The 144,179-nt window shown below is 43.9% G+C and overlaps 1 protein-coding gene and 1 long non-coding RNA gene across 2 annotated transcripts; one reads left to right on the forward strand and one right to left on the reverse strand.

Annotated features, from left to right (window-relative positions):
• Positions 1-20,660: 20,660 nt before the first annotated feature.
• ORMDL3 (ORMDL sphingolipid biosynthesis regulator 3) lies at positions 20,661-111,341 on the reverse strand. Its single transcript, XM_069237424.1, has 4 exons — positions 111,281-111,341; positions 90,597-90,786; positions 39,330-39,481; positions 20,661-27,476 (listed from the first exon to the last, which is right to left on the reverse strand). Exons 2-4 carry the CDS (start codon positions 90,768-90,770, stop codon positions 27,341-27,343), a joined length of 462 nt encoding a protein of 153 aa, XP_069093525.1. The 5' UTR covers positions 90,771-90,786; positions 111,281-111,341; the 3' UTR covers positions 20,661-27,340.
• A 3,801-nt stretch (positions 111,342-115,142) lies between these two features.
• LOC138301867 (uncharacterized) lies at positions 115,143-119,867 on the forward strand. Its single transcript, XR_011205132.1, has 3 exons — positions 115,143-115,295; positions 118,120-118,234; positions 119,619-119,867. It is a non-coding gene; the product is annotated as an uncharacterized lncRNA (long non-coding RNA).
• Positions 119,868-144,179: the final 24,312 nt, after the last annotated feature.

The following is a 144,179-nucleotide window of genomic DNA, read 5'->3' on the forward strand; positions in this document are numbered from 1 at the left end:
TGGTACTCTTCTACCCGCAAACTTTAAGCTTTGGCTTGGCGAAGATGGGTGGGTTGGTGTAACGGTCAGGGTTCTGATCCCGTGGAGGCAGAATTGTCAGTAGTGACAAATTTCTTGTCCCATTTAGAGAAGGCTGCTTTAGCTTACCGATCATTCGATAACGTTCGGTCCAGTATCGCCGCAGGCCATATGCCTTGTGAAGGCAGACCAGTGGGGGAAGCATCAACTCAATTGTAAACTAATGAGAGGCATTAAACTCTCTAATCCTCTAAGACCTAAATATACAGCCCTGTGGGACATGTCAGTGGTGTTAAGATTTTTGGAGAGGTGGCTAAATAAGGATGATTTATCTAGGAAACAATTATTGGTCAAACTTACTCTGTGTTTGATTTCCTGTACAACAGTGTCGGATGTAAAAACATTAGATTTAACAGGTAGAGTGTTTTCTCCGAATGTAGTGACTTTTACTATTTCTGCTTGTACAAAATGTGATTCTTGCAGGGTCTCTTATCCTGCATTCACAGACAATTATAAGTGTGTGGTGAGATTTCTGAAGATCTGAGGTGAGATGAGGCGTGTACGCATGAGCTGCAACAGAATCCAAGGGGTCAACTGTTGATCACTTTACAAAATCCCTTTGGGCCAGTATTATCAGCTACCCTTGCAAGATGGGTTAAATGGCTCTTGAACAAAACAGGTATTGATGTTTCTAAATTTGGGGCTCATTCTGCGAGAGGAGCTATGGCTTCGAAGTACTTTATCTTGGGAACCAGGTTGGAAGGCAATATGTTAGCCGCAGATTGCACAGTAGAATGAACCTTTAAGGTCTTTTATCACAAACCCATTTTTGATGTTGCCTCAGTGATGGTCAATTAGCTTTGAACAAGCATAATATTCTGAACCTCTGGGTCCTGATACAGGATAAAAAAAAATCTACCTTGTGCATCAATAATTGTCAATTCTATTAAGGACACAGAGCCGAAGATTATCACACCCAATTGAACTAATATTTTGATGGTGTCTAAATATGATTCAGGTCTCTTTGGACTGGTTATGTGAGAAATGTTATTTTTATACTATTGTCTCTTATTTACCCTCCCTGTGATAGCGTATTTGAATGTTTCATAGGTGTGTACATTACGACCGAGAATTCACTCTTGTCTTTTGTTTTAGGCTCAGATACCAAACAAACTTGAAGTTGTACCCTGGATCCGTGGGCCACACCAATGTTCTTGAAGTCATCATTGGATGTTCTAATTTTCCTTTCCCCGGAAGAATGGCTGGCTTGTCTTCTAGGAGAGGTAGAAGGCTTGCATTTCTGTTGGGCTGAAACAACTTGAGTTTTTTTTTTTTGTTATGTTTCGCAAAGAAAGACGAATTAATGATGGACTGAATACATATATTGGGGCGGTTTATGATTGGTCCCTGTGTACTGAAGGGAAGATCAAGGTTTGTGGGTATTGCAGTTTTTGTATTTTAAAATGTTTTATTGGCTGCTGTGAATTAGTAGTAAAGGAAGAGAAGCAAAATCCTTGCCTCCATGTCCTGAATAGAAGTGAAAATTCTTGGTGCAAAAGCTAGATATTTTTTTATTGTGTTGAATAGACCTGTGAGGTATAAACCCCGATTGGTTTGTGTGGATCAACTGTTCTACAATAATATATAGACAATTGGCCTGGGCTTTTGTCCAGATTATAACCTCCATGTTCAGCAAGGAGACGGGCCTTTTATGAGGCACATTCATCCTATGATTGACCTTGTTTGTCTTTTTCTTGATTTCACTGTTGACATCCGACCTGCCAGTAGGGGCTCTTCCCTGAAACAGATTTTCTTGTAGGCTTCATTGGAACTAACCATGCTTAATTCTGTAATTCCTCACTCCAAAGGTGGTAGGGATTGGTTTCCAAAACACTATGGGCCTGATTACGACCTAGGCGGATGGGATACTCCACAAAGGTGACGGATATCTTGCCCGCCGGTTTACAAGTTCCATAGGACATAGTGGAACTTGTAATAAGGTGGACACGTTTGTGACGGAGTATCCCATCTGCCAGGTATATCATTTTGGTTTGATATGGGCTAACAACATTCTTTGAGTTCTTATTTTCAACAGAGTAAAGTGGAGCAATACAGTGGCACTATTGAAGCAATGGGAATCCCTGCAGCTTCAATAATAACAACATCTGATGATCTAGTTAAGATACTTAAGAGCTAAATCTATGAATTTGAGAAATGTCCCAAATAACTGCGGATAGCCATGACCAAAACATGTTGACTGCCTTTCTGCACATATTAATTACCAATTTTATAAACAAAGGCATCTTGCTCTCTTGTACCAACATTGAGACACATGCACATAATGTGCGGTACAGTTTCATTAAGGTCCTTACAATATCTCAATTAAATAACAAGCATACTCCTCTTCTGTGTAGAATTAAACTCACCTTGGGAAACTTGAAGGAAACAAAGCTTCTTTAATTTAATTATAGATGTTAATGAAGCAGGGATGTTCAAGCACATTTGGGAATGTCAAGGAGTATATGCACTCGGTACTAGCCAGGCATATATTCCCAGAGCAGTCGGTGTAATCATTACAAAAGGAGCCACTTTTCATCTGATCCACCAACATGGCTTTCAAAGACTCAAAGTTGAGATTTAACTCCCTTTCTTCCTTATCGCTCAGTGAACTGTCGCAAATAAACAACCTAGCCAAAGAGGAGAATACCTCATTTATTACATGTGTTTTTGCCCAAATTATGGCCTTTAGTGTCCCCTCAGCCCAGCTCCTTACTTAGCGCTATGTTTTTACGAAGGCAGCTTTTATTGCATATGACTGTTTAAAGAGCTGACACTCAAGTCTAATCTCTGCTAGCTTTGTTGAACTGGCGAACGAAGAGCTGCCTAAGACACGGGTGCACACTTTTGCAGGGAAGGTAATGTTACAATATGTCAAAGTGGGAATAAACTTGCTTTTGATAGACTTCAAAATTGAACGCAGTGAGGGACCTGTAAGTTTTTTTGCCAAGGTTTGGAAGGCATAAGTTAAAGATAAACATTTACATTTTATAGTAGTAAGATTATGTTGATGTCCCACCTCACATTGTACTAACCCACTAAGCTTTTATAGTTGGTAAAATGTCACAATTTGTGACATCCATAGTACCAGCTCTCTTACTTTCAAAGAGCAGGCTGGCAAACCATTAAGGCTCAGTTTTGGATTCGCTTAGGCAGGTAGATCTTGTGGGCAGGATACCCAGTTATTTCTCTTTTAGACAAAACAAAGACTAACCATCCCAGTTGCTTGGAACTGAGATGCATGCTTCAGAGGATGACATAATCGCTTCCTACCAGTTTATGTTGAAATTCTTAAATTGGTTTCCCAGGCTAGATTTCATCCTTCCCATCCCAGGCATTCCTTAAGGACGGATCATGGAACTTTATGCCCTGCATTGTTATTAATTACCTCACCATTATATCATTCTCCTTCAAGTAATGGAGTGGCACACCTTGCTGGAGCTATTCTAAAAAAGTATACATCCCCCAGTAACTAAAAGATCTCTCCAGCTGAAAATGCGATTGGCGATAGTGGTACATTTCCAGGTCACAGAAGTAGTTTCATTTGCCTCTATGCCCATTGATTAGTTATTTTAATTCTGTTAATTTGATCATGTTTGAAACTATGAAGGTGCTTGTAGAAGGCACAAGATATTCCCATAGTTTAAACACTGTGAAGCTCTATTTACATGTGTGTGTGTGTGTGTGTATATATATATATATATATATATATATATATATATATATATATATATATATATATTTGGACACACACACACACACACATTTATATATAGTTGGATCTGATGAATGGGTAGTTGGACATGTGTAATACTGATTTCTATTTATGGTTCAGCAGGGTCATTAAAGAAGCCAACTAGAGCCTTGTTACGTAGTGTCTTGATGTCCTTCTTCACATGGCAAATTAATAGGACTGACATTGGCCCTTTAACTTTGCCCTCATCATAGGACGCTACTATTGAGTCCAGCCTCAAGGGCACATATTTTGCAAAATGCAGTACCTCCCTACCCTTTCCTATAGCTAAATTAGACTTGGCTGCGACTCACTCACCCTTGACATATTGCTTCGGTGATTACTTTCTTACCAGCAGGACTGTCCTACTGCAAAGAATTGTTAGCTGATACCTTCATAGATTCTAAGGGTAATGGGATATTAGTAATAATTGTTGAACTTTGGTTAGCGCATAGAGCTGGGCTAAATAGTGACCCAGTGGCTCGGTTCATAAGTTTAAGGCATCCCTATCCTTGTGACTGAATGTGTGGTTGCTTACTTATACCTTAGAGTGCATGTGAATCTGATGTTCACTATTTATTTGGGCGAAATGTGATTGTCACCCACGGTAGATGGCGGCGGCCCTTTGAAGATCTGAGGGTCAGCACACGACAGGGAGATGAGAAGGCAGCTTTTCCTTTCGGCATCCATACCCTATGCCATCCCAGCGACCCTGAATATTGGCAGTGGTCGCCACTGCTAATCTGGATACAGAGAAGAGCCTGCCTTCTCTATCATCAGCGAAGTGCCTCTTTTACATCAGAGGTGCCACCATTTTGAATGGAGTGGAGCGCATTGCAGGTGCTGGAGAGGCACCGCAGGAGCTAGCAAATGCATCTTTAGTGCTTTTAAGCACCTTTCCACATTAGCACATCGCCTAAAGATTAACATTGAGGCTGTTTCGTCATGCTCTTCATGGCTAATACAGGCAAGAGCGGGTTCTTTCTTTAAATGACATTTTTGCCCTGACTACATTTATTTTCATTAGCATTTTCGCTCTGCTGCATGATTTATTCTTAAAAAGTAACTGAGTTTTCTTCTGCTGAGGACTGGTGCCTTTACAAATTTATCTCATCATTTTCCCTCAGCGAGTATGCAAGAGTCTGGCTTTCACTTACAGGCCATTACCTTGCTGTCACCCCTCACTAACAACCTCGGTACATGGGCAGACTTAAAAGACTCAAACAGCCTCTAAAGAATTCAACAATTAAATATTTCAAACACTCCATTGTGGTCCAACAACATAATACAAAGGAAGATCCCAATTCTTCCCCACAGAAAGGCTATTCTTCTACTTCATCCTCCTCTGCTCCTTCTATTCATAGACAACCTAATCCAAGCAGGACGTCAATCAAACAACTCAAAAAGGACCCACTGTCTCCCACAAAGCCTCCTCCCAACGTCTCAATGGATTTTCTGCTAGAAGAGACTAGGGTATTGTGTCCTTATATGGAGGAAACAAACTGCAAACTACAATCTCTTGGTGACAGATGGGGTCACATGGAGGAAAGGATGTCTACAGCAAAACAACAAATTACAAACCTCAAGGAAACCTCCCTAGCAGTGAATTTTCTTTAAACACAGGTATCCCTTTTTCAGAAGCATGTCAAAGATTTCAGAAATCGAAACAGAAGGAACAACTTGTGAATTTACAGTCTCCCGGAGGGAACAAACCCTATCACATTCTTTAAATCTTTCCTTCCTTAGCTACTCAACCTACCGCACAGTCCACCACTTAACATTCAATGAGCGCATCGGCTAGGTCATCCTCCTGCAACTGCTTCTACTTCTAAAAAGCCAAGAGAAGTTATTCTATATTTCTTGTCTTGGAATATACTGACCTAATTCAGATAATCTCTGCTGCCAAGCAAATGAAACTCATTTTGTGGTCAGGGTATAATTTTTACTTTTCCCATGACTGTGCCAAGAGTACTGCAGATAAGCGTAAAGATTTCCTTAGCATGCGACCAACTCTTTGCCCTTTTGGCACTCGTTTTGGACTATTTCATCCTTGCCTATTCAAAGTTACTTACAGAAACAAAGCAACAATCTAAGAGTATCCCAGTCAACTGAAGGCCTTTTTAGACACCTAAAATTGAGACTATAAGTATCTCTGCACCTTCGAAACCTACACATTAAGCTTGTATAATCTTTCCATATCTCAAATGTAGTCACTGAAAATATTGTGGTATTCTTATCTTTTAGGTGCTGTTATGATACTTGTTAGAAATGGGGTCTTTAGTTGACAGTGGGCTGACTCGGTACACGTAGGGACCGTCACTCTAGTCACGGAAGGGAGCCACACAGCTAAGATAACCCCTGATTACCCCCTTGTAGCTTGGCACGGGCAGTCAGGCTTATTTCTGAGACAATGTATAAAGTATTTGTACACAAATAAACTGTAACAGTGAAAATACCACAAAAGAACTCCACACTGATTTAGAAAAATAGCCACTGTTTATCTGAATAAAACAAGACGAAAACAACAAAAATCCAACGTACAGAAGCAAAGATACGCATTTTCAAAGATTAAATGTTAGTATAGCACTTAGAAACACATAGCTCCAACTAGGGCTATCACAACGTCTTGAGGGAGTCATTCCCAAATGCCACTCACAAGGAAGTGTGTGTTGGTCATGGAGTTACACAGACCCGAGGTATAGTACCTTGGAAAACGAGGAAACAAAGACATTGCACAGAGTCAGAGAAGTGAGGCGTCACTGGAGACAGTGCGGCCTTGGTTCCTTATTGCTAGGCAGGGGAGGTGAGGAGTTGGTTCATTAAGGCTACATGGGAGGTGATGCAGGGTTGGTGGCGAGGGGTCTTAGCATTATGATAGGGCGGGGTCAATGAATCCAGCAGGTCAAGATGCAAGGCGTCGACTTTGCGGTGTCGCCATCACACCACGAAAATATATTTCAAGTCAATCCCCATGTTACCCCATGGTATAGATAGCCCTTGCAATAGTGAAAAACAAATTTAGCAGTAATTTACTATCAGGACATGTAAAACAAACCAGTACATGTCCTACCTTTTAAATACACTGAGCTCTGCCCATGGGGCTGCCTTGGGGCTACCTTACAGGGCTCCTCATGTGGGTGGCACAATCAGTGATGCAGGCCTACTAGTATCATTTGATTTACAGGCCCGAGCACACATGGTGCACTATAGTAGGGACTTACTAGTGAATCAGATATGCCAATCATGGATAAACCAGTCACCAATACCATTTAGGCAGAGAGCACATGCACTTTAGCACTGGTCAGTAGTGGTAAAGAAAGTGCCCAGAGCCATAAAGCAAGCAAAAACGAACTGCAGCACACAGTCAAAAACAGGTGGTCAGAAGCAAAACGTTTGGGGAAAACCCTGCAAAAAGGGCCATTTCTAACAATACTATTTAGTTATTAGTTCATATGTATAGACAGTTTAAATATATCTTATCCTATATGTTAAATCACTCTTCCGTTTTCTCCCTGCACGTGTTGTTTACCAATACATGTGTGTCCTGGTTCCCTGCTCTACATCCTATCATGTGCCTTTTGATTGAAATTCCTTTATTTTGATTATAAAAAAAATAATCATAAAAGTACAAAACATTACAATTTACATAATTCATATAATGAACAATCAGACATGTTAAAAACCTTCATGCGCCTTGTTTTCCCCTTTGGACCATTATTATTCATGTAGTCTCCCGCCCCCAGACCCTGTCATCACAGTAAATCGAGGTATGTTCCCCCTTTTTTTATTTTTTATTCATGTGTATACTATACTCTCTTCTCCTTTGTCGTACTATTCACTTTTTCCCTTTTACTTTATTTTCCCATTCATAACTTCTCTCTTTCTTTACTTCTTCCAAAATCTTCCATGTACTAGTGCAATGTTATCTTTCAGTAACACTCTACTTGTTTCGCCTTGCATGGTTATCGATTCTCTTTTACATTATTTTGCCTGATCTTAATTTTCACAATATTTTATATCTTTGGTTTTGAAAGTTTTATCTTGGAATGTCAGATGTTTAAATTCCCCCAATTGAATGGCAAAGAGCCCTGTCCCATATGTCAAAGCTTGATGCACATATCGCTCCTCATGGAAAATAAATCTTTGAAACTAAAGAGGGGATGGGTAGGTGAAGTATTTTTCTCACCAGGAAACAGTAAAAAATTGAGTTGTATTCTATGTCATAAATCCCTTCATATCCAAGTCTTCTCCCAGGAAACTGATGTTGACGGTTACTGCTCAAACTGTTAATTCTGAAAGTTTCAATAGTTCAATTTAATGTATATGGGCCTACCACCCCAGATTGTCAGTTCTGGTCAAGCATCATCTATCAACACTCCTACAATACCCAGATGACAACTTCGTTTTTATAGGAGACTGCAACCAACTCGTTGATCCACTTATTGGTAGACACACTACAATCCCTAACAAATCACAAAAAGAATTTCAACACGTCGTTAAACAGTGCAATCTAATGGATGCATGGCGGTTGTGTAAACGCATCTCGCATGAATACTCATACGTCTCCCATGTACACCAAACACAATCACGGACTGATTATATCTTTGTCTCTCACAACTTCGTCCAGAGCTTTTATTCTGCAGATATAGGTTCCATCTTGATATCTGCTGATGCCCCCGTGACTATACAGCTAGACATTTTACCTAAATCTGTATCCCCTAAAAGGTGGAGATTGAATAATTCATTATTACTGGATACCTTAAACACTTCCCTCTTTTACTTCTTCTTTCATTAATACTTTAACATTAATTATACAACAGACATTGCCTTCAACAGCATTTGGGATGCATTAAAGGCATCAGCTCGTAACTTTATAATCAACTTTGTATCAAAAACAAAGAAACTATCCCAAACCCAGTCCAAACAAATTCTCGAAGAAATTAAACAGTTGGAACATTCCTACTACACCTCAAGAACACAGCAATCTTTACAACAACCTAATAACGCCAAACTCCACGTCAACAAATTATCTACTGAAAGTGCATCATTGTATCTCCTTAAACCTAGCACCAAATTTTACGGTGGTCAAAATAAAGCTGGGAAGTTATTGGCAAACTATCCCAAAATCAAGCAACAAAAATTACACAACTTGAATCATTCATAGATTAATCTAATGCTACCTAACACAGTCTAAACCAGTGTAAACATTCTTATAAAAATTTATACACCCAGAACTTCTGTAACTGTCCATCAAATTCAAAAGTATTTATCCTTTATTCAGAAACCTCAACATTCACAGTTGGAATTTTCATCCTTAGACTCAGACATTACATATGCGGATCTTCACACTGCACTCATCACACTCAAAAAAGAAAAGGCTCCGGGACCAGGTGGTTTCACGGCTGAATTCTATATACACTTTTCCAAATTACTCCTTCCTAAACTATATACTTTTATTCAAACGCTTACTAACTCTGCTAAATCATCTGGTTCTTTTTTATACGTGCTCATCTGTCTTATTCCAAAGGAGGGAAAGGACCCGCACTTTTGTAAAAAAGTACAGACCTATTTCTCTGGTCAATAATGATTATAAATGATTCGACAGCCTTAGCCTTACGGCTCAAACTCTTTCTTCCTAATCTTCTGGGAAAGGAACAATCAGGTCTTGTTGAAGGACAATACACATCGGACAATACTCAACTGCTCTTTATTATTCTCTCAAAATCCACAAACATTAAAAAACCCTTAGCAGCCATTGCCTTACATGCAGAAAAGGCTTTTGATTGCGTGAACTGGTCATTCTTACGTCACATCCTCACTTGGTTTTGCTTTGGCCCTAAAATAACTAACCTAATATCTCTTCTATATACTTCCCCTGAAGCAGCCGTCTACGTAAATGGGTTAGCTCCCTCCTACTTTACTTTGAATAGAGGAGTACGCCAAGGTTGCCCACTCTCCCCTTTTCTTTTTAACCTAGACTAACAACCATTTTTGACTTGACTCAGTCGAAACACAGATTTAAACCCCTTCCTTTTTTATCTGAAGTGACATCTTTTGCCTTAGTATCTGGTTATAAAATAAATGTGAAATATCACCTCTGAACAAATTCACTTTTAAACACAATTTCATACCCTCTAATTTTAATTGGAAACATCAACAAATTAAATATTTTGGTCTTCACCTCATCCCGTAAAACATCGATATCCATAAACATTGATAATTGCATAAATAAAATAACTTCACTAATCAGCCGATGACACCCTTTATATCTCTCTTGGCGGGGTAGCCTCAACACTCTCAAAATGATGATGTTGCCTATTATTCTTTATAGCACCTCCAACACTCCATTAAATACTCCCCTTAAATTCTTCCCCAAAATCTATTTCATACTTTCCTCTTATTTTTGAACAATAAAAAACCTCATATGTCTATGCTAAAACGAAAACGTCCCAAAATCGGAGGTGAAGTGAATTTCCTGATTTTTTAAAATAACTAAGTATTTTTATGGAGACAGTCTTCACATTGGATCTCATCCTCAATAGAATACTGTCCATTATAGGTTGATTTAGAGTGCACCTTTTTTATCACTTCAAGAATACCTAACATTTACTTGTAAACCTCAAAATCTTTTCATTACAGTTTATAAAAATACCTGTAAATTACTGGAATCCATAGTATCACATACTCTTAACGACGTACACACTTTTTGTCATTTCACTATTTGGCATAATAAATGTATTCAATTAAATAATAGAACCATTATCTGGAAAACCTGGAGAAAAGAGAGTTTAATATGGTTTAGTCAAATATTTTGTCAAGATTCCCCTATTTCTTTTACAGAAGCTCAGTCAATTTTTGGACTTCCATCCTCATCTCAACATAGATTGCAACTCTTATAAAATACTATTCTTGAAACATACAATTTTTTCCAATCCCGCCTTACCTCTAATCAGATTCCAGAAACTCCTCTATGTAATCTTCTTTACACAAATGTAAAGGCCTCCACTATATATTCACACTTGCAATGTATATCTACTAAAAGACCTAAAACAGATTCAGAATTATCATGAGAAAAACAACTTACAGTTACTTGGCCCATTACAACATGGAAACAAATCTGGATACAAATCAGAAAATCCTCTAGGGCAGCTAACACAAGGCAAAAACCTCTCTACATATATTATAGGCTACTTTTTAATCCAGTGTCCTTGCATAAAATAAATCCAGACATTCCAGGCTCTTGTTGGACATGCTCGGTACGTGACATCATACAGATTTAAAACATTTACTTTTCACTTGCCTTCTGTATATATTTTCGGGTCGCAAATTTGGAAGCAAATTAACTCCCTTTTTAATTACAATGTGCCTTTCTCCCTATTTAATACATTTTTAGGAAATGTATCCAAGGATCGGACTCATAACTTTTAATGTAAAAATATTAGATTTATTATTAGCTGTTGCTTTTCAGCAAATAAAACATTTTTATAAAAATCTATACACCCAGATCATTCTCTAACTGACCATCGAATTCTAAATGATTTATCCTTTATCCAACATTTACAGTTGGATTTTTCATCCTTAGAATCAGATATTACATATGCGGATCGTCACACTGCACTCCTTACACTAAAAAAAGATAGGGCTCCGGGACCAGATGGTTTCACGGCTGAATTTTATATACACTTTTCCAAATTCCTCCTTCCCAACACAAAATTGGAAAGACTTTATTTAACTATCATCTAAGACATGGTGGTATACAGCCTGTCATAATCATAGACTGGACACAGCATATATGCACCCTATATATCTTGTTTTAAATCAAAAAGACTAATGGTCCACAGCTACCTACTTTCCTAATGAATTTGCCAAAAACTGTTTGCTCCTTCACCCAGTACCAAGATGTTCTTCAACCTCCATGACTTTCCATCTTGGAAGACATTACTTTTCTTATAGATAAATTATTACTCTGTATGCATTATTACATTTCGGTGCATTTAGTTTTTTATCAGACTCCATTTCTCATGAACCCTGTAACCATGTATACACTTCCCTTCCCTCCCTGCCCCCACAGTATATATTTGTACTGATGTTTATATTCTAATGTTATCCCTAGTATCGTAATAAACATACTTTTAAACTGAAGATCATCCATCACTGTTTGGGGTATTGATGGGAGCCACCACATTTGCCCAGGTATGCAGTTTTACTGATATAACTGTATAGTGCACATACAATAAAAATGTGGAATATGAGTTTCAGCAAATATGTGTCTTTTGTTCATCACCAAGAAAAGTGTTGTGATTTGGTTTTATCCTAATAAATCATGTTTCCATCACAATTCAGAATTAATTTTTTTTTTCCTCTTGTGCTTTTCTAATGGCTGATATATTTTGAAATATTTCTACAGTCTATTACAGGTATTTAAATGTTGAGTATTTGAATAAACTCCTACATTCCTTTCTTACATACCTTGATTGTCACATAGTTCACTTTACAAAATCCTCTTACTTTCCAGTCAAAGAAAGCATAGAAATCTCCAAGGTAAAAGAATAGCCAGCAATCTTTCTGAATACATAGCCTGACACGTGACCTCTTGTCTGTAAAAGCACAAGAAAAGTGACAAGATAAAAGCAACATTTAAAGGCCTCTTCATTGCTCATTCACCTTCTGAACTCCAGCATGGTTATTTTGGGGGAGCTGCTTCACCTCTGGCACCCCTATTTGCAGTGTCTATGCTTGTGCATCACATATTAATCACACTTTTTGGAAGCCGCTGCATAGACGTTAGTCTTTGGGCTAATGGCCTTGTAGAGTGGCAGAAAACCCTAGAAGGTAGCAGCATTTATGCTGGCTGCTTACACGGAGTAAAATTGTTCTAAGTTAAGTCTTTCATGAGCACTATGGGTCAGGTCATAGATGGGGAAAATACATTACTGTACAATCTAGTATCTTGAACCCCCAAAGGAATTATTTGTAAAAACCTGAAATCTTGCAGTGAGATATGCGGGTAAAGGCTAAGGGTTACCCATGTCCCTCAATTCTTTAGATGCTGAATTTTCTGATGATGCCGTTAGAATCTATAAGAGTCCACTAATAGAAACACATGCTTATTGTCTGCAACAGTTTCACAGTTTGTGTGAGAAACTCAAACTGAGTGGGTCTTCTCAGCTGTTTGTCTTATCTTATGAGATGTTTGTTTGAATAAGAGTTTTGTTAGTCACAAATTGTAACAAAGTTTTCAACATCTACATGGAGTCATTACCAGCAACGATCAATCAATTTTCAGCTCACATGCTACAACTATGGAGATGACATACAAATACTCCTTAAACTGGAAAGCCCTGAAGACATTGGAAACTCAAAAATCTTCAGTTGACTCAGAGCCGTTGATCAGTGGATTACATGAAGCCTTCTCAAACTGAATGCTTTCAAAACGGAAATACTCACATGTGGCGACTGGAAAAATTATGACCCACTTGGCTCCTGGCCTGATGATCTGGAGCCAACTCCTAAAATGTCTAAGGAATTAGAAAACATTTGAATTATTCATGGACTCCAAGTTAACAATGAATGCCCAAGTGGGGAAATTAGCAAAATGAAGCTTTATCACCATGAAAAGTCTGTAACGCATCTACCTCCAACTGGGATTTCCACACAAGGTCCAGGATATTATCTCTCTTGTACAGTCTAAACTGGATTATGCCAATGGCCTCTACCATGGATCATCTCTATCTACTATGAAAACACTACTATGGATTCAGAACTCTGCTGCCAAAATACTCCTACATGTAAAGCCACAAACCCACATCTCCCTGCCTTGAGGGACCTACATTGGTTACCAGTTGCCAGAAAATCTACCTTCAAGCTGCTCTGTGTCACCCACAAAGCAATACATGGAACAGGACTTTTCATCAGGAATAAAATATCCAAATACACCCTACAAAGGAACCTCTGCTCAAGATTGGCACCTTGTCTCAAAACCACACAATATGCAAAAAAGAAATTAGGTGGTACACCTTTCTCTTTTCAAGCGGGCAAACTATGGCATTGGTTAACCCCAACTATAAGATCCACGGATAACTATCTTATCTTCAGAACATTACCCAAGAGTTGGTTCTTTCCTCCACACAGCAATGTACAGCATATTCCTGTGTATGTAAAGGAGGCGAGAAGAGGAGGAAGGATTGGGTGAGGATGCAGTGAGGTAAGTAAGGTTGAGGCAGGGTTGGTGGGTAGTTTTTTGCAGTCGGGGTACTTTAGTTTTTAGGGGCAGAGGTGGGAGGATCTGTATAGTTTTTTTTTTTTTTTTAGGGATTAGGGTGGGTGGGTGGGTGGTCGGGGTAGTTTAGTTTTTAGGGGCTGGGGTGGGGGAACAGAGTAATTATTTTTAGGGTTCAGGGCAGGTGGGGGGGTCGGGTAGTTTAGTTTTTAGGGGTGGGGGGCCGGGTAGGTTTGTTTTGGGATCAGGGCGGTGGGGGTGACAGGGTAGTTTAGTTTTATGGGGCAGGGGTAGTTAGTTTTTAGGGGTGGGTTGAGGGAGTTGGGATAGTTTTTGTTTTAGGGTCAGGTCGGGTGGGGGGATGGGGTAGTTTAGGTATTAGGGGTGGGGGTAGTTTTTGGCCTCAGGGCGGATTGCAGGAAAGACCCACACATGCCGTTTTGTATGCCGTTTACACACATGCCTTTAGTAGGAATGCTTTTACAAAGAAAATTCGTAGCTGGGTCCCATCTGATGTCATTAGTTAGAGTAGTTGGATTGTCTACAGCTGGAGGCTGAGCTGGGTACATCCTAAATCCTGGTGGGGTACCGTTACTTGTAACTTGTTCCACAATGAAGTAACAGTGCTTTGGTGCAAGATGTTATCACATGGACAATTAACTAACTCTTGACCAATCACTACAACAGGGAAAGGTAATGGTGCAATATAACATGTTTAATTAAAAGTAGGCTTGTATGTACCTTGCTTACTACTGGTGATAAAGGCCAGATAAGGTTGCAAGCCCGCTTGTGCTGAAAGGGAATAGTACGCCATGTTGCTAGGTTTATGTCTGGCTAGTGACCTCTTTCTTCTTCAAAATGCTGAAGTCACAGTTGCCTGGGTTCTACCTTATCAACCTGTGCCAAGGTCTGTGGGTCATCAAAAAGTTGGAGTCTTTAAATATTAGCACACAAGATCTTGATATTCCTCACACAAGATATATGGCTAGTCCAGTAAAGGGAGAGACATTCCTGTAGTATCTGTCTGTTTAGCTGTGTCTCTGTTTTTATCCAAACTCACAAGAGATGAGGTTGTAGCTTTATAAGGTATTTAATATGGATCACACCCAGTTAAGTGTGGCCTAGGGTGAACATACAAGTCATAGAACTGGAAGAAACATTCCCGACATGCTTTTTCTGACATCTGTTGCTTGGTCACATATACACGTCCCCACAATAGCCTCCTCCATAAGTGGCCACTAAAATACCTTTAGCTTGGTATATTGTGCAAATTTCCTTCATGGGCCTCATCCCCATCTTAGAAAAAAAGCAGAGTGCAGTTGTAGCCTTTGCAAATTTATCAGTTCTTGAGTTGAGCGGTTTCCAGGTACTGGCCGAGTTGAACATTACCCCCAAGTAAGAAATTTACATTTAATTGAGTATCCTTGACACTAAAACGGCGGGGTGTACATGTAATGGCACTGCATCACAAATGAGTTGTTCAAATTACATTTTAAATCCAGATCTCACATATAGATCACAAAGGTGTTTGACAGTGTCTGAATAGCTTTCAGAGTGTGGGCCATGAGGACTGCATCATCAGTATATAAGAGGGGTAGATGACCAATTTGGGGCGTGTCCGTACACCGCTCCACCAACACCCACTGTAAGTTGTTGATAAAGAAGGTGAAAAGGAATGGTGCAAGGACACAACCCTGCATCATATCCCCCAAACTCACCGACTATTTGGAACTTGTCAGAACATTCTCCATCAATACCAAACCTCACCCTGGCAGATGTCCCAGAGTAAATATCCCTAATTAGGTTCAAGATTGAGACATCCACCCCCATGCCCTACATCAAGTGCCACAGACTGCTATGTGAATTGCACTGAAAGGCCCACCCAGTATGAATGCCCATCAAGAACCCACATTGAATGTTTGCCAAAATATGATGGTCCTCCGCCCACTTCTCAAACATGCCTAGTAATATCCTCACCAAAACGCTGACCAACGAGTCAGAAGGGATAATGGACTGGTCACTAGCAACTAGGGTCACTACGCATCTTTTATGTAAATAGGTATGACTAGTGATTCAGACCAGGTGTCCTGTTTCCCTGTTCTACAAGTAGTCATCAAAACATTAGTTAAAAGAGGACTCTAGAGTTTAATGTTATACTTGAAGAGGTGTGATAGAACCCCATGAGGGCTTGGAGCTTTAGCATACTAGTAACATGAGCAATCCACTTATGAGCAGAAATTGCCACTTCTATGAACAGAACCCTCCCTTCTCTTAAACATGGATGGTTGATCACTTGCCAAAATGTCTTTGTCTTTACTGGCTGTCTCTAAGGCGGCTTATGACTCTTCTTCCTCTGATTGAGTGGAAATTTATATGCTTTTCTACAATCAGCAATCTCAGCCTGTGCTTTACTGCGCTTTTTCAAAGCCAAACGTACAGTGGCAGGCCTTGGTACAGGTATGATCAAACCAACTTCTTCGCTTTATGCCCTTCCCATTGGGAAACATTGCAAGGTCTTCCTTTACATATATTGAGATTTCTATAAACGCTGTATATCAGCATTACGTTTGTTGGCCCAAATTAATTTATAGAGAAACCCTTCTGGGTTAACCCTATACTACTTAGTGTGTGGACATTATTTCTAACCACCTTGACCTCATTGATGACTTGGTACTTAAATCTGTGCCTTACATAAAATAGGAGTTAGCTCTACGCTTTGTGAGAGGTGGTCACTAAACCATTTTTCATGGATATTAAAGTTCTGGACAGAAGAACTAAGACTGTCTGGTGCCAAAATATAATCTATAGTACTCCCTTCATCTCTCTTCCTACGTAGGTGTTGGTAAATGGGATTATAGGTCTACTCACCTCATCAGAAAATACAACATTGTGTTTGACTAATAAATAATTAATGAAGATTTCATTGCCCTCGCTTGAAGTGAGTTGCCCATTACTTCTTGTATCACAAAATCCACATATTCCTTAACAGTAAATGGACATAAATGTATGTTAAAATCCTCTCCCCAATACAGGCAAAATTCATGATCTTCCTTGTGTTCCAATGACTTTAAATCTTTATCCAGCCTTTATAAAACATAGGCCCTCATTATGTCCCTGGCCGATGGCGGTATTTCGGAGAACGGTACTGCCAACAGGCTGGCGGTACCTTTCCCCAAAATATGACATTGGCGATTTTAGCTCAAGTCAAAACCGCCAATGTACTACTCCATCCGCCAGGGCGGTAACAGCCGCCGGGCTGGAGACTTCAGCCTCCAGCCAGGCTGCCGTCACTGTCCCACCCGCAGGATAATAACCCAGCCTACCGTCATGGTTTTCGTGGCAGTCTTACCGCCACAAAAACCATGGCGGTAGGCACTATCAGTGCCAGGGAATTCATTCCTTGACAATGATAGGGGTCTTCCCCGCCCCTTCCCCGCCCCCTCCCCGTCCCCATGGTCCTCCCCCACTCTTCCCCTCCCAACCCCCCAACATACACACACATTCACGCACCAACATACACACGCATACACACACTCATACCCACATTTACCCATGCATGCATACATTCATTCACACATACATCAACACACACTGACATACATTCTAGCACATATGCATTCACACCACACAACATACACGCGCACACACACCCATTCATGCACATGCATTCCACATGCCAAACACCTGCATGCATGCACACAATCACATACACACACACACACACACCCACACAACACCCCTCCCCCATGGAAGCACCAGACTTACCTGCTTGCAGGGATTATCCGGCAGGAGACGTGACGCGGCGCTACTGCCAGCAGAACACCGCCAGGCCGTATCATGGATCATGATACGGTCTGCGGCGGTCTACTGACGTGGTGCTGCTGCTGCTAGCACAGTGCCACCTTACCGCCGTCCGCCGCCATGACCGTATCCAGCTACGGTCATAATATGGTGGATGGTAGGTAGCCGCGGCGACGGTGTTTTGGCAGCCGTCGCCGCGGCATTAGGCGGTCATTACCGGCAATGTCTTAATGAGGGCCATAATGTTTCTCTGAGGTAAAATCATTAGTGTAAACATACACAAATACTACCTAGTGTTCTCTAATCCTAATGTCGGATAATATGGGTCACCAATCAGGTAACTATAAACATGCCCGTACCAGGGTAGAAAGGTGAATCAACAGCCCTCCTTTGGTTCTGCCTGAATGTGAATATCTAGAAGGCAAGTGAAAATCCATACCCATTAATATGAGAGGGTTCTAAGACCCAGGTTTTATGAAAACTGGATGAGATACCCCACAATAAAATGTCACCAGTTTTCGTAGTTCAGTTTTTCAAGCACACAAAATTCTAATAAAGAAAACCCAATTTGGGCAGAGAATTATTAACGGGGGTACCCTCCACTGTTTCACAGGTTGTCAGCCAAGTTTACAAACCAAACCAATGGGGCAGACGTTTTAGGTTGTAAGAGATGCCTAGAGACGCTGCCTTAGTACAATGGTGCTTCCCTCAAGCATGCATATTAATAGCAGTGACATGTCTGGGCCCATCCGCACAGCTAAACCCAGTGCCTGCACCACATCCATGTTGCCGGTGTCAATTGGCTTATAGGCCGAGTCATTGTGTGGAATTAAGCCCACTCAGACATGAAAAGCTATTTTCTGTAGGATGGTTAAGCTCTGGCTGAATAGGATTGTACAGATTGGGCTGATAGGGACCACTATTGCTCGGATCATAATCCTGACATTTGTAAAGGAAGCCCACAGGGACCACACTGATCTGTGAGTGATTTAGAGTGAAGAACTCAGCCTCCCTAAAACCCCTGAAACCAATTTAGAAGATCTAACATTTAAAACCACACAGTCCCCTGGACATGATCTTTCCATTTTCCTCACCCAGGCCACTTGCTACACCATTAAAAAGTAGTTAGATAAATCATGATTATGTCCAACCTTTTACCTCAACTAGTGCACAACCTTGTTTTTGAGGACAGTCCTGTTTTCTCTCTGCCCGTGGACAAGGAGCAGGACTCTAATTAGGACCAATAGATAAGGAGTAGCCTCAGGAGGAAGGTCCAAGTGATTTGAGTGTCTATTATCTGAAGTTTCAGACCTACCAGAGTCAATAGAGCTTGCCTTTGAGTGAGAAACTTTCTTAAAGTCATTTCTCTGGTGTTCCTTCTGAATTGAGTGTGGAGGGTCCTGAGCTGCCACCCCAGATAATATATTCATTTGTGTCCCCTTCTGCAAACAAAATGTGACCATAGTAACCAACGCCGCAATAGGGCAAGTGGGCAAGAACACCCGCTGCAGATTTTTAACAGCACCTAAACAAGAAGTAACAGTGTGACTTCCTCACTGCTGCCACCTCTGTTTTTGAGGTGGTGGGGGGCTATTGTTAAACAGACCAGGTGATATAGCTTTGATTGGGAGAGGGTCGCTAATAACACATGCCTTCCCCCTTTCAGTGTCTGCTAGCTCCCTGTCCATGGAACTTCGGACCATTAGAGGTAGTACGCAAAACTTCCTCGTGTGGAACTCAGCATTAATATCATGGTAGGTGGCTTCAGTCCAGTCCATGACTCTACTTTGCTGATCTCTTTGTTTAAAACGACCAAATATCCGAACACAAAGGGCCTCATTATGACATTGGCGGCAACATACTGTCGCCGTGGCTTCCAACCGTCCATGAATTATGACCGTAGCCGGAATTCCGCTAGAAGAGTCTGTCTCCTGCCAGAGGGCCCCCTGCAAGCAGGTAAGTTGGGTTCTCCAACAGGAGATGGGGCTGGAGGGTGTTGTGTGTGGCTGTGTTTGAATGCGTACATGCGTGTGTGCATGAGTGGGTGTGTGTACGTGCATGTTGTGTCGTGTGATTGCATGTGTGCCTGGATGTATGTTTGTGAGTGTTGCTGTGAGTGTGTATGAATGTATGCATGCGTGGGTGAATGTGTATGCATGTGTATGTGTGTGTATGTGTGTATATGTGGGGGGTGAGAGGGGAGGGGTGAGTGCAGACTCTGGTGTGGGGGATGGGGGCGGGGAGACCCCTATCAGTGCCAAGGAAGGAATTCCCTGGCACTGATAGTGCCTACCGCCATGGTTTCCGTGGCGGTACAGAAACCACAGAAACCATTGCGGTGGGCAGGGTCAAAGTGCCATGGGCAGCCTAGTGATGGCCGCAGGGCTGGAGACTGTAGTCTCCAGCCTGGCGGTCGTTAACACCGTGGCGGTCGGTGTGCTAACTTGGCGGTTTGGCTTTGGCCAAACCGCCATTGTCATAATAGTGGAGGTATGTACCGCCAGCCTGTTGGCAGTAATACCTCCACTATTACAGCGACCGCCGGGGTCGTAGTGACCCCCAAAGTTTGCTACAGTGTCAGTCATAGTACCTGATTTTACAGTGGCAGCGGTTATGAGTTTCCTCTTGCTCATTTTCCTTTAAATACCAGAATGCTGGGCTAAGACAGCTGGCCCAGTCCAGCCTCCTCCAGGCTCTTGGCCCACACCGTGCCAGGGACTTCCATGTGTCCTGTGTAGCAGGATTGAAAGGCGCTCTAAGTACCGTCACGACAGAACTCGGTAACGTCTACAAAACCACAAATGCAACAAACGACAAGGCGAGAAAACAGCGTAAAGTCTGACCTTTATTAATTTCTCTTTCCATAATGTACAAACAGGTAATAAAAATAGGATATTTCCACACTTTCTCTAATAAAGATCTGGAGAAAGAAGAGGTTCTCTTCGGTATGTGCGCACACAGGATCAAAAGGAAGCAGTCCTGGCCAGGAGAGCCCAGCCAAGTCTGATTTCCAATGCAAGAAAAGTCAGTACCAAAAAACAGGAATTCAGCCTTCGGCAAAGTACACAAACCCACACACTATTTTTTTAAAACAAACAAATACATATATATATTTACTTATATGTCACATTCTACAGCTCTAACAATTATTCTCTTGTGCAGCCAAAGCGGATTCCTATCAGCAGTGAAAGTAAAATGCAAGGTTTAAAAAGAAAAAGAAAATGTTTAGTAATTCTGGTATGAGCCACAGAAGCTCTCTCCTAATGCTAGTGCACGTCCCAAGTTGTGTCGGTATTGTCCTGTTAGCCTGCTCCAGACCAGACAAGCTCCTCATAGTTTAAAATCCTGTGATCTTCTCATCTTCCATCAGGTAATCAATCACTTGGGTTGCTCTACATGGACAAATCCACCTATATTACAACATACTACATAAAATCCTGAACAGAGCAATGGAGGAGCCAGCAGCATTTCAGGTAGAAACAGGCCTTTGCCTCAGATCAGGACAAAGGTTTAAGAACAGAAGTCCAAGTAGGCTGCATTCAGTATCTACCACAAGAAAGAGCACCCAAACAATGACAATAATAGCATATATTTAAAACTATGTGCCATTTGATGAGAAACATATTTTTTTAAAGATTGAGATTCATGAGATAGCTGCTATCCAATGGTTTCTGAAACACAAGTTCGAACAACGTATACAAGAAGTGTGAGGAATGCTATAAAGGACCAAGGGGAAATTGAATCACAGGGACCGGCAGAAGACGTGATCATCAACGTCTAGGTGGTACAATTTCTTGCACAGAAAGAGATGTTCACTGAATGAAGGACTCCTCTAAATGCACATATTCGTTCACATGGGTAGGTGTAAAGGACATGAACTGTCAGTCATAATTTTTTTGCTCGTCAGTCTCTGGATGAGCTCCAATCACCCAACTTTTTTATTTGCTCCACCTCCTCAAGAGGCAGATTTCCTCCCCTAACACTATGTGCAGTGACCACAGCAATCACAGTTTCCATATTTTCAAATAGCCCTCTACCCCTGGCTACTGACTACCTTCTCATATGTTTTAAGTAGCTGCATCAGCTGTTGACAGAGTTTGCAGGCATGATCAGCTGACCACAGCCCAAGATATTGCAACATTCACTACAAGTAGGCTATAACAGTTTCAACTTAAAACTATGCTCCGGTGAGATCTATGATGGAAAAGTAATGCTTGCGCTACCTGTTTCTCAAAAACCTATCACAAACAAATAGCAACATTATGTCTCACTTTTCACATCAGTAAAATTATATCACTCAAGGCTAAGGCTGTGCCTTAGTGATAAAGGTGTAGACGAGCCTTTCCAGACTGGCCTTGGCAGAAAAGCCTTGTCCCCTTTAGCCTGCGGTCCGACAGTGCTTAACTCTCCAGAGGACAAGGGAATATCACGAAAGCATAAGAACTGATATGAGCACCAAGGTGAACAGTGTGAGCAGATCAGCAATGTGCCCTTCCTGTACCGCACCCCTCTGCAGGGAATGAGTTACAAAGCCACTGCTGTCATACATTGTGACTATGTGTATAAAACTGAATTGTTAGGTTTTGGAAAAGAAGTACTGAAGAACTTAACATGTACACATTGCAAGTCTGTATCTTTAATGAAAAGCTGCTTTTTTTGGAGCACAGGCCGACGGCTCCAGTCATCGGCTGAAGCGGAGAAAAAGTAACAATCTGAACAAAAAACAAATACTGAAATGTATGGCAATGTCAAGAACAAGGAGGTGCTGAGCACGCCTCAGTGGCAGCAGACCAATAGTGCGCTGATTGCCTACCCCTTGGGGGGTGGTGTACAGGGAGTTTACCGAAGAATGAGACATTCTTCTAGTATGACTAGACTACAGTATGGGGCCATAATAATCTAATCAAAAAGACACTTTCTAAAGCAGGTGCCAGCAACCTCATTGCCACTATTCCCACATATTAAATACTGGTAAACCAGTTAAAGTGCTGCAAATAGGGCAGCTTTCTTGGAACATTATTTCATTCTTGTGTAACGTTTTTGCCATTTTATCTCTGTCCTGCAAAATAAAAAATACGTTGGCCATCAGACGGCAGTGCGTTGATAATCTGTCATGCACATTTCCCTTATTGTCCATGAAAAACGGAGTTCCTGAAGTTAGAAGCTACAACTAAACAGAGTCCTAATGTATTAAGTCACACGAGGACGGCAAGACCTATCCTGTAAGCCTATCTCTCCTTACCAATAACTGCCAGATTTAATCCAGTCTGCCCAGCTCCCTGCTAATGAAGACCATCCGTTCAGTCAAAATGAATGATTGGTGATATTTAGTAAGCGCTGCTCACACTGACATCACTTGGAATGTGTCTTACCAGTGTGCATTTTCACAGCTTTTCTGAGGTGGTCATGGAAGAAGTGCCTTAAGTCAACTATAAAGCGTTTTAATATGACTGACCTAAAAAAATCCATTCTATCTATTAAAATAAATTTAACATGAAGGGTTCAAAGACAAAGTTTCTCTTGACTTCTGAGATCCCAAGTTACGTCATACAAAAATATCCTAATGACCAGTGAGATTACGGCCAGAATATTAATAGATATGAACATCAAAAAAGCCAATAGAGACCTTGTAGCCTCTAAGACATGATCTTTCCTGCCCAATTCAAATAACAATTGACTGCAACGTGAAGCGGAAAGATTGTGAGTCCCTCATACAATTACAGTAAATTTGACTGACACCAGCTTCCACCACCAAAGTCCTGTGAGAAGAAAGAGGCCATAACTTGTCATGCTGGTGGAAACAGCTGCCAATGTACAAATCAATGTAATTTTTGAGGGACGCGAGATTGAAAGTAAAAATCCAAGTTTTTAACTTTGATAGAAACAGGAAGATTCTGACCAATTAGTTAATAAATCTGTAGAGATGCCAGGCCAGTCCTATCTTTAGTACAAAATAATAATTGCCTTGTTTTTCAAACTCTTAAGTACAAATACATTTCCACACCCATTCCTCAATTTCTGCCCACTTCCCAGCATGAGAAGTGGCAGGCCATGTCAGTATATGCAACTACCTGCACAGCAGGACTACTAAATCTACCCAATCTGCCCAACTCCTGCAAGCGAGAGATGGCAAGCCCATCAGAGTCTGCCAGGACCATGCAATCTGTCTAGTTTCTGTAACAGAGGACTGCCAGAAAAATCCAGTCAAACTTTCACTCACAACCACAAACACAATTTGAACCTACGCTTTGTGCACAAGAGTGATAGGGAAGTTGTGCCACAGAGAAGAGCAAAGACAAGAAATGCCCAAGGCACCAATGGAAGGAATGGCTATGGGAGAAGTGCAATATTGTAGTAGGGCACAAAGGACAGGACAAGAAAATAAGATGGAACAAAGGGCAATAATTTAAAAAAGGTACAAGGGAAAATGGTACAAGAGTACACAGAAGCAGCAGGAAACAAAGGGAGTAAAAGGGCTACAAGGACAGAAAAACACAAAGGGGGTGCTAAAAGTAGGATGACGTTAAACGCCAGAGCACGTTGCCAGTGCCAGAACAAAAAGGCACCTAAAGCAGGAGGATATAAGATATTGGTGGTGCCAAAGGAAGGAATACAGAGGATGAACAGCACCATGCTAAGGAGTTTTATATGGGCTAGTAGCAGAAACCTCCTGAAGGCAGAGTCCCAAGAGCTTTGGTAGCAATGATAAGGATGCATCAAGTGTGTGTGGCACCAAAGGCAGATGAAAACAAACGTGGCAGAGGAATTAGGGCAAGAGGTTGCCAATAGCATAAGGGGGCCAAGGGCCAGACTTGTTCCAGAATCAAAGAAAGCTACAGGGACAAGAAAGCACAACAACCGTGGCCCGTCCTTTGGGGATGAGGGGCCACGTCCCCTCACCTTTTGCCCCTCATGAAGAGCGCCTGTTAGGCTTAGCAAAGGTCAGTCTGACAGACTCTTCATTTTCAGATCAGGCAAGAGATCACAGCTCCTATGGGCAGCAAAGGTGCCTCGAGGCCCTCCCCCTCGGTGACGAGGCAAGCGTAACCCATTGACTGAACTGGGCACGTCAGGTTTAAGCCCTGACATGCGCAGGACGAGTGTCAATCAGTGACACCTTGTGGATGTTCATGTGTGTACGAGTGTGAATGAATGACTGTGAGTGTGAGTGTGTATGTGTCTCCCGCCCGCCCCCCTCCCTCCTAAAATTACCAGCCACCACTTAAGCACAAATACCCAAGATGTATCAACACAACAAGGTCTAAGGTGTTTCAACAGAGGAGCACACGGCAGGCGAATGGGAATCTTGTGCAACAGGTCAGCAAGAACACAGCAGGGACAGATGGTCAGCAGTGGGCTGAATACCCGTAAAGCACTAAGGAGTGAGAGGAACTAAGGACAGTTAGACAGACAACATGGGCAGAATGGCACCAAGAGCAGATGCCTACTTAGAGCAGACGAGCAGCAATGACATCAAAATGACAAAAAAATACACCACCCTGGGCTTGAACAGCCAGGCAGGAGGTATCTTGGACTGTTCACAGACAAGAAAGGACCAGGGAAGAGCTTTTAAAAAAAGATTAGGAGGACTCAATAGGTAAAGTCCGGGACAGCAGTTGGCTACAGACAAAAGAGCACAAATGACAGGAGGTTGCCAAGGGCAAAGAACACTAGGGACAGAAGCCTGTCTGGTGCAAGAGAATATAGAAAGAGCAAAAATGAACCAAAAAGAGGGCAAAAGGCACTAATGGCAAAAGGGGCCAGCAAGCAAGAAGAAAGAGACAGAAACCTGTCTGGTGCAGGAGAATACAGAAAGAGCAAAAAGGAACCAAAAAGAGGGCAAAAGGCACTAATGGCAAAAGAGGCCAGCAAGCAAGAAGAAGAAAATCAATGACAAAGGCACATCCATATGAGGGAGGTGGAAAAGCAGAATAGGCTAGGAAACCTCTTTGGGCAGGAGGGTAAAATGTCAGAAAGGGTGCGAAGGATAGGTGGAGGGCACATTACTGGATTGCAGCTGTATGCTGCCTTCTAGTGCAGCACCACACTCTTTCTTATTGTAACAGGCTAAGAGTTTTACGAGGTACTTCAAACATTTTAAACAGGTAAAAATGCACAATTTAAGTGTTTTATAGACAGTCTTAGCTGCCACAGCTCTAGTCATAAGCTTGTTACACTAGAGGATATCTTAAGTGGTACACAACAGACATTATCAAACTAAGCTCTAACCAGCATTTGCCTTTTTAGCCTGAAATTCCAGGGCTGATGAGGTCTTAACTGAAGCCACCATTAATGCAACCCAGAACCACAGGAGTGAGCAGGGCCAATACATGCTGAGTCCAGATGTACAAATATTTACTTTTTCGTTAGTGATGAACAATTTTTATATCAGGCTAATAAACTTAAAACTTTGCTAATTTACCAGAAAGTGAATTATGGGGGTTTACTTTCTGTGTTTATAGTTTGAAACCACAACGGACCATTTCTTGTAACTATTTTAATAATATTTTTTCCTTTAAGGAACTTAATAATAATTGCAATTTTCTTACATCAAATTTATTGTGGAGCAAAGGTTTTGCCACAGTTCACCTAATTCGCTTTTGAGCAAATTACCTCCTTCTGGTTTCTGTGGCAGCAACTACCACAATCGTCATGTAAATGAATATGCTGCATTATGCCACTGAACATCCTTCATACCCAAAGTGCCTGGCTCGTAACAACTAGACTGCACAATGTCAGATTCAGGGCCAACAACGGCGTCTTGGGAAGAGCCATTTTACTGCACTTACTGTTTCTGCAGGTCTGTAGTAAAGAAAGGACTTGATTCACTGTAACCATGTTCAAAGGGCAAGATTAGTAGGGATAACATATCTTTCACTGCTTCTAAAGCTTGGCAATTTCTGGAATCCTTAGCTGCTTTAGGACTAGCCAACACTAATACCTCACGATTCAGAAACTGTTGCTTATGGTGAATAACCAATACCATGAAAAGCGCCACAGGCAGCTTGCAATGTTGCCTCAGAAAATGCCTGGAGTTCAAAATGTACCCAGACATTTCAAAACCAAGCGGTACAGGAAGGAGGCAAGCTGCTCAATAAGACAAACAAGAAGTGAAGGTCAACTTACAAAAATAAAACCACAGTTATCATTGCATGTCCTCCCTAGGCATGCTGGGCCATGCCTAAAAGAAAGGGTCTGTGCATAAAGTGCATTTATTGTCAGGATGCATCATCTGACACCTATGTGTCAAGCTTTTTCTGATCAAGGTGGCAAGGGACACTCCGGTGCTCTGTGCCAGATCTAGTTGACATGATCCAAAAATGTCCACATCTTGAGAGCGTCCAACTTCATGAAGCCTAGTCACAGGTACAGAACCAGCTATTTTTGGTTCAACTAGCCTACTCGGAGCACACAAATTCAGAACCAGTGCTGGGGGCTTCAGTACGCCAACTCTCTGGGTAACTGCAAACCAAGATGCAGGAGGAAGAAGAAGCGCAAGACATCCATGATGATCAGTATTTGTTGATCCCGAAGATGCGGACACCATGCAGCTGCGGCAGCTTGGGGATGAGTACGCTCATCAGGGATGCAGTGTTGATGAGAAAATGTATCCGGTCGTACCTTGTATAGAAGCTAGTGAGAAAATACCTGAAAAAGGAGAGAGAAAGATGTGATTATAACTGGGACTAATCAGGAAACCTGTCTCTGGTGTGAGAAAAGTATACTTGCTCACCACCCAGTAATGTAGCAGCACCCCACTTAATTAATTCACGTATCTAGTAAGTCCACAACGAGGCCCCTCTCCTCCATCCCAAGCACCTAATATCACATATCTAGCCCTCAATGTACATCTGAAGATGAAGGGGTGGCAAAAGGCACAAGTTTTCACTCAGTGAATACTTAATTTGCATCAAGACAAGAAGTATTGTATCATTTGTATAGGGCTTACTACCCCCTACGTGGGGCACTGACACATTTATACAAATGGAGAGCAAGTTACACAATTTATGGTATCTGATCTGAAGGGTGCTGTCTTTGGTTTGACCTAGGTAGGAAGCGTAGTCAAGTAATGGGACTCAACATCTTACACTGTGATGGGTGAAGGAATGTGAGAGACAGACACAGATATTATAATTAGAATAAGGACTAACACATGTAGGCAGCTACAGATCGCCAGCCTAGTGACAGGACCAACGTAATGCTGTATGTCTGTACACCACAAAAGGAAGGTAACCAGAGAAGGCCCAGTAATCCATATGGCAACATAAGCCAGGCAGAGATATTGTGAATGAGTAAAAGGATGCAAAAGGAGCAAGAATGGCCACAGCATGGCACAGATTTGATAGCTCTCATTTTGTTCACTCTTAGCCCAGACCTTCTCTGAAAGAACCTCCTATATACGACTCCAAAAGTTAATTCTTGTCCAATGCTCTCTAGCTGGTCTCTTTCCACTCCCTCTTCCCTCCTACCATTAACTCTGCTCTCACTTCTATCAAGAGTCATTTAATGAGAAAGAATAATAGCCAATAAGGTATAATATTCTGTCCTAGATAATTCCTAATTCACCCTCTTTGAAAACCAGCAGCGGTCACCAGAGTTTGTTGTATGAGTGGATACTAGAGATCAAGTCTGCCATGGGAGAGCAGTCTTTGCCAGCCTTGTTTATTCAATAAACCTGGTCTTGAGTCCTGTAGGCATATCAAACTACTGTGTAGTACCTTAAGGCTGGCCACAATCTCTTGGTCTAGCCTTGCTGATTCCTGGACACATGGCTCTATCCTGCTGACCCTTCCCACCGTGCAGTTATGACCCACAATATGCCTTTATTGGCATTAGAAGATGAAAGTATGCCAATACCTGTCACCAGGGAAAACCAATCTATTCCCTACCTCTTTAAGGCTGGTCGCAATGTCTCCAAGCGATTTCCGACCCTTTGGAGTATAAATGAGTAACCAACATATTTGTTCCTCTGAATGTTTCTCTTCTGAGCTTTGAGAAGTAAAGTCCATACTATAAATATCACTTTAAATGTGGTGCTTTGCATAATGCTCTTTAGATGACCTTTTGGGGAGGATGCTTCCATGATGGTGATTTAGCTGACAGCAATATAGCAGAAGAAGTGTCCCAAATAGGTTTGGTAGAACCTATTTAGTAGGTAATGTGTAGCCTGGACCAGGCAAGGTGTGACACAAATGAGTAAGGATATGGTGTGAAAAGAAAACACATAGCACACATGCGAAAACAGCATAGCACAGACAACACAGGAAATTATGTGGGACACAATCTAAAATTGTGTGCAATAACTTAAAAGAGTTGTGTTGAGTGGAAGAGATACCAACAGAATTAGGTGTGACAGCAATCAAAAGAAGTCTTGTTAGAAATGCGGGTCTCTGGTTGGCAGTCAGTATAAACTCTGTCCAAGCAGGGACCCTCACTCTAGTCAGGATAAGGGAGATACACACCTATGATAACCCCTGCTCACCCCCTTTGTAGCTTGGCACAAGAAGTCCGGCTTATCTCAGAATGTAAAGTATGTGTTCCAACACACACATTATTACAGGGAAAAGACTACAAAATAGAAACCACGCCAGTTTAGAAAAATAGCCAATATTTATCTAAATCAAACAAGACCAAAATGACAAAAATCCAACATACAAGTAAAGTTATGAATTTTTAAAGATGGAACTTCAATATAGCGCTAAGAAACACAAATGTTTAGAATTGGTGATATCACGGCGTTGTGACGGAGTCGTTCCCAACAATCTGACGCTAATGGTGCCGGTCACGGAGTCACATGGACCACCAGGTACAGTACCTTGCGAAAATGAGGAAACAAGCCGGTGCACGGAGTCAGGATAGAGGCCTGGCAGGATCCGGTGCGGCGGAGCGAAGGAGTCGGAACCTTGCTGCGGAGCTGTGGAGGTGAAGAGGTGGCGGTGCAAAGCTATGGATCTGCGCACTTCCCGTGGGGTCCATATTCGGCGGGCACGGCGTGGTGCTGCGATGTCGGGTTTCACGGACGTCGGTGACATGGCACTTCGGACTCACAGATTTGTGGACTTCAGCAAGGCTGCGGTGATGTTGGGCCTGTGGTGTCATTGGACTCCAGTGAAGACCACGGCTTTAGTTGCAGGTGGCGTTGCGGAATCTGGCAGTGGCGTCAGTCCTGAGTCGTCCAAAGTCGGTGCACTTGGTTTTTCACCAGCTTCTCCTTTCATGGGCCCAGGGACTGGATTATGCACCACTTGGCAGGGTAGGAGTCTCAGCAGAGAGTCCAGGTGCTGGTAGACGAAGTCTTTGATGGCCCTGGCACTTCAGAACCGGGGGCAAGCTCAATCCAAGCCCTTGGAAACACTTCACAAGCAGGAATATACCACAAATTCCACTCTTTGTCCTCTTTCAGGCAAAAGCAGCAACTGCAGGCCAACCCAGCAAAGCACATCACAGGCAAAGAAGCAGTACTCCTCCTCCAGCTCTTCTCCTTGGCAGAGGTTCCTCTTGGTTCCAGAAGTAATCTAAAAATCTGGGGTTTTGTGCCCACTACTTATACCCCTTTCTTCCTTTGAAGTAGGCAAACATCAAAGGAAAGTCTCTGTTGTTCACAGGATCCTGCCTTGCCCAGGCCTGGCTCCAGACTCACACCAGGGGGTTGAAGACTGCACTGTCTGAGGGCAGGCACAGCCCTTTCAGGTGTAATGGACCACCCCTCCCTCCACTCTAGCCCAGATGACCCATCAGGATATGCAGATTACACCCCAGCTCCTTTTGTGTTACTTTCTAGTGGAGATTCACAAACAGCCCAACAGTCAGTCTGACCCAGACAGGGAATACACAAGCAGGCAGAGTCACAGAATGGTTTAAGCAAGAAAATGCCCACTTTCTAAAAGTGGCACTTTCAAACTGACAATCTAAAAAACAACTTTACCAAAAGATGTATTTTTAAATTGTGGGTTCAGAGACCCCAAACTCCCAAACATCTGCTCCCAAAAGGAAACTGCACTTAAAGGATATTGAAAGGCAGCCCCCATGTTAGCCTGCGAGAGAGATAGGCCCTGCAACAGTTAAAACCAAATTTGGCAGTATTTCACTGTCAGGACATGTAAAACACATCAGCACATGTCTCACCTTTAACATACACTGCATCCTGCCCATGGGGCTACCTAAGGCCTACGTTAGGGGTGCCTTACATGTACCAAAAAGGGAAGGTTTGGGGCTGGCAAGAGGGGAAAACACTTGCCAGGTCGAATTGGCAGTTTGTAACTACACACACAGACACTGCAATGGCAGGTCTGTGCCATGTTTACAGGGCTACTCTTGTGGGTGGCACAATCAGTGCTGCCGGCCCACTCGCAGCATTTGATTTACAAGCCCTGGGTACCTCTAGTGCACTTTACTAGGGACTTACTAGTAAATCCAATATGCCAATCATGGAAAAGCCAATTACACATAAAATTTACACAGGGAGCACTTGCACTTTAGCACTGGTCAGTAGTGGTAAAGTGCCAGAGTACCAAAACCAGCAAAAACAATGTCCAGCACACAATCACAACATGAGAAGCAGGGGCAAAAAAGACAGGGGAGGCCATGCCAAGGATGCCAGGTCTAACAAGTCTTTAACACAGTAAAATGTGTTGTGGGTCAAAAAGACAGTAAAGGTGAACTGTAGACTAGAAGAGGAATGGCACATAAATTATTCCGTCTAGTTAGGAAGAAGTGTGTTTTAGACCGTATGAAGTATGGTTTAGACCAGAAGAGATTCTTTCTGGATGGGAAGAAGTGTTGTTCATATGGACAACTGTTGTTTGACACACAAGAAAGGGTGTAGACCTGGCATGAAGAGGTGTGGCATTGATCGGATATGATGCATGGCACACAGAAGTGGTAAGGCAATACAGAAAGCTGCTATGAAGAAGGGTGTTGCAGGCAGGACGATTTATAATGCAGGCAGGGCACAGTTCAAAACAGAAAGGAAGAATTGTGCCACAGCAAGAACAGCAGCACAGACAGAAAGAGGTGCAGGATACAACAGAAATGGAGTACCACAGGCAGGAAAACGTGCTGTGCTGAAAAGAAGAGGTCCAGGCAAAAAAGGCATGACAGCAATTGGAATGTGTTCTTCTAATACAAAGAAGCTTAGTTAACACAGGAAAATATTCACACAGACCGGAATAGAAGTAGCACACATATGAAGCTGTGTCAAGGAAAGAGAAAAAGGAGTGGCTAGAGAGAAAATGGTGAATTACAGATCAGGAGAAGTGAGGCGCAAACCAGAAAACCTGTGTGACAAAGACAGAAAGTGTGTGGACTAGATAGTCAGAGGTGGATTCTTGAAGCCTGGCTTAGGCCAACAGATATGTATTTCAAACAGAAAGAGTTGTTGTGCAGATGGGAAAGAGAAGCACACATATTGGAAGATAGAAAAGGGCATGGCATAGATAGGAGGTGGTGTGTGGGAGGCTGGAAACGGTGTGGTATATAGAAAATGTTTAGCACGGACAAGTAGTGTGATAAGAAGAGAGGCCATACAGATGGGGACTGGTGCAGTGCAGGTAGGACAAAGTGGGGGGCAGTAAAAAAAAAAAGAATGCCACAGTCAGAAAGAGGTGCGGCACAGACAGAAGCGGTGTGGCACACAACAAAAATTAAATGGTATAGACAAGAAAAGGTGATCCGCAGAGGAAGAGGTGCAGATAAACAGAGGTGTGATAGGTATCATGAGGTCCAAATATGAAGTGGTGTAGTCTGCATTGAACAAGATGTAGCAGAGACTGAAAGTAAAATGGCACAAACAGGATGTGGTGTTTCAAGCAGATGGGAAGACAAAAAGTGGAGTCACACAAACAGAAATATTAACAGCATAGAAAAGAAGGGTGCAGATCAGACTGGATGAACAGCAGAGCACTGAAAAAGAAGTACAAAGCAAACCAAAAGAGGTGCGTCTCTGTAGACAGAAAGAGGCGCGTCACACACAGAAAGTGGGCTAGGGCAGATGTAATTAAGCCCAGTGCAGACAGGAAGAACGACGACACAGACAGAAAACGTTGTGACACTGGTAGGAAAACGTTTGATCTAGGCCACCACAGTTTACTAATTTTAAAGCTACTAGTTTGTCAGGTCTTGCGGCCTCCTACCCAGTAACTAGCATAGTGCAAACCTAAAATAGCTGTCTGCATCAAATATTTATTTGGTTTTCAAACATGTTATGTGGAGACCAGTAAGCCACCATTTATAGGTGTCGCTTACAGGCAATTTTTAGCTGTCTGCCATAGAATACCCATTGTGGACAATCCCAAAACTTACAATGGGGTTTGAGTCAGCCTCTTGCTGCTGACTGGTTGTTTTTTTTGTCAATTTATTTTGCTTGCTTCCTATTCAATGGCTTTCCTTTTTCTTGTATATGTTCCTGCCCTGGAGCATAGCTTCTTTATCATCCTTTTCACTGAATGACTGGTATTCTTCCACTGCTCACATTTAGGGTACTACTTTTTTCCTTTTGCAACATGGGTTACATATTAGTATCTTCCCAGAGGTGCAGGATTTAAATAAAGCAATGGCTATTGAACGGGAGATAAACTAACAAAGTTTGGTAAAAGTGATGCTGATATTTATTCTTCAAGCAGAGGTACAAATTGCTAAACTGCAACAGCAAATTGGGGATGTTAAATAGTACATTAAAAAGTGGGCTTTAATGAATTGAGCACAAACAAAATGATATGATGTTTGATCGTTATCCAAAGAAAAAGAAAAATGAATACCAGTTACTACAACATCATCTATCACAAGAACTGTTTTAGGTAAGTGTCACCAAGGTAAGAATGTCGTCTTTGTACATTAAGAATAACTAAAAGTTTCTTCAAATAATTTATGACTTTCTGCGGCAGGAAGATTATTTCCTAGTCACCATGGACGGTATGAGATTATATGGCTTCTCTTAAGATAAAAGAGAGAAACAATAATATTGTAACCTGGAAGTGGAGATTTGGAGGAGAAAGTACGATTGTGGGGAGTATTTTGAGTAACTCATAAGGAAAAAATAACTAATATGACAGCAATACCTGGAATCGCTCTTTAATTTGACAGTGACTGTTGGGAATTTTATTGTGGCCGTGTAAAGGACTATACATGAAAGTAGTGAGTAATTATTTTGCTAATGAAATAGAGCCGGCTGCTGTATTAGGATAACTGAACTATATGAATGATATTTTAAAGGTATATTAAAACGTGTTCTGCTGGATAAATACTTTTTAATACATAAAAACTTCAGTTGATATATGTAGGATGTTTTCAAGTATCTGATAAACTTCAAATACATTTGTGAAAGCAAATGATCAAATGTTATGTATTTTAATGAAAAGTGGAGCGAAATAAACGTGAATGACTGAGCAAAAGCATGCAATGAGACATTCGTGTTTCTATATTATTATAGTTATACCGAACCTTGGTATCCAGATATAAATAATGTCTTATTAAAATGTAAAGACAAGTCAATTAACCTGTTCATGAATCTAATTTGTTTTGTTTTATGATTTTTTCATTCTTGAGAAAACAACTAGATATTGCAAAACATGTTTTGGCTAAATGTATTGTGAATAATAACATACAAAACGTGTGAGTACAAAATGTTGAATTTATTCATGCTCGTGAATTTCTAAACACTACAAGCTGAAAAAATCTCAAACTAATTAGCAAATGATATGTTTGGTTGCCTCACTGGGCCAGAAGGAATACAGTTGACAGCATCTATAGTACAGTGTGACCAATCCATTTCAGCCTTATAAGTTTAACAAACGAACAAATGAACCAACCCATCTGTTGCACACACTATAGTGAACCTGACTGCCAAATGGTGTCTGTTTTATGAGAACCTAACCAGAAATTCCTTTTACAGTGGTGTAACATCACATAAATTACACCATAATGCCACATTGTGTAATTTCAAATCCATTTGGGATACAAATCTTAGTGCGGGAGCACAGGAAACATTGAAACAAACAGAATGCGAGAAGATGTTGTTTGTGGCACTTGTGCTTTTTGCACTAAAATATAGTGCTATATTCCAGATTTACTTTTTGTGCAATTGTTCTGAATGTCCGTAATTTTGCAAAAATAAATTATGAGTTGTGGTTGATGCTACTGGATCTTGGGGTGGGAGTGTCTTTAGTGAGCATTTTGCACTTGTTACATGTTGACCTAGCAGCGAAAATGCGCTTGGATAAAAATGGGGAAATAACTGAATTCTCCCTTAAGCGTGGAGTGTGTCAAGGCTGCATCCCGGCCGGCCCTGTTACTCTTTATCATCTATACAGACAACTTGAGTTTCCACTTGACCTCCGCTCCTTCAGATATCCCCAGATTACCCATACCCAGGTGCCTGGACTGTTGTATGCTGACGATGCACTTCAAACACCTTAGGGGCGCTCATGGACCACTTTGCCTCCTTTATGAGTTGTCTGGATTTGATTGCAAAATTCAGAAAGTCACACATCAAGGAGAGTGGTCCTGGCAAAATGAATATTCCCAGGATTTCCACTAGAGGGCAATCATTCAGTAGTGTGAAGTACTTTAGCTACTTAGGAGCAGTCTTTAACTCCAAGGGTTCGTGGCAACCGCCGCTAAATAGCTCTTGACTGAAACCTAGCAGAGCTTCTGGTGCAGTTTTTAATCTAACAAGAGTCACAGGGAAGGGATCTATCTCCCCTCTTCTAAGTGTTTACAAAGCCCAGTGCGTTCCTGCAGCTTTATACGGTGCTGAGGTTTGGGGTTATAGTAACGTTTCCCCTCCCTTCAAATCAAGGAAAACCGTATATGCCGAAGGCTTTTGTATCTACCTCCCTCCAGCTCCAAATTTATCATGCACTAGGAGTTAAATTAGCAGTATATATCAGATAAAGTAAACTTGGTGCCCCTGTTACTGTAGGTTAGCGTGTGGCTTAATTCTGAGGCTTCTTTATGCATAGATATTATTAATGACTGTCTCAGTTTCGCCCAGGGTTGTACAATCCCATGTCTAGATTATCTTTAAAAACCTTTCATGCATTGGGATTGTCTGCGCTGCTCACAACTCCTTTGGCCATCGAAAGGGCCAACAAGCTAAGGGTTAAGCGCCACTTCTCAGAGTTTTGCATGGAAAGCAGCCTGCATACTGTATTAACAAAGAATTCTGTGCAGGGTTTTTATAGATCTTTGGCATCAGCATGATCAGCCTTGTACCTGACCATAGACCTCATGCACTGGGAAAGATCCCTTTGCTTCCGTATTAGAGCAGGAACAGTCTGGCGGCTCTTGTGTTTTTGAGAGGACTACAGCGCTTTGTGGGGTCCTGATTTGTCCTGCCCATGTGATGGCTTAGCAGAACAAACGTTGCTGCACTTTGTTTTATTTTTTAACTCTCTGTTTCAACACTTTCTGAAACCGTTTTTAAACAGTTTGGGTCATAGGAAATGTAGAGAAGCACTATTCCATCTGCAACTACTGAACAGACAAGATATATGTGTAGGAAACTGGGTTCTGGTTGCAGTACCCCTCCCCCACGTTTCCCCTGGTTTTTGATGCAACTCTGACTGACGTGCACTGGGTTCCTGCTGACCAGGTCCCCAGTGCCAGTGTTCCTTCCCCAAAACAAGACACCTGGTCACTTAATACCCAGGTGGTCAGGCACCACTGCAGCCTAGTGAAAACGTTGCTTACTGTGCTGATTTCTCAGAAACCTTCACATCTATGCAGCCCACAAAAAAATCCATAGAAAGACTACTGCGGTCTCTTCAGGACACATCTAACCAACTGGAATAGATCCCGATCTACTTCCGAGGAGCAAAGGCATTAAACCCTTGTTGGTTTGCAAACACCGACTGTCATTTTTATGTGCATCTCTGTAGTCATGGATAGCCATTCCGCTGTCCATGACTTACTCTCGTATGTAGCAGTTTATATTTAGACTAACTTCCCAGTAATCTTTTGTATTGGAGTCACACATATAGTGATTATCATTAGTAAACTGGCATATTTATTGATGTACACTGCCATGGAACATAAGTCATATGTTGGGTAACGTTTAATTTTTTGCTTGTATTTCATAACAATAGAAAATATATTCAACATTATCCTCCTCCCAGGACGTTTTAGTCCTCATCCAAGAATCTGTGTGAATGGACCAAGCCCAGTTTGTGGCCTTCAAACTCTAGAATAAACTTCCTATTAATAACAAACCCTCACTTACACTGAGGCGATTAAATATGATTTCCTTGTGAGTACTCCACACAGGTGCAGGCTTCTCACTAATTACTGCCTACAGATGGGTTCCATATACCATGCTATAGAAATGTTTATATTCCATTATTCATTTGTTTATTTTATTCTCGGCAAAGCAGCTGCACAATGAATTTGTGTGAGCAATGTGGTGGCCACCAAGGACAGCGTGCTTCATTGCCTTCGCAACAGCGTACCATGTCCACAAAACTCTAAATCAGACCCTTTCTTTTTTGAAGCTTGCCGACATCCATCCATAATCCATCCATGAATGAGAGTAGAGATGTGGGGAAGAATTCCAAGAGAGCCTTTATCAAAAGTGGGTACTGTCAGCATATGTACATTGAGCCCAGTCCCGATGTGCTCAAAGGGTAGAACAAGAGCTGCAAAACAGAATTTGTCCACAGGGAAACTCTTTCAGAACTGTGAAAGCTGTCAAACTGTTGCACACCCTAAAAGATAGTTCCTACAAAATGAGGCATACAAATTGTAAGAGAAAAAAAAAAAAACTTCAAAGTCAGAGAATTTCAGTTATTGGTTTAGCTACAACATTATTGTGTGAATATGTTGACGATGGCAGCCAAGATTTACAAGGACAACCCATGTTTGGCTGATGACTACGGATGTTTTCATCCTTAATTTTCACATTACATATTTGTTGTCAATTTTTCAAAATCTATTATTAGTTAGTCCTTACAGCACAACAATGTTTTACAATAATATGGCCAGGAGGTTGTTACTTGTTTCAGTGTGTGTTGAATCTAAGTTCATGTCGGGTAGCTGCTTTACTTCGCTATGCAGTACTGATATTGTTGCTAATACAATAATTGTTTTGTTAAACGTTGAGGGAGGTTTGATTAAATGTGTGGCAAAAGGAATACTTGGTATACAAAAAGAACAGTTGACAGGATTGTGCAAAAGTTTCCATATCGGACCTCTTAACGCAACTTCCTGAAATCTGCAAGCATTTGTAAGCCTGTCTGAGTGCTGCTATTATTTCCAAAAGTAAACAAAATAATTTCTTATTATCTTCTAATAATGCACAATAGACTGCTAGGTCAGAGAAAGACTAAGCACTATGTCACCTTTTCTTATCAGCATGGGATGCTCCTGAGCTACTGCCCAACTCCATCTAATTCTCCACCATCTTACACCACTGCCTCTACCTGCTCTCAATGCTACCTAGAAAACCTCATTGCTATCACTACCTCCTCCTCATCGTACCTCACAGCTTTTCTTGCCACAGCCTCTTACAACACATCTCTTTCGATCATCACCTCTTCACACACCATCTCCCTCTGTCACTTATCCTGATGCCAGTATCTCCCACAACACCACTTTTTCTCCAGGACCACCTCCTCCACCACCACCACCTCTCATGCTGCCAAAGCCATCTACAAATTCAGCGACCTTTCTGCTGCCACCACGCCTGCTATTTGTACATTACCAGCTCTTGTGTTGCAACCTCGTACTAAGACACCTCTTTTCTCATTCTCATCCTCATCACCCACCACCTCTCCTGCTGTCAAGGCCACCTTCTCCCTCTGCCACTTTTACTTCCAACACTTGTCACAATATCACTTTCGCCATGAGGATCTCCTACACTGCCACATCCTCCTCCTCCCCCTGCTACCACCTGCTTCAAAGACTCTCTTGTTATTACCAACTCTTACATCACAATGTCCCATGCTGCCACAACCACCTTCTCCCTCTGCCTCTACCTCCCAATATGTAATTTCTCTTGCCATGAACAACATCTTCCTCGACTTGCTCTCATACTACCACTATCTTTTATGATGACACCTCATCTGCAGCAATTACCCAATGCTAAGACACCTCTTCTGCTTTTATGACCACTCTTATCTATCTTTTACAATCACTTCCTCCTGCTGTGGTACCTTTTCAGCCTCCAGCTCCTTTTACACCACTACAGTGCCACTCCTTCTACCATAAGCCAGTGAGAAAAGGAGGCTGTCTTATTAAGTGCCAGCACAGACGAAAGGCCATGTTCTAGAGGCTACCACAACTTATCTGTCTGCTACCAAACTTCACTTACTCTACTTGACATGCAGAGCACATACTATGAGCTACTAAGGCAACAAATCCCTGGGAGGTCTAAAGCCTACACAAAGGGGGGTAAACAGTGTGGGGCGTGGGAAAGAGCAGGGGACTGCTTACTAGACACAACAGTACTTTGTCTGCTGCTGTTGACTACCTTAACTATCCTTAATTCTGATAGGTAGCAAGAGTACTCACAATACAATTGGCGTGATGGTCAGGAACTTGCGAGAAGCAGTGAACTGTACACCATAGTCCATCTGCTCCCAGTGCGTCAGCAACCGTGCTTTGCCCTGGTCGGGAGTTTCAAATGGCGTTCCTTTCACCGTGTGTAGCAAGATATACATGCCCTGCCAAACAAAATCAACACAAGCTTCATAACTACAAAATACAGTATCGGCATCGACAGTATCGGCAGCTCAATAACTTTAAAACACAGCCTAACCGAGCTACATTATTTCACTATATATAGATTCTGAGCTCATCTGCCTAATGAGCCACTTCAAACGATGCGGGTACCATGACCTCACTGACTGTCTCAAAGGGATGCACCATAAAGGAAGGAAACAATAGGCAACCACTCAACGGAAAGATTTTTCAAAGAGCACAGTAATTTTTTTGTAGGAACAAAAGATGATTGTCCCCCAACCCACATTAGATTGAAGTTCATTAATTATTATTTACCTAGCGAGTTAACGCAATGGTAACTTTTAAAGTATATTTCTGCTTTTTACATAACTTTTAAAGTATATTTCTGCTTTTTACATACTGTAATAGTGTTCACATATTATGTTGAATCCAGTTGTGTATAAAACATCGCTGTCTTTGCTAAACATATTAAAAGACATCAGGCCAACACGTGCCTGATCCAAGGCCCAAACTGATATGTAAACATAACATCAGTATGAACAAGCATTCCTTGAATTTTTATCAACCACATTAAAAATACAGAGACTGTAAGAATGTTTAATACTGAGGCTGTGTTTACATTGTTTTGGTTTCAGCCATAAAATATCACCACCCACGCTGTGCACACCATGTCTTGGCTGGAGCCATTTAATGTGTTTGGCAAAGACAGGGGACATGTTGAGTACAAGTGGAAATAAATTAATTTGGGATTACAACATCTTAAAAAAGAAGAAAATATTATTACAGAAAAAAAGAACATTAAAACTAAACTGGGTGAACTCTCTAGATAAAGCGAGTCTGAGCCATCAAGTGGCATGTACTGTTGGGTACTCCTAACACAGCATTGCAAACAGAAATATTTATGCAGTTCCGTGCTTTCTTATTTTCAAACTTTTGAAAAGGTGGAGCTTTGATAGTTGTAAGTGCTCTGCACTGTCAGCAACAAGCAAATGCTTTGAGGGGCCACTAGTATGGATATGGGTTTTTAGCTAGGATCACCTTTTGTGCAGTTGTCAGCACTGAATCCACTGGCTGACTGGGAGTCATGGCATCTAAGCTAGGTGGGGGTGGGAGGGTAGAGGTGTGGTCTCCTGCTCACAGTTTGCATATAACTCTCACTGCTCTACATTGAAGGTGTTACATTAGGTCAGGAGACCGCAATACACTGTTTTCCCATAATCCATGTACAAAACAATAGTGGCTCTGATGAGTGCCGCGCTGCTTTGTGCATTCAATCAGGGTTTGATGTTCCTTGCAGGTGAGAGATAATGACTGCATGTACAGCTGCTTCTAAGATTTGCTTTTAGAAGAGTCTTTTGTAAATTTCCTCCACATTGCAATTGTCAGTTGGGGAGAAGAGGCGAGTTGCACTGCTGTGTACATATTATGTATGTGTTAGCCATGCATCCCTGTCCCCTATTCGAATACAAAAGAGAGACCTCAAGTTTGGTTGCTCTCTATATAGTTGTGACTCCCTGGTCAGTGCCCCTAATTTCTGCTGGTCCGACACACAGTACAACGGTGATTGGGAGGAGCCAAGCTTGTTGGCCACCATATTCCCACTCATTATGGGGACCGTCACCTGCTGTAGATCACCTGCATCAACACGGGTGAGACCTTCACACACCAGCTTTTTGGCATGCTTCCAACTGGCGAGGCAGCGACCTTAGCTCATGGCCATGCCATCCTCTCAGACTAGATGTGACAGTCCCTGAATAATGGATGAAATCCATCCCTACAATGGTGTTCATGCCTATTAGCTCCTGTTTGCTCATCTGCTCTGCTCCACAAGCCTGCACCAATTTTATGTATTTATGCATTTTTATATAGCACAGACTTTAAGCAAAGGTGCTAATCGCTTTACAACAGAAATAGATCATTACATAAGGCATATAGTTACATGATCCAAAATGCTGATAACATTACAAAAGGCACAAGATTACATCATGCAAAGATGATGGTACAATGATATAAGGAACAATCATGAGTATGGCATAAGTTATAAATTGCAGCAATCATAGCAATTGAGAACCAGGATGCGGACTGGTGCCAAGTGCATGATGGAGTTTAGTGAGTCGAAGTAGCAAGGTACACTCAAAGGCACCTATCAGTAAGAAGACTCAACCATACAAGTGAAAACTATGGAGGTGAGGGTACCTAAAATGTCTTTGAAAGAAAAGGACTTTCACATTAAATTTCAAGATAATTTTGTGGTAGTGATAAGAAGGCTCTGAGGTAAGGAGTTTCATACTCTGATTGCTCTTCCCAAGAAGTTAGTAGATTCTCATGCACACAAGGTACTTAGGGCCAGATGCACAAAAAAAGGAACAGTGATTTCCAAATACCGATTTTATCCGAATTGCTATGTGGAAATCGCTATTCCTTTTGAATGAAACATTTTGGATATTAATGAGGTAGGTTGCTGCCATCACAGGAATGGTGGCCTGCTGGGGTCAGCAGACCACCATGTCTGAGATTGCTTTTAAATGAAGCAATCTACAGGGAGTGCAGAATTATTAGGCAAGTTGTATTTTTGAGGATTAATTTTATTATTGAACAACAACCATGTTCTCAATGAACCCAAAAAACTCATTAATATCAAAGCTGAATATTTTTGGAAGTAGTTTTTAGTTTGTTTTTAGTTTTAGCTATGTTAGGGGGATATCTGTGTGTGCAGGTGACTATTACTGTGCATAATTATTAGGCAACTTAACAAAAAAAAATATATACCCATTTCAATTATTTATTATTACCAGTGAAACCAATATAACATCTCAACATTCACAAATATACATTTCTGACATTCAAAAACAAAACAAAAACAAATCAGTGACCAATATAGCCACCTTTCTTTGCAAGGACACTCAAAAGCCTGCCATCCATGGATTCTGTCAGTGTTTTGATCTGTTCACCATCAACATTGCGTGCAGCAGCAACCACAGCCTCCCAGACACTGTTCAGAGAGGTGTACTGTTTTCCCTCCTTGTAAATCTCACATTTGATGATGGACCACAGGTTCTCAATGGGGTTCAGATCAGGTGAACAAGGAGGCCATGTCATTAGATTTCCTTCTTTTATACCCTTTCTTGCCAGCCACGCTGTGGAGTACTTGGACGCGTGTGATGGAGCATTGTCCTGCATGAAAATCATGTTTTTCTTGAAGGATGCAGACTTCTTCCTGTACCACTGCTTGAAGAAGGTGTCTTCCAGGAACTGGCAGTAGGACTGGGAGTTGAGCTTGACTCCATCCTCAACCCGAAAAGGCCCCACAAGCTCATCTTTGATGATACCAGCCCAAACCAGTACTCCACCTCCACCTTGCTGGCGTCTGAGTCGGACTGGAGCTCTCTGCCCTTTACCAATCCAGCCACGGGCCCATCCATCTGGCCCATCAAGACTCACTCTCATTTCATCAGTCCATAAAACCTTATAAAAATCAGTCTTGAGATATTTCTTGGCCCAGTCTTGACGTTTCAGCTTGTGTGTCTTGTTCAGTGGTGGTCATCTTTCAGCCTTTCTTACCTTGGCCATGTCTCTGAGTATTGCACACCTTGTGCTTTTGGGCACTCCAGTGATGTTGCAGCTCTGAAATATGGCCAAACTGGTGGCAAGTGGCATCGTGGCAGCTGCACGCTTGACTTTTCTCAGTTCATGGGCAGTTATTTTGCGCCTTGGTTTTTCCACACGCTTCTTGCGACCCTGTTGACTATTTTGAATGAAACGCTTGATTGTTCGATGATCACGCTTCAGAAGCTTTGCAATTTTAAGAGTGCTGCATCCCTCTGCAAGATATCTCACTATTTTTGACTTTTCTGAGCCTGTCAAGTCCTTCTTTTGACCCATTTTGCCAAAGGAAAGGAAGTTGCCTAATAATTATGCACACCTGATATAGGGTGTTGATGTCATTAGACCACACCCCTTCTCATTACAGAGATGCACATCACCTAATATGCTTAATTGGTAGTAGGCTTTCGAGCCTATACAGCTTGGAGTAAGACAACATGCATAAAGAGGATGATGTGGTCAAAATACTCATTTGCCTAATAATTCTGCACTCCCTGTATTTAAATGCAGCCTGTTTTCCTTAAAGGAAAACAGGATGCGTTTATAAAGAAAACAATTAAAATTTGAAGTTTCATTTTTTAAGAGTTGGTTATAAATTATCAAGGTTTTGCGACCGTAATGCATTCGCAAAACCTTCATACATGACACTGGAAACCACTATTCAGAAGGGACACCCTTATCACAACCCTTCCTAATAGCGATTTCTACACCCAAACTGCTGGAGAGCTGCAGTTTCGGTGTCTGTGCACCAGGGAAACCATTTTTGCCATTGTAAACAGCCAGAGTTTGGAAATCAGGCCATTTGTGAATGCAAAAATGCTTTGTACATGTGGCCCATAGCGTCAGGATATTCAGGTCACGAAGATCTATGAGCTGAAGGAGGAAGAGAGGACTAAAGCACAAAATAACAAAGAGCACTACCAGTAAGCAAGCACTGACATGAGACCCAGTTGCGCATCCCATCTGCTGGAGAGGAATGCCCTACACCTGCCCATGCACTTCTGCCTGCAAGCAAAAGTGTGGGCTCAACAATGCAAGCTCTGAGGCCCCCATTAACATGCAGTGCGAATAAACAATTAACATGTGGTGTGAACAGACCTGAATAAAGTGTGCAGACCACTCTATGCAACAGAAAGAGAACACATGCCCTGGGGAGCTTTTCACTAGTTGGCTTTCTTCACCAACCCCGCTGCCTCTCCAGACCTACTCCTGACAGTGTATTGATCCCTTTCCCCCATGAGGTAGTAGCAACAAAACAAAAACAAGAACTGACAATGCCAATAAGTCTGGCCTATAATTAAGGGCATCTCTTGGGTCACTGGCATATTTAGGCACCCACCTAACTCTTCGTACAGGCAATTTGTCAATAAATCTTGCACTCATGCCTTTACTCATTCACCTACTGACTCACTCCTGCATTTACCCACTCACCCATTCACAATAAAACCGACATACAAACTCAAAAAGCATAAACAAGAAAAAAAAGAATAAAATAAAAAAATTCAAAAATGCTACTGCTAGAACGTACGCCATATGTTTGAAACAAATCAAATAAAACCTTAAACCCAGCACAAAGTGGCCATCTTGGAATGGTATTGTGCATAGTGTCAGTCCTTTTGAAACAGTAAAACAACGATACACTAGACACAAGGAATTTCAAGATGGCCACTCAGTACATATCACATTGGTCAGTCATTGGGGAATAGCAGTGTGCAAAGTATATGACTGATGTACCAATCAAGGTGGACAATATGTTGCTTCAAAATGTGGTGGTCATTTTGAAACAGTAAACAGTGAAACACTAGGGACAATATCATTCAAAGATAGCTGCCGGATTTAAAAGTAATGGCTGTGCATGATGCAGCACCCTGCAGATGAAATAAGTGGAAAGGCAGCAGCACGGTATCACTGTCTGGACTGAAGGAATAGATATGAGGTGGGGCAGAAGACACAGGTTTGAAAAAAAAAACAAAGAGTGGGTGGGGATAAGTAAAGCCGATCATCCAGAGTGTCGACGAGACAGTGCACCTTGTGTTAATCACATCGTTATAGCGCTGACCACCTTTTGGGGTGCCTCTTTGCATGTCTCTACAGGGGCCTGTGCTGCCTCCCCCGAAGTAGCTGCTCAGTGGCCCTGCTCAAGAGGTTCAGCGTACCACATGGATAGGATGTGAAATCTGAGATGCAATTGTCAAGGTACGAACTCAAAGTCTTATCAACTGCAAACTACTCCCCTCTTATGATAATCATAAGCACAACATTTACATCTAGTGACAGCCAGAGACTAAAACACGGCCATAATTTATACTTAAACGATGACTCATGTTTTCACTGAGTGTATGCGTTATTCTACACATACAATGGAAATATTATATAGCTTTGCATTTCTGAATTTCCTTGCATGAATTTGAAAACGCCTGTAAATAGTTTTTTCCTTTACAAAATAGTGGAATATACTTTATTAAATTTGTAAAATAACAACCATAAAGTAAAAAAATACATTTACACGTTTTTAAAGCGGTATTAGTACATACTGCGCTTACTGGGAAGAGGCTGTGGGTGCCTTGCAGCTAAAAAGAAACACGCAGCCTCCTAAAGCGTCCGCCATGCTGTGTAATGAGGTGCGGCATCTGTGAAGCCAGTGCCATGCTGTAGCTGTAAATAAAACATATGCACTAATAGGAAGTGCTCAGTGGGCAGAAGTTATTTTAGGTAGCCTGCTCTGTTTGTGCCATGATTGTTGGTTTTGCACAGTGACTCTAAAGCCTGGGCCGCCGTGCAGAAAAAAAGAAAGGCGTGCAGCCTCCATGCTGTGTGATGAAGCGCGGCAGTCGTGAAACTTTTGCTCGCGCTGTAGCTACAAGATAAAGTGCAGCAGGCACCACACAAGAAATAACCAAAACACAAGCACGGATGGGAAGTGCTCAACACCAGAGGCATGCAACAGGAAAGGAAAATAAATGTACGTTAATAAATGTGTAAAATAACACCCATAAAGTAAACAAAATACACTTTTTTAATGCAGCTATTACTTAGAATTACCTACATATGTAATAAAATATTTTTACATGGGAAAACTGCTTTTTTGCCATTTCTGAACGACATTAATGTTAAATGATTTTATAGCAATTCATTTCTAAACCATAAAAGAATGAAATGCTGAACAGTGCATAACGAGAAGAGCCTGCAGGCGCAGTCCACCAAAAATAAATAAATGAGCAGGACCTTCCCAAGCGGCTGCTATGCTGTGTGATGAAGCGCAGCTGCCATGAAGTGGGCGCCTTGCTGTAGCTGCAAACAAAACACGAACACTGATGGGAAACGCTCAGCGAGCAAAAGCCATTTTAGGCAGCCTGCTCTGTTTGCACACTGTCTGCTGGCGGTCTCGCGATGGTGACTCTAAAGCTCAGGCTGCTGTGCAAAAAAAAAGAAAGGCACGTGGCCTCCAGAAGCAGCCGCCGTGCTGTATGATGAAATGTGGCGGACGTGAAGCGGGTGCCGCGCTGTAGGTGTAGGATAAAGCGCAGGGCACCACACTGAGCATGAAAAAAACAAAACACAAGCATTGATGGGAAGTTCGCGGCGCTGCAGAAAAAGTAAAAAAATAGTCCCCAAATCAAAGAGATAAATAAGCAAAGCGTAATGATACAGTACTTGGCTGGTGCTCCACAAGAAGAAACAAAAGACAAAAGGGAGGGACAGAGAGGAAGAACTGACCATTAGCAAACAAAGATTTTCAAAGGACACTGACATAGATAAGTGAAAAACAATGGGAGGAGTTGAACCCTACAAAGCAAATACAACAGGTCGCTAAGCCACAGACCTAAAAAGGAGAAGGAAAACATTGAAAAGGGATACATAGGGGAAAATGTAAACAAATCCACAGGCCACTAAGCCCAGGTGTGGAAGTCAATCAATTTCAGGCAAATGCACACAAGTGATCAGGTAAAATGCTATCACATACAGGGCACTAGATGTAATGGATAAAGTTGGATCATTCCTTTCCCCTTGCTTTATTTTGTCTTGTATGGAATCAGAACATGAACACTAATCAAACAGACAAATAGCTGAAGAAAGCTGACTCCAAGCACCCTCAATTAATTCATTTGTATGTGTGCTTTTAGGTTTGACCTAACATGTACTTTAACAAACACAGATAAAGCCTCTTCAAACCTTTACAAATAGTTGGCAAATACAAAACCCTTAAGAGGGATTAGCAAGTATTGTGACAATATAAAACCTTTACTTATTTAGCAGGATTTGTCAGAGTGAGTAAACACCATCAAAAGCCTTGACTCCTATGGTAATCTGTGAAATGTAACAAAATAATTATTGTAGGAGGTTGGCTCTGTATGTGCTATTTCAAAGTAAGGAATAGCATGCACAGAGTCCAAGGGTTCCCCTTAGAGGTAAAATAGTGGTAGAAATAGATAATACTAATGCTCTATTTTGTGGTAGTGTGGTCGAGCAGTAGGCTTATCCAAGGAGTAGTGTTAAGCATTTGTTGTACATACACACAGACAATAAATGAGGTACACACACTCAGAGACAAATCCAGCCAATAGGTTTTGTTATAGAAAAATAACTTTTCTTAGTTTATTTTAAGAACCACAGGTTCAAATTTAACATGTAATATCTTGTTTGAAAGGTATTGCAGGTAAGTACATTAGGAACTTTGAATCATTTCAATTGCATGTATACTTTTCAAGTTATTGACAAATAGCTATTTCAAAAGTGGACACTTAGTGCAATTTTCACAGTTCCTGGGGGAGGTAAGTTTTTGTTAGTTTTACCAGGTAAGTAAGACACTTACAGGGTTCAGTTCTTGGTCCAAGGTAGCCCACCGTTGGGGGTTCAGAGCAACCCCAAAGTCACCACACCAGCAGCTCAGGGCCGGTCAGGTGCAGAGTTCAAAGTGGTGCCCAAAACGCATAGGCTAGAATGGAGAGAAGGGGGTGCCCCGGTTCCGGTCTGCTTGCAGGTAAGTACCCGCGTCTTCGGAGGGCAGACCAGGGGGGTTTTGTAGGGCACCGGGGGGGACACAAGCCCACACAGAAATTTCACCCTCAGCAGCGCGGGGGCGGCCGGGTGCAGTGTAGAAACAAGCGTCGGGTTCGCAATGTTAGTCTATGAGAGATCAACGGATCTCTTCAGCGCTGCAGGCAGGCAAGGGGGGGCTTCCTCGGGGAAACCTCCACTTGGGCAAGGGAGAGGGACTCCTGGGGGTCACTTCTCCAGTGAAAGTCCGGTCCTTCAGGTCCTGGGGGCTGCGGGTGCAGGGTCTTTTCCAGGCGTCGGGACTTAGGTTTCAGAGAGTCGCGGTCAGGGGAAGCCTCGGGATTCCCTCTGCAGGCGGCGCTGTGGGGGCTCAGGGGGGACAGGTTTTGGTACTCACAGTCGTAGAGTAGTCCGGGGGTCCTCCCTGAGGTGTTGGTTCTCCACCAGCCGAGTCGGGGTCGCCGGGTGCAGTGTTGCAAGTCTCACGCTTCTTGCGGGGAGTTGCAGGGGTCTTTAAAGCTGCTCCTTGAAACAAAGTTGCAGTCTTTTTGGAGCAGGTCCGCTGTCCTCGGGAGTTTCTGGTCATCGTCGAAGCAGGGCAGTCCTCAGAGGATGCTGGTCCCTTTGGAAGGCGTCGCTGGAGCAGAGTTCTTTGGAAGGCAGGAGACAGGCCGGTGAGTTTCTGGAGCCAAGGCAGTTGTTGTCTTCTGGTCTTCCTCTGCAGGGGTTTTCAGCTGGGCAGTCCTTCTTCTTGTTGTCGCAGGAATCAAATTTTCTAGGGTTCAGGGTAGCCCTTAAATACTAAATTTAAGGGCGTGTTTAGGTCTGGGGGGTTAGTAGCCAATGGCTACTAGCCCTGAGGGTGGGTACACCCTCTTTGTGCCTCCTCCCAAGGGGAGGGGGTCACAATCCTAACCCTATTGGGGGAATCCTCCATCTGCAAGATGGAGGATTTCTAAAAGTTAGAGTCACTTCAGCTCAGGACACCTTAGGGGCTGTCCTGACTGGCCAGTGACTCCTCCTTGTTGCTTTCTTTGTTCCCTCCAGCCTTGCCGCCAAAAGTGGGGGCCGTGGCTGGAGGGGGCGGGCAACTCCACTAAGCTGGAGTGCCCTGCTGGGCTGTGACAAAGGGGTGAGCCTTTGAGGCTCACCGCCAGGTGTTACAGCTCCTGCCTGGGGGAGGTGTTAGCATCTCCACCCAGTGCAGGCTTTGTTACTGGCCTCAGAGTGACAAAGGCACTCTCCCCATGGGGCCAGCAACATGTCTCTAGTGTGGCAGGCTGCTGGAACCAGTCAGCCTACACAGATAGTTGGTTAAGTTTCAGGGGGCACCTCTAAGGTGCCCTCTGTGGTGTATTTTACAATAAAATGTACACTGCCATCAGTGTGCATTTATTGTGCTGAGAAGTTTGATACCAAACTTCCCAGTTTTCAGTGTAGCCATTATGGTGCTGTGGAGTTCGTGTAAAACAGACTCCCAGACCATATACTCTTATGGCTACCCTGCACTTACAATGTCTAAGGTTTTGCTTAGACACTGTAGGGGCACAGTGCTCATGCACTGGTACCCTCACCTATGGTATAGTGCACCCTGCCTTAGGGATGTAAGGCCTGCTAGAGGGGTGTCTTACCTATACTGCATAGGCAGTGAGAGGCTGGCGTGGCACCCTGAGGGGAGTGCCATGTCGACTTACTCATTTTGTTCTCACCAGCACACACAGGCTTGTAAGCAGTGTGTCTGTGCTGAGTGAGGGGTCTCTAGGGTGGCATAATACATGCTGCAGCCCTTAGAGACCTTCCCTGGCATCAGGGCCCTTGGTACCAGAGGTACCAGTTACAAGGGACTTATCTGGATGCCAGGGTGTGCCAATTGTGGGATCAATGGTACATTTTAGGTGAAAGAACACTGGTGCTGGGGCCTGGTTAGCAGGGTCCCAGCACACTTCTCAGTCAAGTCAGCATCAGTATCAGGCAAAAAGTGGGGGGTAACTGCAATAGGGAGCCATTTCTTTACACAAGCCCCCCCCAGCCCACAGGCCAGGAGACTCAGCCAACGCTGGAAGAGTCTTCCTAGTCTGTCAGGCGAGGAAGAGTAGAGGAAATGGCTGGTTTGTTGCAGGGCCTACTCTGCCTTACATCCTCCTGTTCAGGTCATTCCCTCTGGGGAACTGACCCACTTCCACAGTGATAGGACCTAGTCTGAACTGCCTCTTGTCTGTGCTTTTTATGTCTTTACCCATTCTCTCTATTTTGAGGTCAGAGGTATCCACCTCTGCTAATCTTATCTTAGCCAGGGTCACCCCTAGCTTACCCAAAGAGGTTACCCAGAGCTGGAGTAACCCCACCATGACCAACAGGGTCAGGGGGCCTAACTTGTTATTTGGCATGGGGTCAGACCACCATGCCAAGGATAGTGCAGCCATAAAGGCTAACACCCAGCAGAGGCCACTGACAGCTGTCAGTGCCCAGAACCACACCTTTAGCTCTTCACCTACAAGGGAAGGGGCTAAGTTACAGGCTTCTTTGGGTTCAGGGTGCCTGTCTGCTGTATTAGAGTGGGGGGTTACCACATCTTGTAGTAAACACCCTTCTTCCACTCTTTCTTCTGTTAGCTGAGGAGCCACCCACTCAGGCTTAACAGTTGCCTGACTAGCCAGGACTTCTTGTGGGTCAGGTTGGACTTTCTCAGAGCCATTTTTGGAGTTCTCCCCTACTGGAGCAGAATCTCCTTGGCTTGCTGGAACCTTGGCTAAAGGTTGTCCACCTTTCCTACTCTGTCTCCTTTTCTTTTTCTTCTGGGGCCTACTTGCATTTACTGCAGTGGCAGGCACTCCAGAATCCTTGGGAGAGGACTGGCCCTGGACCAGTTCTTCTCTTAGGCTCTGACTAACCTCTGGGTAGTCATTTCCAAGGAGACAATCAAGGGGGAGGTCTGTACTGACTACCACCCTTCTCCAGCTAAAAGTTCCACCCACTTCTATGGGCACAAGAGCCACAGGCCTATTAGTGACCCTGTCTGGGCTAACTCTTACTCTGGCCATCTCACCTGGGAGGTACTGGTTTGAGGACACCAGCCTGTCATGCACAATAGTGTGACTGGCACAAGTGTCTCTCAGGGCAGTGGCTGGGATTCCATTCACCTGTAGGTGGTGGAAGTGTCTACTTCCCTCTGGAATCTCCAACTCACCTGTTGGGCCCTTTTTCCAGTTGAAGGCTATGAAGACCTCCTCATCTGAGGAGTCATCCCCAATGGCTACACTGGTCACCCCTGGGATTTTGCTAGGGGGTTTGTTTTTGGGACAAGAAGTGTCCTTGGTGTGGTGCCCTGTCTGTTTACAGTTATGGCACCATGCCTTAGTGGCATCCCAGCTCTTACCCTGGTACCCACCTTTGTTTTGGGTTGTGTCTCTGGGCCCACCCACCTGGTCTGGTTTTTGGGGGCCTACAGGGGACTCTTTTTCTTTGTTTCTAGTGTCACCCACTTTCTCCTGGGGAGGCTTTGTAACCCCTTTCTTTTGGTCACCCCCAGTGGAAGTTTTGGTTACCCTAGTCTTGACCCAGTGGTCTGCCTTCTTTCCCAATGCTTGGGGAGAAATTGGACCTAGGTCTACTAGATACTGATGCAACTTTTCATTGAAGCAGTTACTTAAAATGTGTTCTTTCATAAACAAATTATAAAGCCCAACATAGTCATACACTTCATTTCCAGTTACCCAATCATCCAGTGTTTTCACTGAGTAGTCAACATAATCAACCCAGGTCTGGCTCGAGGATTTTTGAGCCCCCCTGAATCTAATTCTATACTCCTCAGTGGAGAATCCAAAGCCCTCAATCAGGGTACCCTTCATGAGGTCATAAGATTCTGCATCTTTTCCAGAGAGTGTGAGGAGTCTATCCCTACACTTTCCTGTGAACATTTCCCAAAGGAGAGCACCCCAGTGAGATTTGTTCACTTTTCTGGTTACACAAGCCCTCTCAAAAGCTGTGAACCATTTGGTGATGTCATCACCATCTTCATATTTTGTTACAATCCCTTTGGGGATTTTCAACATGTCAGGAGAATCTCTGACCCTATTTATGTTGCTTCCACCATTGATGGGTCCTAGGCCCATCTCTTGTCTTTCCCTCTCTATGGCTAGGATCTGTCTTTCCAAAGCCAATCTTTTGGCCATCCTGGCTAACTGGATGTCCTCTTCACTGGAGTTATCCTCAGTGATTTCAGAGGTGTTGGTCTCTCCTGTGAGGGAACCAGCATCTCTGACTATTATTTTTGGAGTCAGGGTTTGAGAGACCCTGTTCTCCCTAGATAGGACTGGTAGGGGGGAATTGTCCTCCAAGTCACTATCCTCTTCCTCTGAGTTGCCACCCTCAGAGGGGTTGGCCTTTTCAAACTCTGCCAGAAGCTCCTGGAGCTGTATTTTGGTAGGTTTGGGGCCCATTGTTATTTTCTTTATTTTACAGAGTGACCTTAGCTCCCTCATCTTAAGATGGAGGTAAGGTGTGGTGTCGAGTTCCACCACAGTCACATCTGTGCTAGACATTTTGCTTCTAAAAGTTGGAATACTTTTTAAGAATCTACAACTGGTTCTAGAATCTAATTCAAACTTTTACAAACTTTTAAACTCTAAAAGAAATGCTAAACAGGATCTAACACAAGGCCCTAGCAGGTCTTTTAAGAATTTAGAAAACTTTTCAAATTGCAAAAATCAATTTCTAATGACAATTTTGGAATTTGTCGTGTGATCAGGTATTGGCTGAGTAGTCCAGCAAATGCAAAGTCTTGTACCCCACCGCTGATCCACCAATGTAGGAGGTTGGCTCTGTATGTGCTATTTCAAAGTAAGGAATAGCATGCACAGAGTCCAAGGGTTCCCCTTAGAGGTAAAATAGTGGTAGAAATAGATAATACTAATGCTCTATTTTGTGGTAGTGTGGTCGAGCAGTAGGCTTATCCAAGGAGTAGTGTTAAGCATTTGTTGTACATACACACAGACAATAAATGAGGTACACACACTCAGAGACAAATCCAGCCAATAGGTTTTGTTATAGAAAAATATCTTTTCTTAGTTTATTTTAAGAACCACAGGTTCAAATTTAACATGTAATATCTTGTTTGAAAGGTACTGCAGGTAAGTACATTAGGAACTTTGAATCATTTCAATTGCATGTATACTTTTCAAGTTATTGACAAATAGCTATTTCAAAAGTGGACACTTAGTGCAATTTTCACAGTTCCTGGGGGAGGTAAGTTTTTGTTAGTTTTACCAGGTAAGTAAGACACTTATAGGGTTCAGTTCTTGGTCCAAGGTAGCCCACCGTTGGGGGTTCAGAGCAACCCCAAAGTCACCACACCAGCAGCTCAGGGCCGGTCAGGTGCAGAGTTCAAAGTGGTGCCCAAAACGCATAGGCTAGAATGGAGAGAAGGGGGTGCCCCGGTTCCGGTCTGCTTGCAGGTAAGTACCCGCGTCTTCGGAGGGCAGACCAGGGGGGTTTTGTAGGGCACCGGGGGGGACACAAACCCACACAGAAATTTCACCCTCAGCAGCGCGGGGGCGGCCGGGTGCAGTGTAGAAACAAGCGTCGGGTTCGCAATGTTAGTCTATGAGAGATCAACGGATCTCTTCAGCGCTGCAGGCAGGCAAGGAGGGGCTTCCTCGGGGAAACCTCCACTTGGGCAAGGGAGAGGGACTCCTGGGGGTCACTTCTCCAGTGAAAGTCCGGTCCTTCAGGTCCTGGGGGCTGCGGGTGCAGGGTCTTTTCCAGGCGTCGGGACTTAGGTTTCAGAGAGTCGCGGTCAGGGGAAGCCTCGGGATTCCCTCTGCAGGCGGCGCTGTGGGGGTTCAGGGGGGACAGGTTTTGGTACTCACAGTCGTAGAGTAGTCCGGGGGTCCTCCCTGAGGTGTTGGTTCTCCACCAGCCGAGTCGGGGTCGCCGGGTGCAGTGTTGCAAGTCTCACGCTTCTTGCGGGGAGTTGCAGGGGTCTTTAAAGCTGCTCCTTGAAACAAAGTTGCAGTCTTTTTGGAGCAGGTCCGCTGTCCTCTGGAGTTTCTGGTCGTCGTCGAAGCAGGGCAGTCCTCAGAGGATTCAGAGGTCGCTGGTCCCTTTGGAAGGCAGGAGACAGGCCGGTGAGTTTCTGGAGCCAAGGCAGTTGTTGTCTTCTGGTCTTCCTCTGCAGGGGTTTTCAGCTGGGCAGTCCTTCTTCTTGTTGTCGCAGGAATCTAATTTTCTAGGGTTCAGGGTAGCCCTTAAATACTAAATTTAAGGGCGTGTTTAGGTCTGGGGGGTTAGTAGCCAATGGCTACTAGCCCTGAGGGTGGGTACACCCTCTTTGTGCCTCCTCCCAAGGGGAGGGGGTCACAATCCTAACCCTATTGGGGGAATCCTCCATCTGCAAGATGGAGGATTTCTAAAAGTTAGAGTCACTTCAGCTCAGGACACCTTAGGGGCTGTCCTGACTGGCCAGTGACTCCTCCTTGTTGCTTTCTTTGTTCCCTCCAGCCTTGCCGCCAAAAGTGGGGGCCGTGGCTGGAGGGGGCGGGCAACTCCACTAAGCTGGAGTGCCCTGCTGGGCTGTGACAAAGGGGTGAGCCTTTGAGGCTCACCGCCAGGTGTTACAGCTCCTGCCTGGGGGAGGTGTTAGCATCTCCACCCAGTGCAGGCTTTGTTACTGGCCTCAGAGTGACAAAGGCACTCTCCCCATGGGGCCAGCAACATGTCTCTAGTGTGGCAGGCTGCTGGAACCAGTCAGCCTACACAGATAGTTGGTTAAGTTTCAGGGGGCACCTCTAAGGTGCCCTCTGTGGTGTATTTTACAATAAAATGTACACTGCCATCAGTGTGCATTTATTGTGCTGAGAAGTTTGATACCAAACTTCCCAGTTTTCAGTGTAGCCATTATGGTGCTGTGGAGTTCGTGTAAAACAGACTCCCAGACCATATACTCTTATGGCTACCCTGCACTTACAATGTCTAAGGTTTTGCTTAGACACTGTAGGGGCACAGTGCTCATGCACTGGTACCCTCACCTATGGTATAGTGCACCCTGCCTTAGGGCTGTAAGGCCTGCTAGAGGGGTGTCTTACCTATACTGCATAGGCAGTGAGAGGCTGGCGTGGCACCCTGAGGGGAGTGCCATGTCGACTTACTCATTTTGTTCTCACCAGCACACACAGGCTTGTAAGCAGTGTGTCTGTGCTGAGTGAGGGGTCTCTAGGGTGGCATAATACATGCTGCAGCCCTTAGAGACCTTCCCTGGCATCAGGGCCCTTGGTACCAATGGTACCAGTTACAAGGGACTTATCTGGATGCCAGGGTGTGCCAATTGTGGGATCAATGGTACATTTTAGGTGAAAGAACACTGGTGCTGGGGCCTGGTTAGCAGGGTCCCAGCACACTTCTCAGTCAAGTCAGCATCAGTATCAGGCAAAAAGTGGGGGGTAACTGCAACAGGGAGCCATTTCTTTACAATTATCAATACGCTTTAACACAATGTGATAGCAATTGATCATTAAAGGCCTATTGCCTTAAACATATACTTTTCACATGGGACCAACTAGGCCTATAACCCTGACCATTGTTTGGCATGGTATGCATAGAACACAAGAGCCATATATCTGCCTCTTTCATTTTCTAACAAGACGTAAATGTGATGAACTCAGAATTTGTGGTTTGAGAAGACAAATCATTGATACTTCTGCACCAACAAGCACATTTTGACCTGACACTCTAGACCCACAGCAACATTATAAACTCTTGAATTAGTCAAAGACAAGTTTAAATGTAGAAAACCTGAACACATTTGGATATCGATCTACAAAATTGAGAAAAAAACATGCATACTTGATAGTGGTTCGTAATTGCACTGCATTCAACACATCAAAAGAAAGGCTTAAAATAGTTGATTGATTTATTATCCCTAGTTGCAATAACAACTCAATAAGGCACTCTCAAGATCTTTTGTTATTCTTTGGCAAAATTCCTTTTAGAGATATTAGCTTTGCTCATCTTTCTTGTCAAAGGACACTTTTGAGTCCTATTTAAATACTCTCTCTTTAACTGTCAGAACATGAAACAGACTCTTTTCTGATGAATTTTGATCAGCTCACTTCAGCTATAACAAAGCTTTTACTTTATATATTAAATTAGGATCTCCATTGGAAGTCCGCCAACCACATATTCTACGCTTAGGAATTGACTGTTTTAAGCCATTATGTGTGTCTCTCTCTCTCTCTTTTGATATAGACTTCCTATTCTTAACTCCACATCTATGCACTTTGAAGATGTATATATCGTCAGAGTATGTACATTTGGAGTTAGGTACAAAAAAAATATACTTACCTCTCAATCTCAATATCTTGGTCCTTGATATTCTGGTTGCAATGTTCTGTGACCTCAATATTCTGAACCCAGACCTCAGGCAAAGGCCCATCCATAGTAATGAGTTACAATGTATGCTTGAGGAAGGCAGCAAAACAGAGTTGTTTTTTGTCTTTTTTTCTGCCACCTTTGATACCATTTTCTACGCTATTCTGTTGAACTCTTATCATGAAATTGGTATACATGTTAAAGCCTTAGCTTGGCTTGTCTCTTACATACAAGATAGAAGATATAATCCAAGTGGTGAAAATCTTATTGTGATGGTCTGTGTCAGAAAGAAGAAAGTACCTGTTAGTGGTCGTCACGAAATAGATTGTCATACCAAGTTCAAACATGAGGCAGAGGAATGGCTGGATATACAAGCATACTAGATTAGCTGCAACACTGGATCACTTGCAACAGCTCAAACATCACATAACTACCATTTCCAGGGAAGGTCTTGCACAACACAGGATTCTCAATGGCCATCTTTGATCAATGAGTCTAAGTCATAGCAGACCAAGAAGTCATTACTAGGCAAGCAGGGATTTGTTGTTGCTGCAGCCATGACCATGTTTGTACCATTGCTTTAGTAAATAGTTTTAGAACTCAACCTGCAAAAACTCTTGGAGAGTAGAGGAATCGGAAATCACAGAAGTAAGTGCATTGAAACGTGGACATTATTTGAAACTTTGATTGTGGGAGAACTTTAAGAAAATGAAGGAATTCAAATTCAGAGCAGGATGATAGGCACTGATGGGGGGGGATCTCACTAGTTTTCCAGAATGTTTTCACTGTCCACCAAATTTCCGACGGGGAGGTTGCCGCCACCCAGAGTACCTCCCTGTCGGCCCCACTAACAGTTTCCCGCTAGGCTGGTGAGCGGAAACCTTGGTTTCCTTCTACCAGCCTAGCGGGAAACAGGCTACAGCATTGCCACCAGCTCGAAATTGAGCCGGCTGCAATGCTGTAGCCCACAGGGTGCACCACCACAAAGCAGACAGTCAACACTGCGAGGGTGCTGATCAAGGGGGGCCCTGCACAGTGCATGCGCACTGCACCTGTTCTCTGCCAGCCTTTTCATGGCAGTTGTACCGACATAAAAAAGGCTGACGGAGAATGAGGTCATAATCCCAAGGGCAGCGCTGCCTTGGTGGATTAGGATCTCTGCCACCTCCAGACCATCGGGATCCAAGATCCTGGTGGAGCTGGTGGTTCCCTGGTGGTCCGACCGCCAGGATTTAAATGTGGTGGTCGGACCGCCACTTTGGTGGTGGTCCAGACCACCACCACGAGTTTGGCGGTCTATAGACCCACACACTCGTAATGACCCCCTGAATTACTCATCTATGACCTTCCCTCTTGACACAGATTACAAGTAGTCAGATACTTATCTGAAACAAAACCAGCGTGGATAAACATTCTAGATCGATCAGTGATGTGTAAGGATTAAGACTGTTTTTTTGACTATGGTTTGGACATTATGAAAACATTATATGTAGGTTTGCGAGGTAGTGGGGCACTGAATTTAAGATAAATATTGAACGTCATGCGTTTATCCTACTCATGTTTTATGTTTAAAATCAGGACAAATTAGTGTTGCCAGAAAGTCATGAGCAAGGTATTTATAGATACTAAGATACAAAGTATGTATCTGTATGACACTGTTAATCATTGAGCGTTGCAATATGATATCACTGTTATAACATTATTTTCAAGGTGAACATACAAGAGTGAGGAGTAGCTGAACTCACTAACCAAGTGGATAGGCTTGAGTGGGTTGATCGGGTCTCTATCTCTCTCTTATTTGATTTCCATTTCCTGGGTTAACTGCTTAGCCCTCACATACTGAATTGTGAATGGCTGTAAGGTGGAAAGGGTGAGATGGTAATCAGTCATCGATGCTTGCAGATTCGGATTTTAGGTTAGTAAAATCTGACATTTACAGGGTGCTTAAGCCCTAGTTGAGTCTATATGGATCCATGGTTAACCTGATTGGTCCTTTGGCTTTACATTCATGACATATGCTGATGACACATAACTAATCATCTGCTAAGAGGATTCTCAGGTCACAGAATAGATAATTTCAAAAACTGCCTTTCTGATTTTACTTTATGGATGGAATAAAATATTATGCTGCTGAATATGTGACGGTATATCCTTATACTGGCAGAATGACTGGTGCAAAATCTGGTAGCCTTCAGCTTTTTGACCTTCCCTGGCTACACCCTGTGGTAAAAAATGTAAGGGTTACTGCTGACAACACTTCTCAGAACTGAACTGAAGAACATCACCGGATTCGTCTACATAAAGGTAAGAAAAACCTACCCTCTATTTGCCACTTCAATGCTGGAAAGCAGTTTTCCAGGCTACATTTATATGTAAGCTGGATAACGGCAATGCCCTCAATCTTTAGGTTGTAGCTAGTCCAAAATTTGGCAGCATGTGAGATAGTAGGCAGACAGAGATGCATTTACATTTCACCCTTTGTGGTCGAGCTCCACTGGCTACCTATTGGTAACACAACATGTTTTAGAAGTCTCTATCTCAGCCATAAGGCATTTTAACAGCTCGGGTAGTTCTACAGACAAGCTGAAATTCAACCCAATATACCAATTAGATCTTATAAATTTTCTATAGCTGCTAGGCTTTAGGAAACTCATTATAAGACAGAAAGATTTGGTGGGTTCTGCTTTTCAATACAGGCTGCCAAGGAATGGAATTAACTTCTTCTTCAGTTAAGCATGGAAACAAATCATTTGGCACTCAAAAATCTCTCAAAACATTGCTCTGCCCTTAACAATAATTTAATTCTACTTTATGCATGTTATTTCGGAATACAGTCTTTTTTGTGACAGGGCACTTTATTATAATTAGAACACCCACATTTTATTAATCAAATAACATAACATAAGAAACTTTTTCAGCGGAAGGACATAGGATCTGCCCAATCAAACATCCAGAGAAGAAGATATACATGTGGATAGAGCCTAAATCCTCTACTAATACTGTTTTTTAAAGCTCTTTTTTCTGGTGCTCATATAAGGTAAGCCGACAGCAGTGCTGTCAAACCAGACCTAAAAAAGGCACAGCACATGGTGAGCCAAAACTAGTGCAGAGGTCTCACTCCACAGAGTTCTCACTCTCCACCTGTCCCACAGTATGTGGTCACTAGATCCTGCATACTGGGACTGCTTATGTATTCCCTGCGAATAGGCCCAAAGTTAAAAATCGCGCAGCCGCCACCACACACCCAAAGAAAGAAAAACACACACATATATGCACGCACACACTCTCTCTCTCTTTTTCCCCTCTTCATATCCCCCCAAAGACCTACCTGCCTACAAAACCCTACTCTGACATTGGAGGTGTCAGAGATTGACCATGCTTTTCTATGTACCGCAAAGAGCAACAAGTTAAACACTACAAATAGGAAGGATAAAAGTAAAACAAGCATTTGAAATGCAATAGGTCTCGCCTTTCCTTGAGTTAAAGCTATTGGCATTATAAATTCATAACTGGACTTTTCTTGCCACATAAATTGGTCAACCCTGCCTCATAATTTCGTCTTTTCCTGACATAGAATTCCAGTGGCGCAGCACTTAACTAAAGCACTTCCATTTACCTTCTTCCTCTAGCTTAAAACATGTACATCTATCATATAAACCTTTATCAGAAATAAACTTTTGGCATAAGAGTGTAATGCTCAAAGCAACATAGCAAAAATATAATTTAGCATGGATTGGAGGGTGAAAAGAAAGAGAAAGGCGGGAGTAAAGATGGAGTCGACAAGTGACGTACTAACAGTGTCAAGGGCCCTGGAGTGAGAAAGGAAAATGTTTGACTGTAATTTCGGTAGGAAAATACAGAAGTAATCAGAGTTGAGTGAGGACCATAGGTCTGTGGGCCCCAGTGCCACTGCGCCTGTTGCTCCATTAATAACTAGGCCTCAGGAGAGAAAACGGATGGAGTAGAAAAAGAGAAGCAAAAGGAATACTACAGACAAAAGGAAGAAAGAGAAGTGGTCGCAAAGAAATAAAAGAAAGAAGGGCAAGAAAGAGCGAGAGAATGAAAACACAACTAAGACAAGAAATAGAGCAAATGTGTGAGACAAAAGAAAAAAGGAAAGGAAGCTAGCGAATTAAAGATAAAGAGGAAACAATAATGAAAGAGTATGAAAAGAAAGAGAAATTAACATTAGGGAAAAAAGAGAGATGGTGAGAGACAAGTCACGAAAGAACTAGGGCATGTATGTACTGACACATTTCCCACAGACACAGAATGGGAAAACCACTTTGACACCTCGGGTCCCGACAAGCAACTTGCTTAGGCAGATAGCGTGTGTGGGGTTTTGGCATGACTGAGGGGCTTGGAGTGTGTGAACTGAGATGCATTGATGAAGCTGCGCACAAGGTCCCAGTACTGGAACAGCAGAGTGTACTGACTGTAAGAACGGAGGTGTCCTGGCAGACAGCGTGTCTGGCACAGCTGACGGCTTGGAGTATGTGAACTGAGGTGCACTGATGGATCTTCAAGTGGGATTCCAGTATAGAGTAGAAATGGGCACTGTCTCTAAGGACTCTGGAGCCCTGGTAGAGCTGGGTGATGGGTCCCGGCACTGGAACAGCAGTGGGCACTGAGTGCTTGGAAGGAGGTGCTTTGGCTGAGCTGCATGTGGGTAGCAGAGCTGAAAGAGCAGGGATGCCAATTAAAGGTTTCCTATGTGACATCAGTTTACATCTGGGAACGGGGACTTCAGATGTGGGAATGTTCCTGTATGCTTGGGACAAAAGTGGAGGTAGCAAGTTAATTTACAATGCCACTGAATTACTTAATTAGGAACATGTCAGGCAAATCTGACTAAGAAAGCAGGAAATGTCAAGCAGTCACAGTTTATTCCAAAGTTCATGAAAACAATTTTGTGGTGTGCAGATAACACTGCTAGTTGTGTTGCAGACCCTGATGTAAGAAGCCCTGGGCAGGTAGACTATAAGCAATAACAGGCCATCCTCCTTTGGTCTCAGCACCAGGGACCACAGGTGGGCAGACCAGATGAGACCAAGATTACAGCTCGATTTATAACCTTGTTTATAGCTAAGCTCAGAAACTGAGATGATCTGGCAGACAGCATGTATGAGGTTCTGGCACAGACACAGCTGAGGGCTTGGAGTGTGAACTGAGGTGCACTGATCGAGCTGCACCTGAGGTCCCAATGCTGGACCAGCAGAGTGTACTGACTGCGAGAACTGAGGTGCCCCGGTAGACAGGGAGGGAGCAGCAATGACAGACAACAGAAGGGAGTGTACAGGGGATGAGTGCCAAAAAGGACAAATATTCTGAAGATCACCTGAGACCCAATTGCTTTTCCCGGACACTACTACCCTGCCAAAGAGTCCGCATGCACGAGTATGTGTCGCACACTAACATGTTTTTATGAAGCCATGGCAGACTGCTATTTTTGCAAATTCATGTCAGCTTTTTACAGAGCGTGCCCAGTTGTAAACACGAGTGTTGCCTGCCTTCAAGTTGGCACGTCCTGTGCGTTGTCCTCTACCAGACAATTGCCAGCCACTTTCTGTGAGATAAACTGCAGATAACCCCATCACCCTCACCCCAGGAAATTAGAGAGCAAGAAGTCTATATACCCGAACCTCTAATGAGACCACGGACTGGACAGTGATCGAGCATCTCTGCCCCTCCAGTGCTCATTCCCACAACGTGGCGGGTTTAGAACTAGAGGTCCTCAGTGCACGTGCCTCACTCCAATCCATCCGTTGAAATAAACAGCCTCTCCATTAATGTCACAATAAGGCCCTTTACTGTAACCTAAGCCCATTACATGGTTAGACGTGTTGAAAGGATGATACAAGCAGTGGGGTAGCCAGTGTGTCAGGGGCCCTAGTTCAAGGAAGGAAATGGCCCCTTTGTCTGCTGTTTGAACTGTGAAATACAGCAATATTCGGTGTTCAGTTGGTCGTTCTGGACCCAGGTGCCAGTGCACGTGCTGAACCAAAGAAACCCTAGTTACATACCAGGAATCAGAGAGACATGAAGAGTGATGACTTTAAAGACAGGTTATTGAGAAGAAAGACAGCCAGCACACACTTGTGGCACAAGCACCTCAGCTCACCCATCTTTACTGCCTTCACCACTAGGCTCAAAGCAGGGCCTTTCTGAACCTGCATCACTGGCTCAGAGCACCACTGCTTATGACAAGCACCAGTAAACCCACATTGGCACCATTCAGGACCTCCAGTACTGAACTCAGTGCACAGAGGCCCGAAACCTCTGAGCTCAGGGTACCGCTGTTGACGACCTGCACACTGGAGTGAAATGCACCACTGTTCGAGGCACATTGTGCACAGAGTACCATAGAATAGGTCCCACACCACTGAGTTCAGAACTTTACTAATCGGTACCTACACCGCTAAGCTTGAAGCATCACTGTATAGGACCTTCTCCTCTGAGCTTATTAGAGATCCGTACACCACAATGCAGAACTTGCAACACTGAGCTCGGGGCAACACTCTACCAGACCTGCAGTAGTGAATACAAAACTCCGAAGTGCAGATGTTGAGAGCACCACTGTTCAGGGCTTCCCGTACGTACTAAGCTCAGTGCACCACAGCACAGGATATGCACCACTGAGTTAAGTGCACCTGACAAATGATGTGCACCACTGAACTCAGTTTACCATCTCAAAACCACTGCACCCCTGAGTTTTAAGCACCACTGTTTAGAAACTGCTCTGATGAGCTTGGTGCACCACTATTTAAGACCTGCTCTACTGAGCTCACCACACCACTGCTCGGGATATGTGCCACTGAGCTCAGAGCACTGCTGCACAAGACCTGGGCCGCTGAGCTTAGGGCACCACCATTTAGGACCTGCACTACTAAATTCGGTGCACAACTATTTAAGCCCTGCACCGCTGGGCTCATTGCACCACTGTACTGCACCTGGGCCTCTGAGTTCAGAGCACCACTGCTTAGCACCTGCACCACTGAGCTCAGCACAGACCCTGCACTACTTGGATCACAGCACTACTGTCCAGGACCTGCACCTCTGGGTCGAATGCATAACCATGCAGAACACTACTGTGCTCGAGGCGCCACTTTGCAGAACCTACAGCACTAGGAACAGAACACCACTGTGCAGAACCTGTCATTGTGCAACGAGCACCATTACTAAGAAGCACCACTGTTTAAGGTGTGAGACTTTGAGCCCAGACCACCACAGTTGAAGGTGACGTGAAACTGAGTCTAGACCACCGCTGCCCAAGATGTGAAAATTTGAGCACAGACCCCTACTGTTCATAGCGTGCACAGCTACGTTCAAAGCAGCACTGTTCAGAACCTGTGCCACCGAGCTCAGTCAGCGTACTGCGCTCGAGGGCTTGTATCTGCTTGAGACTTGTGAAAACACTGAAGCTGTGTTTGGATTTACAAACATAATCTGACAGTGGGGACACCAGATCCTGAACTCTCCTGGTACACACTAGAAATGAATAAACTGAAGAGAAAAGCCATGCGTGTGAGAGGCTCTTCAGTGGTCCAACCTTGTGAGGACAGAAAAACCTGCATGCTTAGCGTCCCACTGTAATGTAAAGGAATCACCCTTACATAAAATATCTACCCTGCTGCTACATGCCAATGTTTATAACATACCCGGTACCTAACCCAGCCTCTCACTCTTTGGAAGCAACCATCACATGTCCAACCAAAAGAGCGGTAAAGTGTAAGAGAAAATGATGCAAATGAAACTCTGCACTTGTTCATTATAATATATACCTATTTGGTAAGTGATGGTGTGAGGGAGACACCACTCCACCTGTGTGAGTGTAAACGTTACAGGTATCTTTCACTCCACTGGTCCTCTCTGTCTGCCCAGGCAGTCAACCTACTTACCAACTCATACACCAACATGTTCACTCATCTGTTTATCCATTCATCTATGCAACCATGTACCCGTCCTTCAACTTGATCCCACAAACCAATCAATCCAACCATCCATCTATTAACCCATTCATTTATCCATCCAGAAACCCCATCATCCATCCATCAGCCTAAATCCTTCCACTCATATACATAAAACATTGTGCCCTTTATACACAGACATCCATTCATGTGCTCATAAACTGCAAACATAGCTGCATACTGTGTGGAAAGTCAGAGGCGCAGCATGTTCTTCTCACCAAGTGTAATTTTGAACGATGCTTCACAGAGAATTCTCCTATCAGAAGCTCACACTAACAATAAGCAATTCAAAATAAAGATTGTTAAAACACCACCACATTCTGTGGCTTCCATCTGTGACTGAATAACATCCATCTTAAAATGAGACTGCGGTGCTGGCGTTTGGTTCTTGCTAGTCAACGTTCATTTCCGAAAGAGTACTTTGCTAACACTAAACAGTATCCCGACATTCTGAACGGTTATAATAGTGCAAATTACAAAGAGTCAGGCGCAACATCAAACGTCATCTGCCCAGTCCGTATTTCTTGTGTAATGAGTGTCTAAATTGGAAACAAGCTCCAACTTACCTTGAACAACTGACGTTTCATTTTTTTTTGCCCTAGAAAAGCGAGCTATCTGGTTCATGCCCCAGGCACTGACTGAGCCTAAAACAGTGTTTGTTGTTAAAACACACACTAAAAAAACCTGCAAAACATAACTTTTGCCGCCAAAACTCTATAATCGCAAAATCTACTGTAACACAATCAGGACATTCCAAATTTCATACAACAAGGCTGATGTACAAGAAACAAAAAAAACACTTGCATCAACTCGATTTTCAAGCATTCCATAGTAATTGCACATCACATGTCAAAGCTCTCCCTGGGCAAAAAAAAACTTTATTTTAAAAAATGCTTTCAACAGTGCAATGCGTTTATGTATTCAACCATTGTTTACAACTGGATCGGAATATTGAGACGTTTTAACAAATCCTTAATCCTACGTGTCGACTATTGTGTACTGGAGATAAGTAGAAAAGTAGATATATAAGCAGGAGGTAAACACCCAAAGCAGGACATAGGATACATGTGGTTTGTAAACATTTTAAATGAGTCAAGTGAACGGAAGCACTGTTTGTGACATCGGATATTTGTGTTTTTCAGTGGCAGCAAAAACACCACCTTTCCACATGACCCCCGAAATTAATAAAAGTCAAGTCAGGGACGGATGTTTCGATCTTTAAACAGAAAGGCAGCTGTGGGCTTTCCAGCCTGGCTTCTTGAGGGGTCACAAGCCGGAGACTGCACCGCAGACACAAAGCTTCCAATGCTGGTGACAACACGGACTGTAAGTGAAATGTCAATAAACCAGATGTTAGCTGCTGCCCACCACAAACAAGTGGGCCTCCGCCCTCCTTCCCACCACCAGGGACTGTAGGCAGGCACACGCGGCTCCACAAAGATCAAAAGTGAGCAAGAAAGCCTGATTTATAGCCTTGTTTACAGCTAAGCTAAACTCAAAGCAACAATGCTCTCCAAATGAAAAGGGAAGCTTCCCTGAACATGAGCAAGAAACAAAGTTAAAACAAGGTCGAGCTGGCCCTAGAAAAGTCCCCCTCTGATTTTGGTTTTATGTCTGCAGAGGGAGCTGGTGGGGAGGAGGGAATGAACAAGCACCGACAGTGTAAGACAAACAGGCAAATACTAAAAAAAAAAAAGTCCCTGACAGTAGAGATGAACAGGACATAGTGTAATTATTCAGTACTTGGTGCTTCTCCCAAAGAGAAAAAGGCAGGAAAAAGAGGCAGAACTGACCACTAGCAAGCAAGGATTTTTAAAGGACACCAGAACCAACAAAGGAAATCACCTGAACCCACAGTATAAGTATACTTAAAAGTATACAACACGCCGAACGCTAACGCTCGACCTAATAAATGGCCTGCAAGCTCAACAGAAAATGGATGGACAGCAGGGGCATGGCAGCCAGCTACCAAGCTTGGGAAGGAGGGATAATAAATCGCCTTTCTGCACCTACTCTGATTGAGGGGCAAGCCTCACATCTGCCACACATCGTCCTCCAAAAAGTTGTTTTAGCTTAACTCCAAGTCCCCACACAGATTACGCGAACTAACACAAAATGAAAAATTATGCTACTTTACTACAATACTAACCTGGTGACTGAAATGCTACAGTATGTCAAACTTACTGCAATTGCAAATGACAGGTTTTGGCTTGCTCAAATATGCAGGTTTGTTTTATAGAAAGGGCTTTCAGGCAAATTGGATCCAGTGTTTGAGATAAGACTAGTGTGGGGAAATCCAAACACTCTCCTCAACGCACCCGCACTTACAAGTAACTGTGAAGCACAACATCCTACGTACATCCACAACAATGCCCAAAAAGTCTTATAGTAGGCAACCAAATTGCTTTCACCAGCACTTGCAGCCAATACATACCACCCACAAACATTCACACAGCCAGTAATTCTAGGACTACACTATCTCCAATTGCTGGTCATTGAGCATGTTACCAACGGGAAAGAGGTGCAAACAAATGTTTAAACTCCTTCAGAGAAGAAATTGCCACATTCACAGCTCACTAAACCTGAGATGGATTAGAAAACTCACACCATATTATCACTGGATGACTGTGACCCTGATCTGTGATGGAAACCACAGAGCTGTGTGCTGAGGCGCCCATAGGTAGTTGAGAACTCTACAAGCCAATACTAATGTCTGAAATCTACTTCATACCCTTTGAGAATGCAAAGCTACAGAACCTCTTTTCATCACCAAGGAACGAACTGTCCATCAAATACTTCTCACTTATAGCCTGCAAAAAGGTATAGCTCCTAAAGCACTATTTAAAAGGTCAGGCCTTGTTTCCGTACCAAGTGCTATTCAGTATGTATTTAGCACATTCTGTTCAGACTGCTAGTGACTACTTGAGCCCTTTGTGTAAGGCAAAACATTTTCCTCTATATTTTGCACTTAATCATGGTCACTTTTGACCTGCGCTGCCACATCTCAGCACCATAACACTAGAACTACGTTAGCCCTGCAAGAGTTTAAGAGAGAAATCAATGAACATTCTCCAATATTTTTATAAAGCAACCTAAGTTTTTTTAAGATCACATTCAGCTTTTTCCATGTTTATCGATTGCATGGACTCACATCTACCATCAACCCAAATACCCAGACTAAAACTAGAAAAAAAATGGAATACTACCTCCAAGTTACCTTTTGCACCATTACTGTGGTTTTAATTATCCACTTTGGAAATAACATGATAGGTCTGATTTTACATGATTTACAGAGAGACTATTAACTTCAGAGTTATCTATGACATAGATGTCAATTTCTTCTTCAGGCCTATGTCCCTGAACTAACAAAATGGCATTGATGGCATAAGGTAAAATATTAAAAACATTTTAGACAAACATTCAGACAACACAATTCATTCAAAGGGATCTGTGAAGGGCTGGCAGATTTAGAAACCACCATGGAAATGCCTACTTCCTTTATTATGTCTATTAGATCAGTCAATTCTCTTTGTAGGTGAACTCAGATGGTCGAATCACACATGATTCTCTTTAAACCATGACAGCGTGAAAGAAGACAGTCTTCTAAGGTCTCTGAGGAGCTATTTTGTGCGTACTTATAATCTTGCATTTTTCAACCCTCCTCTCCAAATGTTCTCACACGTATACTTGGTAAGGTCACAATCGCCTTACTGAATTCACAGCAGGCAGATTGACTATAATAGATGTGGTGGAGGGGGTAGGTGTGTCACTGATATCAGGCTTCACATGTAGAGGCAACACTTACAACATACAGCATACACAGCACAATGCTTGCAGTTCAGACACATGTTCAACACAAGCCACAGCACACACAGACTCAACAATCCTCCAGTGCAAGCCACAGAGACTTGCAGCTCAGCAACACATACTGACCTCCAAGTGTCTCCTTCTCTTTCTTCAGGCAGCTAGCTGTCAAGTTACAGGTGCAGCATTCTCCTGGCTCATCGCCTGCCTAGATGTCAGAGCTCAAGCTCTGTAAATCCTTGCTGCCACATGGTGTCCCCAAAAACTTAATTTATGACTTACAAAAACATTACTTTGTGTTAGACCTGTCAGTCTTCTGTGGCCTTTGCCCCCCCCCCCCCAACAACCTTTTAATTGACTGCTTGCCATCCATTTTTTTCCTGGATTCTTGCTCTGCTGGCCTTAGGACTCTGTGCACTTTACCACTGTTGACCAGTGCTTAAGTACTTGTGATCACTCCCCTAAACACAGTTTGATTGCCATACACCTGATTGGCATATTTTATTTACTTGTAAGTGACCCGTAAATTAAATGCTGCCAGTGTGGCCGCAGCACCAATTGTACCACCCCCTTAAATACCACTTCAAAACATGTCCTAGGCCTGCCATTGCAGCCTGAAGGCAGTGTCCCCTACAATGCCGACCTGGCATTTAAAACCCCTTGCCAAGCCTTAAACTCCCCTTTTAAAAGGCACCATTAAGGTATGCCCATTGGTAGCCAACAGGGCAGGGTGCTGTGTAATTAAAAGGTAGGACCTGTACTTTTAAGTTTTACATGTCCTAGTAGTGAAAAACTCCCAAATTAGTTTTTCACTACTGTGAGGCCCACCTCTCCCATAGGATAACATTGGGGATTCTTTATTACATTTAATACGTTGTAATTCCTAAAGAAGAGGCGGTAGATATTGCAGAATTGGTACCTATGAATTTGTAATGATAAACCCTCTTTAATGGTAACATCGAATTTATCATTACAAGTTTGAAAATGACACTTTTAGAAAGCTGTTATTTTCCTGCCCTTAGCCCTCTGTGCCTGCAGCCTGCCTTAGGTCACATGACTGGGTGTAACTGACAGTTGAGACTCTGTGAATTCACCCCAAACAGTCACACAATATTGGCATTAGTAGAGCATGAAGGACCATTCTACTGGCATGGAGGGGTGGTGGAGCTGAGCAGAGCCCCACTTGCACCTAAATAGGCTGTGCTCTGCCACCACACATTAGGCTTAATGACTCTGTGTTAGACCCGGTTTCCTGGGCACCAGGGCACTCAAGGTTACTAGGCCGCAACTGCATCAACTGGAGTGTTCCCCGCTGGTATTCTGGGGCCTCAGTACTAGTGGACCCAAAACTGGATAACCAAGTACTTCTCTTTAGCACTTGACTCTCTCAGGGTAGCAAGACAGAGCAGTCCAAGGCTTACTCAAGGAGGTGAGGTGGATTTAGACATTCAGAATACAGTGCACACTGTACTACCTGCAAATAAGATCAATGTCCAGTCAGTGCTTTACGTTTTAAAAATAAAAGTACTTGCACTTAAGAGAAATATACTACAAATAAAACTAGGATAAACAGTGAAAACCAGACATCTCTACAATCCTCTGGGGCAGAGTTCTGACCTAAACAGTATTTGGCGCCTAGACACTAAGCACAATAAAAACAAGCTAGCATGTAGACACACAATTAGCATTGTGTATTACAGACCATGCTGCACAGGGCTGCTCTAATTCGCTAGAGCCATGATACAAATCCTTGCATTGCAATGGTGTACCCAAACACCCAAAGAACAGAAGCGCCCTCCCGTCCTTAGCGAGGACACCGCTCTGGTGGCGTTCAGGATCTGATCACAGATGCTTGATGGCTTGGCACAGTTCACTAGAGTCCCACGAATCCAGTAGCCACTGGCTAGCTGTCAGAGGGTCATGGTTAGCCAGAGTGCCAGTGTACCCTGGTACCCCCAGCTGTCACAAAGGGACAGGTAGGGGGCCTGTACCACAGGACACTCTTCCCCAGCTACACATGGCAACTGGAAGTATCACAGAGGCTGTCATAGCAAAGGGGAGGGGTCTGGGCAAAGTGATCTCACTTTCAAGGACTGGAATCAAGCTTCCCCGTCTCAATCTGTTCCTGTTGATGTGCTGCAAGCTTCCTTATCTTGAGAAGCTGTTTGCAATTTCCTGTCTTCCAAGCGGATGCACGACAAGCCTCACACCATAGCTGGTCCTCTGCATTCAGGCTGCTGACTGATGCCTTTGTCCTTCACAACAGAATCCATTCGTCACAGAGAAAACTCTCAATTTCAGACGCAGTGAGCAAGCTTCCTTGCCTTTACACCACGGACCCATAGCTGGCTTCTGTAGATGCTTGTTAGAATCGAAGAGCAGTCTTGAACAACTACTGACCACTCAGACCAGACTTTTATCACCCTGAATGATAGGCTGCTACTTTTGAATGATGTGCACCTCTCCAATCATGAGGCATCCCTGATAGTCCCTGACTATAGACTGTCAGTCTACCACCGCCTTGGTAGAGAGAGCAGTAGTCAATCTCTGTGAAATAAGAGTGCACTATGCATGCCCCCCTCAACCTCAAAGCTAATCTCTAAGATCTCAGTCATTGTAAACAGGGGGATCCTCAGTGGCCACGCATGCTTGTCATGTTCACTGAGGTAGGAATCTAGAAACCATATAGTAACTTTTAAGTGACTTGTTTGTAGAATGCTATAATGCAGGGGAAGCAAGCTCTCCAGAGACACACAGAAGACTTATCGTCCCAACACCCTTTATTGTCAATGCAGCCAGCTAGGAGCCAGGGTAGGTAAGAAACTCCTAGAACTTCAAAGAACCTTTCTCGAAACTTCTCGCAGCTTCTAGGAGCAGGGCACCAGGATATAAAAATAGTACTCATAAACCCACTCTTCAATTTGCAACAGGACCTGCAGAAGGACTCACAGAGGGCTGCCTGCTGCTGTGACCTGTTGTGTGCTCTACCAGTCTGCTGCTGTACTTGCAAAGACTGCTTTGGTGCCTGGGGGCTTTTTTGGTCCAAAAGTGTTTTAAGAACCAGGAGGAGACTGGGACCAACCTGCTCACCTATCCACCTAAGGTGCATTGATGGTTGGATTGACTTTGCGGCTTCCCCCAATACGATCTTCGGCTACAGCCTTCTGCTTCGTCCCTCTGGAGAGTTTCGACTTCCATCTTGACGACTAACTCCAAAGGTAAAAATCTTCACTTTGCCTTCACTGCACAGCTATCCAACGACAATGCTCCCTTCTCGGGCACTCCTGAAGTCTACCCCCTCTGAACTTCCATCTTCTCAGAGACTTTTTCTTCAAACAATTTCTAAGTCTGAAGGTAAGTGCTGACGGGCCCTATCCACTTTGTGTATCCAAGCCTCGCTCCATCGCGGTTGGCCTTAACTTTTTACTTTGCCCTGGTCTACCATGACCAGAGGTCCACAGTTGGTGCTTTTTGCTTTTAAGCATAATTTTGAACCTTAAACTTAAAAAATTAATCACTCTGGTTCTACTAATTGCGTTTTGATGGTCCGGGTGCCAAATATTTATCAGAATGTACTCTATTTTTCCCGGTTGGTTTGGAATTTTTATTGTGTTGTGTTTTCGCTTTATTACTGTTTGTGTGCTGCATAAATACTTTACACATTGCCTCCAAGTTAAGCCTAACTGCTTTTTGTGCCAAGCTACCCAGGGTTAAGCACAGGTTAATTTAGTGTCTTTTGCGGTTCATCCTTGCAAGGGATAGTGGCTGTTGCTTGACCAGGGCTCCCACCTCAGTCAACCAACAACCCAATATCTCACACTAGTGTTCAGCAGTGTAAATCAGCAGCATACAGTGATTTGTGTTACACAGAAATCTCAGATAAATTATTTGGCACCAGAGTGACCTCTTTTTGAATTCTCCTTAGTCTCCATTGGTTGTTTGTATTTTTTTTAAATTTAACTAACCCTACCTTTCTTCCTCTACTACCATGGAGATGGAGCTTGGTAAATGTTGACAACCTCACTAAGGTTGAGCTGCAAAAGCTCTACAAGGAGAGGGAGCTGAATGTGGGCAAGTAAGCTTTCAAAGTGGACCTACAGAGAGCCCTTCGAGCCTCTGAGGAGGTCAAGAGTCTGCAATCAGCAACAGGGGAGGATAATCCTGTGGGGGCCTGGGAATAAATAAGGATGAGAACCACAACCCAGAGGAGAACCCAGAGCTGCAGGGAGAATAGCCCTGCCTCCATGAGGAGAACCAGGATACCCAGGTTGAGGCAGTGTGTCTTTCAGAGGCCTGTCACAAGTGGATCTGGAAGACAGGAGGGAGGAAAGGAAGCTTGAGCAGGAGCTGGCCAGACTGAAGTTGGAGAAGGAGAAAGCTGAGGCCGAGAGAGCCTTGGCTGAAAAGAAACTACTGTTGGAGTCTGAGAAAAACATGAGAGAACTGGACATTAAAGCCAAGCAAGTTGAGCCAGCAGTAATGGCGGCAGCAAATCAGCAGGGTCTACTGGAGAGGTGAAAGCATACCCAAAGACCTAGTGCCCAGTTAAGTAATGGAGGATGATATAGATAAATGGTTTTCAGCCTAAGAGGTAGCCTTGAGGGTACACAAGGTCCCAGATGAGTAATGGGGGGCCAGGTTGTGGAGATACATGCCCACAGTGGGGAGGGACACACTCCTGACACTAAAGGTAGAGGACCAGAACAAGTATGCCCTATGAAGGCAATTCTTGTCTCTAAATTTGGGTTTACCCCTGAGAAATACAGGCAAAGGTTCAGAGACAGCCACAAACTCCTAAGCAGTCTTGGATGGGCTTCATAGATTATGCCAGCAAGGCACTAAAGAGCAGGGTGGGAGGCTGCAAGGGAGATGGTTTTAATGAAATGAACAACTTGATTCCGAGGGAGCACATGCTCATATCTGTTTTACAAAACTGTGCTAACACCTGGTAGATGGCAAGCTGACTGACTCTAGGAAGCTTGAGAGGAGGCAGACCTCTGGCCAGCACCAGAGTGTCCAGGAATGCATCTGGGGGGCTCCCAAAAGGGTGGCCAGGGTACCCACCAGAAGAAGGAGGAAGGAGATAAAAAGAAGGCGTCATCTCAATGCCGCCCCCCCCCCCCAACACACACACACACACACACAAAATAGTTATCAAGGGAAAGGGTCCATGTAGGAGGCTGGCTTGGCTTATAGTGGATACCTAATGGTACATACACCTTGTGCCAGGTCCAGTTATCCCTTATTAGTAGATTTGTAGTGTTCTAGCAGCTTAGGCTGATAGAGGTAGCTATAGCAGAGCAGCTTAGGCTGAACTAGGAGACATGCAAAGCTCCTACTATACCACTTATATCATATAGGTACTATATCATAAGAAACACAATACTCAGTTACTAAAAATAAAGGTACTTTATTTTAGTGACAATGTGCCAAAAATATCTCAGAGGATATACTCCCTTAGGAGGTAAGTAAAATACACAAAATATACACACAAACCAAAATCAGGTGAGTAAAACAATCAGAAAGTACTGCAAACACTGTAGAATACAATAGGCCTAGGGGCAACACAAACCATATACTAAGAAAGTGGAATGCGAACCACGAATGGACCCCTAGGATAGTGTAGTGTAGTGTATAGAGGGTCGCTGGGAGTGTAAGAAAACACTAAGGGTGTCCAAGATACCCCACCCCAAGACCCTGGAAAGTAGGAGTAAAGTGCTACTACTTCCCCAGAAACACACTAAACTCATGATAGAGGACTCTGCAAAGACCACAACAGACTGCAAAGCACTGAAGACGGATTCCTGGACCTGCAAAGGAAGGGGACCAAGTCCAAGAGTCACGAAAGTGTCCAGGGGGGGCAGGAGCCCACTAAACCCCGGATGAAGATGCAAAATGGCTGCCTCCGGATGGGAGAAGCTGAAGATTCTGCAACAACGAAAGGTGCTAGGAACTTCTCCTTTGTGCAGAAGATGTCCCACGGAGTGCTGGAGGATGCAGCTTTGTTTTCTTGGAGAAAGACCGCAAACAAGCCTTGCTAGCTGCTAAGGTTGCGGTGGAAAAAAAAGGGTGTCGCTACTTGGGAGAGGAGACAGAGGGGACCCTCAGCAACACAGAGAGCCCACGCACAAGAAGGCAGCACCAGCAGAAGTCCTTGAACACGGGTTCATGAAGACTAAGCACAGTGGTCGTCTCAACACTACAAAAGAGGGTCCCACGAAGCCGGAGGTCAACTCAGCGAGTTGAGAAATGCAAGACGGAGTGCTGGGGACCTGGGCTAGGCTGTGCATGAAGGATTCCTTGCAAAAGTGCACAGAAGCCCTAGCAGCTGCAGTTCACGCGGTGCACAGGATTACTGTCTGGAGAGGGGAGGTAAGGACTTACCTCCTCCAAATCTGGACAGTTGGACCACTGGACAGTCTGGGTCACTTGGGGTCCACCACCTGTGTTCCAGGGGCCACGCTGCTCAGGATGAGAGGGGTCCCAGAGAACCGGTGACGCTGAAGTTTGGTGCCTGCTGGAGCAGGGGGAAGATTCCGTCAACCCACAGGAGATTTCTTCTTGGCTTCCAGTGCAGGGTGATGGCAGACAGCCCCCAGAGCATGCACCACCAGGAAACAGCCGAGAAAGCCAGCAAGATTAGGTGCTACAATGTCGCTGGTAGTCTTCTTGCTACTTTGTTGCAGTTTTGCAGGCGTCCTGGAGCAGTCAGCGGTCGATCCTTGGCAGAAGTCGAAGAGAGAGGTGCAGAGGAACTCTGGTGAATTCTTGCAAGTCGTTATCTGAGGAAAAGCCCACTGGGGAGACCCTAAATAGCCCTCAGAGGAGGATAGGCCACCTAGGGAGGTAAGCACCTATCAGGAGGGGTCTCTACAATCACCTGCTGGCACTGGCCACTCAGAGGTCTCCATTGTGCCCTCACACCTCTGGATTCAAGATGGCAGAGGTCTGGGACACACTGGAGGAGCTCTGGGCACCACCACTGGGGTGGTGATGGACAGGGGAGTGGTCACTCCCCTTTCTTTTGTCAAGTTTCGCGCCAGAGCAGGGACTGGGGGTTCCCTGAACCGGTGTAGACTGGCTTATGCAAGGAGCGGACCATCTGTGCCCTTCAAAGCATTTCCAGAGGCTGGGGGAGGCTACTCCTCCCCAGCCCTTAACACCTATTTCCAAAGGGAGAGGGTGTAACACCCTCTCGCAGAGGAAATCATTTGTTCTGCCTTCCTGGGACTGGGCTGCTCAGACCCCAGGAGGACAGAACCCTGTCTGTGGGGTGGCAGCAGCGGTAGCTGCAGAGAAAACCCCAGAGAGCTGGTTTGGCAGTAACCGGGGTCCATAATGGAGCCCCGGGGATGCATGGGATTGGCACCCCAACACCAGATTTGGCATGGGGGAACAATTCCATGATCTTAGACATGTTACATGGCCATATTCGGAGTTACCATTGTGAAGCTACATATAGGTATTGACCTATATGTAGTGCACGCATGTAATGGTGCCCCCATACTCACATAGTCCGGGGAAATTGCCCTGAACTATGTGGGGGCACCTTTGCTAGTGCAAGGGTGCCCTCACACTTAGTAACTTTGCACCTAACCTTCGCTAAGTGAGGGTTAGACATATAGGTGACTTATAAGTTACTTAAGTGCAGTGTAAAATGGCTGTGAAATAACGTGTGCCTTATTTCACTCAGGCTGCAGTGGCAGGCCTGTGTAAGATTTGTCTGAGCTCCCTATGGGTGGCAAAAGAAATGCTGCAGCCCATAGGGATCTCCTGGAACCCCAATACCCTGATTACCTAGGTACCATATACTAGGGAATTATAAGGGTGTTCCAGTGTGCCAGTTAGAATTGGTGAAAATGGTCACTAGCCTATAGTGACAAATGTAAAGGCAGAGAGAGCATAAGCACTGAGGTTCTGGTTAGCAGCGCCTCAATGACACAGTTAGGCACTACACAGGTATACACATTCAGGCCACAAACTATGAGCACTGGGGTCCTGGCTAGCAGGGTCCCAGTGAGACATCTAAAACACACTGACAAATAGGGTTTTCACTAGGAGCACTGGGGTCCTGGCTAGCAGGATCCCAGTGAGACAGTAAAAACACTCTGATATATACTCACAAACAGGCCAAAAGTGGGGGTAACAATGCTAGAAAGAGGCTACCTTCCTACAGTCCCAATCCCATTCTGGCCACCAGAAGAAAGGCTTCTTTTACAAGAATCACAACAAATATAACCCCACGTGCTATAAGTGTTATGAGTATGAGCACTATGAGGGTGATCCCAAATGCCCCAAGAGGTAGCACAACCTCCCACTGGAATCAAACCCCCTGGGTTGGCTAGTGTAATGCTTGGGGAGGAGATGGCCTCAGTTAGTTGGGGGGAGGGGAGGTGTCAGTGAGCTTACCCTAGTGTACGTGGGTAATAAGGAGATGGTGCCCAAAGCCCACATGCCTTCTAACACTGCAAAGTGTAGGCAATGAGTCATCATCAATGGAAAGAGGAGCTTTGAGGGACACAAGAGCCAGTATGACTATGGTAAGGAGTCATCTGGTGTCATCAGAACAAGTGATTCCCAATGCATTCCACCAGGTTGTAGTAGCCGGCAACTAGGAGAACCATTACCCTGTGGCTCTAGTTCTCTTTGATTGTGAGTGGGGCTCTCAGGTCTTCTGAAAGTAGCTGTGAGCCCTGCTAGACCTGCGGACTGTTTACAGAGAATGGCCTACAACACACTGCCTAGAAAGAAGTGGAGCTGAGGTCACACCTGAGATTGTTTGGGTTGCCTGAGTTGCACTGTGTGTCCACCAGGTCCATGGCTCTCCAGAAAGGAGGTCAAAGAGGTCTGGAGCCTGGAAAAATGGCCCAGACAGCTGCAAGAGAGGGAAGGGCAAGGAGTGTGGTAAGGCAGCCCCCAATTGTCTCCCAGTGGAGGTGGATGGGGTGCAGGAGGAAGCCGCCCCAGAATCCACTGAGGAGGACATTGCCTTCCTTGGTGACCTGCCTGAGCCTGCTGGGTGGCAAGCAGAAGGGGGACCTACCAGGGAGGAGTTCTGTAGTGCACAGAAGGTGTGCCCAACACTGGACAGTATGAGGCAGCAAGCTGAAGCCCAGGCAGCTGGTGCCACCTGGAGAGATCACCGCATTTACTATGAGAATGACATCCTGTACAGAGTGCCTAAAGCACCTCTACATGGGGCAACAAGGAAACTAGTTGTTCCCCCATGTTACAGGGCCTTCCTACGTGGGTTGACTCATGGGAGTCCCCTGGCAGGACATCCTGGACCTTTGCCAGGCTTGTCCCCCTCTTTTATTAGCCCGGGATGAAAGTCTCCTCACATACTTTCTGCAGGACTTGCTTGACCTGCCAGGTCAGTGGGAATACAGGGAAAAATCTGAAAGCTCCTCCTTACCTGTCATTGATACCCCCTTTGGAAGTGTTTATCCTGGTTTGGTGGATCATCCTAAAAGATATCCAGAGGCCATAACTCTGAGAACTGCACCTGCAGTAGCTAGGGCCCTAACGGGTTTTTTTAACCAGATTGGGTTTCCACAAAGAAGTGGTGTCTGACAGGGGCACCAACTTTATGTGCAGTCAATGTGGAAGTAGTATAGGAATTACTTATAAGTTCTCCACATCCGATGATCCACAAACCAATGGACTTATTGAAAGGTTCAAAAAGACCCTGAAGGCAAGTTTATGGGCCTGCCTGAGCCCATGAGGCAGAAGTAGGCTGCCCTCTTGCCGTGGCTACATTTTGCTTCCAGGGAGGTACCATAGAAGGGGGTTGGATTCAGCCCCTTTAAGCTTCTGTTTGGTCATCCTATGACGGGACCTCTCAGCCTGGTTAAGAAGGGTTGGGAGAAAGCTCCTAAAAAGCCTCCCCAGGATGTGGTTAGCTACATTCTAGCCCTCCGGAACCAGAAGGTCAAGTTCTGGAAGAAGGCTTCTGAGAACCTGGATGCCAACCAGGATGTGATGAAGCAATGGTATGACCAGACGGATACCCCTGTGGAGTGCCAGCCTGGGCAAAAAGTGTGAGTGATAGAGCCAGTGGAGCCTAGGGCCCTCCAAGATAATAGGACTAGGCTTTATGGGATATATGAGAGAATGGGGATGCTGCATATCTGGTGGATCTCAAAATCCCAACTTAAGGGTCCTCCATATCACAATGTTGTGACAGATGGTGGAGAGAAGGAGGAGAGTGAACCTCTTCCTGACCTCCTGCCATCAAATGAGAAAGTTGGGTTAGTGGAGGGTGTGAACCTCTTCCTTCCGTGACCACAGCTCAATAGAGGGACTGTCACCAATTGTTGGTACAGCTTGCATGTCTATTTTGCCTCATACCTTGGCTTAAACATCTGTGTACCCATGACACTGATATAAGAGACGGCTTCCTGTCAAAAACACAATTTACAGGCTGTCTGACAAAGTGAGGGCCAACATCAAACAGGGAGTCTCTAAGTTGTTGGAGCTGGGGGTGATTGAGCTCTCCAGTAGCCCCTGGTCTAGCCCTGTCATGCTGGTGCCAAAAGCTGCCCCATCCGTTGCCGCCTCAGAACTCAGTTTCTGTGTGGACTACAGGGGGCTCAACTCAGGCACTAAGACTGAGGCTAACCCAGGGCTCACAAAATCTACTCGACCACTCACTAGGGCGAGCTTTATTTTATGAGGTTGAGCTATTTTTAGATCCTACTCGCCCCTTCTGGCGAGTGGACAAAGAACTTCCATTCAGTCAGAAACTGAATTAGCAATTAACATGTCTTTAAATCTTATTCTTGTCACATTTGCTCGGTGTTCAGAGACAGAGGTCAAACGCCAGTTTGTCTTCTTGCAATGCAAATACTTTTGTGACAGCAGAGTTCCAGGATTTTATAAGGTGAACTGTCTGACCTATATGAAATGAAAGGCTGTTGGTATCAGGTTTTCCTAACACACAACATTTATATAAGTAGGTCAACTTTACAAACATTTCAAAATATATTTCAGTAGCTGTGAAAGACCAGTTTTTGTACTTCTGTGTGATGAAAACAATATTTTAATAGGATGAAAAAAAAAAGTCAGAACACTTTATTTGGTGACGTGCAAATGATAAATGTTTTCCGAAACCCAATTTTCACAGATTATTGTTAATAGACTATATAGTTTTATCAGTAAGGCTACAAGTTAGTGGGGAGGTTTTTGGGCATTTCTCGGAAACTTACTGTCTATAAATGACAGTGCACAACCACATCATGCTTTAGTAATATATTTATTAAAAGTGAGTGTTTTAACATAAAATGAGAACCACTCTTGCCCTGATGGCAAAGATACTAGTATACAAAGAAGCAAGTCATGCATGGATCATGTGTACCCTATTTGTGGGATAGATTTATTATACATGGAGCAAATGTTTAGTTTATTTAATCAAACAAAAGAGGATTTTTTTTTTTACAGCAGAAATGCTGAACTCACATATTTGAAGGTGAACTCATATGTGACAATGAAGAAAAAGGTGACTGTAATATACAATATTTACCTAGTATCACACAATTTGAGACCCGTTTACGGGTCAAGTACATTTAGGCCGAGTAGATTATTCAAGCTACTTGACCGGCAGGTCTAGTAATATTTTTATGATTGTTCGAGACTTGTAACCCCATACCCAGATTAGTTCATTGATAGGTTAGGGGCTGCCAAGTTCCTGAGCACTTCTGATCTGACCTCAGGCTACTGGCAGATTGCCGTAACTGGAGAGGCTAAGAAGAAGTCAGCCTTCTGCACTCCAGAGAGCCACTTTCAGTTTAAAGTGATACCCTCAGGATAACAAAAATGCCCCTACTATCTTCCAGGGGCTGGTGAACCGGGTATTGTCTGGTATGGAGGCCTTCAAGGCTACCTACTTGGATGACATAGCTGCCTTCAGTAGAAGCTGGAAGGACTGCCTCTTTCACCTTCAGGACGTGCTTAAGGCTCTGCAGAATGCGGGCCTGATTATAAAGGCCAATAAGTGCCAGATAGGGCATTGGTCGGTGGTGTACTTGGGACACCTGGTGGGTGGGAGTAAGGATCAGCCCCTTCAGGCCAAAATAGAGACCATTCTGGCCAGGGAGCCCCAAAAATGCAAACTAAGGTGAGGGCCTTCTTGAGGCTGACAGGTTATTACAGGTTTGTCAAGGGGTATGGAACCATTATTGCCCCCTTGACTAAGCTGACTTCCAAGAAGCCGCCAAGAATGGTGATCTGGACAGAGGCTTGTCAGAAAGCCTTTGACTCCCTAGAACAGGCCATGTGCGCACAGCACCTGTGCTCAAGGCCCGTGACTTTTCCAAAGAATTCATAGTACAAACAGATGTCTGAGAGCATGGCATAGGAGCAGTACTTTCACAGCATAATGAAGAGGGCCTAGACCAACCTGTAGCTTTCATCTCTAGGAGGTTAATTCCCAGGGAACAGAGGCAGAGTGTTACCGAGAGAGAAGCCTTTGGTGTGGTCTGTGCACTGAAGAAGCTGAGACGATACCTGTTTGGGACTCTCTTCAAGATTCACAAAGACCACATGCCCCTCAGGTGGCTAATGCAAATAAGGGGTGGCCATTCTTACAATTCACAATGCTGAAAATTGCATTTAAAACTGTTTGGAAAGACCCAAATACAGAACTGATAGAACATGAAGTCCTCCAATTAATTTCACAAATAGTTAGGAGCACACCTGCCTAACATCCCAGCAAATAATCTGCCCCATTGCATCATGATAAATGTAGTTTCCTCAAAAAACGAACTCAGTTACTTTTAAATATTTCACCTCTAAATAGGTGCAGCCTTTGCTGTGCATCTCTGGACACATGTGTTTCTGGGTTAATCCCTTCTTCAGCAGAGAACAAATTTGCGGGGTGCTGGAAATGCTGCCATTAATCATCCGGTTTCAATACCTCTTCACTGGCATGCCTGGTGCCTGCTCCAGAGCTCGTCAGCCCAGTGGCTCAAGGGAGCCTTTTTAAAGTCACAAATAGTTAGGAGCACAACTGCCTAACATCCCAGCAAATAATCTGCCCCATTGCATCATGATAAATGTAGTTTCCTCAAAAAACGAACTCAGTTACTTTTAAATATTTCACCTCTAAATAGGTGCAGCCTTTGCTGTGCATCTCTGGACACATGTGTTTCTGGGTTAATCCCTTCTTCAGCAGAGAACAAATTTGCGGGGTGCTGGAAATGCTGCCATTAATCATCCGGTTTCAATACCTCTTCACTGGCATGCCGGTGCCTGCTCCAGAGCTCGTCAGCCCAGTGGCTCAAGGGAGCCTTTTTAAAGTCACAAATAGTTAGGAGCACACCTGCCTAACATCCCAGCAAATAATCTGCCCCATTGCAGCATGATAAATGTAGTTTCCTCAAAAAACGAACTCAGTTACTTTTAAATATTTCACCTCTAAATAGGTGCAGCCTTTGCTGTGCATCTCTGGACACATGTGTTTCTGGGTTAATCCCTTCTTCAGCAGAGAACAAATTTGCGGGGTGCTGGAAATGCTGCCACTAATCATCCGGTTTCAATACCTCTTCACTGGCATGCCGGTGCCTGCTCCAGAGCTCGTCAGCCCAGTGGCTCAAGGGAGCCTTTTTAAAGTCACAAATAGTTAGGAGCACACCTGCCTAACATCCCAGCAAATAATCTGCCCCATTGCATCATGATAAATGTAGTTTCCTCAAAAAACGAACTCAGTTACTTTTAAATATTTCACCTCTAAATAGATTAAATTTGATGCTGCACTTAATGTATGATGTACAGGCACTATAAAATCAACATTACCCAAAATATGGCATTTGAAGTAATGTAGATTTATCTATTAAAGAGAGTTAGATCACATGAAGAAGTACCAACTGAGTTCCTACTAAAACTGTTCAAAATCTACCTATGAAGAATTTCTTCAAATTCAAAGATGGGATGTTCATCAAGGTTAAAAGAACGACTTTGGGATTCTCTTTTGCTCCACAACTGGCAATTATTTTCAAAGCAGAATACATGGAAAAATGGATATAGAAAAGTAACTCTGTTGCGATCTCTTTGTGAGCCAGATACATCAATGATGTGTTTATTCCATGGACTAATAGTGAAGAGATCTTACTGAAATTCAAGCAATGGTTGAATGGTAGATTAGCTAACATCCAGTTCTCAAAGGCACACAAAAGATGCACAATTTGCATGTGCACACAGCACCTGTGCGCACATGCAATTGCAGTTTTAGATTTGCAAATACATCATTTTGAAGATCACCAAACTTTTTTTTTTTTTTACAGAGAACACCGATAGAAATAGCTTCCTTAAGTTTGACAGCTTTGAACTGTATGTTCTAGAGGACAACTTACCTTACATCCAATTTTCAACACAAAGGAGGGATTGCTGCAAAACATTAAACTATTTCGAAAATGTGAACCTTCCTATTGATAAAACCGTAACAAAGACAATATCCCAATAGATGTCTGAAGAAAGTTTGGTATACACCAAAAGAGACCCTACTAGAACCAGTACAGAGATCAAAGGACATGAAAGTGACCAATAAAATGCATACACTGATTTACAAAAAATGGCATCTGGTGAACAGCATAGCGGTCTTAAAGGAACAAACCACATTCAAACATTAAAGAATATGTTGTGAGTCCAGCCACTTAAATCAATAAACAGCCTCTGAACCACCAGAGTATGCTCAGACTTCTCCAAATAAAGGGACACCACAGATGTGACAATGCTCGGTCTGTACACAAACCATTTCTGAAAGCACATTTCTACACAAAAAATACAGAAATAACACATAACACATTCAGCAATTGCAATACCAAGGTGGTGATAAATGTGATAATTTTGGCCCTGTAATCTGGCATATTAGGTAAAATATCACAAGTGGTCATAAAAAAGAATATTCAACATAAATCACAAATCTGTTTCAAAATCATCATAGCCCCCTTGAAGTCTCACACTTTATGGTACAAATGGCATAAACAGAGTGAAAGTACTGGAAACCATTAGGAATTCTGCACAATCAAACCTGGATTGTTGCCTACTCTCTAAAAGAGACTAGGATTACATAGATGGGCTCAACGAAATGAGTTGACTCCAAAACATTTAAGTTCAGGATGATCTCTGGTAATGACATTCACTCTAACTTGGAGCCTACCAACTGATGAGGTCCAACTCACATCACAAAATTAACATCATGTAATCAGTCCTCACTTCAAAAGTTTAATCAGTCTTACAATTCAATGATTTATTATTCATGCCTGCCCTCGTTCATAGGATAAATGCCTTGTTGCTAGGCTGTACCAAAATCAGCAATGATAGAACCACTGATGTCTGACACTTTGCAGCCTTTTAAAAGATTTTATAAGTCATAAGAGATTTTATAAGCCACAAGAGTCCCAATCCAGCCAACACCGATTGACTAATCATGCCCAAAGCAGCACAGAGACACTCCTCATATTGCTAAGATACGAACCAGCAGGTTGGTGCCCTGAAGAAAAGGTTAAATACTTTCGGTAACAATCTTTCTGGTAGATACTCTACCTACCTACTATTCATCTCTTCTTGAATATCTAGGTGTCAGACTGGATCTGGAAACTTTCAATAGCTCTCCCACTCCAGTAGAGGATGCCAGCTCCACAGTGGCACCAGATACTATGCCACTGTAACATCACTTAAATCATAAAGCGCCCTCCCTGCATCCTGTCTTCAGATTCCATCCATTTTTTGCGTGTCTTTGAGGTGATTAACGACTTGCGAATAAAACTGATATTGCTAGTACAATGCAAATTTGTAACAGTGAAATGAAGTCATCAACTTGGGCAGGAAAGCAGCTCTCGTTCAAAGAATCAACTTGTTGAGAAATAAGGTAGCAAACTGGGAATGGAAGGTCAGTGCTTGCAACTTGCCGACCTGATGGCAACCTAAAACACAGTCTTCAATGTTTGCAGCCTTAACAGGCAACTGTGAAGGGGCTCAAACTGAGAAAATGGCAACACTAGATTAAAATCTCATTGAAGCATGATGAAAGTTGCCTGTGGATATAAATATGTTTGCCCTTTTAAGAAACTCATCAAAACTGGAGATTTGTAGGTGGGGGGTGGGAGGTGTGGAAGGTAGAGGAGTGTCAACAAGGTTGCCAGGTATCCTTTAACTGTGCTCACCGTGCAGCGTTGCTGGGCCAATCTACGCATGAAATGGAGGATCTCAGACAGGCAGGCCCATAAAAGATACAAATTGGTATCCATGCATCAGGTGACAAACCTGGGCCACCTCTAGAATAGACTTCTTTTTCAAAAGGGGGACGCGCAGGCAGAATGACATCCACCACCTCTGGAGGCCCCTGAAAAGAGATTAAGTGCCCCTGCTCAATTTCCAGCCATAAAGGTAGAGGCTCTGGAGTTTAAGATGCAGGATTCTTCCCTTAATCTAGAAGAGATCCATCCTGAAAGGCAGATGGAGCAGGGGGCACAAGGAGAGGCGCAGAAGGTCTACGTGCCACACCCTTCTCGGCCAATCTGAAGGATAACTCAAGGCTGGTCTTCACAAATCTTCCTTAAATCTCGAGGAATCAATGGTATGAGAGGGAACCTGTAGTGAAGTGAAAAATCTCCCTGCAACCGAAACATATCCCCCAAGGTTCCCCTGAAAAGAAATTGAAGAGCACAGAACTAAGTAAGGGAATTGACTATTGTCCAGTGTGGCGAAAAGATACACCAGAGGTGCCCGCCAAAGGGAAAAGATGTCCTACGCCTCACTGAACAGAGACGCCACTTGTGGGCAGCAAGATCGCAGTCATATTTTTTGTCAATATCTGGAGAAAGAATGTGAGTCCTAGTTAGAGTGTTCTCAGATCCTAGGAGGCTGATGTGAAACACCTGCTCCTCTGGAAACCAAAGGCCCCTAATCTCCAGTTACTCTAGATGAGCACCTCAACCAAGAGCAGGTGGAATCTATTACCAACATGACCACAGACGGTGGAGGGTGTAAGTACATCCCATGTAGCAGGTTCCCTTCTATCGACTACCAGGAGCATTTTGGGAGAGCATCACAGTGTCCAACAAACTTCCTCTGTGATGGAGATAACTGCTTGTGAGGGCATCACTGCAGAGATCTCATGTGCCAGTGTGCACGTGTGATCAGGGGAATACATGAAGAGTAAAACTATAGAGGGTCCCTGGTAATATAGAGTAGCTCATCCAGGGAAATATACTTGAAATACAAGAAACAAATAACGAGCTACAAAACGATACACAAACAAAGGATATATATATAGAACAACCAACAGGATATATGCAATAATATCCAATATAGTGTATGTCAAACTTTCAATGACTAATATGTCGCATCTGATGTTAAGCAGAACCTACTTGTAATATTGTCTACTTATTAGAGTCAAACCACATGACATATGTTATATTGATTCGCAGATAGTTTATTATAAATATTAAAAATATATATTCCAAATACAAAACTACATACAGAATAAATATATACAAATACACAGGACTGTAAACTCAGGAAAAACAAAAACCATCATTCCTACAACAATAAACACATAAAACATAAAAGCTACATACAGAGAAATCATAAATAAATCTGTATTCAACAAGTCTTTTGCAATAATAGAGTACAACATTCTATGATACTCAAGGATTATAATATGTTGCTGTACATAGGGCTGTAGGAACCAGTGCCTACACGTGTTTCGGTATTCCTTTCAATGGGAGGCCACCTTCATCAGGGCGGTTCCACATCCAAAGATTTGTATGGGAAAGCAAATTCCACTAGAGCGACAGGCACATAGAGCTTTCCGCCCAATCTTCTGGGTATCACCACTCCAAAATAGAGAATTTCTTCCAAGGATCAATGACCTAATCTGGAATATAGAAAAAGGAGGGATGAAATCCAACTCAAACAGTCCTCAGGTCAGCACTCATGAGGACATAGTCCCGGATCAGGGTGCCCGAGTGTCTCCAAATATGTGGTTTTACAGATGGCATTAGATTTCATCAACGAAAAAATCTCAGAAGTGTAGCTGATCGCAGTCACGGAGGGGATACTTCTATCTGCTTCTGTCCTCCATTATCCGACATAAGAATGAATCACCAGCCAGAATACATGAAACCAGTAGATCGGCAGGGGTAAGACAATCAGAACTGGTATTTCAGCCCCTTCCTTAAACATTAAAATCAAAGCCTGAATGTTTTGGTCCCCCTGGAAAAGGATAAAAGGTTTGAAGTTGAGTTGTATCCAGAACCGCCCCTATACCAGGAGGTGCAGTGAGAGCTCCAGGTAAGATCGGGGTACACCGACAGGAAAACACAAGTCGAACAGTTGGGATTCTGTTCAATGCAAGTGATGTGACACCTGCTATAGCAACTCTGCTTTGAGCCGCAAGATATCTAGTAACAGAAATATTGGGATTCCTGACCTTCTGAGGTAGGCCATCACCACTGCCATCACCTCCTTGAAGCCCCTTAATGCCAATTTTGAACCAAACAGGAGCACTGCAAACCAACAGTGAGTGGACCTGACCACAAAAACAGGTACTTCCTGTGAAACTGCACGATTGTGGAAATACATGTTGTGTAAATTGAGTGACACCACCCAGTTTTTTGCTTTCAGCGTCAAAAAAAGCCTAAGGAAAAAACATCACCTTGAACTTATCCTAGAGGAAGAAGCGGTTCCATCCGGAGGAAAGGTGCTCCCGAGGCGACCACCTCTCAACTGAAAAGGTCAAACACTGCGTTAAGAAATGAGGAGGGGCTGGAACTCGAGTGGGAAACTTCCGGTAGGACAGTGATTCTTGGGGAGCTAGAGGATTCAGCTCTGTGCAAGGCACCAGCATCAGTGGAGCCACCGGAGCTAGATCCAAAGGAGCAATGGGCTCCAAATCTGGTTTAGAAGAAGAATCCACATGAGGCAGGAAGTGCTGAGGAGACTTACCTGGTGCAGAAGCACAACATTGTTTCTTGTGCTTCTTATGCCATGGTGACTTCAAGGAAGGAGAGGGGGGCTTTGCTCAAGCCCTTGATCGAAGTCAGTTCAGAAGACTTACCAGTTTCTAGGCATGAACAGCTTGGCCTCTCGCTTCTTTATGGCCTTCAAAAGCATACTGAGGAAGGCGCTACAAGAACAAAAATCGTGATCTGATCCCTAGCACCTCAGGCAGATGGAGTGAGGGTCTGTGATGGACATTTAACTGTCACAATCCTGACAGGGCTCAAAGCCCAAACGCTTAGGCAGAGACATCCCTAACATTGACCCAAGATCGTGTCCTCTGAAGTAAACCTTTATCGAACTCTGGATTTGCATCAAAAGTGCAGAACCATATGGAACAGACATCACTGAGGGTGCTTTATGGTTCTAGTGGTGTCATAATGGCGTGGTTTCCAGCGTTGTCGACTATACAAATACATTTAATAAATACAAATTCACATTTGCTGATAAAATATGGAGGCCTTTTTACAGAAGTAAAAAAAAAAAAAGACCAGATTCGATCTATCATTCATTCTGAGAAGTTGCAAATGCTTTCTGAATTGCACACTAAATTATCTGAAGCTGCATGAGTTATTTTTTGGGAGCTTTATGTAGGATTACTTAGCAACAACGATGTATTTAGAATCAGGAGACATAGGTTTAAATGCTTGCTACTCATTTAATCAAAGTGCATAATTATGGACAGCACACTTTGCTCAGTTTCTTTATCTGCCAAAATGCTAGAGACCATTCAGCTTGAGCGGACTAAAGGTTTACACTGTCTGATGACATAAAGCAAACTCACTAAGTAAATTAGCAAACGCCAAAGGCAGAGGGCTTACCAGCCATGCATGCTGCAAACTGGTAAACTTTGGATCAGTTACATCAAATTATTGAAACTGGTGCGTATTAGGGAATCACAGATTGCAGGCACATTCAACTTGTCCCACAACAGGTTCCTGACTCCTCACAAACAATTCTATAGCTCAGATGTACTGTGAGGTCATCTGCACTACAACATTGCACTACAAATGGTTACTGTTTTTAACATGTACTGACTGTCTGCCATCTTGCAACTCTGGTTCAGTTTAAAGGAACACCTGATTTTGGACAAGCATACTATCACGTGGGACGCTGCCCAACTCAAATGTAATTTGTTTTTTAAAAAAAAGAAAAGGGAACAAACAGTGTTCTGGGAGTTCTGACTATAGATTGGGGAAAGGGAGACTCAGCCTTCCATCCTTCCGAGGTCTGTAAATTAAGTATCATAAATTGGGTAATAGTAATTTGTTACAGTGTCTGGAAATGGCAGAAATACACAATGAAGGGCCACATAAAAAAACACAAGTCGTTATAATTAACGAAGTACCGAAGTGCTGGGTGACCTTGAGCAGCACTGCACTAAACCTCGGCCTTAACACCACTTCATCTCATTCCCAGGCCCTATTTTTGGTCTCCCATCGCTTCTCTATCCTCGTTGCTCTCAAGAGCTGCTGTTATCTAAATAGAGTCTCCGACAGACTGACCTTGAGTCACTGCCAGAACTTGTTGCCAATAAACACAAAGGCAATTTTTTTTGGATATTAGAGTTTGAGGTAGAACATCAAGGGCAATGTCCATCTTCCATGTGAGCTTGTGATGTGTGCTACATCAGGGTGTGTGTGCCTGTGAGGGTGACCCCCCCTCTTTTTAAAAACTCCCTTCCTTGTAGTTCTCAGGTTTTGTCCCCCTCCTATCTTGTGGTGCATGTTTGCACCTAAACCCTCTCTTAGAGAGGCACAAGTATCGGGCACTGGGCTTTCGTGTGCTCTGAAGACCTGTGAATGTGCCAGGAACCTGTGCGAAGCTCGTGTTTTTTCACTACACTTGTTCTATAATGTTTTTTCCACTTCTGACTATTTCTTCTTGCGCTTCAGTAGCCCCCTCCAGCAGAAGAGCAAAGCACAGCTGGCTCTCAGCATCGGCTCTAGCTCCCAAGTAGGCTGTAGGTGGTGGAGGGGTGAGGATGTGGAAACAACTGAAACAGGCTGCAGCTACACAATCAAGAAGGGGCAAACGTCCTCCACAACATTCTGTTCAATACCTTCCTCAGTCAGTACACTCTCCTCCCACGAACACCTACCTGAAATGAACAAATTATAATAAGAAGCAAGACAATATCCCTGCTCACCTCCAAAAATAGTTATCTGCTGAGAAAGAAACACAGGGAAAGAAGAGTTGGGATCCGATGGGTAGGACATGGAGAAAGAGAAGGACCAGAATAATGAGGGAGAATAAAAGGTAAATGCACAGAGAGGTAGAAAGACAAAAACACAGAAAAGAACATAAAACATAAAAGCCAGAGAGAATACAACAGAAGGGGGTGCAGAGGCAGAAGGACAAAGAGAGGGCAGAGGGGGAAAGTAGGGGAGACGATGGGCAGATAAGGAAGGGAAAAGGAGAGAGTGAAGAGTTCAGACAGGTACAACGGGAAGGACAGATATCGAAAAGAACAGTGAGGAAGGAGAGATTGAGAAGGGCCGGAAAGAGCATGAGAAGGATAGGGAGGGAAAGTGACAGAAGTAAAGGGCAGAGAACGAGTGACCGAGAGTGAGAAAAAGAGTAAGAAACTGAGGAAAGGGAGAGGAGCAGGCCTGGAAAGAGAATAAGAACAGGATAAAGAGGGAGGGAGAGAAAGAGAGTGGCAGGGAGAGAAAGAGCGAGGGAGAAGGATAGAGAGGAAAGGGATAGAGAGGGAGAAGAACAGATGAAGGAGAGACTAAGAAGGACAGAGGAGAAGGGTAGAAAGAAAAGAGGATGAGAAGGGCAGAGAAGGAAATAGGGTGAGAATGACAGAGGAGAAAGAATAAAGGGAGGACAGGGAAAAGAACAAGAAAGGGCAAGTTAGTAGAGAGAGAGAGGGAGGGGTGAACAGAAGAAGGACAAAGAGCTAGGAGAGAGGGGAAGTACCAAAAGGGAAAGGCATGGGAGAACTACAGAAGGGGAGAATGGCAGAGTGGGAGAAAGGCAGAGAGTGAGAAGGTGAATGCTAGATGGACAGAGAGGGAAACGGGCAGATAGATAGAAGGAATTATACAGACAGCAGAGGGGGAGACAGAAAGAGGGGCAGAGGGAGGTTGAGAGAAAGCGGGCAAAGAGAGATGGAGCACTGTACCACTCTATGCAATGTACCACTCTATACAATGATTTAGAAAAAGTTCCATATTGCCCCAGAGCAAGTGGCATTGTACCCCAGGGGTACTGTGCCTTGGAAAGGGTGGTGCAGTGCACAGGAGTGCATTATAGTGGCACGGTGCAAATGGCAGAATGGCAAAGTGCCCAGTATAGAGTGGTGCAGCAGCACAGCGCCCAGTAGGTAGGAGAGCAGTGCGGCAGGACTTACCATGTTGTGTATGGTGTTGGTGAGTGTCCAGACCACCGGGACACTACAGAAGGGGATGCTGAGGAGGACCCCGTGCAGCAGGCCAATACCCAGCACGTAGGAGAGCCAGATTCCCCGACTGTTCATAACACGTGTGTTGGGGTTCACCTCACTGTGTGCTGTGCCCACGTTCATGGTGAGGATGGCGAGCCTGGAGCGAGGAAAGGCAAAAGAGTGGGCATCAGTGATCTGCAAATACCCCTGTCGATGCACCTCCTACTGAACCAGTAGTGCGACCCACCCTGCAGCCCCCTCCCCACAGAGCCTTCCCTGCGTGCACACGTTCAGAGCTGCAGCTCTCCCATGCACACTTCTGATAAGGTACCTCAACTCTCTCCTTCTGCAGACTACAATGTTACAGAACTAGAGCTCTAAAAATAGTTTTGCCTATTCCCATCAATCCTGGTCTGTAGCAATTCTGTGTCTGTAGCTTACAAATGACTCTTCCAAAGCAACTCAAGCTTGGCGTACAGTACCCTCTGATGTGACAGTGCTAGCAGTCCACAAACAGCTGTTGTCAATGCACTTCAATTGTAAACTGCAGAACCCTCCACTATTACAGTGCTACCAACTCACAAAGAGACCAATACAAACACTCTGGCTTCTCCAGTACAGACACCAATACATACAGTTCTGCCGGTGCACCCCAATGCTGCCTTTCACTTTGTTCTGCTAATCCAGTACGGGGAACCACAAGCACGGCTTTACAAATGGACCTTAGTTCTGCAAGCAGCACTGCTTATTATACCAATATTAGAAGCCACATATTGCACTGCCACTACAGTTCAGTCCTGCACTATGCTGTTCCTTCAGTACTAAGACCAACACACAGCACTATGCCAGTACACCTCAATCCTGCCTGAGATGCACAGCTCTGCCAATGCAGGCTTCCTCTGCAGCTCCCCATGCTGCTCCAGTACTGTGATTATCACACACAGCTATGCTGGTGCAATCAGATTCTGAGCTACAGTTCATTTCCTATTCCAAAGCAAACGCACACACAAATATACACCCCTTTATTTCCAGGAGTTAAGACTTTATAAAACATATACTTGTTGAAGGGATTCGACTTCAGAAATCATCTTGCTCGGTAAAAAAAAGAATCTACTTGATCCTATTGGTGCAAGGTAGTATAGTGACCAATCACTGCAGCATTCTCATATCAGAGCTCTGTTAACAGTGTCTCTGATTAAGAAAGCTCTCATATTATAGATCACATTTGGATTCTAGTAAGGGTCTGATTTTGTTAGCTTTCTTCAAATTTACTCACAGTGGCTGGAAGTGCGAGGGAAGCTGTTTGTTACCTTTCCACAAATCTACTCACAGCGGCATGAAGTGCGAGGGAAGCTGTGTTTGCTACTTTTCCACTAATCTAATCACAGCGGCAGGAAGTGCGAGGGAAGCTGTGTTTGCTACCTTTCCACAAACCTACTCAGAGTGGCTGGATATGGACGGGAAGCTGTGTTTGTTACCTTTCCACAAATCTACTCACAGTGGCAGGAAGTGCGAGGGAAGCTGTGTTTGCTACTTTTCCACTAATCTACTCACAGCGGCAGGAAGTGCGAGGGAAGCTGTGTTTGCTACCTTTCCACAAATCTACTCACAGTGGCTGGAAGCGGACGGGAAGCTGTGTTTGTCACCTTTCCACAAATCTACTCACAGTGGCTGGAAGCGGACGGGAAGCTGTGTTTGTCACCTTCCCAAAAATCTACTCACAGTGGTTGGAAGCGGACGGGAAGCTGTGTTTGTCACCTTTCCACAAATCTACTCAGAGGGGATTGAAATGGACGGGAAGCTGTGTTTATTACCTTTCCACAAATCTACTCACAGTGGCTGGAAGTGGGCGGAAAACTGTATTTGCTACTTTTACATAAACCTACTCACGATGGCTGGAAGTAGGCAGGTAGTTGTAGTTCCAGGGCTGGAATGCCTTGTGAATTTGTGCAACTCAAAAACGTCCATTCTTTACCCACATTGGAAAAGGTTGGAAATTTACTCATGACAAGGAATTAAGTCAGGAGAAGTCCACCATTTCAGAGAAAAAGGTGGTTAAGGAAAGGGGTTTCTTCATCGGGAAAAAAGAAAATAGTGTTATAACTAGCATATTTGCAATCGCTCAGAAGACGACGTCTCTCACACAAGGAAATTTATGCTTGCTTGTTTGCTCGGGCAAAAGTAGAATTCTAGGAGTACTGTTTCTGGGCCTATATCTGCAACTGTGAATCCTTGAAAGTCGGAGATTGTACCAATGATAGACCATGCACCAGTGGGTGCACTTTTATGACTTTCCTTAAAAATGGGGTGCCCTAGGAGAGATGGCGAGGTCTACCTCTTAAGTTAATAGGGCTGGTCACCCTATTCAAAATTATCTTAACAGTGACAAGCAGATTTTTCTATTGGGTGGCCACCACCCTTGAATTGCTTTGAAAACTTTACAAGGTAATCTGTGTAACAGGTGATTCGCCCTACCCAATATGGAGGTCTACTATCGGGCAACCCATCTGATTAACCTTAATGATTGGCTATTCGTCCCTGCAGATCACTCCACTTTCAGGCTTCAGAGGGCGCAATAGGGGGTATAGGTCCTGTCTACATTATTTATATGGGGGCAAGGGAACACAAGACCTTCTCACACACTCCCAGGCTGAATTGGCAGTCTGAGAGAAAGCTTTGAAGTGTTAGGGTTGGGACCGGAGGCCTACACAGGAAACCCCACTATGGGAGGGAAACTGTCACTCAGAGATACAGAAACCACGAGATTTTGAGGGTAGGGATCTCATTGGAATTTCCAAAATAGGAGACCTACTTGAAGGGGGCAATATAATGACATTTCCCTAGCTTCAGTGTGAATATCAATTGAATAGCAACCAATTCTTGAAATACGCACAGGTGTGTCATGCCTGGAGAGCTGAGGGGCTACCGGGGAGGGCATGCCAGGGTTTGCCCCGCTAGAAAGGCAGCTGCTCACTGAGGAACTGGGAAAAGATGCAGTACCCTTAACCTACAAAACCCTAAATAACAATATGCCTGATACCCTTCTAAGGCTGAGAGCGAGGTGGGTGGCAGACCTGGAAGATATTGATTGGGAGGCGGCCTTGATGCATCCAAGAGAGGCAGCAATCAAACTGAGACTGTGATTGATCCAATTAAAAATCCTTCAACTGGTATATTATGATAAGAAGCAATTATTCGCCATGGGAAGGGCACAAAACCCGAATTGCTTAAGATGTAATGATGACGATAGCTCATTTTTCCATACTATTTGGGGATGCCCATTAATCCATACCTATTGGATGGCTATTATAGGGGAACTTAGCAAAATCCTTGCAGAACTCGATCCCACTAGACCTTAAATTTATCCTACTGGAGATCCCTAATGAGACTGACTTGCCAATGGGACGAAGAGAGATATGGGGCCATATGTACGAACACTTTTTCCCATAGACACAGAATGGGTAAAAACCTTTGCTACATCTGGCCCTTAGTCCGGTACTGCGGGGCAAGTGAGAGTCCGAGTCTGCTGGAGTGAAAACCGAGCATGGGCATGTACATAAGAGCTGAAAAAGTTACATATTCTAGCAGGGATTTCCCAAAAATGTTTATAAAGTATGGGACAGATGAATACACTAGTACTTCTTGGAGCTGCAGATGGGAGATTAGGTATGGGGCCGGGCCTGGCATGGTGGATGCTAATACACAAAGGTACTGAAGCTGCGGACAGTAATTATCATTGATATGATGTACTTGTATGGCTGGCGGATGTCAAGTTGAAGGGGAAGATGGGAAGGGGTTGTTAGTAGACCCTTATGGCTGTTGCACCTTTTCTTGTTTTCTGTTTCGAAGCTGTGCTCTCGAGATCCTAAGTGCTGTCCTCTCTTACCTTGTGTATGCGATGCAACTTCCCAAAAACTAAATACAAATATTTATAAAAAAAAGAATGGGGTGCACTAATTTACTTTTGCGTTGTCCATAGTGGTTTTACACTATTTCTTCAATTTTAATTATCCAATGTTAATACTTTTCATAAAAAAGAAATACTGGCATGCATAGAACCTGTTTTATTGAAATAAGCCTTAAAGGAATGGTCTTTAATGGTCCCCTTAAAAATCTGACAATAGTTCGGCAAAACATGTTATTCGAGTACCGAGACCCGGATACGCATCTCTGCCAGTACACTTCGGTCCTACCCCGTTGGCCCGGTTATTCTAATACTGAGATCTTCATACATATCCTTCTCAGTACAGTCCAGTCGTAGCCCGTAGGCCTTGCTCCTCCAGTACCGTGAGGCAGATAAGCATCTGTACTTGCACTTCAGTGTCCCCTGCACTGGTCCCGGATATTCAAGTACTGAGACAAACGTACACAGTACTGATGGTGCAGCGCCCCAGAATCTCAGTAGTGACACCCACACACTGCTGTCCACTCCCCTAAAATGAGAGACAGATAGGCACAGGTAGACTACGTGTCGCTCAGCCAGTACTGAGACCAACACATACAAAAACACACACAGCTCTGCCAGTGTACCTCAGTCCCACAGCTGCAGGTTCCCCATGCGTGAACAGTTCGGTCAGTATTGGTTTTTTTCTTAGAATTCTGGGGTGTACAGCCTTAGTTAACCCAGTATTGAACACGGACTACAAGTCGCAGAAAGATGAGGAAAAAACAGAGGACAGGAGGAAGTCACACAGGGACTTGGGAAACCTTCCATCTATCTTTACAACCCGTCACTCCAGTACTGCTTTCCATCCATGCAATCCTTCCTTACACCCCGTTACTCCAGTACTGAGGACACCCACAGAGCTCTGCTAGAAAAATGAAATCTCCACTGCGGATCCGCTTGCTGTTCCAGGACTGAGGCCCACATACAGAGCTCTGACAGTGCACCCCAGTTCTCCCCTGCTATTCTAGTACCGAGGCCCACTACACAGCTTCATCGGTGCATTTCAATCCCATGCTGAGATTCAGAGCACCGAGGCCCACATACAAACCTCCTCTGCAGCCTATGTTTCCAGTACCAAGATCCGCATACAAGTTCTGCCAGTACACCAACACTCGTCTGCAGCCGCCTATTATTCCTGTACCGAGATCCGCATACAAGCTCTGCCAGTACACTCCAACACTCGTCTGAAGCCCCCTATTATTCTTGTACTGAGATCCGCATACAAGCTGTGCCAGTACACTCCAACAATCGTCTGAAGCCCCCTATTATTCTTGTACCGAGATCCGCATACAAGCTGTGCCAGTACACTCCAACAATCGTCTGAAGCCCCCTATTATTCTTGTACCGAGATCCGCATACAAGCTCTGCCAGTACACTCCAACACTCGTCTGAAGCCCCCTATTATTCTTGTACCGAGGTCCGCATATAAGCTCTGCCAGTACACTCCAACACTCATCTGAAGCCCCCTATTATTCTTGTACCGAGATCCGCATACAAGCTCTGCCAGTACACTCCAACACTCGTCTGCAGCCGCCTATTATTCCAGTACAGAGATCGACATTAAGCTCTGCCAGTGCACCCCAACACTCGTCTGCAGCCGCCTATTATTCTTGTACCGAGATCCGCATACAAGCTATGTCAGTACACTCCAACACTCATCTGAAGCCCCCTATTATTCTTGAACCGAGATCCGCATACAAGCTCTGCCAGTACACTCCAACACTCATCTGAAGCCCCCTATTATTCTTGTACCGAGATCCGCATACAAGCTATGTCAGTACACTCCAACACTCATCTGAAGCCCCCTATTATTCTTGTACCGAGATCCGCAAACAAGCTATGTCAGTACACCCCAACACTCGTCTGCAGCCGCCTATTATTCCAGTACAGAGGCTCACTTAGAGAGCTCCTCTCATGCAGGCACTGGTGAAAAATAGGTACAGTACTACTGATGCGCCTCAATACTGCCTTGAAACACCCCGTTATTTTGACAGTGGCATATACAAAGCTCTGACAGTACAATGCAATCCTCTTCTGCTATTCTAGTACTGAGACCCCAGCGCACGGCTATGACAGTACACCCCAATTCTCCCAGTCGCCCCTCTTATGCTCAAGTACTGTACAGCAGTTGGACGAATATGCTTCAGTCCTGAATTGCAGCCTCGTCTATACTGGCGGAACGCTGCTCGCATGCCTGGTGGAGCCCGCATGGCCCAGTGCTCTGCAGGGCCTGCCAGGGTTTCCACTGGTGGGAAACTGCGCGCTGCGTCGTTATCTAGTGGGACTGGAGCGCCTCGGCCCCCTAACCTTCCACAGCATTGGCAGTGCTCTGCGTTTTCCGAGTCAGCATTCCTCACCCCACACTAGCACGATCACATGACGGTGAGGAACGTGAAGGCATGGCTTTCCTTTAGCACGTATGTCACATTTACAAACCTTCCTTTATGATTGACATGGTAGTGACAAGCAAACCAGGAGCCTCCATTTACTAGGGATACTGAATCAAAAGCCCCCCTTCGAGAGTGCCATTGAATCAACAGAACCACCACTCTTCAAAAGCGACAGTGAATCAACACAGCAGCCTCCCTTTGAGAGTGACACTGAATGAATAAGCCTCCCTGTAAGAGTGACACAATCAACACAACGGCGTCCCTTTAAGAGTGACACTGAATGAACATAACAGCCTCCCTTTAAGAGTGACACTGAATGAACATGACAGCCTCCCTTTGAGAGTGACACTGAATGAATAAGCCTCCCTGTAAGAGTGACACAATCAACACAACGGCGTCCCTTTAAGAGTGACACTGAATGAACATAACAGCCTCCCTTTAAGAGTGACACTGAATGAACATGACAGCCTCCCTTTAAGAGTGACACTGAATGAATAAGCCTCCCTTTAGGAGTGACACTGAATCAACATGAAGGCCTCCCTTTAAGAGTGACATTGAGGGAATAAGCCTTTCTCCAAGAGAGAAACGTTATCAACACAACCACCTCAGTTCGAGTAACACTAAATCAACAGAAAAGCCTCCATTTTAGAGTAACACTGAATCGACAGCTTCCCTTCAAGAGAGAACCACTTCCTTTCAACAGTGGCATTGGATCAATGGCATCCCTTAATGAGTGACAGCGATTCAACACAACTCCCTCCCTTTGAAAGTGACATTCCTCTAAGATTGAAAGTGAATCAAGACTTCCTTTACAATTGACAATGAATAGAGAAGCTCCATTTAAGAGTGGAATTCAATTAACAGCCTCCCTTTAAGAGTGACGCTGGATCAAAACAGCAGCCTTTCTTTAAGGACACATAAGAACCACCTACCTTTACAAATGACACAAATCCTTTACGAGTGACATTAAATAAACAACCTCCATCCAAAGAGGGACACTGAATCAAAAGCCTCACTTTGTGAGTGCCATTTAATTGGCAGCCTCCCTTTGTGTGCGACGATGATGTAGATGCCTCCTTTTACAAGTGACATTAAATCAACAAGTTTCTTGCTGCACTCTCGATACGACAACCTTGGTTTAGGAATGACATTAAATCAATTTCCTCTCTTTAAGAATGACACTGGATTATTAGAATCTGCCCCACAAGTGCCACTGAATCAATATACTTCCTTGACAAGTGGCATATAATGGATAGCCTTCCTTTACGAGCGCAATGAATAGATAGCCTCCTTATAAGGGACTCTAAAGTGACATCTATTTACATGCAATGTCAAATTGATAAACTTTCTTTATAAATAAGGCTGGCCCATCAGCCTCCCATAATGAGTGACATCGATGAGACAGCATTACTTTATAATTCACATCAAATTAACATACTTACTTTAGGACCGATATCAAATTTACAGCATCCCTTTATACTAAGCACGGAAGTGGCACCTTGACTTGGCAATCTGCACAGAAGCTCCAGTCTACCTTTACAGGTTGCATGGAAGCAGCAGCATCCTCTCACACAAGCCACAGAAGCACAAGCCCTCATTATGTGCGGCAAGAAAACCCTAGCCTCCCTTCACACCTGATCCTGAACTGCACCCTGAAGAAATAGCCTCCCTTTAGTTGAGGGTCTCTGAACTGAAAGCCTCTTTTTACGAGTGACAAAGAAGGAACAGCCTCTAATTATGCAAGACTCACAAGTGACAGCGTCCCCTTGTCTGTGATCCTGAGCGGAAAGCCTGCCATTACACATGACCCTAATACACCACCTTACCATTACACTGGCGCAGAGGTAATACATTCCCATTCTAAGTGACCCTAAATAGATAGCCTTATATTATATGTAACAATGAATAATATCCCTCAATACGATATCCTGAATAAAGAATTTCATTCTATGCAACAAACTGAAGCAAATGCTTCCCTTTACACAGGACCCGGAATCGATAGCCTTTCTTTGCACGTGACCCTGAATCGACAGACCCCTTGATACATGTGACCCTTAATCGACAACCTTTGTTTACATGCGACCGTGAATCGCCAGCCTTAATTTACACGTGACCCTGAGCTGACACCTATCCTTTTGACAACCCCCTGAATCACCAGTCTTCATTCAAAACTGACCCCGAATTAACAGCCTCTGCTCTCAGTCTGACTCTACATCTGCAGTCTCCCTCCATAAATAATCCTAATTCGACAGTCTCGCTCCACCTGTAGCCACAGCTCTTCTCGTACTTACCTCTTAAACAATAGACTTTTTTAAGCGTGACCTTGAGTCAACAGCTTACCTTAACACATGGCCTTGAATCCACAGCCTCCCTTTACACATGACCTTTAACCAACAGCTGCCCTTCAAATGTGACCCTTAATCATCAACCTGCCTTTACATGCGAGTTTGAAGCAACAGTCTCCCTTATTCATGGCCCTTAATCAACAGTTCCTCTTCTCATCTTACACAGACTCAAGAGTCTCTCTTTTCCATGTTAACTTAATTTGGCAGCCTCCCTATTAAGCGTGACCCTCAACCAGCATCCTCCCTATTATGCGACTGTGAATCAGCAGACTACCTTTACCCAAGACCCTGAATCAACAGTCTCCATTTATGCATAGCCCTGAATCAATTGCCTCTCTTTACCCTAACAGAGCTCCCTTTACTGCGGCCTTGAAACAACGGCGTTTCTTTATTTGTGACCATGAACAGACAGCCTACCTTTATGTGTGCCCCTGAACTAACAGCTCTCCTTCACACTTGACCCCAAATCGACAGCCTCCCTCTACACAACTTTTTCAAACGTGATCAACTGTCTCCCTTCACACGTGATCCTTAACCTCCTTTTACATGTCTGTCCACGACATACTGTCCTGTTTTCAGTGTTTATTTTTTATGGTTTTAAGCAGTGTTTTCTCATTGTTTTCCAAACCTTTTGCAATCAGTGCTCGTCAGTAGCCTAACCCCTAAAGTAAACCTCTGATTTAGATGTAGGTGGGCGGGTTATCCGTCACAACAGTGATGGATATCCCATATGCTGAAATCTAAATCTCATTTTGTCCTATGGGATTTAGATTTCAGTGGACGGGATATCCGTCACCGTTATGACTGAGTAACCCATCTGCCAATATCAAATCAGGCCCTGTCTTTTTGGTGGTTACAAAACATATCGGCATGGAATTTCCATAGTTTGATGCCCTGGGCATATTTGTGAGGTCGAGGACAACAACCTTTCATGTTTACTTCATCCTTGGGACAAGTTGGCCCAACCCCCTGCAGTACAAACCCTACAACTGCCAGTTTATAGGATCACATTATGGAATAGGAAAGGGAATTGTCTGTAGTTGACAAGGCGTAGCTTAACGGGGGCAGTGGGGTGCAACTCCCTCCTAATAAATTAATTTTCTGATAAATAGTTGGGTACAGATGCTTTCAGTCGGGTATGGTGAGATGTCTGCCGGATTTCACCAGGAATGTTTACATACATTCAGATAAAAAGGCACACACACTCTCTCCCTCTCAGTTTTTAAAGTGGTCAACAATATTGGTAATTTTACAAAATATTGTGCTGTCCCTCACTTAGTATCCCTACCAATCCACATTCCTCTCTCTTTTCACTGCCCCTTAGGCCCCTCCCATGCACTATGTTTGGCGTATAATGTATTTAAACATTATGGGCCTAATTACGATTTTGACGGAGGGGATTACTTTGTCACAAACGTGACGACTATCGGCGGATATTCTTCACGTTTGTGATGGAGTAATCCCTTCCGCCAAGGTCGTAATCAGGCCATATATGCCAGCCTGATTGTCAGAAAATCTGAAGCTCATTCCCAATCTTACTGATCAAGCTACGCCCCTGGGAGTTGAGGTAACATTTGTGTCCATATATTAATGCTGTTCGAACTTGTATTTATTCTTCATTAATGCAAAGCCTGTATTATGAGAGTGAGCGCTCTAAATCAATGTAAGCTTAGACTGCATTACTGACCGTGGTTCCATTAAAAAAAATGTGTATACACGTTTGAAAAGTTGAACAATATGAAGCTAAGTATAATCCTCCCAGAATGCTCTCTGATTGAATGCAAATATTTGCTGAAGTTTGAAAGCAAGATTGATGATTCTTTGCTAAAAAAAAAAAAAGTTCATAAAATAAATAAATGTAACTAGGAAAATATGTTTTGCTTAACTACTGTGATTTTTAAGTACCATTTCTTTGAAGCATCATTTAGTAAAATGTATTGAAACATGCTAGTATTTTCAAACAATATTCATAATGGAAAATGAGTGTGACCAGTTTCAACAAAATTATAGGAAACATAAAAATAAACAGGCACTGGCAAAGTCAATAGGTCCAACACTTGTGGCCAGCCTTTTGGTTTTGCCAATGCATGTCTTGTTTTGACACAGCTTTTGTAAAACTTTATTGTTGGGGAGCTGCCAAACCCTCACCATTGTAACAAATGGCAAAAATCAAAACTATTTTTGGTCTCAGAAAACGCACATTTACACAGTAGCTCCAGGCACTGAACAAAATTACTTTGTGTGGCGATATGCTCCTTGTAAATAAGCAAATTGCTATCACTCACAGTGAAGACAGCCGACAGAAGGCTAAAAAAGAGAGATATAATTTTAATAGAAACAAAAGTTCTTGGTGAAAGCCAGTCCTAATTAGGGGCCCAATTCTTAAAGAAAGTAACAAAGTATATGTTTTTGCATTAGTGCAGATTAACGTATTTCATGAACTCACAAGAACGTACAGAAGTAGATGTGGAAATTGTACTCCTAGAAAGTATTTGTGAACTGCATTTTATCACAAGCAAATATGCATGTGTTGATGTACTCATGATAAAATTTGTTGAGCGTTTACAAGTTCACTTTCCCTCCAACTACTTTTTTCTCCAACCATGGAAGAAGCTTCACTTCTGCCAGTCAGGAGTACATTTCCAAACATGCAAGTTAGTAGGTTTGCACAGACTCAAAAGGGCATTCCAACCTTGGAACTATTGCTTACCGCTACCTTCAGCCCATCATGCAGATCTGCAGAAAGGGGGCAAAATAAGGAAATTGCTAGTATTAAAGCCCTACTATAGCATTAGCCCTAGCATTAGCAGAGAAGCTATTATCAGAGCTCTTATATAATGAGATTGCTGCCATAATTTGTTGCTACACTACATGGCATGGAAAGGGACAAGTAGATTTTTTTTCACAGGACAAGAAGGTATACAGCTCAACCTGTCCCATGGACAAGTATATATTTTATTGAATTCCATAGCCCTGGTGTTAAATCACATATTTAATTTGAAAGGTATGGAGTGTTTTCCCACTGCAGTACGTTCAATGGTCCTAGACTATGTTAAACATCCAAAGTCTGTATGATGCACTCTCAATTACACTCACATCTCATTACGCACTTGCACATCCCATTACCTCTCACTCTGCCAGGACTTTGTGTGGTTTACAGGACTAAGAGATTAAAAAACAGAAAGAGTGCTACATTCAAATGTTTGTAATAAACAACTTTCTGGAAAAAATGTGAGACGTACACCTACTCCTTACTGAATATTATGACATTCTAGGGGGTGATCAACCTCAACCAACAGCACTGTACCATGCAAAACATTCAAATGTTTGAATTACACCAGATTCATTTCTAAATTCTAAGGCACCTGAAATGTGATACTTTAAGCATGTTCACGTCAAGCATGTTCACCACTGCTTTTCTGTGCTCTTTCCCTGACTACATGAATGTGGTGCTGCTGTTGTGTGGATATTCATAACTGCCAAGTGTCCCCCTGGCAAATGTCTCACTTTAATCAGTCATGACCTTTTAACAAACATCACATTGTATTCTGGGACTTGAAACTTACTGTTACCATTGTAAATATGGAGTAAAAACACCAGCAGTAAAGTTCAGTTCGGGATTGCCAATAAATATTTCAGCTCTTTAGCACCTACAGCACACCCTAGACAACAGTTCAATTGTGCTAAGCTTCTTTTTGGCAGTTTGAGTCCAAGTTGAAGATCATATGCTCTGCCAGGACAACAATTAGGTATTTGCGAGAAAGCTCAAGTACAATTTAACTGTAGGGTGAGATCTGCCCGACTGATATCTCTCCATGGAACTGTGATCATTTCAGGAAGTGTCTCAAAGTTTTGTATCTACTAACTTTCTCTTTGCTTATACTTCAACATGGGCAAGCAGGGGTAATTACACTGAAGGATTATCTGATGTCTGGCTTCAAAACAGGTAAAGAGATCGCAGTTATTTTTGGGCCTAATCAATATGTTTTAGTGGACTGTTTTGTTATGCGGTTGGACATTTGCAATGCACAGTATTCACCATCTCCTTGGCCATCCACAACCTATGTTCTTCCCTGAGTCTATCCACCAGATTATTGGGTCATGACATTTCCTTCTGTATGGCACAGTTTAATGCAGCCCTTATTGCCTTGTAAAATGGATTTGAATGTTATGACACACTCTAGCGCGAGTTTGAGTTTTGATTAATATTTTCAGATTTTTTTTTTATTATTGTAATAGGCTTCTATTACCACCAATTGGGAGTAAATGTATTTGGAGTTCTTGCTAGAATTACTGAGTCATCCACATATAACAAAATCAGGACCACAATGTTTCTCACTTAGAAGGATATCCTTTGAGGCCTCATATTACTTCAGATACATGACTTATATGCAATGAGAAGAAAGCTGAAAAATAACTAACAGCTTTTTTCACTCCTCGTGAAGCACTGGAGCTCTGTGTCCCCTGCTGAGTTTCACCATAGCATGGTATTGGCTTACAGCATCATTAACCTCTGCAAGATTTTTCAAGAAATATGATTTTTACAGAAAAAATTAGAATTCCATGAATTCCAGTGTAAGGCCCCTGTGAGTTCAGCGACTCTTAGCATACAAGGTACCACCCTGAATTTGGCAACATTTTTTTTCAATTAAAGTTAGCCAACTGTAAGGAATGCATAGTTCTCTTACCCCCGTCTGTGCAACAACTATTGTTTCATGAATAGTGTGTGTACAGCTTCAGTAAGCGATCTCATAGTCTTCTGGAGTGGGTACCAAACTGTGCGTAATGCCTTAGGACTCTTATGTCAACAATGTCCTCTGAGATCCAGGTTCATATATGACCTTTCTCTCACACAAAGGGCCCTCTCCGAGTGGTAAAGCATTATAATGATTAAAATGTTTTTTGCCACTTCCTCCTTGCCTCCTCCACGTTTCTCTATGCAACCTATCTTCGCATCTTTGATAAGCAGACGTCTAGCATAATGCAGACCACTGTGTTATGATAAGGTCTCTCTTAGCTTTAGGTTCAAACTAAATCGACTTACGGTACACACTCTGTTGGCCCCTGCTAACTTAGGTATTGCATTTGACCCCCCTCCCCCCCACCCAAGGGTATATGGTTTAGTCGGAGCAAGTGGCACACATTTCCCAGAGTCCCTGTGCTTAGCATGCCAGCAGCCCTTTCCATTGAGCCCAGACCACCAGTGTATTTGGGCCCACAGTCAAGATGCAGGAACAACGATGGTGAAGTTCAAAGGGCCCTGGCAACTCCATTGTGTGCATATGGCAGCTTGGCACCAGGTGCCCACATGTGAAGTCAAATGATCTGATCCCTCCGCTGTCGTGATAGAGCAAGCATCAAAAGACACCAACTCTGCTGGAATGTAGGGCAACTCTGTATACATCTCACTCTGAGGGGCTGTGTTGTGTGTCCTTTTGACACGAAAAGAAATCCTGGCATAGCATGAAGAACAGAGGCAACTTCAGTATCTCAGGTAGCAAGTGGCAGAAGGACTTCATAGGATGGATAACACACGATAGGCGAAGTAAGGAAGGTGTCTTCCTCTGAGAATGGAGGCAGTGAGACCCCAGACTATGAGATAAGGAGGAGCCGTGGTGATGTGCCTATGAATTTACCTGACCAATACGGCAGTGAGCATGGCATCACCCTGCACTGAGCAGCTATACTGTGGAAAACACAAACACTTGGAAACAGTAATTCTCTTTTAAACAGCAAAGTATAGAGAGGCTAATTACACAATTTGGCACTGACTTATGCATCGCCACACAAGCTTTCTTAATATTAGCACCTTGGGTTCCACTCCTGATAAACAAGTTATTTGTGTGTAACTCCCAGAAATTTCCTGGATCTGTGAAGATGTAGGGAACACACTGTAATATCTAAGATAAGATGGCATGTGTTCCCTATAGAATAGGATACTAGGTATACGTCCCACAATGTAAATTGTGGTCTCTAAAGCCTGCTTATCTCTTGAATTCAAGCAGCAAAGGCCACGTTCATGAAAGATGGTGTGAAGGGCTGAGTCAAAAACAATAGAACACAATTATAAATTAACACACTGCAAAAGGGAAACAACCTTTACAGGAAAGTCTTTCCAATGCAATGCCTCTATCTCACATGGTTTAGGTGAGGGGAGTGGTAAAGGGAGCTAAGTGCAATTTTAGGGTTCATTAATGGTAAAGGAACTTGATGGTAAAATTAGTGTTTTTGAGTGGGTATTGGTAAAGGGAGAAAAGGGTAATTTTAGGGATTGGGGTAGTTTGTGGTAAAGACACATACACCTACTCAGTGCCACTATACCCTTGCGGGTGATAGTGCACTTTAGAAATACACATAACATAACAAAGTGAGGACTTGGGGTGGGCAGAGATAAAGGGAGTTTTAAGTAAGATAAAAAAATGGGGGGGTATGGGAGCTCCCCCCTCCAAAAAAAAAATTAATATTAAATGTGTGTACATTAATACACATACACACATGTGGTGGTTTTACCCAACTTACATATACTTATAATAATGCGTGGTAAAGGCATGCATGGTAATGGACATTCACTTTTGCTCTGCTTGCATCTGAAAAGGAGGATAGAGACTGCTGGGTGAACTAAGAACCTGTCAGAACGCATCTATATAACTGCAAAGGCCCAAATATTGAAAATGTTGCCTTAAAGACTTCTGGTTAAGGAAAGGAGTTTAACCTGTATGTTATCATCAATGACTAGCTTGACCACATGAAAAGAAACCTGATTTCTGCAACCTCGCTACATGTTTTCTTAAGAGTGAGATCCCTAAAATATTAAGCTTTATCTGCCTGGTCTGAGGAAAAAGCCCAAGAGATTCCATGGTGGGCCACTGCTTTGCACTGGTTTCCCTTATTTCTCAGCAATGATTGCTCCTTTGGCTCCCAGAGATCCATGTGCTGTTGGTCTTCCCACACTGACAGCCTGCCAGTTAAATACCAGACAGCAATGGTCGCCTTATCATTCTCCTATATACTTATAGAGTATCTGAGAGGCCTGCTCTGACAAACTGCCATATGCCAACCTGTCTATAAAATTCCAAGGTCATAACATCCTAATGATTTTACTTTGGGTCTCGGTGTGGAGCCTTCCGAGTTAAATTTTCTGCTATTGGCCAGCTCCATCCCAACACATGACCACGGTTCTCCCCCTTCCAACTGGAAAATAGAGAGGCAGCAGTACCAGCAAAGGCTGCAACACAAGAAAGAAGGGAGCATCATTTGTTGGGTGTAATCTGCCACGCACTCGCTTCCAGATGCTCCAATGGACATGTTACTGTCCATGATGTAAACAGTACCACCAGGGCTGTCTTTAGCGCTGGTGACACCCTGTGCTAGTCTTTTTTGGTGCCCCCCCACCCTCTGACCACCTCTTCAGATTCCCTCTCTACCACAGGGCAAATTTGCCACTCATTTCTCCATAGCCCACCTTTCACATACATTCATTTGTTTTAAAGTGCATGTAAAGGCTGGCTTTACTAATCTACTCAGCTATCCACATAAAATATAGTTCAGTTCTTTGCAGCAGGCTCTTTAACCCTCTATGCTATTTTAAGGCAAGTCAAGGCGGCCCCTCGACTAAACTCCGATCTCCCTCTCTAGCAGGAACATTAATCACCAAAGGCATCTTGACATTTTAAGTGCTTCCTGAAGGCTGGGCGCACAAGGAACTTTTCAGCAGGTGCTTTTAAATCGCAGGTTTCGTAAGTTATTGCTAAACAGTGCCAACCTGGCGTCAGCGCCCCCCCCCCCCCCCAAATCCAGGCCAGCACCCGGTGCGGCCACACCACCCTAAAGCCGGCCCGGAGTACCACCGAGAATTACTGGTACTATATGCCTGGATGGAGTGTAGAGTTGTGCCCCATATGTGTGCATGCTTCTCTGCAAGCAGAACTTTGAAAAGTGGCTGTTGAGTGTCACTGTGACTGGCCAGCCCAGGGGCTTCATTACATTAATTTCAGACTAGTGAATCTCACTCAAGATACCTTATAGAAGGTAGAAGTGAAACATGAAAGCAAGCACCTGTGATGCTATTAATTGTGTTTGAAAAATGACTGTGCTTCACCACTGCGCATATTAGTTGCTCAATGTTCACCAGTAGCACATTATGGGGGTCATTCTAACCCGGGCGGGCGGCGGATGCCGCCCACCTGGCGGGAACCGCCAAATGGCCACTCCGCGGTCAGAAGACCGCAGAGGCCATTCCGACCTTCCCGCTGGGCCGGCGGGCGCCCGCCAACGGAGCGCCCGCCGGCCCAGCGGGAAAGACCCTGCAACACAGAGGCCGGCTCTGAATGGAGCCGGCCGTGTTGCAGGGGTGCGACGGGTGCAGTTGCACCCGTCGCGATTTTCACTGTCTGCTATGCAGACAGTGAAAATCATGCTGGGGCCCCTGCACTGCCCATGCCAGTGGCATGGGCAGTGCAGGGGCCCCACGACACCCGTTCCCGCCATCCTGTTCCTGGCGGTCAAAACCGCCAGAAACAGGCTGGCGGGAAGGGGGTCGGAATCCCCATGGCGGCGCTGCTTGCAGCACCGCCATGGAGGTTCAGCCCAGTCAGGGGAAATCCGGCGGGAAACCGCCAGATCCCCTTTTCTGACCGCGGCTTTACCGCCGCGGTCAGAATGGGCACTGAAGCACCGCCAGCCTGTTGGCGGTGCTTCCGTTGCCCGCGGCCCTGGCAGTCTTAGACCGCCAGGGTCGGAACGAGGGTCTATAAGTTTTGTTCAGTTTAGCCGCCTATTGGCTTTGACATGGCATTAGCCATTACTTTCTGTATTGGGTTTAGCCGCCTATTGGCTTTGACATTGCATTAGCCATTACATGCTGTATTCAGTTTAGCTGCCTATTGGCTTTGACATGGTATTAGCCATTACATTCTGTATTCTGCCTATTGGCTTTGACATGCTGTATTCAGTCTAGCTGCCTATTGGCTTTGACATGATATTAGACATTACATTTTGTATTCAGCTCAGCTGTCTATTGGCTTTGACATGACATTAGACATTACATTTGATATTTAGGTTAGTTGCCGATTGCCTTTAACGTGGAGTTAGACATTGCAGTTGAGAATACAAGCTGTATTTTTTCCAAGCTATGTTTTTCCACAAGATGAACCAAGATGTTTTTTTCACACCAAACTAGACCTGATAAGAGAGAGTACATTTGGTGTTTTCCTTTCTGCTCAGGCTTGGGAAGAGGAGAAGTCTAGGAGATCTGGCCAGTCTCCAAAGGCTTGCGTAGTTTTCCCAAGTTAGAGAGGAGGGGGCACGCTTTTGTAAGGATGACTCAGGGCTTCAGAGATTTAGATTTGAATCTGCTTGACTTCAGGCTGGAACTAGGCGCCAGTTGCCAGTCTCCCGTGTGGGTAGATAATCTCTTTCTCGCAGTAGACCGGAGTCATCAACTTGCAGACCCCAGAAAGATGAAGCTGTATATAGGTCTCACACGGTGATGAATTTTATTTTTACACTTTGCATTCAATATCTTATATATAACCTGCTGTGTACATTGCAACTGAGAAGTACTGTGATATATTTTGTTTTCATTGCTGCGACTACTTTTACTCATTTGAACGTGTGCTTGAAAGTTATTAATTCGTCTCTCAAGAACTTGTGGGTGGGGAAGAATTAACAACAATAAAGGTCTTCTTTGAACTCAGAAGTGCATTCCAGAGATGTTCTGTAAGCTCTGATACGAGATACGTAAGAAGGCAGAACAGCACAGAGGAAAACATCCCATATTTATGTACTGCCTACTTAAACCTCACACCATACATGAATCCTTCCTATTCTCCAACAAAATCAAACTCAAATTCAAGCCACACTCAGAAAATTTAACCCGGAAGACTCCACACCTGAGACCCAAAGTAAAATCATTGGGATTCACTCTAGAAACTGTCCTCCTCTTAGAAGAGCACAATACCAAGACTTCTGTGACCTCATGAGAAAAAGTTGCCTACTGAAGAAAATAAACCTTTCCCCTCAGAAACTGACTTTAGAAAACAGTTCAAGCATTAGCCTTCTAGCACCTGGAAAAATACAATGCCCTGTGCTGCTGTCTCCAAGGGACCATGCTGGCCCCCGGAAATGCATGTTACACGCTGCAGCATATATGATCAAAGGGCTAAATAACAACATAAAACCTGAAGGAGCCATATTGGCTCCTCCTCCAATTCCACAGCGTCAAGACCAGTCTGCCTGCCTTCCCCATTTGCCCCATTTCACTCACCCCCCCATTGCTACTGAGATTCTGACGAGCAATGCGGCTTGTACTGGTGTGCCTCATTTTGGCAACATCAGTTCACGTTGCCTGTCCATGCATCACTAGGCCCACCCAATGTTCTCACTAATCCCAGAATCAATTTAGCACTCAAAGGCTGCATTCCCGTCCCAAACCCCCAAAACACCCCACCCCCTTTCATAGGCACCTAGTTAAAGGTTTGTGGGGTTTGAGCCCCACCAGTAATTTATGATCGATGCCCTTGGTAGGACATTTCATCTTGTTTACAGGCTGCAGTCTGCGAGGCTTGTGTATTTCCGGGCGTTGACTTTCAGAAAGACAAGGTTTGAAGGAGTGATCTGCATTTCGGAAGGGGATTTATGTTGGGTGTCAGAGAAACAAATGGAAGCAATCCTAAGGCTCCTCTCGTATCTCATACCTTTAGCACCGAAGCACTAAAAGCTTAACGGCAGAAATTGACTTTGTTAAAAACTACAATTTTAAATGCACCAGAAAAGTGCAAGTTGTTTTAAAATGACATGTTGATTAATCCAGATTGTCAACTCGTCAATACGTGGAAAATATGCATGTGAATTACATGAATTAATTAAATAAATGACATTATTTTTCACCTTTACATTTGGGATAATATCTACTTTATTTTAATAGTGTTCAAATAGTCAGGGAGCCTCTTTTAGACTCCTACAGCTAGGTTATATATGGATAGTATATCATAAATTCACAAGCATATGTAATACACATTGCTTAGCTTTTATCACACCGATGCCTATTAAGGAAAGAACAGTAAGGTTGGGGTAGCCCTTCTATTGATGAAGTGCCATTAATGCATCTGCTTATGCTAATTTCTCTCCCACCTATTCTATTAGGGCTGGCAAGCTCAGGCGTCCTGCGGTCCTGAGTTCGGGCGAGTTCCTTCATTCCAGGGTCTTCCGCGGACCATCATGCTTGTGAGTAAAGGCAGTCTGCTAGGCATGCTCATCGTTTCAGCTCTCAATAGAACTGCTCAAATAAATTGGAGCCCTCCAATAATTTGGTGAATGCGGCTCCCATATCCCCTCTGGCTAAAGGGTTTCTTAACCATATGGGCCTTTGGTGTCCACCTATGCTCTCCATGCTCCCCTCGCTGGAGGTAATTTCAGATGACGTTGCGAAGGTTTTTTAAAACATCCAAGTGCATCACATTGTGCAGCCAGTGGAAATATGAAGAACTCAACCGTTTGGCTAAAAAATTCAATGTAAACAAAACTGCTAAGCACCAAAACCGCTTCAAATATGCAGTCACTCTCGGTAACAATTTATTTACTATCCAAATACCCATTGGTCAACACGTGAATTCAGTAGACTTTGCAGTGGAGAACTGGATTTTCCGCTAGGGCTCATAGACCGCTTCAGCCCGTCGGTCCTCGGAGACCCCGAGTGTCTTACCCAAGTCGCCCAATGATCCCCTGCAGTCCCACCAGACCACCCCTGCCAGTAAGACTTTCCATCAAATGCCCCATGAGAAAACGCCGCCTCATAGACTCCGACATCACTACATTCTCCGCTTAGCACCTACTCGCCACCGTAGACCTCCCTTCAACTCTGCCGCCACTTTCCCCTTCGGACCCTCCCTGTATCCCCCTTACTGGCTCCTTAATGAATCAGAACCCACATACCACCCCAAAGCCCTCTCCTCTGCTGTACCCCACACTCACCCCTCTCCTCTGCCCGCCGGTCTGTTTTCTCTCCTCCTCAGGTGCAGCTGACAGATAGCCACGCCCCTTCCGCACGTGATTCAACAAAAAACGTGTCAACGCCATCACGTCCGTCCACTCACTCTCGTGGCTTGTCGGGGAGTGTAGTTCACAACAAATGAGAGCCGTAAGAGCGTGTTTCTCGACAGACAGCAATATTTGTTTTTGTAAGAGCGTCGCGGGTGGGGTTGCGACTCAAGCCAGGAACACAAGAGTAAGAATCATGATGCATTACAAGTCGTTGCCTTTAAAATGACGCATAACATGAAAAATGGCCTTCCAAGCAAGTTAGGGACCCTGGGCCAGATGTAGAAAGCATTTTGCATAGTGCAACTGCGAAAATCGCAGTTTGCGCCATGCAAAATGCCTTTTGCGATGCACATTCACAATTTGCGAGTCGGTACCGACTCGCAAATTATGAATGCGACTCGCAAATAGGAAGGGGGTGTTCCATTCCTATTTGCGACTCGCATTGCTATGCTAAATTGCTTTGTGACCGCGAATGCGGTCGCAAAGCAATTCGCAGTTAACACCAGTGTCACACTGGTGGTAACCCATTCGCAAAAGGGAAGGGGTCCCCATGGGACCCCTTCACCTTTGTGAATGTTGCCAAAGAGGATTTTTCAGAGCAGGTAGTGGTCCAATTGACCACTGCCTACTCTGAAAAACCGAAACCAAAAGGTTTTGTTATTTTTTTTATTTTGCAACTTGTTTTCCTTTACGGAAAACGGGCTTAAAAATAAAAAATTGCTTTATTTAAAAAGCAGTCACAGACATGGAGGTCTGCTGACTTCAGCAGGCCACCATCCCTGTGAGTGCAGGGACTTGCTATGGGGTAACAAAATGCGACCCACCTCATTAATATTAATTAAGATGGGTCTTTGTGACCCCATAGCGACTCGCAGGCGGTGTCTGAGACACTGTACTGCATCCGATTTTGAGATCAGAAATTGCGAGTCGCACTGACTCGCAATTTCCGATCCGCAAAATCGGACTTTACTACATCTGGCCCCCTGTACCGTAGTTACCAGCAATTGTTTCATCGTAAATTTACATGAGGAAAATTGCATGTGGTAATAGAAGTATCTAATGTGAAAAGACTGGGTCTAAAATCAGCCCTGGGCACCCTAAAAGGAAAGTGTCTATATGTTAGCGCGCCCAATTATGTAGGAAACTCATGTATGATCTAGTGCTTTCCTGGCACCACTAACATTAGGAAACATTTCGGGGATACAGAGAGAAAAACATCTGAATAATGTATTTCTTATATTAACTGGCATCGCAATGGATACATTTTAAGAAGGAAGTTAGTATGAACGTTTTACCATAGAAATCAGGAGTCTTACACCTACATAGGGAGTGTAAGTATGAATGCTACATTCGCAGCAGCAGCAATGCTTAATGTCAACAGCACACACAGTAGTTTTACTCTAACATGCCCTTTGTGGCCACATAGCTCTCCCTATAGGTGCAAAACAGGTCAAACTCACCCTTGGGTCCAGGGTGGTATGTCCCTATTGTCTTTTGGCTGTACAGGAGGAACCAACTTGAGGGTACTGTGCAATTGCTTCACCCCATAGCAGTCACTTCGTAGGGAAATCGCCCTTCTCCAAAGTGACATATCTCTTACAGAAATAGGTTTGCTCTTGTATGAATTTAGGGTAAATAACCTCTCAAACACACGAGGAAGAAATTAACCATCTCATGAGGGAGTCGCTAGACAAAGGAATCTCTTGGCACAGAAAGTGATAATTACTAGAGAGAATCAGGTTTACAAGCACCTGCAAGATGGTGCGCTGTGCATTTCTGAGTAGTTGAACTTCTGCCATGGCAAATTAAGTACATCATCATTCCAGGAATGGATGCTTGCTGCCACTACAGGGCTACTCCCTCCCAGTGCCAGAGAAACAAGAATCTGAAGATTCTCCAGGTCAAACAGGATTACTTTGGAAGGCATCCCAGAGTCATTAAGATGATCATCTAACTACTTTAGAAGTCATTTTCTTATCATCCTACATCATCAAGCCATTGAAGTCATCAGCTAGGTTTGGAAACTTGCCCTGACAATTTGAGGATCACTTGAAAATGACTTGTTGATGACTTCACAAGATGTGATTGTTCCTGATGATTTCAGGATGACTTGAAAATTAGTTTTCGATTACTTCACAAGATGAGTATGTGTGTAATGTTTTGATGATGATTTGAAAATGAGAACTGATTACTTCCCAAACTCTATGTGCATTCAACAAGAGGACAGGGTTTATGACGGTCTGGAGAAGATCTGTTGATTACTTGTAGAGAATATCTACAATTCTGGTTTATTTTTTGTTAGGAAAGTTTTACCCATTATGGTATTTGTGATTTCAGAATTCCCTGCCAATTACTGCACAATGTACACCATTTTAAATAATACATGTATCTTTAATTATATGCAAATAATCATCCAGAGTATGACATTACTGTGTTTTAGGTAAATCACAGTCAATCCGTTGCATTTTTAAATACCTTTAACATTTTTAATAATTAAAATTGAAAAAACAAAGATCCAAGCATTAAAATGACATGTAATTAATATTAATGATGCAAATGAAGCATTAAAGGCGGGACCACTAGGGGCAAGTTGAAATGTAGTATGCAATGATGAAGCAGGGTAGATTAAATTAAGCAGCTGGGTGAGGCAAAGTATGGTGCATATACCACAATCAAATACAGCAAAATATAAAGAATATGCTGTGTTATCAAACCCATGCATATGCAGCAGTATTTAACCATTCTGCACCCTAATAATGCAATGCCATCTACTTCCCAAAAGCAAACCCAAGTTACCTATTTTGCACTCTCCCACCTAACCTTAAGGGGAGTTCCAAAAATGTGGCTTCTTTGCAGCCCTCAGATCCTCACCACAGCTTTCAGTGATAACATTATCAAGACTAAAAAGCGGGTGATGCCACAGACAAATGCAAGATTAAATGTTGGCACTGATCCTGGACGCTAACATGTAAGGCTACAACACATATCCTATAGTGATGCTTGAAATGAAGATCTAGAAATGCAGGACCTCACCATCAAACTATCTGTTCCCTCCAACAACTGTCCATTAAATGTATGTCTCACAGAACTGTAGGGCAAACTAGACATAAGAAGTTCCCGAAGGACCAGCGCTAATTTGCATTTCATTTATAGAAGGTGCGAAAAATTGCATTGCTTTGCGACAGGAATTGTTTGCATTAATCCTATGCAACAAAACAAAAACAAATTAGTCAGGTCCCCTTTTCAAACCTAGTGCAGTATTAAAATTGTGTGAGCTGCAAAAACTGGTGGACAAAAACACAGTGAAGTTTTGTTTTCAATAAATAACTTTTCTCCTTTTCAGACTGTTGTTAGATTCAGAGGAATGCAAGTGCTCCGTGTTCCTGTCTGTAACTCTTTCATGTCCCCATGTGTTTCACACCCCTTTAATGCCTGCTGTGCTGCATGAATAAGGAAGGTAGCATTGCAGGCGACCCCTTAAAACAAGTAACTTCTTTTCATGGTGTGCAGTGACACGAGAGGGAAATCTGAGTGTGCCCAAGATTGTAACAAATGTGTTTGCTACTTGAATCTCTTTACCAATTTGAGTTTAGAACGTGTTTACATTAAGAAAAAGTTTAGAGACAAACCCGAAAAAACAAAACTTTTCCAGCAAAATGTTTGTTGGCTGGCACTACACATAAGACATCAGATTACATTTAGTTAGAGAAACACAAATGATTCGACATCTGGCTTACACACAGCCTGTGGCACCGGAAATTACGTCACTGCCTGCACCAGCCGGGTCTCTTGTGGGAACAATGCAACTTGAAGAGATCTTCATCGAGGTCTCGTAGGGCAAGTGCTACAGCGATTCCTTGCTTTCTTTTATTTCTGCCACCTTCAGGAGTTTCACACTGTATGGGAAGATTTACTCAGCAGGCAGACATCGGGTTTCTGGCAGTAGGTAACGGGGGCATGCTTTTCTTCCTTATGGAGATTGTTATCACCGTTTAAAAGGCATCGGACAAATAAAATCATTATATTTCTGTTGCAGAGCTAACACGTTCTGAAATGTACACTTTGGAGTTAATCCACTTTTTGATTTCTGTGGCAAAGGAGTTTAGATCTGCAGAGGATTAGTTGGCAAATCTCTTATTTTAAACTTTCGCTCCAGTATGTTTCTTTCTTTAGGTTGCACAAATTGCTACCACAATGTTTATCTGAACAACAGCAATTATGAGGGTTGTCACATTTCGCAGAAAGAAATACCAGCCATCTCGTCATGTTTTAAAAGTTTGCTATCATTCTTACGTAGAACTTTATATGCCTGTATTCATTGTTAACACAGCCTTTCTACCTTTTTTTTTTCTTTTACTGTCTATTTGGGGTCATTAATGATGTTGCAGAACACATTTAAAATTGTTTTCTTCTTAAAGGTTTTAATGTGTAATGTATGTAATGATAAGGGAAAATGCGGTCATTAGGTCATTTTTCTAACTTTTATACCACCAGGAAGATTTTAATACTGGCCATGAGGTACAAAACTGGCCAAGAGACATTCCTCTACCAAAATCGTGGATAGCTATTATTTTCAATAATGTATCCTTTCACTTTCCTAAAGTTCTTTACTGCACCGACCACCACAAGCATTGTCACATAAATGACTACCAATATTGTGTGAATAAAAGTCTGTGGTATGCATTCTAGGATCAAAACCCTTAACTGCATTTTGCATGAGGTTATATGCAGCTGGCACATTAAACCATTGAGTTCTGACCACACCCTTTCTAATAGTATATGAAATTAATAATGTGCAATGAGCGATAACTCAGTGGGTTAAGTGCCACAACTTTAGGAGCAGTCTGAAACCTTCTGTGGTGAACTCAGCACTTCATCTTCCCAATATTATTTTACACCACTACTCTACCACTCTCTATGCCACTCCACTCTGCTCTTCACCATTCCGCTCTACACCACTTAATGCTACTCTACTCCACTTCTCTCCACTTTAGTCTACGCCACCCCCTCAATGCTGCTCTACATCACTCTGTAGTACTCTACTGTACGCCACGCAACTCTACTTAGTGACACTCTGCGCCACTCCACACAATGTCCCTTTATGCCACCCTGTGCTACACGGAGTTAAAGAAGCCACCACTAAATTACATAATGAATAGGGGAGTGTCGCCTGGTTAGAGGCAGTGTAGACGTTCTTGGGGGGGGGATTAAACTGGTTTCCGCTCCTTGCCCCTTGCCTGTAAAGTTGATATAGTGTTGTATTCAGCAACACACAAACCTCTGTTCTCACACCTCAAAGTGAAAACATGGGATCATTCTCTTCCATCCAGGAAGACTTCCCTGCAGCCATTTTGCATGGGTCACCTGCAGCCTGATTACTCTAACTGAGCTCCCTTTCTACAGACCTGGCCCCTTTTCATAAGTGTCCCTTGTAACCCATACTGTCCTTTTGTGAGAGCCAGTACAGTGGTTGCAAGCCTCTACCTGCACAAAGCCCTCAGCAGCTTCTTCTCAGTAGTGATTCACAGGGTCAGAGTTCAAGATTCCCAAATCCGTGTGAGAGTATAGCATCCTTTGTAGGTTATTTTGTTTGCATTTAACTACTTGTAATACGATGAACAGGGCTACACATGCAGAATGGAAAGCAGAATCTTGGACTGGATGCACTACTCTGACCTGGAGCTGGTAAGGGGGATCAGCACAGACAGAGGCCTGGCAGGTCCTTTGGCAGCATGAGTGGGATAGCACATGGGGGTTGGTTGTACAGGAATACTGCGCTCTAAAACACAGCAATCTCCAGCAATCCATATATTATGCAGCACTAGAGAAGCATCAAGGCAGGAAAGAAGAAGATTGGATTCTGCGGCCAGACCTGCAGTAAACTGCATTGGTCCTGAGACCACAAAAAACATGTAATACTACATGAAAAAGTAAGACCTTTACAGGATGAAAATGACTACTTAAAAGGTAAGTGAAACTGATCATTTAAAGCCAGGTCACATAGCCCTCTGCGCCTAATTCTCTGACACTTCTTTTCCACCTCTCATTTGCATAGCTCAAAAGTATGTTTGCATTTACCAAATGTAATGGCTCAAAAAACTTTACTGCAGTGGTTCCCAACCTGTGGTCTGGGGACCCCTCGGGGTCCGTGAAGACTCCTCAGGGGGTCTGCGACTGTTCAGAAAAAAATGAAATAATATTGACAGCTTAGGTCCCCAGCTTTCAGTGGTGACTCAGTGTGGGGGGGGGGCCCTGGATTCCAAAAATGATTCAGTGGGGGTCCCCGGGCTCCACTAATGATAAAGTGTAGGTCCACAGAAGTCAAAAGGTTGGGAACCACTGCTTTACTGCATGGTAGCACAGTTATGAGACACACATGAAAATTATTTGGCCATTCAACATTTGTAGGAAGCACTGTTTCCGACATATTCAAGTACACTGAAAAATGCAGAATTCTCTAAAATATGCAGTGGTTTGTTTATAGTACATAAGGTGACTTGGTTTATTTTCCACTATCTTACCATATTTTTTCGCTTAGACTCAGATAGTATTCCTGTAGTACTAATAGTTTATGTTTGAGAAACAACGATTTCCTGCAAAAGGAAACTGGTTAATTGGCAGATTATAGCTAGTATGTATTATTAGTGCTAACCATCTGATTTTATTCATAGTTACACACACTCCGTACAGATTTCAAAACACCATCCACAACCTCTGCTTTTATTTTTGTATATACAATTACATGTATGATGATACTATGTTATATTCAGGCTAATCTGCAGCACCAACTAAAGAAATCTAATGGGCCCTTCTGAGTACCAAATGCCCTACTCCTGAAAAGAGCACTGCACAAGGATCAACTAGTAACAACCATTCAAGTCAAAGGTATTTATTGTTTGCATAAAAATGGTAATGATATCTCTGTTGTGAGTCTTAAAACTTTTTGACATATGTTGTCCTCCTAGCAAATCACATTGGAAAAATATTCCATCATTACTGTTTTCCATTCTTTCTCTCTCCATTCTTCTAACCACTTGTTTCCAAAGGAGCAAGTCTTTCCTGGTCTCATGAAAATGTCTCAAAACCATAGAATCTTAGTGCAAGCTACACTGATGGCACACTGTGTTTCCAGCTTTATTTCAGATTTTGGTTGGCACAGCGTGTAATAGTGCAGTAGGAAGGCTTCTATTTTCCATACGATAATGGTCATCAGAGAAGTTTCTTAATTTTTTTCTAGACAGAGGCGATGCAAACAATGTTTGATATCAAATCTCCCTCAGTGCCCATCTTGAAGAAGCCATATCTTGAGACAATGACTGTTTATCCTCTGTTTGCATAGGTGACATCTGTTGACTGCAATTGGGTTTCACTTTTCTACATTTCTACTTTAGCCTGTCTCTCTTCTTTCCTGCTATAATCTCCACATTTCAAAATCCAGAGAGACAGTGTTCAAAGATGTTACCATGTAAAACTATAACAAAAAGAACAGATGATGGACGGAATGCTGAACAATCAAACATTCACCCTCAGTCAGATCGGGGTTTAATCCATTGTTTTGAATTTGCTCAGCACACCACCTCAGTTTGGACCCATCCATATGCAAATCAGTCTTGACCCTGCTCCCCATGGGAACAGTCCAGCCCAAACTGCCAGGCCAGGTCCTCCATGGACCAGAACAAGCATCCTGGGACCAGTTTCAGGGTATCATCCTTCATAAGCCAGACCAGCTTGAATCCAGTGGCACAGTGAGCACAGTGAGCACGGGACCCACATCTGGGCATACCCTTCCCACTTAGGATGACAAAAGCAAAAAGAACAGATGCCAGATGGAATGCTGAACAAATCAAACATGCACCCCCTATCCATAGATTTGTGTTGAAATCCATAGTTTTTGTAAAAGATATGGCACACCCTGGGGCAGAGATAAGATCCTCCTCACTTGAAAAACAAAACAAAAATGAAAGAGCATGTTCCAGATGAGCCTTTTATAGCAGCATCCACATTCTGCCCCATCACTCGCCAAGAGCAGAGAGAGATATTTTCTTTTGTTACCTACAAGCCTATAAATGATTTATTTGTACATGTGCTCTTTTTTGCACCTATGACACAAGCAATCCCTAAGCGATGTGCATGTACTGTTAACTTTGGAACTCTTATGTCCATAACATCTTATCATGCTCACTGTAAAGACATTTGCTGCTTTTTGAAGGCAGGCCAGCCTAATAGAAGCAAGGTATTAATATATTATTTTTGATTTCTCTTTTTTTAGAGTTTACAAAATCTGTGAACAAGCTCCAACAGCTTGTGATCTGCAAACAATAAATCAATGAAGAAAAAGCTTGCAATAAAAATGCTGTCAAAGGAGAACTAAAGAAAATTCGGAATCTGACAATTTAGAATAATGCTGCTCGTTTCCACTGACTGTTTTTATTTTTTCATATATTTAATATTGTCTTGTATAGTATCCTGAATTCCTATGGGCTGAAGCATGTGTTTTAGCTTAATAAAATTAAATGGCAATATGTCATTCGAGTCCATTTTGTTTCAATAAGCAAGTCACTATGTTAAAAAACATTGTATAATAACTGTACCTCAAAGTCAAGCCCCTGTTAGTATGGGTGAACGTCACAAGATGCAATGCTGCTTTTAAATACAAACTATATGACCTTCGGCTGGCATCTACTTTCGCACAGTTTCACATCACTGTCCAGCTTTTACTGTGAAGAGGCGTGAGATTATTTGTAGGGCTCCCAGTTTTGTGGTATTTATGTTTTTAACAGTTCTGTCTGTATTTGTCCACATTTATATTTTGGCCATCCATTTGGTATTTATCCAGAATTATTTAGTTTTTTAAGAATTTATGGAGTTGAAAAATGGTAGATTTCCGCATTTATCTAACTGATTAACATGCACTCAAACTTTGATGCCTGTCGCACTTTAGCAAACTAAGAAGCCACATAAAACAAACACTACACCCACAGGTAAGTATTAGCATTATATACAACTGTATGTTAACATATACCTGTATGTAAGGAACCTTCATCCTGTTTTTCAACTCCTCATGCTATCTATCTGTTCAGAGGTTTGCCTGGAATTCATAATGGACAGTATGAAGAGTCTGTTAAAAGGACACTTTTCTGTATTTTTCTGCTTTTAAAAATAACTTCAGATCGTCAACAGACTGTTTTCTGTCTGTATTTATCTGTAAAAATGGAAAACAGGGAACCTTAATTATATGCCAAAGAAAGCTCATTGGTTGGTCTGATTACTGGTTATTTTTGAAATGGCTGTATTGTACAAAGAAGGAACTTTGTTACACTCAAACGCAATTGCCGTTTAAAAAAGTTTTTCTGAGTTCTTCCTGATAGACCTTAGATGGGAAAAGTGTCAATCAGATAATATATGCCAGTCACAGAACCCTTATGGTAATCTAACCCTAACTTAATATTTAATAATTTGAGAAAAATCTGCAATAATCTAAACCATCATTGGGAATCATAACATAGTTGTCATTAAAGCATTCAAAAGTATTCCATAATATTTTGCAAGATGAAAGAAAATAATCATGGAGTTATCCATGCGCATTTTAAAGTTCTCATAAAATCATCATAGAGTAATTCACACTCATTCTTAAATTGTCGTAATATAATCCTCAAGTAATATACAGCCATTCTGAAGTTGCCCTGAAATTATCCTGGTGTAACTAAGACTCATCCTGAAGTTGTCCAGGAATCATCCTGATGCAATTGAGACTCATCCTGAAGTTGTCCAGAAATCATCCTGATGCAATTGAGACTCATCCTGAAGTTGTCCAGAAATCATCCTGATGTAATTAAGACTTATCCTGAAGTTGTCCTGGAATCATCCAGGAGTAATTCACACTCATCCTGAAGTTGTCACTTAGTATTCCTGGAGTAGTAGGAGATCATCACACACTCTAAGATGAAGTCATCAGAAACCCATCCTGGGATAGTTTTAGTGATGACTTTAGAGTCATCTCATTTAAATATTTCACCCTATACACATACTTCAGGATGGCTTGGGATGACTTCCCCAGATAATTGCAGGAATAGCTCAGCTGAAGACATCAGATGACTTCAGAATGACTCCAGGAAGATATTCCTTTTTGACTTGGGTTCCCCCTCATGTTAACCTGAGTGGGTACATCAATTCTGAATCCCAGGCTCTTGAAAGAGGCATTGGTGATAGGTATTGTCTTATTTTGGGAGGACCTAAGAAGGGGTCCAGTGGTCGTCACTGTCTCACAGTACCTGTCTTGGCAGTATTGCGTTTACTGATTGATGGCCTTTTAGTCCTGGACATATGTCAGGCATGACTCTTGTGTAAAGAATGGATGGTGTGTGTTATTGGAGCGAGGAAGCGGCCGACCACTTCCTGGCATGACCTTTGGCTGCCGATTGTAACAGGTAGTCAAAACGTACAACGAAATGTACAAGCGAGATAGAAGGGGTAAAACTGTAGCAGTGAAAAACACTTGCACCAAGCCAGGCCAATCAAAAGGGCAAGCAGATGATGGACCAAAGCTGGAAGTATGGGCAACCAATGAATCCAAAAAGCGAGCAACAGGCTAACAAGCGTACTTACAACACAATTTGAAACTGGTTTGGTCTCCTTCTTATAGCCCAGTGGAGGACATGTACCATCGGCTGCCCGGTAAATAGGTGGAGACGCAGGCATTGCTTGAATATTATTGCAGCAGCCTCCAGGTCTCTCTAAAAAGCAGGGTTTCGCCTTCATATAACTAGATTTGTAATCCGTGAGAGTGGATAAAGGCAACTAGGGAGTGGAAATATGCCCTTAAAAGATGGATGACAGCAAAGGCAGGCATAGGTGATTCTGAAACATTTTGCAGCACCCTCAAACCATCTCTCTTCTGGAAGGGCATTTCAGCTAGTATTGACCTTGGTTCAGGAGTGAGTAATCACTCTGAACATCTGAACACACTACTCAAGTGATCTTTGGATATCAGGAGGGCACTATTGCCAAGTGATCCTGTAAGCCATGGTGACATCTTGCTCCCATGATCCCCCCGCAGAGTATGTCAGCCCCTGGTATGACAGGAAATTAGTTTTACTGTTCCTGGGGCTCACGGTGATGGGCTGCCCTGGATCAACCGAGGTCCCCACCCTTTCCTATGCCCTTTTCACATTATCTTGGGCACTACTAATCCTGCTGTGTTGAGGACCTAGTGGGGCTAATCAATTTTTTTGTTTCGACAGCCGCTCCTTTGCATTGTGTTGTGATAATGCATGTAACTTGACAGATTTAAGGATGAGATCATTTAGTGGACCCATTCCAAATGGTCCATTGTTTCTATATAATAATTTCTAAACGTTGTCACAAAATTAGATTGTTTTTTGGTAAGCTATAAAAAGCCTTAATGCCTACTGCAAGATTTAGTAGAATCCCAGAGAAATGTTGTAGATGATTCCTGGTATCCTACACGACTAAGTGAATGAGCCTCAGATACACAGAATGATAAGGAAACATCCTGAGATCTTCCATTGGCGTAGGATACACATGAGGAGAACACAGATCCTGAAAACCGCATGTCAAAAAACTTTCAGTTAAGATGAACAATTGTAAGGTGCCGGTGCCATTGATAAGTCAAATGACATCATAGCTTCAATCACTAATCCTAATGATTTTTTATATAATACTTCAAGTCACACTTTGCAGTTGCAGGGCATAAATATCATGTATTATTATTATTTTTTAATGATATGAAATTTACAGACCTCCGAGGATGAAAAGATGTGTCTGCCTTGTCGGAATTTGAATTTGTGAGCTTCAGATTTTGTTAATTCACTGAAGCATCTGGTCAGCTATACAGCCTTGTGCTCCTACAGGAGACTGGAAACTGTCCTGGAGGTGATTGAATTTGTTGTTGTGCTCCACAAAATTTAATATCTGGTCTGCGCTCACTTTTTCGTTGATCTTTAATACCCCTGGAAACACAGAGATTAGCGTGTAACTCAAAGGCTCATCTGGATTCAGTAAGGGATCTTTTAAGAGTAATATGACTACAATTCATTTCAAGTTCATCATATTTTTAAATAAGGATTAAGATGATAAACAGTGCTCATATCAGAGGCACCGGACAAAGATCTCTGGGTGAATCCATTTGTTATGTGTGTAAAACTACTTGAGAACAGTAGAGACTGTTCTATTGAGGCTTCCTGGTGGGGTACTACAAGGTGTAGGATTCACATGTCATCTACACTGGTAGGCATTTTCTAAGAGTGCTTGGTCTGGAGAAGCACAGACTCAGGATTCAGAACATAACACAGTGGTTAACATTGACTTTAATAATAAGAATGTATCTCTATGCAAGCAAACCTTTTTGAGCAGCATAAGGAAAATGAAAGACTGGGAAAAAACATAACTTTCTAATTTGTTCCAAGCAATCTGTATGCAGCTCTTTGATGGCAGTTCATAGTTCATTGTGCTAGACGAATGTAACTTATGAACTGCACAATAACAAAAGAATCTCTGTGACAAATGCAATAATCCACTGTGGTATGCACATAAAATACTGTTCATTGCATGATACACGTTCTTTGCAGCAGGCGTATTAACCATCTGCACTACCTTAGATGAGTCAAAACTGCCACTAGACAAAACTCCCATCTCTCTCCAGCAGATACATCAAGCACCAGAGTTATCTTGACATTTTTATTTGTGCCCAGAAAATGCTGGATGTACAAGGAACTATAAAGTGCTTTTAAAACTGCTGCACAAAGGAAGTCATAAATCTAAAAACACCCAAGTGTTTGTGTCAGAGGACCCAGCTGAAGAAGTGCCTTCCTGCTGGTCCAGGCCTGCAGACCCCCTGGGAATGTGTCACGGACACGCTGCGAACCACAGGTTGGGAACCACTGGTTTAGAGTTTGTGTCACAATACTATTTGGCCTCCTGATCACCTTGGAATGCATAAAAGGGCATTTATTACAGGAACCTTATTGAACCCCCAGGCACCACAAACAAATGGGCGGGTCCATCGGAGATTCAGAAATCAAAGGACAATATGGCATTTGTGGATGCTGGGCAAATGGAGTTTGGGGAGCTGTGAACACAAGTGTTGGCGTTATAACTATTTCAAGCTTGCAAAGTTTTCTGGTATAAGGAATAGGGGGTCAAACTAAAGCACAATGGTGACCAGGTTCCTCTTCCTGGTTCCAAAAAGCAGAACAGTATTTAAGGGGTGCATTCTCAGTCAGTCTTTGCCAGGGAACTGTGCATGTTTGTGAGCTTACTTGCTCCTCATTTCAGTTTATGTCTGGCACTCCTTCCATTTGCACCTTTGTTATTTTCACATGTTCATGTGAATAACTTCATTGAGCATGAATCAATGTGCTGTTGCTACCAACCTCTAATTCATTCTCAGTCAGCTCATTTTATTCCTGAATCTCCAGATTCGTCCTATTGGCATAGCTGCCCCACAACCTACAGGTGGTGAATGGAATAACAAATGCTTTTATGTAATTTACTTGGCAATTATCTAGTTGCAAAATGTGTACAAACTTTGAAGGTGTATACCCTTTGCTTATAAAGGGTGATAGGGGGCTCAATGCAGTGGGTACACAAGTGTTTCTCCCTTTCTATTCCTTTCTGCTCTGTTTTGGCGGGCCGGATTCTAAGTCCTTAGGGAAGCTTGGGCTTATCTGCTTTGAATCCACTTATAGGCGTGATCATGACACATGTTCACCACCTATAAACCACAATCACCATACTGTGGAATTATTTATAGCTAAAGCCTCAACTGTGGGTTTTGCATGCTTGGTGTTCATGCAGTCAAACTCAGAATTAGATAGTCTCAGTTTTAATAGTGTAGGAGAAATCCCCAATAATATGTATGTGCGTATCTACAAACATAACCACAAGGCAGTGGAGTACTGTACAGGGTCAAAGGAAAGGATACAGCCAACGAGTGATGGGAGAAGTAGCTGGATTCTGGGAACAGAAGTCTACTATCACTGCATTATGGTGTACAATTCTTTAACGAGGAGCATTTTCAACTCTTTCCTATATCTGAGCAGCGTTGGGACAGCCCCGATAAATACACGGATTTTGTTCCCCATCCTGGGTGCATGGATGAAAAAGGCCTGATGCCTTGTTTTTTTATCGTTTTACACTTCTTAATTTCCAGTCTGATGGTGTCCTTAAAATTTTGTGCATTTTGAGGGAAATTCTCTTGGACATCTGCCTGTTGCATTTATTTTTATAAATCGTATTGAAGGATATATAACTACCGGAAGCTGGCCTGGTGTGTGGTAGGTACCTGAGGTACTTACAACTCATACCAGGTCCAGGTATACCCTATTGGTGTAGTGTAGGCAGCACCTAGAAGCCAGGCTCTCTAGAGGTAGCTGTTGATGAGCAGCCAAGGCTTATCTAGGAGATATGCAAAGCTCATGCAGTACCACTGTAGTCACGCAGCACTTACACATATGAAAGAAAACACTCAGTGTTACAAAAAGAAGGTACTTTATTTTAGTGACACAATACCAAAAAGTACTAGAGAGGCAACCCTCCAATGGGAGGTAAGTAACACACTAAGGGGGTTATTACAACTTTGGAGGAGGTGTTAATCTGTCCCAAATGTGACGGATATACCACCAGCCGTATTACGAGTTCCATAGGATATAATGGACTCGTAATACGGCTGGTGGTATATCCGTCACTTTACCATCACTTTTGGGACGGATTAACACCTCCTCCAAAGTTGTAATAACCCCCTAAATATATACACTAGTTATCAGCAATAGGCATAGAAAGTGATAGCAAACAGTACAAATGCAAATAGACAATAGTGACCCAAGGGGGAGCCCAAACCATATACTCAAAAAATGGAATGCGAACACAGGACCCCCAAATAGGTAAGTGGAATGTGTAGAGGGGAGCTGGGGGTTACTAGGAAACCCCAATGGTAAGTACCACAGTGCCCCCTAGCGACTGGGAGGAAATGAGTAAATTACTAGATTTTCCTCAAACCAACTAAAAGGAAGAAAATAAAGAAAATGCAATACCCAGACGAGACTGCAAGAAACCAGTGGTGGATTCCTGAAGAGGAAGACCTGTGGAAGAAGGGGACCAAGTCCAGAAGTCACAGAAGAGTCCAGGAGGAGTAGGAGCTACTACTCACCCAGCTGTGGATGTAGGAGTTGGTCGACAGTGAGACGAAGATGGTCAGGAATGCAGCCCTGGAGCAGGTAAAGAGTGCTTAGAGGATGCAGTCAACATCCCATGCAGAATGGAAGATTGCAGTCGGTCAGTGGTGTGGAAAAGCCACCAACAAGCCTTGGCAAAGGCAGAAGTCGTGGTGAAGCAAAAGTGGAGCTGCAGGGGCCAGCAATATCCAGGAGGACTCAATCCATGGGGGAGTCCTAGGGGGCACTCAACAGGGCAGAGAATCCACAGAAGAAAAAGCAGCCCCCACAGGAGACCCACTGGATGAGGAACCAGGAGTTGCAGAGGAGCTCACACAGCACTACTAGAGAAGGTTCCCACAACGCAGGAGAAGCACACAGAGGGCAGTACATCACAGGAAGAAGTGCTGTAGGCTTGGGCTACACGAAGCCTGAAGATCCCTTGGAGGAGATGCAAAAAAGCCTTGGCAGCTGCAAGAGACACAGTGCATGGGGGTACTGTACTGTGTGGGAAGGCAAGGGCTTACCTCCTCCAAAGTTGGACAACTGGCAGAGAGGACGAATAGGACTATTCTAGACCCCTACTCATGATGCAGGATCCATGCAGCTCAGAATGAGAGGAGATCCACATAGCTGGTCGTTGTTGCAGTTGGTGCCTGCAGATGCAGGGGAGTGACTCCAAGGGAGATTTCTTATTCCCTCTCGTGCAGACTGAAGACTTGCTGCCCTCAGAGGATGCACTGCTGAGGAAATGTTGTAGAAGCTGGAAGGAACCGTGGAAACAATCTTGCATGCAGAGTCTTCGTCGTGGATGCAGAGTGTCAGTTCCTGGAGAGTACAGTCACGGTTCAAGTGGCTAGAAGTTGAAGTAAGGTTGCAGAGGAGTCCTGCTGGAATCTTGCAAGCCAAACCAGAAGACCCACCCGAGAGAGAGAGACCCTAAATATTCCTGAAGTTACCCCTCCTCTCCCAAAGGAAATCCTTTGTTCTGTCTTCCTGGGCTTGAGCTGTTCAAGCAGCAGGAGGGCAGAAACCTGTCTGAGGGGTGACAGCTGCTTGGGTTGCCTGGAAAAACCTAGAAGACTGGTAGGAGCAATGCTGGCGGTCCTCTAAGGAGCACCCAGAGTGCATGGAATCATACTTCCAATATTGGCAACAGTATTGGGGTACGATTCTGACATGTTTGATATTAAACATGCCTAGGTTCAGAGTTACCATTATTTAGCTGGATATAGGTAGTGACCTATGTCCAGTACACACGTAAAATGGCGTCCCCGCACTCACGAAATCCATGAAAATGGCACTGGAGTTCATGAGTCACCTCTGCTAGTGCAGGGGTGCCCTCACACACAGGTATTTGCACCCTGGCCTCTGGGCTAGGAGGGCCTGCCATAGGGGTGACCTGGTGCAGTGACCTATGGTGAAAAAGGATGCATTCACCCTTTCATGCAGGCTGCAATGGCAGGCCTGCAGAACACATTGCATGGGCTCCCCATGGGTGGCATAATACATGCTGCAGCCCATGAGGATCCCCTGGCACCCCAGTGCCCCGGGAACCTGGGGACCATACATAGGGACTTACATGGGGGCACCAGTATGCCAAATGTGAGTGAAAAGGGTACATGTTACCAAGATGGAAGGGAGAGAGCATAATCACTGGGTCCTAGTTAGCAGGATCCCAGTGCATACAGTCAAACACACTGACAACAGGCAGAAAATGGGGGTAACCATGGCAAGAAAGAGGGTACTTTCCTACAATAAAATATCAATTATTGATGCACTATCATCTTATATGAAAGCATAATTATACTGTTAAAGCTATGCATTTGAAAATGTGTACTTAAATTATAGGAGTGCACAAATACATTAATAAATTAATACAAGAAGGCTTCAAAAACAGGATAAAGCAAAGCATGTGACAGGATGTGGAATACTGAGATCTGCAGGATAGCCTTAAAGGGTGGGGGCAATGTGGAATCTGGGAGACCTTGGAGCAGGGCATTCCAAACATTTAGATTCTTGAATAGTAGTTTTGAAGTCACTTTCTAGAAGAAATGGTTTCACTTTCTTTATAAGAGAGAGCTGGTACTTAAACGCCTTTGTGTATTTTGGCAAATATGTGTCTTGAGGGTGAGGGTGGTGTCTAGGTTGAATCCAAGTGAAATGGCCTTCGTTGAAAAGTGCGGTTCAAAGATGTTAGAGTTCCTGGCATTGAGCCACTTTTGTTCTATTTCTTGCTTGCTACTTTCTGCTTGTTGCTCTTGTTAAATAACAGGAATACTTCCACTTATGATTACTTGCTACTATTCAAAACTGAGGGCCTCATTACGAGACTGGCAGTCTTGAGACCGTCAGTCACACATTGGCGGTTAGGACCACCACTGCTGTGGCGGTCCGACCACCACATTACAAACCTGGCACTGCCATCTCCGCCGGAATGGGTGATTCAGATGGGCTGACGGTGGCGGAGGTCGGAATCAGCCATGACGGTGGCGGAGGTCGGAATCAGCCAGGGCAGCGCTGCATGCAGTGCCTCCCTGCTGATTACGATCTGGTTCTCTGCCAGCCTTTTCATGGCCACAGGAGGGCCCCTGCACTGCCCATGCACTTGATGTGGGCAGTGCAGGGGTCCCCCTGCCCAACACTCTTGAAATGCTCACTGTCTGCTGTGCTCTGCAGCGGCAGCATTCCAGGTGGTTCGATTACAAGCCAGCCACAATGCTCCCGCCACTTTCCCACTGGGCTGACAGGCAGAAACCTTGATTTCCATCCGTCAGCCTGGCGGGAATGTCATAATGGGTCCAGCGTGGAAGTAGCCAATATGCTGGCAACCTCCCCATCGGAAGTTCGGCAGATGGGTCATCCCATTTGCCAAATGCCTAATCAGGTCCTGAGGCTTATAGAAACAAAATTGTTCCTACAAGAGTCTAGGTTGCCAAAACTTCTGTATATTTTTGGTGAGTAAAATAACCTCTTGTAGATATTTTTGCATCTATATTGAGCAAAGATATGTGCTAATGTGAGGTGCAAAGTTGAGACCATAGGACTTCTTTGATTATCATGGCATACAATGCACATGCCTATGCTGCTCCAGTCTAGTTGGGCCAGCAAGTTCCAGATAGGCATCATCACCAACTCCACTCACCGTAAACTCCAGAGCCTACATTCTCCTTGGTGACCTCAACTTTCACCTGGAAGATCGAAACAACTCCTGCTCTGCAGCACTCCTCGAAAGCTTGAGCAACATCGGACTCACACAGCTCATCACAGAACCAACACCACACACCAAAGGATGCACACTGGAGCCCATCTTCACAGATCAAATACTATTCTACCACACAGCTCACATGGACTGACCCCTCGATTATCCACTTCAACATCAACACACCTCTAGCCATCACCCCTACCTGGATCGATCAGGATATCATGCCACAGTCTGGAAAAAATCACAGCAGCAGACAGGCTCAGCACCCTCAGAAATGATCACCCTAGCTCCACAAACAACCTCGATAAGGACATCAACACCTTCAACAACTGGATCAAGAACTGCGCTGACTCCCTTGAACCCATGAAACCCAACAAGCATAGTAGATCAAACAAGCAGGCCAGCTGGTACACAGAAGACCTCTGAGACCCCAAGCAACACTGTAAACATCTAGAAAGGAAATGAAAGACAAGACACAACACCACCAACAGAACTACCTACAAGGCTGCACTCAGATGCTGTCACCAGCAAATTTGAGAAAAGCCCTAGTGGAGCACATCAAAGGAAGCTTCAACAGCTGCAAGGAGAGCTTCTCTAGCGCCAAGGATTTTATCTCTCCCTCAGCCACTCTCAACAACATTGCTGCCTCCCAACAACTCTGCGACTATCTAACCAACTCCTTCCACAGTAAAATCCCAAACATCTACAGCTACTTCACACACCAACCCATTCCCAGAGAACTCATTGCTAACCAACCCAGCACCAACCAAGGTGGCCACCTGACGAATGGACAACCCTCACCAGAAATGAAACAGCGGTAACCAAAAGGGCCATCCAGACACAGGCCCCAGCGGACCTATGCCCCCACCACATCTACAACCTGGGAGCATCAGCAATCAGCACCACACAGGCCGACATCATAAACACCTCCATTGCATCCCCCACTTTTCTGGATGAATGGAAACTTGCAGAATTCAACGCCCTCCTCAAGAAGCTAAAAGCCGACCCGAATCAACTGACCAACTTCTGACCCATCTCCCTGCTCTCTATCCAGCCAAAGTGATTGAGAAAGCTATTAACAAGCAACGCACAGCCCTCCTCGAGCTTCACCATCTCCTAGACAGCACTCAATCAGGATTCCGAAATACCCACATCACAGAAACAGCACTCACCCCGCCATTGACGACATTTGAAACATCCAGGACTGAGAAGAAACATAGGCCATTATCCACCCTGACCTTTCCACGGCCTTCAGTACTGTCTCCCACAACACCTTCATCAGAAGACTCCAGGAGGCTGGCATATAAGGATTCACTCTCAAATGGATCTGTTCCTTCCTCCCGGGAAAAACCCAAAGGGTCAGGCTGCCACCCTTCACATCAGAGACCAAGAAACCTATTTGCGGTGTATCACAGGAATCACCCTTTTCCAACCTATACATGACACCACTTACCAACATCATCCAATCACAAGACATCACCTTCATCTATGCCAATGACACCCAACTCATCCTTTCCCTGATGGACAAGACAAACACCACCAGAACCAACTTCACAAACTGCATGTCTATGGTAGCAGTCTGGATGCGAACCAACTACTTGAAGCTCAATTTTCACAAGACGGAAGTACAGGTCTTTGACTACAAGACCGCCCCATGGGATTCCACCCAGTGGCCTTCCGAGCTAGGACCAACACCCACAACCACAGACCATGCAAGAAATCTAAGGATCATCCTAGATGACAAGCTCAACATGACGGCTCAAGTCAACACAACGTGCACCGCCTGCTTCCACATCCTACGCATCTTGCAAACGATCTTCAAATGGTTGTCTCAAAACACCAGACGGACTGTCACACAATCACTCATCACCAGCAGGCTGGGCTACGACAACACTCTCTACACCGGAATCTCCAGAAAACTCCTACACAGACTCCAGACCATCCAGATCACAGCCGCAAGACTCATTACCAACCTACATCGCTGCACTCACATCACACTGCACCTCAGAAAGCTTCACTGGCTCCCCATTCACAAGCACAAGCACAGCTAATTCAGACTTCTCATGCACACATACAAAGCCCTACACAACACATGACCAGAATACCTAAACAGCCATATACACTTTAACCAACCCATCAGACACCTACGCTGTGCCTCACTCTAACTTTCACACATTCCCCACATCCCCAAATGCAAAACTGTGGCCGCTCATCCTCCTGCATTGCATCCAAGACTCACTTCTTTAGTTCCGCAAGAAGCTGAAGACCTGACTCTTCATATAAGCACTGTGGGACCATACACCTACACTTCTTGCCTAGGCACCTGAATACCCTCTTGGGTGATTAGTGTGCTATTCAAATCATCACAACATAACAGTAACCCCTAATTGCCCTGTGACTCCTACACAATGAGGTAATATAACCTCCAAAAATTACATTGCATTCCTGGTAACCTAGACATTTTTCAGATTTTCTTTTATACATGCAAGCTTATTTGGAACAACAATCATTTTTGAATGGTAGCAAAAAATGGAAGTGGAGATTGCGCATGATTTCTGAGATTAATACATGAAGGTAGGATGATATGGAAAATATGTGTCATGAAAATGGGGGTTATTTGAGTAAAACATTTTGATGTGTAAACTATAGCAACGTGTTGATTTACCCTCATTGCAAGGCCACCTCAAACTTTTTGCCTTCACCCCTCCTGGTTTCTGAAATTAGTTTTTGTTGGCATTAGCACTCTGCGCTCCTTATTATTGCTAACCAAGGCCTACCTCTCTCATAGGATAACATTAGGTTTTCTTATTACATTTATTGTGTGCTAACTTTTGATTGGGTAGAAGTATCATGCTTGTTCTCAAACAAGAATTGTAATTTGAAACCCTCTTTAGTTTTAAAGTCGTATTTAAATCACAGTTCTGAAATGACAATTTTAGATAGTTGCCTTTTTCATGTCCTAACCATTTGCTGCCTGCAGCCTGTGTTCTGGGTCACATGACTGTGAATTGTTGGCGGCTGGCCTTTGTATATTCCTCCCAGACAGTAAAACAGAGGGGAACTGGGTATTAGAAGGATGGGTCATCTTGCCAAGGTCAGTGGGGCAGACATGTACCCTGTGCCACACTCACAAAGGAACGTGTCACTCTAGACAGTTGGAGCCGGGTCAGGGGAGGAAAGGAAATTTCCAGAACCAGATGTTGGGGTAGCCTAGAGGTTTTACCTAATTCCAAGTCTGCTACCAAGTACTGGACCCTCATACCAACCCTTCAGTACACTCATAGACCTGTGAAAGACCTCCTGGAGTACAGCCTTGTACTTCAGAGGACTGCCCTGTTACATGAGACGTGCATTTTACTTCAGAGGGCTGTCCTGCTGCTACCTGAGGCCAGCTGTGCGGTTTGAAGCTTGCCTCTTGCTCTCAGAGGAATGCCCTGCTGTTTGAGGCATTGCCTTGTTGATTGATCCCAGGACTATCAAAGTGACTCCAATGGCTAGTTGGCTGGAGTCCTGTTTGAGCTACAGGGACATAACCATCTCTAGAGACCTTGGATCCTGCACCTGGCCTCTGCCTGGAGTGAGTCCAAACCTCCCAAGTGGCCCAATCTGTCCTAGACCCTTGGATGTGGTGCTAAAGGTGCTCCTTCAGACAAACCCTGACACTTGGGGTCTTAGAAAACTTTTCATAAAAAAATGGAGACTGGGGCCTGCCTGCTTGATGATGTACCTGGGGTGCATAACGGGTCTGCCTGACTTTGCAGTAGCTCCACCTACATTCTTCTCTACAGCAGCAAATCCTGTTCAGTGGGACCTCTGAGCATTGGCATCTGACCTTGTGCAGCCCACATTGGCTGTGAATGCAGACATCTTCACTGTGTCTCCATTGTAGGAAACTGGCCCCTTGTTGCAGTACCCCACACTTTTTGCCTGATATCTGATGCTAACTTGACGAAGTGTGTGCTGGGATCCTGCTACCCAGGCCCCAGCACCGGTGTTCTTTCCCTAAAACTGGACCGTTGTTTCCAGAATTGGCACACATCTGGCCCACAGATAATCCCCTTGTAAAGTGTACCAGTGGTACCAAGGGCCCTGTGGCCACAGAGGGTCCCTAAGGGCTGAATTATAAATTGTGCCACCCTAAGGGACCCCTCACTAAACACATGCACACTGCCATTGCAGATAGTGTGTGTTGGTGGTGAGCAAAAGGTAACGTTGACATGGCATCCCTCTCAGGGTGCCATGCCCACAAACCACTGTCTGTGGCATAGGTAAGTCACATCTCTAGCAGGCTTTACAGCCCTAAGGCAGGGTGCACTATACCACAGGTGAGAGCATGGCTGCATGAGCAATATGCCCCTAAAGTGTCTAGGTCCCTTCTTAGACATTGTAAGTGCAGTGTGGCCATATAGAGTACATGGGCTGGGAGTTTGTCATTACAAATGCCACAGCTCCATGTTGGCTTCACTGAAGACTGGGAAGTTTGGTATCAAACTTGTCAGCACAATAAACCCACAATGATGCAAGTGTTGGATTGTTTGAAAAATGCACACAGGGGACATCTTAGAGATGCCCCCTTTATTTCACCCAACCCAGTAGTGTAGGGCTGACTGGTCTGTGCTAGCCTGCAACTAACAGACAAGTTTCTGACCCCATGGGGTTAGACCCTTTGTGCTCTCCGGGGTCAGGTACAAAGCCTGTTCTGGGTGGGGGTGTTTCACTCCTTCCCCCTGCAGGAACTGCAACACTTGGTGGTGAGCCTCAAAGGCTCCTGCCTCGTGTTACACTGCCCAAGGGCACTCCAGCTAATGGAGATGTCCGTCCCCCGGACCAGGCGCCACCTTTGGCCGTAGGTCCCTTCAGGAAAATTAGTAAACACCAGGAAGGGTGCCCACCCCAGCTAGGATTGCCCCTAAGGTGCCCAGAGCTGAGGTGAACCGCTCTTGGCAGAATCCTCCATCTGGTTTTGAGAATGTGAGCCAATTGGTCTAGGAATGTGACGCCCTCCCCAAAGGGAGGGGGCACAGGAAGGGTGCCATTGGCTACTGACCTTTGACCCCTGTAACGCCCCTAAATCTAGTATTTAGGGGAACCCCTGTACCTTGCTCATCCGATTCCTTGTGACCTGAAAGGAAGAAGAAGGAATGAACAGCCGCACCAGCAGAGAAGACTCCAGACGACAACTGACTTGGCACCAGCCATACCAACCTGTCTGCAGCATCAAAACTCCTGCTACAAGAAGACTACTCGTCCTGCAGGACCAGCGACCTCTACAAACCCTGAGAGGACTGTCTGCCTACCGAAGGGTAGGGATCTCCAGACGACAGTGGCCCTGTCCACAAAGAAACATCCAAAAAGGACTCCAGAACCACCCCGGATCTGCAAGTACTGTCCACTCTGCACCTGACACCCACGGCCCGAGTCCAGGTGGCCCATCGGGCCAGAGAGAGTCCCCAGGTGAGTCCAACCTCAAGTCCACCCTGTGTTGACCCCTCCTGACCAACATGACAACACCTGCAGTGTAAATCCAGAGGACCCCCCTGATTGCAACCGGATCCGGTGAAGATTTCCCAATGCCTAAAGGTACTCCTGCATCTGCAGCCCCCTGGACTTGGGGAACCCAACCAATGATCCAGTGATGTCCAGTGGCTCTCTACTTACCTGTCCAGCAGTTGCTTTTCTTCATTAAACTCCCTGGATCAAGCCTGAAGCGTCTTTGTGACCCCTGGGGTTCCCGTATTGAAAAGCATTGGGTGCCCAAAGCTGTGTTTGCACCCTGCCCTTCCCGTCCTGTTGAGGATGTGTGTTTGGTGCTGACCTGTCACCCCACCCAGTGCTGATCTAAGCCCCCCACGTCTGCGCCCTGAAGTCGCTGGTACTTTCTTGCCAGCTGTTTCTTTTTGAGCGCTCTCTGTCTCCATAGGATTCCATTGGGCCCCCAACACCAAATTTGACCTCTGCGCTTGGCCGGCCCCGTGCACCCTTGGTGTCCCCCTAAACTTTGTCCTGTGGACTCCCTAACTCCCGAAGACTGGGGTTGTAAGTCAAGTACTTACCTGTGATTTGTAATGTTAATTTTCCTCCCTCGCGGACTGAATTGCTTTCTATGAGAAATTGCACTGTGTCCAATTTTGAAACAGAAAATTCCTACTTACCTGTAAACTTTTTTATCTGTGTAATCTAAACAAAGTGCATTTGATATATAAAAGTGATACATTCTTGAAACTGGACTTACCTGCAACAAAGAGCCTTTTGGTTCTAGAAAGAAAGTAACAAAGTATATTCTTGATGCATTAAAACATTGGCCTGGATTAAGTTATTGAGTGTGTTTGCACATCAAATGCTTAGCACTACCCTCTGATAAGCCTAACTGCTTGACCACACTACCCCAAAAGAGAGCATTAGTATTATTTACTTTAGCCTCTGAAAGCCTCTGGGGATCCACTGGACTCTGTGCACACTATCCCTCATTTTGGTAGAGAATATACAGAGCCAGCTTCTTACATCCATTTGTTGGCTCTTCAACAATGCTTCCTCCATCTACACCACTGGCTGCCTTGCCCCACTGAACTTTACCTTCTCAGGAAAGTTTCCTTGAAATCACTTGTACGTCCGAAGGTAAGCCAAGACCATGCCTAATCCACCCTGTGTAACCAAACAACACTCCATCCCAGCCGGCCTTAACTTTTGACTTTGCCCAGGTCTCACGCAACCTGATGCCCGCGGTTGGTGCTTTGATTTGTTAGGTACCATTTTTCACTTAAACCTTTAAAAATGTATAACTCTGGTTAACTAATTGGATTTAATTCATTTTGCTGTCATTTTATTTATTAAAATATGCTGTATGTTTCTAAATTGGTGTGGGATTTTTCTTGTGTTGTGTTTTCACTTTATTACTGTTTGTGTGCTGCATAAATACTTTACACAGTGCCTCTATGTTAAGCCTGACTGCTTTTGTGCCAAGCTACCAGAGGGTTATGCACAGATTAATTTAGTGACTTTTGTGGTTCACCATAACAGGGATTGTAGTTGTTGCTTGAGAAGGGTCTTCACCCCACCTCCATCAAAAACCCAATTTCCTACACAAATAATATAAAGATAGCTACGTGTTGCATGACAATATATTGGCTAAGTGATAATAAACAGTTATTTGTGGAATTAACTATAGCAAATTATGGAGATCAAAGGAAATCACTTAAATCATTTAACTGGTGTACTTTTTATTTGTGCTACTTTATTTTATTTTATTGTTTATTTGACTTCTATGTTTTGTTTAATTTACATTCTTGCGATAAAAGCAAGGTAGTTGCAAAATACACATTTGTTAAGACTATTTGTATTCACATTGAACATAGAGGCACATTTACAGGCCCTAGCGCCAACGGAGCATCACCTCTAGTGATGCTTTGGTGGCGCTGTGCACTGCACCATATTTACAAGGCGGCACTAAGCCACTTTTTGTGACTTAATGCCGCCTTGTAAATATGGGCCCCTCCGACACAGTTTTCGGCGGCAGAGGGGCGTGCAAAGGATGTTGCGGTGGGCGTACCCATCAACACTCATTGCTTTTGATGCTGCCCCAGATTGACAAGAATCTGTGGCAGCGCCAAAAACTAATGCCACCCCAGGGGTGGCGTTAGCATGGCGCAACAAGGAGAAATACTTTTATTTCTCCTCGTTTTTGCTTTTTCTATGTGTGCTGCATTCTCCAGCACACACAGAAATGGCAAAACGTCATGAGTGATTGTTTATGTGCAGGAAAGTGGCGCTTCTGCGCCTAAACAATCATTCAATAATGGCGATTTGCTACTTCTATGTGTGCTAGAGAATGCAGCACACACAGAAGGGCCAAAACTCCATTGTAGCTTCAATGCCACAAACCCATTTAGGCCACAAACCAACTTAGGCAGAAGGGAATCAAGTTGTTTCTATATGAGCCAAGTGAAGTTAAAGATTTTTGGTGGAAGAGAGTAACTGGTCTCAACAGGTACCTGAAGATGCGGTTGTAATTACAACTGTGAAAGAGGCGTGGGTGGATGCTATAACAGATATTTGTCTGGTTAAGGCTGACTGGACTAAGAGTTTTAAATATAAGAAAAATAAAGATGAATCTCTTGCTGATTATTTCAATCTCTTGAGGGATATATTTGAACATCATGCTGATATTGTTCAGCTTTCTGAAAGTGCTCAAGAAGCTGATGGCACCACCTTAGTTCAAGGTCTGCTGCCTAAAGAACAGGAGCAGCTCCACACCACTATTATTAGGTATCAGACCGAGGGCATAGCTGAGCTGGTATCTGTTGATATTCAAGGTCTGACAGTCCAAGAAAGAACAAGCATTTGCAATGCAACGGGTCTCTCGTTTGCTCGTGTTAGAGCTGACAGCGTTGTAAACTCCTAACCCGACTTTTCACTGGTAATGAAACCTATCAGCAAAAGTGCATTTATGTACGTAACCCGAAAAAGTGCAATTAACTGTGTAACAGGGCGATATTATGTAAAGCGCTCGACTTCTGCCAAGCGAGATCGCGCTGGGAAAATAGAGAAAAAGTAGTCCACGAGCCGGACAGAAAACAGCGAGCCTCGCATGTTTTCTGTACTTGGTCGATGCGCTCAAGGAGGGCTATCCACCGGAAAAGGCATGACGTGCATGCCTTCCACTAATGAAATCAAGCACATTCTAACAGACAAGCCCACAAGCCAATGACAGACACTGACGTGACGTGAACAGGGCTCCGAGCCCTTTTTAATTACTAAAGCGTCTCACTTAGCGAAACGCATGCGCAAGTGCATGCGACGCAGGCTCGACCCTAAAAAAGGAATCAAATGAATCTAGATTGTTGCCTTTACAGATGCATACATTTCACCAAACTGTGAAAGGGAGGGAGTGGGGAGCAATGGGGAGATCAAATTAGAGGGGATTCCAAGGGGGATATAGAGTGGACAAAGCCGAGGGAGGGGACGAGGAGATTCAGCTGTAGCGGGAGGTCATTGATGATTCAGAAGTAGACTACTGGGTCACTGAAAACGAGATTGCCCAATTTGACCTCTACCTAAATCCCCCAGTCCGATCACTTGAATCCCGCTGATTAAACGGATCATAAGTTAAATATGTCATTAACGAGAAACCCACACCATGTATTTTTGATACTGATGCTAGCCAATCGGCCTTATCGATCTCTGAATTCCCCATGAACTCTCTGTGGCTTGTCCATTGATGTGGTTGGTATTTCAAATACCCATGCCCCTTATCATATTACTGATCCCCTCACCATATCCCTTGGTCCTATCACAGATAAACCCCCCTTCCTATTCAGCCTAAGCTCTCCTGCAAACCTATTGGAGAGAGACTTTTGTGTAAATTGACAGTCTACTACACTAGTGATTGTGTCTATCTGAGTGTGCCGAAGAACAATGCATTTCGAGTTGTCTTCTTTGAAATCACTGATTCCATTGATGACGTTGAATGCAAAAATAGTATACCAAACTCTATCTCTGACATACTTGATTGTATGCCTTCTACTTTATGATTTGAACATGTGATGGATGTTTTCTGTCTGCAGAGTCTGTAAACAAAGGTAAATTCGATGAAGAAACTGCCCAGCATTCCCCAGTGCTGTTACAATCTGAAGCAGAAGCGGAAATCAGACTTGTTATTAGCACTTTATTCACTCTAAGAGGCCTACTGCATACTATAAGTTTATCAGAAAGCCTGGAAAGAGACTGACAGATTTTCTCAAAACCTTAGAGTTATTATTGTGGTTCTGATACCTAGTTTTCATGTTGTTCCTAAGCCCACAACCCTACTTTCTTGCATTCCAGGCACTGCAAAATGGTTCACGGTAGTATATCGTTCTTCACCCCCCTTCTCTATTCATATACACCCTGAAAGCACAGTACCTTTTCATGTTCTCATTCTTGGAAGGCCAGCTAGCCAGTGTCTTGAGGGAGATCAGCTTCCTCAAGTGTTTACCCAGTAACCATCTATCTTCTCTCAAGCACTCAAGAAAGATCTGGAAACACTGCTCTTCCTGGGAGAACGTAATCTAATTAAATATTTAGCTGGTTTGTTGGTTGAGTTGTTGGCTGTGTGTGACTCCAGTGTCTGATTGTTTGGGCCAATGCAAGACTGACTCCCTATGTCTCCTATCTGAGTTAGCTAAGAAAGAGCGCAAAGCTTCCTGGAAAAAAATACGGTTCTGTCTTCCCCATGTTTGCTATCTAGGATATGACATCATGATAGTGGAAAGGTATCTGTCTACCTACCACTTTGAGTCTGTCGGTAAGTTATTTAGACCATTCATCATCTCTCAGATATATGCATAATAATTAATTGAGTATAGTGGATTATTGCAGACAATCAATATTATTATTATAAAGTGCTCTACACATCCGAATGAGTTTCAGAGTACATGACCGATACGCGAAAGAAGTCGGCTACAGTGGGGAATAAGACCTATAGAGTATGGAGCAACATCTCGCTGGAAAGGTTTTCCAAGGTTGTCTCATGGGAAGCTGTGACCCAAGACCTTGACATCAATGTTGCCTTAAATAATTCTCATTCTGCCTTGTCCACTGCGTTTGACAAATTGGCACCCTTGAAAACCTCCAAGCAGACCAGACTTAACACCCCGTGGTTTTCCAGTGAACTAAAGGCCAGATGAATGTAGGTTAAAGTTTGCAATTTCCTAACAGCGGATCTTAGCAATTCACTATTAGGAAATCACAAACTGTGATGTATGACAGTGTAAGAAGCTGGCCTGGTGTGTGGTGGGTACCTATGGTACTTACACCTTATACCAGGTCCAGATATCCCCTCTTTGTGAAGTGTAGTCAGTGTCTAGAAGCCAGGCTCTCTAGAGGTAGCTGTGGATGAGCAGCCAAGGCTTATCTAGGAGATATGCAAAGCTCATGCAATACCACTGTAGTCACACAACACTTACACACATGAAAGAAAACACTCAGTTGTACAAAAATAAAGGTACTTTATTTTTGGAACAAATCACCACAAAATACTAGACATGTAACCCACCCTTAGGAGGTAAGTAATACACTAAGGGGGTTATTCTAACTTTGGAGGAGGTGTTAATCCGTCCCAAAAGTGACGGAAAAGTGACGGATTTACCACCAGCCGTATTACGAGTCCATTATATCCTATGGAACTCGTAATACGGCTGGTGGTATATCCGTCACTTTACCGTCACTTTTGGGACGGATTAACACTCCTCCAAAGTTAGAATAACCCCCTAAATATATACACTAGTAATCAAAAACAGGCGTAGAAAAGGTTAGAAAACAGTGCAAGAAGCAATAACCAATAGTGACCCTAGGGGGAGCACAAACCATATACAAAAAATATGGAATGCGAATAAGGTACCCCCACCTAGGTAAGTAAAATGTGTAGAGGGGCATTGGGGGTTTTAGAAAACCACAAAGGTAAGTAACACAGTACCTCCCCCCCAGCGACCAGGAATGCAGGAGTAAAATACTGGATTTTCCCCAAACCACCCAAAAGGAGGAAAAGAAGACACTCAGAGAAGACTGCAAGAAAATCAGTGGTGGATGATTCCTGAAAAAAGAATACCTGTGCAGAGAGGGGACCTGGGTCCAGATGTAGGTAGTAATGGTTTTGCGACTCGCAATTTGCGAGTCGCAAAACCATATGAAGAATGGTGTCCCTGACACCATCTGCGAATCGCAAGGGGGTCGCAAAGACCCACCTCATTAATATTAATGAGATGGGTCGCAATTTGCGACCCCCTTGCGATTCCCTGCACTCACAGGGATGGTGGCCTGCTGGAGACAGCAGACCACCATATCTGTGACTGCTTTTTTAATAAAGCAGTTTGTTTTTTTGTAAAACGACTTGGTTTAATTTTTTCAGAGTAGGCAGTGGTCCATAGGATAAAATATTTTGAGAGCCATTCACAAAGAGGCAGGGGTCCCGTGGGGACCCCTTCCCTTTTGCGAATGAGTTAGCACCCACTTCACATGGGTGCTAACTGCAAATTGCTTTGCAACCGCGTTCCCGGTCACAAAGCAAATCTGCATTGCGGTGCAAATCACGGAACACCCCTTCCTATTTGCGAGTTGCATTCCCATTTTGCGAGTCGGTACCGACTCGCAAAATGGGAATGTGCATCGCGATGCCCGTTTTGCATGGCGCAAACTGCAAAACGGTTCCTACATCTGGCCCCAAGTCCTAGAGTAACAGTGGAGTCCAGGAGGAGTAGGAGCTACTACCTACCCAGCTGTGCAGGATTTAGTCGACGGTGATGAAGAACAGGTCTGCACTGCAGCCCTGGAGACAGAAAAGAGATCCTGATGGATGCAGATGAAGCCCCCCGCTAGAAGGAAGATTGCAGATGGGTGTTGCAGCAGGGATTCCACTAACAAGCCTTGGCAAAGGCAAACTTGCGTTTAGTAGAAAAGAGGTGCTGCCAGGGACCAGCCAGGCCCAAGAGAACTCAACCCAGGAGGGGGAGTCACAGGGGACCCTCAGTGTCGCAGAAAGTCCACAGGAGCAGAAGTAGCATCCACAGGAAACCCACAGGATGGGGACACAGGAGTCGCAGAAGAAGCCATGCAGCGCTACAAGAGATGATCCCACACCGCCGGAGAACCACACAGGAGGCTGTGCTTTGCAGGGTTGAGTGCTGGGGGCTAGAGCTACACATCGCCTGAAGATCCTTTGGAGGAGGTGCAAACAAGCCTTGGTAGCTGCAACAGACGTGGTGCACTGGGGTACTGTCCTGCGTGTGAAGGCAAGGGCTTACCTCCACTAAAGTTGGAGAGCTGGCAGAGAGGACCAAGAGGACTACTCCGGACCACCACCTGTGATGCAGGATCCATGCAGCTCAGCAGGAGAGGGGATCCATTTAGCCAGTCGTCGCTTGTTGTAGGTGCCTGCGGTTGCTGGGAAGTGACTCCTTCACTCCACGGGAGATTCCTTCTTCTTCTTGTGCAGACTGAAGAGTTGCAGTCTTCTGAGGATGCACAGCCAGGAAAATGTTGCAAAGCTGGCAGGAGCGCTGGAAACAATGTTGCTGAAGTGTCCTTTCTTCTTGGAAGCAGCTTGTCGGGTCTTGGAGGTTTCAGTCGCAGTTCTGGAAGCCAGAAGTCAAAGCAGAGGTTGCAGAGGAGTCCTGCTGGAATCTTGCAAACAGAATCTGAGGACCCACCCAAGAGAGAGACCCTAAATAGCACTGAAATGGGGCTCTGACATCACCTACCTGGCCTGGCCACTCAGATGCTCCCAGAGTTCCCTGTCAACCTTGGAAACAAGATAGCAGAACCCCGTGACCCTCTGGAAGAGCTCTGGGCACCACCCCTGGGATGGTGATTAATAGGGGAGTGGTCACTCCCCTTTCCATTGTCCAGTTTTGCGCCGGAGCAGGGACTGGGGGACCATGAACTGGTGTAGGCTGGTTTATGCATGGAGGGCACCAAATGTGCCCTTCAAAGCAAACCAGTGGCTTTGGGAGGCTACCCGTCCCAAGCCAGCCACACCTATTTCCAAAGGGAGTGGGTGTTACCTCCCACTCCCAAAGGAAATCCTTTGTTCTGTCTTCCTGGGCTTGATCAGACCAAGCAGCAGGAGCACAGAAACCTGTCTGAGGGGTGGCAGCAGCTGGGATGCCTGGAAAACCCTGTAAGTCTGGTGGAAGCAATGCTGGGGGTCCTCTAAGGAATCATACTTACAATACTTACAACAATATTGGGGTATGAGTCCGACATGTTTGATACCAAACATGCCCAGATTCGGAGTTACCATTATGTAGCTGGGCATAGGTAGTGCCCTACGTCCAGAAATTGCATCCTCACACTCACAAAGTCCAGGAAAATGGAACTGGAGTTTGTGGGGGCACCTTTGCTAGTGCAGGGGTGCCCTCACACACAGGTACCAGCACCTAGCCTTCTGGGCTGAGAGGGCCTGCCATAAGAATTACTTATAGTGACCTGGTATAGTGACCAGTATTGAAAACGGGTGCATGCACCTGTTTCACACAGGCTGCAACGGCAGGCCTGCAGAACCCTTTGCATGGGCTCCCTATGGGTGACAGAATAACTGCTGCAGCCTATAGGGATCCCCGGAACTCCAATGCCCTGGGTACCTACGTATCATATACTAGGGTCTTACATGGGGGCCCCAGTATGCCAATTGTGGGAAGAAAAAGGTACAGTTTAGAGGAGAGAACAAAACTACTGGTTAGCAGGAACCCAGTAGACACAGTTAAACATACTGACAACAGGCAGAAAATGGGGGTAACCATGCCAAGAAAGAGGGTACTTTCCTACACAACATCCCTCCCCCCCCAAACGAAAGACAAGTAGGCTAATCTTGCCAAGGTGAGTCTTCATTGTCTAAGTGGAAATATCTGGAGAGTCCATCTGCATTGGAGTGGATACTCCCAGGTCTATGTTTCACTGTAACGTCCATTCCCTGTAGGGATATGGA

Source organism: Pleurodeles waltl, chromosome 6, assembly GCF_031143425.1.
Source record: "Pleurodeles waltl isolate 20211129_DDA chromosome 6, aPleWal1.hap1.20221129, whole genome shotgun sequence".
Classification (NCBI taxonomy): Eukaryota; Metazoa; Chordata; class Amphibia; order Caudata; family Salamandridae; genus Pleurodeles; species Pleurodeles waltl.

Coding starts and splice junctions, on each gene's coding strand:
- ORMDL3 (XM_069237424.1), bottom strand. CDS start 90,770: ATGAACGTGGGCACAGCACACAGTGAGGTGAACCCCAACACACGTGTT. Junction 39,482..90,596: donor CCAACACCATACACAACATG/GTAAGTCCTGCC, acceptor TTTGTTTGGCAG/GGCATGTATATCTTGCTACA. Junction 27,477..39,329: donor ACCATCACGCCAATTGTATT/GTGAGTACTCTT, acceptor CTCCTTTTTCAG/GTATTTTCTCACTAGCTTCT.